The 114,086-nt window shown below is 37.8% G+C and overlaps 2 protein-coding genes and 2 long non-coding RNA genes across 4 annotated transcripts; 1 reads left to right on the plus strand and 3 right to left on the minus strand.

The window, feature by feature from the left end:
- The first annotated feature begins 4,804 nt into the window (after positions 1-4,804).
- LOC126814309 (uncharacterized) lies at positions 4,805-60,500 on the plus strand. Its single transcript, XM_056099540.1, has 14 exons — positions 4,805-5,341; positions 7,626-7,907; positions 8,353-8,667; positions 9,170-9,323; positions 10,658-10,812; positions 11,464-11,625; positions 12,856-12,981; positions 15,937-15,999; positions 18,228-18,353; positions 18,930-19,055; positions 19,632-19,757; positions 57,619-57,690; positions 58,570-58,629; positions 60,148-60,500. Exons 1-14 carry the CDS (start codon positions 4,822-4,824, stop codon positions 60,315-60,317), a joined length of 2,457 nt encoding a protein of 818 aa, XP_055955515.1. The 5' UTR covers positions 4,805-4,821; the 3' UTR covers positions 60,318-60,500.
- A 9,520-nt stretch (positions 60,501-70,020) lies between these two features.
- LOC126814289 (glutathione S-transferase 1-like) lies at positions 70,021-76,558 on the minus strand. The gene is made up of 3 exons (XM_056099464.1): positions 76,425-76,558; positions 73,461-73,553; positions 70,021-70,112 (listed from the first exon to the last, which is right to left on the minus strand). The coding sequence occupies exons 1-3, from the start codon at positions 76,555-76,557 to the stop codon at positions 70,021-70,023; spliced, it is 318 nt and encodes a 105-aa protein (XP_055955439.1). The 5' UTR covers position 76,558.
- An 11,673-nt stretch (positions 76,559-88,231) lies between these two features.
- On the minus strand, positions 88,232-90,134 carry LOC126814305 (uncharacterized). Its single transcript, XR_007677530.2, has 4 exons — positions 89,959-90,134; positions 89,300-89,371; positions 88,499-88,558; positions 88,232-88,294 (listed from the first exon to the last, which is right to left on the minus strand). It is a non-coding gene; the product is annotated as an uncharacterized LOC126814305 (long non-coding RNA).
- A 4,790-nt stretch (positions 90,135-94,924) lies between these two features.
- On the minus strand, positions 94,925-97,243 carry LOC126814308 (uncharacterized). The gene is made up of 3 exons (XR_007677533.2): positions 97,202-97,243; positions 95,251-95,313; positions 94,925-94,998 (listed from the first exon to the last, which is right to left on the minus strand). It is a non-coding gene; the product is annotated as an uncharacterized LOC126814308 (long non-coding RNA).
- Between the last annotated feature and the right edge of the window lie 16,843 nt (positions 97,244-114,086).

A 114,086-nucleotide genomic window follows, 5' to 3' on the forward strand; every position in this document is an offset into this window, starting at 1 on the left:
TTGTACTGGCCAGAGAATTAGCAATATCAGGAAATGTTGTTAAGGTGGTATTATCAACATTTAGATGGTTAACTGATAATGCATTACTTTTACCTCGAATCCTATCCCATACCGATTTGGAAGTGGTATGGGAATTTATTCGTGAGACATAACCCTGCCATGAAGACTTCTTTGCTTGGCGTATGGTTCTACGGGCCTTCGCCCGGACCATTTGGTATGCTGCAACATTCTCCGTGGAAGGGTGATTCTCAAGGTGTCTTAAGATACGATTTGCAATCGTTATTCTTCGGAATCGCCTGCTCAGATACATCCCGAAGAATTGAAGTGAATAAGGCCAGGGGTTCATCTGCGTCTTTTAACTCTTTTGCATTAAACAAGAAGAGACACAAAGATTCAAAAAGAGCCCAATCAGCCTTATGTAACTTCCACCTCTGCGGTCACTACCACACAGATCTTCATTTACTCTCCATGTAAAATCCTAAAACAGGACCGGAGAGCAAATAGTTAGATCAAGAGAAGAAAAGAAGCTGTGGCAGGATGTAGATAAGTAGGCGAGTCATCATTTAATAAAAACAAATTATTAATAATTTGATTACCTCTGTTATTATCATCTGGACTACCCCAGAGTGAATGATGACCATTGAAATCTCCCGTAATTATAAACGGGAGGGGAGGTTGTGCAACAAGGTCATCAAAATCTCTGGGGTTCAGATGTAATTCTATTGAATAATGGAATTAGCCATTTTCAGGGAGGTTTAACAGGACTTCTGTGATGTTGTTTGGGGTCATGTATTTCTACAACAACATCCATGAGATTGTCCTGTATCCCGAACCTGTTATAGGTTCCGACATGATCCTCGTCACCCTTCCTACTGCGGAAGGAATTCAATTTTGAATTTTGAGGAACGCCTTTACCATTACGTTCCTTTTCTTTTATTGCTTTGGGTGACTTTCCACCAATTGGTTGAGGAGTGGGGGGGTACAATCTCCTCAATCTCAGCCCGAGTGCCGAGAGTTTTATTGTTATTCTTAGGTGGAATAATAGGTTTCGCTTGTGACGAGGAATCTTCTGTCTCGGCTGAAAATTCAAAAGGCGGTTGGCAAGCAAATGAAGTGGTCTTTGGCTTGACTGCATTTGCAAAAGACATTGCAAATGTTGGGGTTGTAGCCTCAACCAACTTCCTAGCTTCAGGATACGATATGTTTTTTTTTCGTTTTTACCTGTTGAACTTGTTTTTCTTTTTAACATCGAGCACACATCGCTTTTTCTTACAAACATTTTTGCTATGACCAAAGTGTTGACAATGAAAGCAACGCAATGGATTTGGGATGTACGGGCTAACTGCAATGGCAAGAAAGCCAGCCTTGATCATCCTATGGAGATCTGGATTATCAAAGGTCAGGATGTAGATGTTGGTTTGGATAATATTGCCATTACGTCTGATGGAAATTCTTTTGACGTAAGTAACACCTTGTGAGGCGAGATTTTCAAGCATTCTTCCTCACAGCTGCCTTCTAAATCCTGAGACCGCATAACACCCCTTGAAGAATTAAGGGAGTTATGCGGTGCAATTTTGATTGGAATGTTGGCTAAAGTTGTTGATTTTAATAATGATGAAGCATGCGATTCTTTAGCACATTCCACTAACAGAGTACCATTTCTCATTTTCTTAACGCTTTTAGGCTCGCCAGCCAAGCCGGCAAGACCTTAAGCAATCAAGAAAGGAGAGGTTTTAGCTAAGTTGGTGTCATCTGTACTCTGTACAACCAGAAATCTAGGCCAGGTTCGGGAAGATTTATTGGGTATATTGTTAGGATCCAATTCCTCGGTCGACGTACGTTTCAGAGAACGAGTCTTCTTTGATTGGGATGTCATGAGAATAATTTAAAAGATTCATTCCTGCCTGCTCTCCAACCACCAAAGGGTTGCAATATCCATACAGGCTACTGCGCGGATATCCAGCTCATGCGCCCTAAGAGGACAGACAGGGGTATACCTAGACAACGTAAAGATGTAATAGTTTTACTTTATCCAGTTGACCCAAGCCGCTGCTTTAGAGTAGGCACTCAGGACACAAAGGTAGAACTGCAATAAATACATTACATATTTATGGGAAATATGCGCCTACTCGTCAGCTAAACACGACCAAAGCCGATTGATCAGGGTGGGCCAATCTGACCTCCCGTCTAGGTGAATTGTGGGCCGAAGCAATGTGTTGCAGCGACAGGGCTCGCAAGCCAAATCCCCGCTCAATTACCAGGATTCCACTCTCCACCGACACGGGTCGCAACGCACGGCAAACACGTTGCCCCATTACAGGGATCCTTTTAGTCGTCTTTTACGACACGCAGGACATACGAAGGGTGTATTCTTATCAACCCCTACACCCCAGGGGGGGGGGGGGAACAGAAAACCTGCGTCGTACCGGGGTTGTCTGTGCAATAACATGGACACAACTCATTTAGTTCGATTGAATAATAAATCCCCGGTAGAAAATGGGATTTTAACAGAATTAGCAAGTTTTAACGTACATTTGACACACGAGGAACGCTATCATCTGTTTACAAAAGGTAAGAATGAGTGAATTATTTTTGGTTTTAAAAATTAACATTCAGTTCAATTTCCCGATAATGTCACCGTGTGTATAGAAGTTATTTTGAGAACAACCCATGTTCTTTTCCATGGAACCTTATTGAATTGGGGGTTGGGAGAAAACCACCAAAGGATATTTTTCAATGAAGATCGGGACAATTACATGTATCTTGGGAGAATTTAGCCTGAATATTTTTGGGAACAAATATCAAAAATTAAACACGTCCTTCTATTTTTTAGAACCCTGAGATTAGGCTATCCCTCGATCTGGACAGAGCAAAGGCGACCCCCCCCCCCCCAATAATAATTTCAATTTTACAACGTTTGAATCCGTCTGTGTTGTATATACATGTGTGTAAGTGGAGAAATCTATCTTTTCATACCTTTTGACATTGCTCTTTCCACGTACAAGTAAGCCCTGCAAGTTGAAGCATGGATAGAAAAATATTTGTTTCTTTTTGATCCTTCCTAGGAATTTTATGTGTATGTCTTCCCATTATTTTCTTATTAATGTAACATGGGCATAAAAAACGGTATATATTTTATATTTCTGAATTTACAAACATCAGAACAACACAAACAAATTTAAGGAGATCAGATACACAATGAATTGAAAGTGACTGTAAAAACAGTTCAGCCAATACAATGTAGAAATAAAAGTATGCTGTACTCCCAACGCAAGAAATGAAATCCGAGATATACCCCGATCCTTACATGAAACATGTCACAATTTGTCGAGAAATAGAATCTAACTTGTAACACAGAAAATTGTGTATTTACATCTATTATTAAACATTACCTGTATATTATGATTAACTGCTGGTGTGTGCTGATACATGAATATGCTACGTTACCTTTGTGACCTTAATGTCGTTCGTAAAATTCGGTGATTTCGGATTCGTAAAACGTTTTGAAAATATATTTAATCAAAGCTGCCACCCATTTTTTTTTTGCGGGGGGGGGGGGGGGGTTAGGTCAAAGTTTCAGAAAGATCCTATGGTTAGATTCTGAGAAATCCGATTTGCAGAAAGTACACACAAAATAATAATAACCCGAGTTCAGCCGCTGCCTTGGCAGAGGGGCAGAATGGTGGATTTAATATAGTAATAGTTCCAGTATAATCTAGTCCTAGTTGTAGACTAGTTCTTAGATGTGTTTCTGTCGTAGTAATAGTTCCAGTATATTCTAGATTCTGTAGTATTGATGTATGTATGTAACTTCTGTTCCCGTTGTAAATAAATCCTATATTTACTAAACTGGTCTACTGTTATACTATGTGTCCTGTCTGTATACATTGCACTTTCGGTGCGAGAAGACGAGAAAGATATAACGGTAATAACGCAAGGGAAAAGGAAGTTGAGGGAGAGGTGGCATAAGTCTTTTTTAAATGCTAGTAAGCCAGAAGTCAATAAGGCCAGGAAAGCGGAGCGAGAATTCAAGGAAAAATAATCTCGCGTTCTTGGGGCGATATTCTCATACCCTTGCTGTCCCTTACGCTCTCGCCAGTTGCATTTACGGTGAGAAGTCGAGATTATAAAAGGGACACGGGGTCACATATACATGTAATATCATATTGTTTATACGATGAAATGGCGACTAGACAACGGGAACTTATACAGCAGTGTGAAATGTACGTTCAGTTGTCGCAGTTTAACACTTTTCATGGTTGCGCTACATTCATTGGACATATTATTGTTAAAAATCAGTAATATTACGCACATTTTATTTCTTAATTTGATATTTTATTAACTATACCGTTCAAAACGACCTTGCTTGGTTAAGTACACTTAAATCTCGCTGTCCGCAAATATATTCCCTTGCTTTCACAAGGTTCTATAAACATGTGTTGAGTGGTCAGGATCGCGATACTTTGATAAGGATTAAATTTTAACAAAATTAGTCAGTCAGTCAGCCCGGGAACGACCAGAGGGCTTGTTTAACGCGACTAATTTAAAATTCCAATTACATTGACAAACTCCCAAAACTCAAAACAAATATGGCGGACCGCATGAAATAAATCAATCTTTTTTAATTCACAGTGCATAACTATATATAGCTTTCAAAACAATTTTAAATAAGGGGCACCCTACACAAGCCGAGCACCCTGGTATTAGAAAATTAAATAATATATATATATTTTTTAGGTTGACCGTGGGATATAATTGAAAGCTGTATATTCATTTATGTGTGAAAATCCTTCTTTGGAGGTTGAGAACACTGACGAAATTATGGGCCAACGTAAGCAATTGAAATCGAAAAGATGCAAGGACCATCCTGATACAGCATCAATACCTTGCACAAGCCCAGGAAGCACTGAAACGTTGGTAAAAGGGGAACTTACATCAAATGAAAGTGGAACTGGTGAGTTGGGACATAGCTCACCATTATGCGAAAACCAACGAAACGAAAAGTGTCACTTGAGAGGTAAACACCAAATGATTGCATCTGAACAAGTAAAGGGAAATGTTGCAAAAAACATGGAAACCGACGAACTACAAACGGCTGAATCGAACCTACTTCAAAGTTCTGGCACAAAAGCGGAACTGGACCTACCTCAATGTTCTGCCACACAAGAGACTATATTACTAGCACAATCATCTGGGCAAGATCAACCAAAAGAACATTTGGGAACTGGCAACAAAGAACTCGGAGAGAAGGTTGAACAACAAGAAAAAGAAAAGGGTACTTCGGAAGATGATAATTTAACAGTTCCAAGGTTTGAAGGTGGAGAAGCTGAAACGAAAATTGGTGAGTTATTTAATATAATATCGTAGTCATTTATCCTGATTGATTTTGTATCTGTCCCCCTTATTAGGGTTATGTTGTTACACCATTCCAAATGTCGATGAGTAAAGTCATATTACTTACCAGAGAAAACTGTAATTATAAAAATGAAAGCAGATATTGCTACAATTTGTGTTCTGTCAAGTTCCCTGTACTGAGTCCAGCATAAACTAATAACTTATAAATCTTAATCTATGATCGACCCAAGACCACCTATGAATACACTATGTTGAAGTGTGCAAGAAGGGATACATACACTCTGGCGAAGAAGCTTAGCCAAAGTGATAAATAGACTCGATAAACACGTTGATAAGTGTGCTAAATACACCCCGTTGATGTGTACAAGAGGATTTTATTGAAGTGACCAAAAGACAGAAGTGACAATGAAGTGATACATCATGTTCACGTCAAACAGAAGTGTTTAAGAAGTGATCAATTTGACGTGTTCCCGACGTGCACTTCATGGAACTCTAATTTTCATATTTGATATGGCTTTATCGTCACTCCAGCCTTAGTCTCGATCCAGAAAAATATTCTACGAATATTCGTCTGGATGCGTTGTCAGCATTTGAGAATAATGGGTCCTTGGCTTGATTATCCGGTCTTTTACATTATCTTAAACAGTAACTAAGGGAGGTAACTCGTCCCATGACGCCCACCAAATTAATTTAAGAATACCATTCCAAATAATCCATTTGATTGTAAAAGTTCTCTCCTCATGGGTCATAACTATGTGTTTAAAATTAATTCTAATTCGTCGTCACGATTCATGTTAGTTTATAGTAATGCAAGAATTTCGTATTGTAAAAGGTCTCTCTTCATGGGTCATAACTATGTGTTTAAAATTAATTCTAATTCGTCGTCACGATTCATATTAGTTTATAGTAACGCAAGAATTATGGGATTTATTGCGGGAAGGGGCGCAACTTTTACTTGACTTGGCCAAAGATACTGGATAATCAACCACATTAAAAACCAAACCCCCGGTTACGCATGGGCATTGGACTTTACGTCAAATATTGATAACGGTCCCAGACCCTCATGTAAGGTTTTCGTTGTTCACCCGAGTCACTCGAGTCGACACCAGACCGTTCGCGTTTTGAATCGAGTAGGTCACGTGATTGACTCGAGTCGCATCACGTGACTAACCCGTTTACTCCCCGTTGAGCGGAGAGTAAAAGGGTTTGTCACTTGACAAAATGGCGTCCTATCCGCAAAAAAGCCTGTAAAGTGTCTCGCCATTTTGTTTTGATGTCATGTGACTACTCGGACCGTTCGCGATGGAGTCGACTCGAGTGACGCTGGTAAACGACCAAAACCTTACCTCAGTACGTTGGAGATTAGGAGGTTCTGGGTGCCCGCGACTACTTCAGCTTTTATTAAATATTTGAAGTGTAGTAGAACACTTCAGATATTAAATTTATAACTTCAAACATGTCTCGCCAAATCTCACCAACACGTCATCGCTTCATTTGCGCAAGGGATTGAATCAGTAATTGATTTTCGCCCTAGCAGTAGCCGCATCACCCAAATGAAAGTCGAATCAATGCATGGGCCCCTTTGGGACACAGGTTTACAAATTCATACTTGTTTATGAAATTGATAGCAATATAAGGCCAAAGCTAATATATTGCTACACATGGGCTAGGAATTAAATATTGATTTGCATCACAAATATTCAAGAACAGGCACACGAAATACGAATCCAAAAGGAATGTTCAACAAACAAAAAACAAAACCATTTATGAACATGCTGGACTAGTCGAATTTACAGGTCTGAGCATTACGAGAAATAAAATAGGGTCCTTCATACATATGCATTCGTGCATTTGGAATTTCTTTTCTGGTGAAGAGAAGTGTGCCCCTTTACACAGAGGGCTGCTATTTTGAGGTGATGGCGTAAACCGGAAGTCTCCATCCTATATAAGCAATTTCGGATAACAAAATGAGTTCTAAGGACAGAGACGAGACAATAACAGAGAATGCGTAGCAAAATTGCCCATTTAAGGGGTGACTGGCCTGTAATTGGCATGCAAGCCCGGAAAACTATCCTCCATCATCCCTGGAAGTTCGCAGGTCGTATCGTTATTAAAGACCTATCGGTAAGCTTATTTAACTATCCAATCCTACCCCTTCACATTGGAGATTAGTGTCTTAATAATCATCTGAAATAAATTACACAAATTGTATTATAGCTTCAATACATAATTATTTATCATAAAGAATGTATATCGTCTTGCTAATCCAGAAATAGTAGATTTCGGTCAGGTGGAATTGGGTGTACCGACCCTTTGGAAATCAGATCGATTACAAACGAAGAACGAGGAAACAGCTGAAAAGCTCGACGATTCGCTACAATTGGCTGTATTTGATGGAAATAAACCTGGGGGTGCCTTTGGACCAAACCCTATCACAGAAGAAAATGAAAAACTGAAACAAGAAAACGAAAAGCTGAAACAAGAAATCGAAATGCTAAAACAAGAAAAGGGTAGAACAAACGAAGTTAAAGTTAAATCAGGTTTGCAACCCGGTAAGATGTTATTGATCCTCATTATGTGCTGAGACTTAAAAATATCGTTTTTGGTTTGAGCAATCAATTATAATTGCATTGTTATGTGTGCAGAAGTATTATATTTTCTTCAATATAGCTGGAAAGTAAAATTTTGCACAAATTTTCGGAAAAATATTAGCGCAACCCGAGATTGAGCGCTCGTAATGTCTCACGATTTTTAAAAAAATGTGAACAGTGATAACGATAAGAATGTTCAAAGCTGTTTAAGAAATAAAACAATTAAAATTTTAACAAAAACACTAATATTCTGAATATTTACTAATTCATCTCCACATTTTCTTGTAATTTGCGCCAGAATGTTTCAAAATTCTATATTTTACTACGATATTAGAGTAATTCACCAAATGCATCGGTTTAGAATGGTATATAGATTTAGTTTGCACGGAATTGTTGTATGTTACAGTTGCAATACCTTTAATAAAGCGAAATGGTTGTATGCTACAAGAGGATCAACAGAAGTTTATTAGAAAAATGCAGTTTCTTACTGAACAATTAAATCCAAGGGATCTAATTACCACGATGTTTTCAAAGCTTCTTATCAACGAAGATGAAGCTGAAAAACTTAGGATAATACTTGAGAATGAGGGCAGGAAAATGTGTGCCGAGAAAATGCTATTGATGTTATTGAGATGTGGCAAATATGCCTATAGAATTTTCCTGAAGTGTTTAGAACTAACAGGATATACGAATGTTATAAAGGAACTAGAACCAAACTGTGGTAAGTAGCATTCGTTTGCCTATGCAACTTCCTTGTTAACTTCTGCAATACAAATCAAAAAAACCAAACTGTATTAAACCCTACCTCAGGCCGTCAAATACACATGGATGTTTGGTAATGATTGAATCTATGCAATCTGTACTGATGTTGTTCCCGAAACGTTCAGGAAGTGTTGTAAAACGCTCTATAATGAATAGTCAAATGTAACAAGACATGAACATGAGAACAGAGGCGTTACAATGGACATTTGTTGTTTTGTGCATTAAACATAATTAAGATATATTTTATGTATAATATAATACCATCTTCATTAACCCAGTCGGAGTAAGACATTAGACGATAATAATTGTCCCTAATAACGGAACACGTGACATAGCTTACGGAGCTCAGTAACCTTCCATTTTATTTATGATCATATTTGTATTTCGATTGTAACCTCCGCCCCCATTATCGGGTCATAATGTACAAAATTACACATACGCCTGTTACCATTATCTTTTAGAAATATTTGAGGGTAAATGTAAATATCCTGGACACCAGTATGATGAATTGATTGACAACAGACATCCAAAGCGCGAAGAGTTTATCAAAAAGATAGAAGAAGAATTACAAGAAATATACCCTTCAGCGGATATTTTGGGCATTACAAACTTGACGTAAGTAATCGTTTGCTATTTCCGGAACACCAGATAACAGTTTTCAGTTAATTTACTTTGACGTCTAAGACTGGCAATATGTGGGTGTCCAATTGTCAGTTCTGAACGTCCGATTCAAAGACATTACATTCGACTGAGACGTGGGCTAATCGACCTGTTCTGACCACACTTCGTAAGCAACGACAAAAACATACAATAACGTTTTTAGATCAGTAGGTCCTAAAGTACCATTTCATTTCCAAAAGTATTATATCAAGAGTGACAAGAACATATATGTTGAAATATGCACATCATATCCTTAATTTAAATGATGTTATACATCCTCGGTTACCCAGTGTACTCATTCCGTTCTACTCCACTATACCCTGGGTTAATCCATAGGGTTTCCACGATTTCAAATTATCTGCCCTGGCCTAGAATGTAGCTACAGTCTACGAACCAATCAGAAAACAGTTTACAAACCAATCGTTTCGCCTTCGTTTTCATAAGGGTAGATAACCATATTCATGTCCATTTACTGAATGATTTATGTAAATAATGTATATATTTATAATTTATTTATATTTAATTGTATTATCAAAATCTGTAGTATGTGTTGTCGATTTCAAATATGTATAACATCTATATGTTCGACCTTTGTTATTATTATTACTATTCGTTCTTTGTCTGAAATATGTCATTCTGTTATGTTTATTATTATTGAACTTATACTTGGCAATTTGATTCACAATAACTTGTCTACGATATCACGTGGACATAGGACATAAAATTCTGGGAACGAATTAACGATTCGAAATAAAACTAATGACCCTACATTATTATATGAACGTCAGGTCTTCATTAACATAATATATAATTGGTTGTTAATAATTACGCATTTAGAATAGGCCAACTTCTAACATTGTCCGATGAGAGTTACTTCCCTTTGCCAACTTCCTTTTCAAATAACAATTTATGGGATTGGTCGATAAAAGTAGCACAATCAGCAAGGGCGGATAATTTGAAAACGTGTCTCCCCCATAGATTAACCCAGGGTATAGTAGAGTAGAACTGAATGATTACACTGGGTAACCGAGGATGGATGTTATAAGACATTAACAGAATTATGCATTATTTGTATTTGGCGGTTACTGTCAGTGATTGGTAAAATATTGGCGAAATTATGCATAAGTGAAACTTTAACAAAGCGACATATTACCGTCGGGTTATTTCTAAAGCTATATGTTATACATTCATATCCCTTGATTAATTTCAGTCTTATGCTCTCATGTATTGGTAATACATCTTGAGCATACGGCGTTTCCATATTAGTTTGTTAAAATAATGTTTTACAGTGGGGGTTGTGTTCTGGTCACGTTCCATCTGATATCACTAGGTTCAAGGACTGAAAGCGAACTTCGTGAAGTTTTAGAATCAAAGGTGAATTCTGGATATATTGGTGATAACAAAGTATCGACAGAGGGATTTTCATTTAAGAAAATCGAAGGAGGTATTCATTGATTAATAATAATAAGTCCATTGATATCGCGTTAAATCCACATATAGTCGTGCTCATGGCGCTACGAAAAACAGAACCAGTCTTTTAAATATTCCTCAAATATTTATAAAATAAGTATGTTTTCTGTCGGGAGTCTAATGATGGACAGTATCTAAGTTTTTCAGGTTCCACATATTGGAACCAACAACACGAAATGGACAACAAGGTTGTTCTTAATACTTGATCTTAGAATTTTGATGGCATGTAAGGTACTACAGGTTCTCTTAGATAAAATGTCACTACACAGTGCACACATCGATATGTAAGATACATCAATTGGAAGTCAATTTTCGCTTGAACTGAAAGTCAGTGAAGTAAAAGGGTGGTACTGTCTCTCAAATAAGTTCGCGTTACGATCTGCGCAGCTTTGTTTTGTATGCGCTGCAGCTTATAAAGTGATGTTTTATGTATTCCCGCGAGTAAACTCCCGTTTTCTGAATTTCTTTTCATGTATTTGCAAATCACCTAAATTGTTTTCTAATCATATTCTTGTTCTTGAATGTAATTTGTTGGTTATATTTATGGTATATCATTTGAAAAAAACAAAACTATATGATTATACCTGATTTTGCCTTTATACTTTCACCTCATTCTACAACAAAGACAAAGGTGAGGAAATGAGCTCTGTCGGAAGTGTGGTTCAAGATACGCAACTCATAACCGAGCAAAACTTTAACCAACTACAAGGAAAGATTGCTGAATTGCAGGGGTTTAATTTGAGATTGCTACAACATATTGCTGAATTAGAAACAGAACTTGAAGAAGGTGGGTTATGAGAGAACACAATAATACTTAAACCAATTCTGGCTTTCCAACAACACAATGGATTATGCGATTGTTATCGAAGCAATATTGTTTTAATTTATAAAAACAAATGACCACCAACCTTTACATGGAGTTAAAACATACTATATTATGGTCACCTGAAAACTCATTGCATATTACAAACATCCACATTTCTCATGTAGGGGGGGGGGGTGAATGGTTAGCCCGTGCGCGCTGCATCAAAAGATATGTCATTGAGTCAACTGGCAATTTCGATTCCCCGGGTGTACGTGACAAGGAGTAGGGTCGCATGTCCAAATAAAATTGAACCATATATTAGTCCCAAAATGACCTAGTTTGTGTCGCGTAGACGTTCGTTTAATCACCCTCTCTCTCTATCTCTCTCCCTCTCACACACACACACACCCACACTCATATTTCTCATGTACAAAGCTTATAAACTCTATTAAATTGATAGGCTACCAAAATAAGTACCATGGAAACCATTTTATAATTTCTGACTTCACATAGCGAGCAGCCTTTAGTTGAGAAGTCGAGGCGCAAGAAGGCAAGGAACATGAAGTTAAGAATGCAAATAGGTCACAACAGGTTTCCATAGTTTACAATAAGAGATAAATAAACAATGGACATTGTTCAAGAAAGATGCAAGTGCCTACGCTGTTGGCATTTGGGGGGTTGGATGACCGAATGGTTAGCACGTGCGCGCTGTATCATAAAGCCTGTCATTGAGTCAACTGGCGTGGTATCGAACCCCCGGTTGTACGTGACAAGGAGCAGGGTCGCCTGTACAACCTCATGGGTTTTCTCCGGGTTTCCTCCCACTGCTAAAGACCCCTACGCGCAAGCGAGTTATTGAAATAAAAAATTAAAACCATATGTTAGTCCGGAAATGACCTAGTTTGTGTCGAGTGGGCGTTAAACCCCATTTCTCTCTCTCTGTTGACATTTTTAAATAATATTCAACAATTAGTACGACAAAAAGCTTATTTATGACGACAAATTATTCTGGCTTGAATAGACGTATTGCTGCTTTAATATATTGTGAGTACTAAAGGAGACTGTTCATATATCGAAAGTACTTTGAGAGACCAATTATATGGATGATACGTAGATGAATTATTAATATATCTATAGACGGGTAACCCTATACGAGTTCTCGCTTTAAAAGTATGCATTAAAACATGTTTTTTTGGAAATTGCATTTTTAAGCTGAGGTAAAATCTAACAAAAGAATGATCGACCTTGAAAATGAAAACCAAACCTTGAAAGAACAGATTTGCGTGTTACAAGAACAACTACTTGGTCAACAGAGAAAATCCGACGAAAAAGTGCCCGGTATGTTCCTAGTAATATCAAATGTAAAACCATGAGATATCAAAGCACATTTCGTGGGCTAAGAAATAAATGGACCTCTCTCCACTTCTGGTCAAAATTCATATTCCACTCTAAATATACTTTCAATGTTAAGAGCTTCTATTCCCTCATAAATGCATACACAGGTACTGCGAAATCAAGGCCAAACGGCCAATCATCTTTCTGTAAACTTATACCAAGCTACAGGAATTCGAGTTACACCCCAAACGATTAGAAATGTGGATACTCTAGGTGCCACACATTTGATACGATATTCGCGTATATCGGATCGTAACTTCCTGGATTATGATCCCTGATTATACGAAAAATCAAATCGCGTTTTTAGATTGTTCCTCTGGAGGTCAGAATTTTTATTTGATTTTAACAAACGTCCAAATGTATCACCGTTACACCCTAATGACTGTTAGTGTGTTAGTATCAATTCAAAAGCGATATCAACTATTCCAGCATTTAATAGTGTCAATGACTCCTTTTTGAGGAACCACAGAGAGTAGGTGAAGGGAAAAGCTACCATACTCGACTTCATACGACCTGTTTAGGAGAAGTAAATAATAATAATAAAAAAATCACGTAAAAATCTTTGATCCAAATGTCCTGTCGATGAATGCTATCAAATCATTGGCGAGGTGAAGTTGGCCCTGTATCCGACCATTCCCTCGCTACCTCCGACCGTAATGGTAAGTGAACGTGAGGTGGTCGACTAGCATTGTTTGACAAGCGAGTAGGGTGTTGACTGGTTTGTGAGATTGCGCATGATAATGTAAACCCCCCTTTCGAGCTCTTTTCTTCATCTTATATTTATTAGTGTACTAATACAGTCGGGGTATCAGACCAGTGTTGTAATATATTGACACTGTGAATATTGACTTTCCAGAATCAGCAATCTGATGATTAAGATACAGATCTATATTTCGTTTCGTTTTTGTTTTTGTTATACTTTTGATGGCCTACACTGCATGAAGATTTGACCGGTTGTAGTGAAAGGTCGCGTCAGAGGTTGTATGAACGGCTTTCGACCCTATGACATCAGACTTTGATTAATCAATCAGCGTTTACCCACATTTCCGTTCATCGCCCGCCAAGAAGTCGCTGTAACAGATGATTGCATTAGCTAACCCCTCACGCCATCCAGAACTCAGGTTATATAACAACTTTTCCAGATCCTGATATAGTACAGACAAATAAAACGAAATTTTAAACTATAAAAACGAAACGAAATAGAATCTGTGTTTTAATCAGAATCAGTCAACTCTATAAATCCCTGATTCATTGATAATTCAAGCATGGTTAAATGGACAATAAAACCCGATAAATACGAAACAGGAACGTGTTTATCGATATTGTAGCTCAAATATTTAGGGATTTCGTTCAAAACTATTTAAGAAATATTTTTACACCCATTTTAAAAAGTCGGTATTTGACCATGCGTTCGCGTCGCTGGTAAATGAATTTCGAACGAAAATGTTATACAGATATCGCTAAAGAAATATATTTTTAACGATTGAAGAATTTTAAAAGAATGGGAGATTATTCTTGTTGTGGTGTTTCGGCTAGAAATATCATCCACGATCGAAAAAGTTCCGGCCTGCTAACCGAGGTTAAAGAGGAATAACTCTTGGCAACAACGATGACTTTACTTTGAAGGTTTCAGTATAACTTTGGTGAGTTTTTTGCCTATATTATTTTATTTTCAGACCCTTATCACAATTTTGTAGCTAATTCTTGTTCAGACAATTGCAGTTTTCTGCTTACACACTCAAACACATTATAAAACTACGTGATGTCTATGATTCGAGCGGTTGCTATGTTAGTTACGTTAGTAACGGATTCTTAGCGGTCTATTTTTCACCTTGATTCTTCTTTGTTCGCCAAAAGGAATCCTTTCTTGCCACATATTCGACACAAATTTATAAAAATACAACACTATTTTCATGTAGATTTAAGCGATCCAAAAACACAAATAAGATGATCGTTTGAATCGATCCGCCATTATGAAACTCACGCCTGTGCAGACCGGAGTTTATGGGTTCATAGCTGTGCTCAGCCAATATTCCAAATTTAGGCATGGAATGTTATAGAATTACCGTCCACGAAAATACTTGATGAACTTCAATTAACGGACAAAACTGTCAGTATGGATACCACTATAGTTTATGTATTCAAGATACATAAACTATTACATATAATTGAAGTACAGCAAGAATTGTCGTTCATGATAACATTCCATTCCTAAATTTGGAATACTGACCGAGCGGTGAAAAATAGACGGAAAGGATTCCTAAATAGCCTTAGAGCCGAGATGTTTTAAAAGCCTAATTTTCATATTAGTTCTGTATAGAATCAGCGAGTAACAGATAGCGGACAGTGTCCGATAAGGATCCGTTACTATTGCTGCGCTAGTCAGGATTTGATCAAAGCGTGATTTAAAAATTCAACTTGATTATGTAAACGTTGGTGCGTGAAGCTAGCGTACTGAAAAGGAAAACAAGATTGTCCATACTGCCGCTGCTTAATTACGAATAACAATTTAGGAAATCTAAAAATGGTTTTATTTAATTTATGACTGATTTTCTACTGTTTTATGTATTTCAGGAATGTGTTTTTATAACAGTTGACGTTTGAAAATGGTGTAATAGTCATGTGTGCAGAACTGTTTGAAGATATTTGTCAATAAAGATTTGAATTGAATTAGATCATTGAGCACAAAAATGAAAAAAATTAGACTGTTATATTTATTCGCAGTAATTCGCCTTGATAATTTAGAGGGGGTTTATTATACAAAGAAAATTTCTCATTTGTACTACAATTAACAAATTATCACAGTGGTAAAAAGTAATGCACGCAGGGGTGGTGTGGAAATGATATAATTAGTGTTCAGGTCTAAAGATAAATAACGACATTTCATATTGATTCCAGGAGCCACTGACAGTAGCCATGACACGAAAACCACCCGTGGCAAAAGAAGGAGGAAACGAAAAGGTATTAAACAAGTTTTTTTTTTATTGTTTTATTATTTTTTATAGTGCCTGCAGATGTTGTAAAGGACAGACCCTTCATGACTATATACATTATTGAACATGGACTTGTATTCACTGGAAATTGTCATACACATAAAAAAAACATATAGATACAGAATAAGATACATTGTCATACAGGTGCTAGACCATATGGTCTACTACAGAGCTATAAAGAAACTGTTGTTATGGGGGATCCATTTTTCAGAATGTATTTTTGATTACTTACTGTCTATTTACCATAGATATTGAGGCCTAAGTATATTCTTAATTATTTTATGTCAATTTCTTTTCCGTCGTTTAATTGTAATCTTTTGTACGTTGACATCCCTCAATGTTCATAAAACCGCCTAACCATTTGACAAAGAAATAACAGCCGCTCCCTCAGTCAAGCTCGCACACAATAAGCTGACAGACAACAGTCGGGTTGCCAGTTAGTGATACCATGACATGAGTATTTTTCTAGTAAGATTGGGTGTCTATACTTTCCATATATACCAAATTTGCCATATTTTCATTGTAATTAACAACCCGACAAATACTTTCGGGACAATGTATCTTTAAAGTACATGTTTTGTGTCAGCTAACATTACATATGTGATACAACTGGTTAAACACATTTCAAATATAATATTTGGAATGTGTTGAACCAGTTCTGTCACATATGTAATGTTAGCTGACACAAACATTATAATCTTAACAGACACAGCTACACACCTTTGGGAAATGAAATGTCGTGTACATTATCTCGCCTTGTCACATTTCGTATCCAATACACAAATCAAAGTTAATTACACTAAATATGTGTTCTCCGCAGGAACAACAATTGATCACATGATAAAATCACATCACACGTCTTGTGTTACAAGAAAAAACAAAGTTCTTTTTACACAATAGAAACCAAAATGTGTGTGATCAATAGCGGAAAGCATGGAAGTAAATCAAGATAGGATTTTATTTCAAAAACATAGCTATGACGCCATATTGAAATCTTTCAATACGTTATAATGAGGAATACAATTTGTCAATACATTACTACTGTCTGTTATCCGAGCACCAAGAAGCTTTACAAAACACCATAAATTATATTTATTATAATTTTAGTGGTAACAAAATATAACATTAATCCCAAGATCAACAATTAAACGAACCCGGACCTCACATAAAACTATACACATAACTAATTATTAATACAATATATAAAATTTTGTATCAGAGAGATATACAAATGTGACAATGTTGGAGCGGGGGCAAAGTGAAGTTGGCAGAATTTTCGGAATTTGGGAATTGAACCATATATTAGTCCCAAAATGACCTAGTTTGTGTCGCGTAGACGTTCGTTTAATCACCCTCTCTCTATCTCTCTCTCCCTCTCACACACACACACACCCACACTCATATTTCTCATGTACAAAGCTTATAAACTCTATTAAATTGATAGGCTACCAAAATAAGTACCATGGAAACCATTTTATAATTTCTGACTTCACATAGCGAGCAGCCTTTAGTTGAGAAGTCGAGGCGCAAGAAGGCAAGGAACATGAAGTTAAGAATGCAAATAGGTCACAACAGGTTTCCATAGTTTACAATAAGAGATAAATAAACAATGGACATTGTTCAAGAAAGATGCAAGTGCCTACGCTGTTGGCATTTGGGGGGTTGGATGACCGAATGGTTAGCACGTGCGCGCTGTATCATAAAGCCTGTCATTGAGTCAACTGGCGTGGTATCGAACCCCCGGTTGTACGTGACAAGGAGTAGGGTCGCCTGTACAACCTCATGGGTTTTCTCCGGGTTTCCTCCCACTGCTAAAGACCCCTACGCGCAAGCGAGTTATTGAAATAAAAAATTAAAACCATATGTTAGTCCCGAAATGACCTAGTTTGTGTCGAGTGGGCGTTAAACCCCATTTCTCTCTCTCTGTTGACATTTCTAAATAATATTCAACAATTAGTACGACAAAAAGCTTATTTATGACGACAAATTATTCTGGCTTGAATAGACGTATTACTGCTTTAATATATTGTGAGTACTAAAGGAGACTGTTCATATATCGAAAGTACTTTGAGAGACCAATTATATGGATGATACGTAGATGAATTATTAATATATCTATAGACGGGTAACCCTATACGAGTTCTCGCTTTAAAAGTATGCATTAAAACATGTTTTTTTGGAAATTGCATTTTTAAGCTGAGGAAAAATCTAACAAAAGAATGATCGACCTTGAAAATGAAAACCAAACCTTGAAAGAACAGATTTGCGTGTTACAAGAACAACTACTTGGTCAACAGAGAAAATCCGACGAAAAAGTGCCCGGTATGTTCCTAGTAATATCAAATGTAAAACCATGAGATAGCAAAGCACATTTCGTGGGCTAAGAAATAAATGGGCCTCTCTCCACTTCTGGTCAAAATTCATATTCCACTCTACATATACTTTCAATGTTAAGAGCTTCTATTCCTTCATAAATGCATATAATTTCGTAGAAATTATCTATGCATTTCACTTCGAGGGGTTCTATGCCCAGTTGGATGAACCCTGGGGCTGGATCTATGGTTACATTATCATCACCGTATCACCAAACACCTATTGCACGCGTTAGACAGTCATACTCCTGGCAGAGTTTCGTTTGATTAGAGCTAATCCCACTACTCACTGTTGTAAAGAAGGTAAATTCTTGTTCTAAATTATGACTGGTCAATAGTCCGATTAACAACTAATAGCTAAATGCGTAACATTACCAAACACAGCTCCAAATTGGACCAAATATGTTTACATAACGTTACGTCACGATTAATATTATTAATATATCTATAGACGGGTAACCCTATACGAGTTCTCGCTTTAAAAGTATGCATTAAAACATGTTTTTTTGGAAATTGCATTTTTAAGCTGAGGAAAAATCTAACAAAAGAATGATCGACCTTGAAAATGAAAACCAAACCTTGAAAGAACAGATTTGCGTGTTACAAGAACAACTACTTGGTCAACAGAGAAAATCCGACGAAAAAGTGCCCGGTATGTTCCTAGTAATATCAAATGTAAAACCATGAGATAACAAAGCACATTTCGTGGGCTAAGAAATAAATGGGCCTCTCTCCACTTCTGGTCAAAATTCATATTCCACTCTACATATACTTTCAATGTTAAGAGCTTCTATTCCTTCATAAATGCATATAATTTCGTAGAAATTATCTATGCATTTCACTTCGAGGGGTTCTATGCCCAGTTGGATGAACCCTGGGGCTGGATCTATGGTTACATTATCATCACCGTATCACCAAACACCTATTGCACGCGTTAGACAGTCATACTCCTGGCAGAGTTTCGTTTGATTAGAGCTAATCCCACTACTCACTGTTGTAAAGAAGGTAAATTCTTGTTCTAAATTATGACTGGTCAATAGTCCGATTAACAACTAATAGCTAAATGCGTAACATTACCAAACACAGCTCCAAATTGGACCAAATATGTTTACATAACGTTACGTCACGATTAATATTATTAATATATCTATAGACGGGTAACCCTATACGAGTTCTCGCTTTAAAAGTATGCATTAAAACATGTTTTTTTGGAAATTGCATTTTTAAGCTGAGGAAAAATCTAACAAAAGAATGATCGACCTTGAAAATGAAAACCAAACCTTGAAAGAACAGATTTGCGTGTTACAAGAACAACTACTTGGTCAACAGAGAAAATCCGACGAAAAAGTGCCCGGTATGTTCCTAGTAATATCAAATGTAAAACCATGAGATAGCAAAGCACATTTCGTGGGCTAAGAAATAAATGGGCCTCTCTCCACTTCTGGTCAAAATTCATATTCCACTCTACATATACTTTCAATGTTAAGAGCTTCTATTCCCTCATAAATGCATATAATTTCGTAGAAATTATCTATGCATTTCACTTCGAGGGGTTCTATGCCCAGTTGGATGAACCCTGGGGCTGGATCTATGGTTACATTATCATCACCGTATCACCAAACACCTATTGCACGCGTTAGACAGTCATACTCCTGGCAGAGTTTCGTTTGATTAGAGCTAATCCCACTACTCACTGTTGTAAAGAAGGTAAATTCTTGTTCTAAATTATGACTGGTCAATAGTCCGATTAACAACTAATAGCTAAATGCGTAACATTACCAAACACAGCTCCAAATTGGACCAAATATGTTTACATAACGTTACGTCATGACTTACGATTTTATTATTCCCAATTAACCAGTGCATAGCAGAATATTGCAGAAGAACTAATTGTGTGACAAACGAGCCTATCAGTACGCATATAATGTAAACAATACCGTTTTGAGTCAAACAACACTTTCACCGATTTTAATACCTTAAATCACTGTCCAAAGCTTTAGGAAAGATCCCTGATTAAAAGAAGTGCTGTCATGTTGCTGTGCTTGAGGATAGATTTGATTGAACGGGGAGAATAGACACACTCCCTCAAAAGCGCACGTTTCAGAAACTAATCCAGCAATGGCCAGAGAGGGATTTCTCGAGCCATTGCTTCAGGAATATGTAGATAGTTAGATTTCCAATGACCCTTTTTTTCCCATTATATCAGTATTGGTCCCATCGACAGACGATTCTGAGCACACTGGTAATTCATCTGAAGACGGCAATTTGTTATATGATGACTTTACTAAAAAGAATTGGCTGTTGCGAGACCACAAAAAGCAGGCTCGTGTCGGTGCATTACCTAGTGTTGTTTAATTCTCTATTTACATCATTGTATTCATATAGTTTTTAAGTGGAAGCTTGTTATTCTTGGAACGTCGTTAATGCCTTAGCTATATTTTGGATGGTTATGTCGTGATTTTTTTCAATGCGTGCGGTGGCTATTTCTTTACACACGGTGTTTTTGGTCATTGTGCATATTTCATTACGTGATGTGATTTTGTCATGACATGATGTGTATATATGCCTTGTCGGTGCACGTTGTGAGAATCACATATCAGGTATCAAGTGGTCCATACGGACCCCAGTTATAATTCAAAGTTTTTACGTACAGATATATCTGAATTAAAAGGCAGCGGTTTAGTTTTTATTTGCATTCATATTTGACAACTAAATTGTTATACAAAAACATTTTAGTGACATTTGGAAAAGATTTAATAATTCTCACTAAATTGCTACTTTGTGTACTATGTAATAAAGAGGTTAAATGGCAATTCACGCTTGATACAAAAACCACTGAATATTTGGAATTCATCATTTAATTTTTGGTATTTGTAACATGCAGATTTTAAAAGAGAGAATACTCTGACAGACGCAATATGGTATTAGGCAGCAAACACATTGGCGAAATCACTAATGTGGGATGTAAGTTAGGGGTCCGATTGGACCCCTTGTTCCCTTCAAGCGTTGGGCCTGATTTGCATGTAACAGAACTCTGCATGTGAGAAGCAGATAAATACCGAACTCTTCGCCACGTGTAAAAATGTATAGGAGACAAAGTCACAAAATTTCAGAAAGCAGTGCCCAGTAGTTATTACAAAACACTATAAAACATGTGCATGGGGTCCACGGAGACCCCACGTGCACCAACAAGGGTTAACATTACGTGGTGTAGATATTATGTTACGTGATGTCAGTTTTTCAATACGTGCTATGAGTTTAAATTATAACTACTATTTACATCATTACTACGGTTTATATAAACAACGGTTTACATTATAATTACTATTTATTTTAAAATTACTCACAGCCTATCCGTCACATTTTATCATTAAGGGTATTATGCCATATCGGTTGAACGAATTCATGTGCCCTCTAGCGATCGCAATTTTATACGCCCACATGAAATATTGTCGTCGCCCCTGTCCGTCCGGTTGTCCGTTCACAGTTTGTTTGTGGATACTCTTGAAATATAGGTTTATATTTCATCGATATTGGCAAGTATCGGATCCTTCAACATGATGAACGTCTACGTGTTATTGGCATGCTTCAAATGAGTTTTACACAGCGAGCAGTAGCCAACATGCTTAATGTGTCACAGTCTGTGATCAGCAGACTGTTGAACCGGTACCAACAAACACACAATGCTGATGATAGACCTCGTTCGGGTCGTCCTAGAGCCACTACACAAGCCCAGGATCGATGCATTCGTACACAGGTACTGCGAAATCAAGGACAACCGGCCAATCAGCTTTCTGTAAACTTATACCAAGTTACAGGAATTCGAGTTACACCCCAAACTATTAGAAATGTGGACACTCTAGGTGCCGGACATTTGATACGAGCCCAGGATCGATGCATTCGTACACAGGTACTGCGAAATCAAGGCCAAACGGCCAATCATCTTTCTGTAAACTTATACCAAGCTACAGGAATTCGAGTTACACCCCAAACGATTAGAAATGTGGATACTCTAGGTGCCACACATTTGATACGATATTCGCGCATATCAAATCGTAACTTCCTGGATTATGATCCCTGATTATACCAAAAATCAAATCGCGTTTTTAGATTGTTCCTCTGGAGGTCAGAATTTTTATTTGATTTTAACAAACGTCCAAATGTATCACCGTTACACCCTAATGACTGTTAGTGTGTTAGTATCAATTCAAAAGCGATATCAACTATTCCAGCATTTAATAGTGTCAATGACTCCTTTTTGAGGAACCACAGAGAGTAGGTGAAGGGAAAAGCTACCATACTCGACTTCATACGACCTGTTTAGGAGAAGTAAATAATAATAATAAAAAAATCACGTAAAAATCTTTGATCCAAATGTCCTGTCGATGAATGCTATCAAATCATTGGCGAGGTGAAGTTGGCCCTGTATCCGACCATTCCCTCGCTACCTCCGACCGTAATGGTAAGTGAACGTGAGGTGGTCGACTAGCAATGTTTGACAAGCGAGTAGGGTGTTGACTGGTTTGTGAGATTGCGCATGATAATGTAAACCCCCCTTTCGAGCTCTTTTCTTCATCTTATATTTATTAGTGTACTAATACAGTCGGGGTATCTGACCAGTGTTGTAATATATTGACACTGTGAATATTGACTTTCCAGAATCAGCAATCTGATGATTAAGATACAGATCTATATTTCGTTTCGTTTTTGTTTTTGTTATACTTTTGATGGCCTACACTGCATGAAGATTTGACCGGTTGTAGTGAAAGGTCGCGTCAGAGGTTGTATGAACGGCTTTCGACCCTATGACATCAGACTTTGATTAATCAATCAGCTTTTACCCACATTTCCGTTCATCGCCCGCCAAGAAGTCGCTGTAACAGATGATTGCATTAGCTAACCCCTCACGCCATCCAGAACTCAGGTTATATAACAACTTTTCCAGATCCTGATATAGTACAGACAAATAAAACGAAATTTTAAACTATAAAAACGAAACGAAATAGAATCTGTGTTTTAATCAGAATCAGTCAACTCTATAAATCCCTGATTCATTGATAATTCAAGCATGGTTAAATGGACAATAAAACCCGATAAATACGAAACAGGAACGTGTTTATCGATATTGTAGCTCAAATATTTAGGGATTTCGTTCAAAACTATTTAAGAAATATTTTTACACCCATTTTAAAAAGTCGGTATTTGACCATGCGTTCGCGTTCGAGTCGCTGGTAAATGAATTTCGAACGAAAATGTTATACAGATATCGCTAAAGAAATATATTTTTAACGATTGAAGAATTTTAAAAGAATGGGAGATTATTCTTGTTGTGGTGTTTCGGCTAGAAATATCATCCACGATCGAAAAAGTTCCGGCCTGCTAACCGAGGTTAAAGAGGAATAACTCTTGGCAACAACGATGACTTTACTTTGAAGGTTTCAGTATAACTTTGGTGAGTTCTTTGCCTATATTATTTTATTTTCAGACCCTTATCACAATTTTGTAGCTAATTCTTGTTCAGACAATTGCAGTTTTCTGCTTACACACTCAAACACATTATAAAACTACGTGATGTCTATGATTCGAGCGGTTGCTATGTTAGTTACGTTAGTAACGGATTCTTAGCGGTCTATTTTTCACCTTGATTCTTCTTTGTTCGCCAAAAGGAATCCTTTCTTGCCACATATTCGACACAAATTTATAAAAATACAACACTATTTTCATGTAGATTTAAGCGATCCAAAAACACAAATAAGATGATCGTTTGAATCGATCCGCCATTATGAAACTCACGCCTGTGCAGACCGGAGTTTATGGGTTCATAGCTGTGCTCAGCCAATATTCCAAATTTAGGCATGGAATGTTATAGAATTACCGTCCACAAAAATACTTGATGAACTTCAATTAACGGACAAAACTGTCAGTATGGATACCACTATAGTTTATGTATTCAAGATACATAAACTATTACATATAATTGAAGTACAGCAAGAATTGTCGTTCATGATAACATTCCATTCCTAAATTTGGAATACTGACCGAGCGGTGAAAAATAGACGGAAAGGATTCCTAAATAGCCTTAGAGCCGAGATGTTTTAAAAGCCTAATTTTCATATTAGTTCTGTATAGAATCAGCGAGTAACAGATAGCGGACAGTGTCCGATAAGGATCCGTTACTATTGCTGCGCTAGTCAGGATTTGATCAAAGCGTGATTTAAAAATTCAACTTGATTATGTAAACGTTGGTGCGTGAAGCTAGCGTACTGAAAAGGAAAACAAGATTGTCCATACTGCCGCTGCTTAATTACGAATAACAATTTAGGAAATCTAAAAATGGTTTTATTTAATTTATGACTGATTTTCTACTGTTTTATGTATTTCAGGAATGTGTTTTTATAACAGTTGACGTTTGAAAATGGTGTAATAGTCATGTGTGCAGAACTGTTTGAAGATATTTGTCAATAAAGATTTGAATTGAATTAGATCATTGAGCACAAAAATGAAAAAAATTACACTGTTATATTTATTCGCAGTAATTCGCCTTGATAATTTAGAGGGGGTTTATTATACATAGAAAATTTCTCATTTGTACTACAATTAACAAATTATCACAGTGGTAAAAAGTAATGCACACAGGGGTGGTGTGGAAATGATATAATTAGTGTTCAGGTCTAAAGATAAATAACGACATTTCATATTGATTCCAGGAGCCACTGACAGTAGCCATGACACGAAAACCACCCGTGGCAAAAGAAGGAGGGCACGAAAAGGTATTAAACAAGTTTTTTTTTTATTGTTTTATTATTTTTTATAGTGCCTGCAGATGTTGTAAAGGACAGACCCTTCATGACTATATACATTATTGAACATGGACTTGTATTCACTGGAAATTGTCATACACATAAAAAAAACATATAGATACAGAATAAGATACATTGTCATACAGGTGCTAGACCATATGGTCTACTACAGAGCTATAAAGAAACTGTTGTTATGGGGGATCCATTTTTCAGAATGTATTTTTGATTACTTACTGTCTATTTACCATAGATATTGAGGCCTAAGTATATTCTTAATTATTTTATGTCAATTTCTTTTCCGTCGTTTAATTGTAGTCTTTTGTACGTTGACATCCCTCAATGTTCATAAAACCGCCTAACCATTTGACAAAGAAATAACAGCCGCTCCCTCAGTCAAGCTCGCACACAATAAGCTGACAGACAACAGTCGGGTTGCCAGTTAGTGATACCATGACATGAGTATTTTTCTAGTAAGATTGGGTGTCTATACTTTCCATATATACCAAATTTAACAACCCGACAAATACTTTCGGGACAATGTATCTTTAAAGTACATGTTTTGTGTCAGCTAACATTACATATGTGATACAACTGGTTAAACACATTTCAAATATAATATTTGGAATGTGTTGAACCAGTTCTGTCACATATGTAATGTTAGCTGACACAAACATTATAATCTTAACAGACACAGCTACACACCTTTGGGAAATGAAATGTCGTGTACATTATCTCGCCTTGTCACATTTCGTATCCAATACACAAATCAAAGTTAATTACACTAAATATGTGTTCTCCGCAGGAACAACAATTGATCACATGATAAAATCACATCACACGTCTTGTGTTACAAGAAAAAACAAAGTTCTTTTTACACAATAGAAACCAAAATGTGTGTGATCAATAGCGGAAAGCATGGAAGTAAATCAAGATAGGATTTTATTTCAAAAACATAGCTATGACGCCATATTGAAATCTTTCAATACGTTATAATGAGGAATACAATTTGTCAATACATTACTACTGTCTGTTATCCGAGCACCAAGAAGCTTTACAAAACACCATAAATTATATTTATTATAATTTTAGTGGTAACAAAATATAACATTAATCCCAAGATCAACAATTAAACGAACCCGGACCTCACATAAAACTATACACATAACTAATTATTAATACAATATATAAAATTTTGTATCAGAGAGATATACAAATGTGACAATGTTGGAGCGGGGGCAAAGTGAAGTTGGCAGAATTTTCGGAATTTGGGAATTGAACCATATATTAGTCCCAAAATGACCTAGTTTGTGTCGCGTAGACGTTCGTTTAATCACCCTCTCTCTATCTCTCTCTCCCTCTCACACACACACACACCCACACTCATATTTCTCATGTACAAAGCTTATAAACTCTATTAAATTGATAGGCTACCAAAATAAGTACCATGGAAACCATTTTATAATTTCTGACTTCACATAGCGAGCAGCCTTTAGTTGAGAAGTCGAGGCGCAAGAAGGCAAGGAACATGAAGTTAAGAATGCAAATAGGTCACAACAGGTTTCCATAGTTTACAATAAGAGATAAATAAACAATGGACATTGTTCAAGAAAGATGCAAGTGCCTACGCTGTTGGCATTTGGGGGGTTGGATGACCGAATGGTTAGCACGTGCGCGCTGTATCATAAAGCCTGTCATTGAGTCAACTGGCGTGGTATCGAACCCCCGGTTGTACGTGACAAGGAGTAGGGTCGCCTGTACAACCTCATGGGGTTTCTCCGGGTTTCCTCCCACTGCTAAAGACCCCTACGCGAAAGCGAGTTATTGAAATAAAAAATTAAAACCATATGTTAGTCCCGAAATGACCTAGTTTGTGTCGAGTGGGCGTTAAACCCCATTTCTCTCTCTCTGTTGACATTTCTAAATAATATTCAACAATTAGTACGACAAAAAGCTTATTTATGACGACAAATTATTCTGGCTTGAATAGACGTATTACTGCTTTAATATATTGTGAGTACTAAAGGAGACTGTTCATATATCGAAAGTACTTTGAGAGACCAATTATATGGATGATACGTAGATGAATTATTAATATATCTATAGACGGGTAACCCTATACGAGTTCTCGCTTTAAAAGTATGCATTAAAACATGTTTTTTTGGAAATTGCATTTTTAAGCTGAGGAAAAATCTAACAAAAGAATGATCGACCTTGAAAATGAAAACCAAACCTTGAAAGAACAGATTTGCGTGTTACAAGAACAACTACTTGGTCAACAGAGAAAATCCGACGAAAAAGTGTCCGGTATGTTCCTAGTAATATCAAATGTAAAACCATGAGATATCAAAGCACATTTCGTGGGCTAAGAAATAAATGGGCCTCTCTCCACTTCTGGTCAAAATTCATATTCCACTCTACATATACTTTCAATGTTAAGAGCTTCTATTCCCTCATAAATGCATATAATTTCGTAGAAATTATCTATGCATTTCACTTCGAGGGGTTCTATGCCCAGTTGGATGAACCCTGGGGCTGGATCTATGGTTACATTATCATCACCGTATCACCAAACACTATTGCACGCATTAGACAGTCATACTCCTGGCAGAGTTTCGTTTGATTAGAGCTAATCCCACTACTCACTGTTGTAAAGAAGGTAAATTCTTGTTCTAAATTATGACTGGTCAATAGTCCGATTAACAACTAATAGCTAAATGTGTAACATTACCAAACACAGCTCCAAATTGGACCAAATATGTTTACATAACGTTACGTCATGACTTACGATTTTATTATTCCCAATTAACCAGTGCATAGCAGAATATTGCAGAAGAACTAATTGTGTGACAAACGAGCCTATCAGTACGCATATAATGTAAACAATACCGTTTTGAGTCAAACAACACTTTCACCGATTTTAATACCTTAAATCACTGTCCAAAGCTTTAGGAAAGATCCCTGATTAAAAGAAGTGCTGTCATGTTGCTGTGCTTGAGGATAGATGTGATTGAACGGGGAGAATAGACACACTCCCTCAAAAGCGCACGTTTCAGAAACTAATCCAGCAATGGCCAGAGAGGGATTTCTTGAGCCATTGCTTCAGGAATATGTAGATAGTTAGATTTCCAATGACCCTTTTTTTCCCATTATATCAGTATTGGTCCCATGACAGACGATTCTGAGCACACTGGTAATTCATCTGAAGACGGCAATTTGTTATATGATGACTTTACTAAAAAGAATTGGCTGTTGCGAGACCACAAAAAGCAGGCTCGTGTCGGTGCATTACCTAGTGTTGTTTAATTCTCTATTTACATCATTGTATTCATATAGTTTTTAAGTGGAAGCTTGTTATTCTTGGAACGTCGTTAATGCCTTAGCTATATTTTGGATGGTTATGTCGTGATTTTTTTCAATGCGTGCGGTGGCTATTTCTTTACACACGGTGTTTTTGGTCACTGTGCATATTTCATTACGTGATGTGATTTTGTCATGACATGATGTGTATATATGCCTTGTCGGTCCATGAAGAGGGAAATTTTAGATATTGAACTCGCATGCAATCACATGGATTTTTTGAAATGACATTCTTAAATTAATTTTATGGGCGTAACATCTTGTTTAAAAGGAGTTACCTCCCTTAGACGTTGTTTATGACAATGTAATAGATCGAATTATCTAGCCAGTTTTTCTCAAATGTTGACAACCCATCCAGACTAATATTCGTAGAATATTTTTCTGGATGATAGAGACTAGAAAAGTATTGGTTTGGTTCGCGTAATAATGTAGCAGTGGGAGTGAGAGTGAAATAAAAGGTAGTAAAACGTTTCTTTTTTAATTCTTATACGCCCACATTGAAATGTGGTCGTATATTGTCCGCCCGTCCGTCGGTTCGGTGTCCACATTTGCTTGTGGATGCTCTAAAGTGTATATCCGACTGACTTTATACAGGGTGTTTAAGGTCATGGGAAGAAGAAACCTATTGATTTCAATAACTTCCGATATATACTGTCAGAGTCATGGCCCTCTAGCGGCTAGAGTTAATGTCCGATTGCCTTAAAATTTTTACACAGTGTTTAGGGTCATCAGGCGAAAATCCCATTGATTTTCGGCGATTTCCGATAATTACTGTCAGAGTTATGGCCCTGGATCACTTTGAGATATCTTCTGGACACTCTAGAAATAAAGTTAATATTCGATTGACATTAAATTTATGCACGGTGTTTAAGGTCATGAGACGAAGAAACATATTGATTTTCCACGATTTCCGATAATTAATAAACTGTATTTAAGGCCATGAGACGAAGAAGTCCAGTGATTGTCAATTATTTCCGATAATTACTGCCACAGTTGTTTGTATTAATGCAAGAATTATGGGATTTATTGTGTGAAGGGGCACAACTCTAGAGGCTAAAGTTAGTATCCAATTGGCTTTACAGTTATACACGGTGTTTAAGGTCATCAGACGAAGAATCCTATTGATTTTCAACGATTTACGATAATTACAGCCAGAGTCATGGCACTTGATCACTTTGAAACATCTTATAGATCCTCTAGAGACCAGGGGGTTGGATGGCCGAATGGTTAGCACGCACGCCCTGTATCATACGGTCTGTCATTGAGTCAACTGGCGGAGTTGTACGTGACAAGGAGTAGGGTCGCCTGTCCAACCTCGATGGTTTTCTCTGGGTCCTCCGGTTTCCTCCCACTGCTAAAGACTCCTACGCGCAAGCGACTGATTGAAATATAATTGAACCATGTGCTAGTCCCGAAATGACCTAGTCTGTGTCAAGTGTACGTTAAACCCCATTTCTCTCTCTCTCTCTCCTCTAGAGACCAAAGTTATCCGATTGATTTTAAATTTATACACTGTGTTGACGGTCATGAGTCGAAGACACCAATATATTATCAATAATTACTGCCAGAATTATGGCTCTTGATTACTTCGAAAAATCTTGCGGTTGCTGTTCAGGTCAAAGTAGTCATTCGATTGACTTTAGATTGATACACAGAGTTTAAGGTCTTGAGACGAAAAAGTACATTGATGTTCAGTGATTTTTGATAACTTAACCATACATTATGCAAGAGCCAAATCTGTCTATTGCATGTCTTTCTTTAGGCCTGAAATGTTATCTAAATTATTAATGATACATTAATTAACCCATCCATACCATAAGCAATTCTTGATGGCATCGCTAGCCTGGGATCTTTGCTGGATTATGAGCCGATTTAAAGTAAAATCTTATTAAACCAGTGTTGAAATCAGTTTGTGTCGGCATACCTTTTACCTTTTCATCGTTTACCGTGAAACAAAGTAGTGGAGCTTAACGTTTGTACTAATAATTTTGGATAAATATATATTATGGATGTAGACTTTTATGAGTCTAAGATCCTCAATAATTCAGAGGATAGGAGTACTTATTTTGAAATAGATTTGTAAGGTTATACACTGTCAAGAAGGACCACAAAGGTCTGAATGACAACACAAGTAAGTAACTGTGATAAACTTCATACTTATGTATGCTTTAGCAGATTTTATTCATAACATACGAAAACGTCCGGGCATGGTATACACGACAGGATGTGCAAGACTACAGGAAGTACAAGCTGACTTGTTTAAAACTAGTGTCGGTCAACCAGAACCTCCTAGTCTTCAACGTGCGGAGGGTCTGGGATCGTTGTCAATATTTGACGAAAAGTCTATTGCCCATGTGTAACCGGGAGTTTGGTTTTTAATGTAGTTGATTATCCAGTATCTTCTGGCCAAGTCAAATAAGAGTTGTGCCCCTTCACACAATAAATCCCACAATTCTTGCATTAATACAAACAAACATGAATCGTGACGACGAATTAGGGTTAATTTAAAAATAAAACATAGATATGGCCCATGAATAGGGTGACCCATGTACTCACAGAAATACAGTCCACCGCTGATAGTTCGAGACTACCACTGAAGCGTGCACATTCGCCGTGCCGAGACCAACTTTCTGACAGTATGATACTATAAATAGCCATGGCACGTGCAATTCTCTACAAATCTATCAACTATTACAGCCGTAAAAAATTTATTGTTGACGATTTTGAATAGCAGTTAAATTAAGCTTCTTGGTTATTACAGCAGATTTAGAAATTACGTTCGTTTCATTTTTTAAATCGCTTTATCATTAACTGTACCGTTAAGAGCGGCATCTTTTGGTTTAGTACAAATAATATCTCTGAATCACTCGGGTTAGGCACGAACATGATACTAGCAGTAGTTTCATTTTACTTTAACAAGCTTCTTAAAACGATTGTTGAGCTACCTAACGTGCTTATTTCTAAATTCAATTTCTTGTTCTAGCTTTCTCTTACGTTTCGTAAAAAAGTAGTCTTGATTATCCCGACCTGTCAATCAGACGTAGAATGGTCGATAGACTGGTTAAGCGAGACTAATGTCAAAACAAGGGCACGTAACCTATCTTTTACTCAAAAGTGTCTGGATGTTATGGACGACTCTTGGAACCAGTTTTCAGTCTATTATTTATACATGATTAATGGTCATAGCGTATTAAGTACAACATGATCGTTTATTTAGTGACTATAATTGTGTGAAACTGATTTGAGGCTTGGCATATATATAAATATGGTGGCGTAATTGTCGAGATATATGGAGAAATTTATTTATGGTGGGTCACCCTACCATGAAGGGAGACATTTTACAATAAAAAAATAAGAGTGTTGGATATTGAACTGGCAAGCAATCAAATGGATTTTTTGAAATGACATTCTTGAATTAATTTCATGGGCGTCAACCTCTTGTTTTAGGACTAGTTACCTCCCTTATACTTTGTTTATGATAATGTAAAAGACCGGATAATCTAGCCAATGACCTATCATTCTCAAATGTTGTCAACGCATCCAGACTAATATTCTACGAATATGTTTTGGGATGATAGAGACTAGTTTAAAACACGGATGGACATTGGAATAGGGATATCGTTACACCTTTCCTCCTAAAAACAAATGTGTCTTGTTTATAAAACAAAGAGTACTTTCAAAGACAGTATTATTTACTTCATTTGATATGTCCTGAATATTTTTATAGCACACTCAAATATAATATAATATGAATGTCCTTCAAAAATAGTTCAAACACACTGTGAACACTTTTGACAGTGTAGATAATGGATTTTAACATGATACATACTAAAACATATCACAAATTTATTTGAGCATACATGTACTTTAAGAAAATAACACAAATATAGTCACTATTTCAATTACTATTGTTTTTTCACTTTTAAAAATTTTTTCCTTCTTGACTTCCTCCGACATTGGCAAGTAGTCCAGCATGTTGACACTTTCAGCCTCTTACGATTATACCATCGTTCTGTATTGAAGCTCTAGACAAAGCATCGGCTAGGTACATCTCTGTTCCACTTTTATACTGGATGATAACATCATGGTTTTGAAGACGTAACAATAGTCTTTGAAGACGACGTGGTGTGAGACTTCTTGTAAATTGTGACTAGCGGTTTATGGTCAGTCCATAATACTACTTTCCGACCATATACATTTTGGTGGTTCTTCTCCATTCCAAATACCAGAGCAAGTAACTCTTTCTCTATTTGAGAATACCTTTCCTCTACCTTGGTCAGTGTGCGACTAGAGTGAGTGATTGGTTGGTCTCCCTGCAACAGTGCGAATCCCAGTCCCTTTGATGATTTATCACCTTAACCCGCAGTTGGAGATTCTTGATCAAAGTATTTAAGGATAGGAGTAGAAGTGACTGCATCTTTCATGTTTTGAAATGAGTTATCTTGTTCCTCACCCTATGACCATGGCCATCCTTGTGAGCCAGTCGTCGGATCGGCTCACAGACTTTAGATAATCCATTAAGAAATCTTGATAGATATGTTACCATTCCCATGATACGTTGAACACCAGGCACATTATCAGGTTTCTTCATTTCAATAATAGCCTTAACCTTGGCTGGATCAGACTTAAGACCTTCATGGGTTGACAAAATAAATGTCCAAAAAATGGAATATGTTTACAATTCAAGAAACATTTCTCATTGTTCAACTTTATATTCTTCTCGTGACATCTCTGTAACAACCCTCTGTGTTTTCTGTAGTGGTTCTGACGATGTCATCAGCTAATCTGAATATACCAGGTAACCCTTGTAAGTTTTACTCTAACATCTGCTGAAAAATCTCGGGAGCTGGGGAAATTCCAAGCGGTATACGTAGGTATCTGTATCTTCCCCATGGGGTTTGAAAAGTAGTAAGATAACTTAACTCCTCGTCCAATTCTATTTGGAGAAAACCGAGAGATCAGCTTTATTGAATACCTTGATGTTAACGTAAGTTCAATTCTACTATTACATCTGGTAATTGGTAAACAGCGGTTCAGTGACAATAAACTGCGATTCAACTAAATATACTGCGATTTAACTAAATATACTGTGATTCAACTAAATATACTGTGATTCACTACAATAAAGAATAAACAACATATTCAACCGTTCCTTCTACTACTTTCGATTTGTTTACGAATGGGCTCTAAATGTAGTGGTCTCCCTTGAATAAATTCCTGTCTCCAAATTAAGTAGACTCAAATTACGTTATGGCAGGACCCCCCACTAGGTACTACAGACAATGGGCAATTACAACAACCAACTACGACCCATTTATTAAATTAATTTACAATGTTTACACTAAAAACTAAATGAAAAATACATATTAAGATCTACAAATGATTCTCTAAGTCTACTTATAACTAATGGTGCTATTTTCAATGGTGCTATTCTATTCATTAATTCTTATAAATTCTACAAAGTATTCAAGAGTACTTAAAATAAATGCTAAAGAATTCTAAAAAAATGGCGTCACGCTGCTTAGCATGATGGGAACTTAGAGGGAACTTTTTTAATATATCCATGCAACCTTTAACTTTTGATAACAAAACATAAACATAAAAATCATTTCAACACTTGACTTTAGACAGTTCAAGCAAAATATCGTCGATGACAGGTAAAGGGACATGACATCTCTTTAACGCTGCATCGAGAGGTTGTGGGTCGAAGTTTACCCGATGTTTTTTTTTTTACAATAAGACTTGACCCCCAACTAGTTCGATATTCGTGCATATCGGAAGGTAACTTCCTGAATTATGGCCCCTGGTAGTACGAAAAATCGCGTTTTTAGCTTGTGGACCCTATAGAGGTCATAATTTTTATCCGATTTAAAAAATCGTATTATTACAATACTGTTACACCATAAGGACGACTGAGTTCGAATTTCGTGAAAATCGGTCCAAAACTGACAGACAAAATGACCGCCCCTCGTTCTCAAATTGCGTAAAAATATGTTATATCAAGGTTGTGGATCCTACAGAGGTCACAATTTTTATCCGATTTTGTTGAAAATTGACATGTAAGTTTATAACCCAAAGATATTCGCGCATCTCGGACCATAACTTCTTGAATTATGGCCCCTGATTGTACGAAAAATCGCGCTTTTAGCTTGTGGACCCTATAGAGTTCATTATTATTATCCGATTTAAAAAAAAACGTATTATTATATCACCGCTACATCCTAAGGACCCCTGAGTTCGAATTTCGTGAAAATCGACCCAATACTGGCAGATAAAAAGGGCCACCCCTCGTTCTCAAACAGCGTAAAAATATGATATGTCAAGGTTGTCGACCCTATAGAGGTCACAATTTTTATCCGATTTTGTTGAAACTTGAAATGTAAGTTTATAACCCAAAGATCTCGGTTCCTTTTGAAATTTGCGCATATCGAATACTAATTTCCTGAATTATGGCCCTTGATTGTAGGAAAAATCACTTTCTTTTTAAATTGTTCTCTATCAATCTCTCGAAAATGTGGGCGTATCCTGCCTGGCAGCCGCTGGTTCGTACATTCGGGGGCCACAATCCACGAAGTTTCGATCCGATACATGCCAATATCGAACAGGCAAGTTTCGTCAAAATCGGAAATGAATTGTGACCTGTAGAGTGTCCACAAACAAATTGTGGACGGACAGACGTTCGGATGTCCAGACGGATAGAGGAGACGACAATATACGTCCATATGAAAATTTGGGCGTATAAAAACGGGAACTTGGGATAAATGAATTGAAATTTCCTTTGGTTAGCAGACATTTCAGATTCGGTGACTGTATTTGTGATTTAATGAATTGAACATTGTTGTCGTTTGATGCCAGGATTGTCCTACTCTCGTGCATTGTTTTAATGAAGTTTGGGGTTATGGGTAGCGACACAGATAATGATATTATACGAACTGTCTTTTGCTTTAGTAGCCCTCAATGTTTGGATATCATTTGTCAAAGCCTTATTTATCCGAACTTCTATTTTGGAGGGGGCAATGCTGTTTCAATAAATTTATTTTTAGCTCATCTAATCTGACAGTCCGGAGGTTTTCATCTATCACAATTTTTGCATATTTGTCTATACAAGGAAGTGTGTGTGGGGGGGTGTGTGTGTGTGCATATTATATCTTATTTGTATTAATGCGTTTTGTAGATTGCGATCGAGTCTCATTATCATCATCATCTTCTGGCATATCATCTATACACGACGAAAGTGTTAGTCCAATTGCTGATACATACTCAAGCACATTAAGTGAGAGATACATGATGTCAACCCTGTCAGGCAGACCATTGTTATCAGCGAGAGGTTAGTGTGTTAGTGTCAATTCAAAATCGATGTCAATTATTCGAACACTTAATAATGTCAATGTCTCCTTTTTGAGAAACCACAGAAGGGCGGTGACGAGAATATCTGCTTCACGCGACCTGTTTTGACGAAGTATGTTTACATCCCAAAGATCTCCGGCTCTTTCGAAATTGACAAGTATCGGACAGTAAGTTCATGAATTATTGTACGGAAGAGCACATTTGAGTTTGTGCTTCCTCTAGAGCAGTGATTCCCAAATGGGGTCCAAGTGGGCCCCAGTAAAGAGTGTCAGGGGGTCCACGGTGGGCCTTGAGTTTCCTGGGGAGGGGGAGGGGTGTCGCTTTTTCGGTGGTATGAAAGGGTCACCCACCCAGGCGTGATTTGTGGGTATAGTCGACCACACACCTATAACAATAGCACTAATTGGCAGATTTCCGGCACCGATTCCAAGACTTACGGCAATCTGACCCACTCCTCTTGCAGTGTTGTCGGTTGACGTTGACGTCGACGAATACGTCTCCCGATCATGTCCCAGGTATGCTCTATAGGGGAAAGTTCATGACTCATGGCTGGCCAAGGCATATGAACAATATGGTGACGCTGGAGGTAGTCATTCACGACACGAGCGCGGTGGGCACGGGCATTACCATCTTGAAAGATGAAACGTCGACCTGCACGTTGAGCAAAGGGCAGAACTAGCGGTGCCATCAGTGGCCCTTCCTTGAACAATATGCAAGTCCGTTCTACCAGTCATGGTGATTCCTCCCCACACCATAACAGACCCACTCCCGAATCTGTCATGCTCTCTGACGTTAACGTTAGCATGACACTCATTTACACGCCTCCAAACACGAGCGCGCCTATCGGTGAAATAAAGAGTAAATCTGGACTCATCCGAGAACATTACACGCGTCCATCGACGATTACCGCAATTTCGACGCTGCCTACACCATTGACGCCTGTTTACCATGTGCTGGCGAGTTAATTGAGGTACAACACGCGATCGTCGCGCATGCAAATGGGCTACATGTAGCCGATTTCTAATCGTTTGGGGTGTAACTCGAATTCCTGTAACTTGGTACAAGTTTACAGAAAGCTGATTGGCTGTTTGTCCTTGATTTCGCAGGACCTGTGTACGAATGTATCGATCCTGGGATTGTGTAGTGGCTCTAGGACGACCTGAACGAGGTCTATCATCAGCATTGTGTGTTTGTTGGTACCGGTTCCACAGTCTGCTGATGACACATTAAGCATGTTGGCTACTGCTCGCTGTGTATAACCCAATAATACGTAGACGTTCATCATGTTGAAGACAACTCATTGCAAATTAAACGTAACACACTAAAGCAAAGATATACTAAACAGTATACTAACGAATAAAGGTATATAGCAATGTGTGGTTTTTAGAAGGAAACAAATAATTTCATCTTAGCTAGCGCTTTCACCCACTACTGGGATCATCAGACATTTAATAATGAGATAGTAAACAATTACATGACGTCATGATGTTATTATAATAACTATATGTGCATGACAATAATAATATCAAAAACAAATATTTTAAACCCTCAAATAACATAACATTATGCGGCAATTAAATTGTGGGTGATACTTTTTAATAAAATGCCGTTCTTTATTTTCTAGCAAATTATTATCTGACCAGTTGAGTTTATATAAGGGGAATATCCTAACTTTTCCCGTTCCACATGTTACTAAGTGTTCGCTTAGTGGAATTATTCTATTTTTGGGATTAGCAATGTGGGATTTGTGTAATTTCATTAATATGGTGAGTTGTGATTCAGTATTGCCTATATAGTTTCCATTGCCATCTGGACATATTATAAAATATATAACATTTTTACTTTTACAAGTCATAGATTGATTTACTTGAAATTTTAACGTTCCATTAATTTTTATTGTTTTCCCCCCAATAATGTTGTCACACGTTTTACATCTATTGTCCCCACACATTGTGACACTCGGTTCTGCGAGTTCAGAACCACATTTTGAAGAAGTAAGTATTCTTCGTAAATTTGGGGGTTGTTTGTATGAATTTATAATCTTTGTGGTATCCCATATTTCAGATATTTGTTTTACAATTCCTTAATAACTATGTGTGCTTATTTATTACACCCCTGGCGTTTTCTCGAGTTGGGTTATATGTTGAAACTAATGTTAAGACATTTTCGTCTATGTTTTTAATTGCATGTCTATCCTTCTATCTTTTGGGTCCATTTCTAAGGGTTTGCGATTAGCTTCCCGTATGAGTTTTAATTGGTAATTTTGTTTAAATAAAAATTGTTTAGTTCATTTAATCTAATTAATTTTGTTGCAATGAAAACTATAAGTGACCCGTGTGGGTAAATGAGTCGGAATGCGCAAATTCTAATATTGAGCTACAGACAAAACAAGTAAAAATATTGATCGAAATTTAGATTTAAAAAAAAATGAGTCTATACATATACTATCTATCAACCGAAAAGATCAAAATAGCAATAAAACATTTTGAAACAACACCGTTGTTTGGACGTTTTGTGAGAGTACCGTATTCATCAATTTTTCTTTTTTTTTAAATTCTCAGCCAATTAGTTATTTTTCTTCACTTTCAGTGGGGCGATCAGGTAATCACCCTGCGTAATACTTGGCATGGTTGTGAAGCGTTACATCTCTAGTTTATAAATATGAGCGAAGTACTACAGATGATGTCATTTTCATCGAGTACAAACGAGTTTAAAAACGAAAACAACCTTAGTCTGTTCAAGTCAGCGCAGCGTAACTCGATCGCTGATTGGCCCAGACAACCCAAGTGACACATCATCAATCAATCAACCAACTAAGTTAAACTCGAAACTTGTCATTGAAAAATACTAATCAATTGTCATGGATTATTGAGTCGTTGATTGATAATTGTCAGTGATCTTTATGAAACCTTTCCCAAGTCATTATTTATTCCGAATAATTAATCCAAGCGGTGATTAATTGACGTTTCGTTTCGTCTTAAAAAACAACAAAAAGAAAGCCAACAGTGAGGCCGATGTCCCCCTCCGAAATCCAAAAATAACCAGATGACACATATTAATTAATCGCACATTTATTTTTATATGCCCACATTTTCATGTGGACGTATATTGTCGTCGCCCCTGTCCGTCCGTCCGTCCGTCCGTCCACAATTGTTTGTGAACAGTCTACAAGTCACAATTTTTATCCGATGTCAATGAAATTTGAAATATAGGTTTATCACCCACAGATCTCGATTCCTTTCGATATTGGCATGTATCGGACCGTAACTTCATGGATTATGGCCCCTGATTGTACGAAAAATCAAACTTTTAGCTCGTACTCAAATATCGTGCAAATATGATATATCAAGGTTGTGGACTCTCTAGAGGTCACAATCGTCTTCTGATTTTAATGAAACTTGACATATAAGTTTATAACCCAAAGATCTCGGTTCCTTTCGATATTCGCGCATATCGGACCTTAACTTCATAAATTACGGCCCCTGATTGTACGAAAAATCGCGTTTCTAGCTTGTGGACCCTATAGAGGTCATAATTTTTATCCGATTTAAAAAAACCGTATTATTATATCACCGTTACATCCTAAGGACGACTGAGTTCGAATTTCGTGAAAATCGGCCCGTCTTCAACAGCCCAGTTTAGGAGCATAACAGTAGGACGTTAAACCATATTTCATTTCATTCATTTCATTTCATTTCGTTAAATCGATTCTTGATGGAACAAAAGTGGTAAGCTATTCGATGTCAGCTACTGGCCTAAATAGCAAATAAGTTACCTGGTTGCTATGTGATTTTGTTTTGGGACATACCAACATCTTTAACATGCTTTTTTTCTCAAAACTTACTTTCCTGACTTCGGCAGATTCAAACGGACACAGCTCAGTCAACCACCCATACATCACTTTGAAGGTATTGAATTGGAGAATGTGAAAACAACAATAACTCAATTTTCAAAATTTCCTCATTGCGACTCATTATGCCAACACGGGTCACATAGGCAAAACTGAATCACAACTCAACATAAAGATGAACCTACACTGATCCCACATTGCTATTCCTAAAAATAGAATGATTCTGCTAAGCGAACACTTAGTTACATGTCGAACGGGAAAATTTAGGGTGTTCTTATATAAACTTAACTGGTAATTGAGGCTGCATAATTTTATATTATTTGAGGGTTTAAAATATTTATATTTGATATTATTATTGTCATGCACATATATTTATTATAATAACACCATGACGTCATGTAATTGTTTACTATCGCAATATTAAATGCCCGATGATCCCCGTAGTGGACTATTAAAATGGGTCTGAGTAGTAGGAAGGGTACTTTGAAGCAATTTTGGAATTCCAGACATTCCAAAGGTCTGACGTCACACATTCCTAAGGTCTGACGTCAGAGCATTCCACAGGTGTTCTATTTATAGGTTGAATATGGTTATTGTTGACTGAACAATGAGGTTATGAATAATAAAAAAGGTATGCAGGTGTTATATTCTTTGATCGTGTTTGACTTTTGTAACGAGGGTATGGGGTCCACGAATTGTTTATTGGAGGGTAGGGGGGGAAGATATTTCGCTTTATAGGCAGGTGTGTAGAGGTTACATTGAGTTCACGCCAAGTGTAGCTATACCTGCATTAAGGGACAATGACCTCCGCCATTAAGCTTGACAGGTGATTTTGTCGATTTTGTTCTAAGCCAATAGTTTTAATCTACATATTTGTGACAGGGTGTAGTTAAATTTTGGTTTTAAGTTTCGAAAATCTAGGTATAAAAGGGGGTTGATTACACGTTCAAATGTAGAATTGTTTTATGAAGTTGAAAACAAGAGATTAACATCATGAGCATCGACCTGTATCGAAAGGATATTGGAAATGATTATTTGGTTGTAAAATGTATTTGGCAAGAAGATGTGTGTTATCACATCAGACTGTATGGTTACGGTTTTAAGAGTGATAGATATCCAACACCCAATGGTATCATGTTTTTCGAGCGGCAATGGCAGACATTGATGAACACGTCCTCAGAGATAGATGAGTATTTACAAAAAAACATTGTAAAGAAATCAGTGCCTATTGGTAATGACGTGTACGTAACGATCGACAACAAATACCCTGGAGTCAACATTCGTAAATTTTGGTGGTGTGAAGAGGAACGAATGCCAAAACCTACCCGAAAGGGTGTTCATTTAAACGTGAAACAATGGGAGGCATTGAAAGTTAGCTTCAAAGAGTTGTGTGAAAATAATTTTACGGGTGAGGAACCACCCCTAGGTGTACTAGGCTTAGCAAAGGCGGAGACTTGTGTATAATTTCTGTCCAACGTATTTTTTATTGGGCGGTCTGTGCGAACCAATAATATAACGAGTTGTATATATATATATAAATAGATGCCTAACTATTGAGTTATCATACGCAACAACATGGCTTCACCCAAGATATCAGATGTTTCAGTCGGTTTGACATTGAGTTTAGGGGACAATGATAATACAACCCCTGAAATATTACTGAAGGCTGGTTATTTAGGGTTGAAGCGTAAAATGGTTTTTAAGATGACATTAAAAGAATGGAGTCGGGTTGTTGATCGTTTCAAAAGATATTTATCCTGTACAAAACCTACCAAATTTGCCATCAACAGTGAGTTAAGCTGTGAACTGGGAACCGCCCGCCAAATGGTTCTGGAGAGAAAAAATGGTAGACAATTGGTGATACCCGAAAAAACCTTTTCCGACCTAACAGGCGTGTCTCGAGTTACAAGATCGTTCAAGCGCGGCCGTTATCATGTGTATGGTTGTTCGCCTGCCAAGTCGGGTCTCGGGGTAAAGGATTGGAGTTTGTTAAAATCTGGACAGGCGTGGCACAATACTCCAGAGGATTGTGTTTCTGCAGCAAACAATGAAGGATGGGACCAGCCTGATTGCTACAGCACGGAAGTACGCGTAGAAGGGGTCTACGCCGAAAATCAACTCATTTTCCACGAGGATCTTGTAGATGCGGAGGAACACGTTACACACCTAGTACCGTGCACCATGTGCTCAAAACCTATGCATGTCAATGACGATCATTACTGTCCTGCCGAAAATATACGTACGTTAGTTGTGCAAATATTGGGAGACATGATCAACACGGAGATTTCAAAAAGTGTAACCGGTCGCTGTGAAGGCTGTCTCAATGGTCGTGGAGGGCAGCTTGAACATACATGCCTGGGGATCGACTATTGGTTCGATGAAATCAACTTTGTGGACTTGTACTTCGAATCCTGTTTTCTAGAGTTGAACAAAGATCGTTTTTTACAGATAGCACGATTCGTCCCAGAGATTCGCGATCAGAGCGAAGAGTTGTTTCTACACGCAACGTTGTATTGGAAACCTCAAATCCTAGAATGTGTTCACACGTTGACTAAATAACTTTTTTTTTTTTTTTTTTTTTTTTTTTTATGATTATAATTTTCATTTTCTATATGTATTACATTTGTACTTTGATATAATAAAAGATTAAACATTTTTAAATGGAATTAGTTATTTTTACCCCGGCTAACGAAATGGATGTAAGGCTAAAGACCCCATTTACATGTATGATATCAGGGCCCACACAATCGGGTAAGAGTCAATTGGTCAGGCGCTTGATTCTAGAACTACCACAAGTTGTCGATCAACCCATAGATCGTATCGTGTGGTGTTACGGTGTTTGGCAACCTTTGTACGAAGAATTAGCGGGTATCGTAGAATTTGTCGAAGGGTTATCCGCTAGTCTAAACCCCAAGGAAAGAACACTATTGATCATTGATGATTTGATGGACGAGACAACGGACAAAGTATCAAAACTCTTTACCCGCGGAAGTCACCACGAAAATACTTCCGTCATTTATATTGTTCAAAATCTGTTTCATAAAGGTAAACATCACAGGACGATCAGTCTCAATGCCCATTACATGATTATATTTAAGAACCCTCGAGACATGTCTGCTATAACGCAATTAGCCAAGCAGATGTACCCAGGGAAAACTAATTTTGTTCGTGAAAGTTACGAGGACGCTACAAGGAAACCCTATTCGTATTTATTTCTCGATTTGAAGAGTACAACCCCAGACCTTTTGAGACTTCGGAGTAGTATTTTCCCTAGGGATAACCCCACGGTGTACGTACCAAAGGTATAAAAGCAATTGATTTTCGACTGTACCTACACACAGTTGTCCGAAAATAGATAATGTATGGTCTAGATCGTCACGCCAAGCTATTACAAGCACTCAAGCGGGTCAAACCAAGACAGCGAATACATATTATTAAAAACGCAAGTAAACCAGTCATTGACGCATTGTGTGAGTGTTGTCTTAACATCTTGAAAGGGAGAGTTCGACTCTCGGCATACCACAAGAAACGATTGTCGAAACACAAACGTAGTCTAAGACATTTAGCGGACCGTAAAGTCGCCCTGAAACAGAAGAAAAAAATCCTGCAGAGGGGTGGATTTCTTGGTAGCTTGCTAGCACCTCTGGTAGGGATTCTAGGGAGTGTGGTACCTAAAATATTCGGGTGGTAATGGAATTTACTAAAAAGATGGCTCTAGTACCCGAGAGTTTGCTGGAAAATTTGCAAACACCTAAACCCCAGATATTACAGCCACCCTCTGTGAGAAAAGTTTCTGAATTAGACGTTGAAATACGCCGCATCCTCGAGGACCCCGAAATGGATGATTCGGAAAAGGTCGAAAAGTATGGACAACGGTTAAGGGAATTTATATTTCATAAAAATCGGGCCGTTGAACCACCTACTGTATATGTCAAACAACAAGGGTTAAGTACTGGTCTTACTACCAAACAACCGGTTATAAATAACAGAGATCCAATCAGTGAGGTACCGCAAGCGGAACCCTCAAGAGTTATTGAGGACCCTCCATTAAAATCGGACATCCTTGCTACAGTTCCGAAATCAATGAAAACTAAGGCAAATCTATTAATAGAAAAATTATATCAAGCCCCAAACGTCACATGGGACGGTAAAGGAATGGTCACAATAGAGGGTCAGTCTGTTCCCGGTTCAAATATAACGGACCTCGTCAATGATTTGCTACGAAAGCGTAAATATTTTAACCCCATAGGTTGGCAGGTTTTGGGGCGTGCATTGTCAAACAATAATTTACCTCAAGATTTGATAGGAAATGCAGATCGATATCATTACATAAACAATCCAGCTCTAATGGGGACGCCCATTCGTAAACAGCGTTCACGTTCACACTCCACGGGACACCCAACCCAAACTCGACGTTGGGAGGGACATGCAGGATCTCACCCCTATATAAACGACACGCCAAAAGTCAGCCGTGACCTTGAATCTGCAACCTTACGTCGTAAAACACGCCGAAGACAGGCCTCCCCGGACTGGTTACCTTACAGAAACAAATGAGGGTCGGGGTGAACCGTTTGTTGACAAAGATTTATTATAACCCCGAACACCCAGCTTCGTATGGGGGTATTTACAAACTGTATCGATTTCTTAGACAGAACAACCACGCAGTCACACTTAAAGACGTTCGTACCTGGCTGTCTAAACAAAGTGCCTATACGAAGCACGTGACCCCCAGACGTCGATATAAACGTGACAGAATCATCGCATCAGGAATTGATCACATATGGCAAATCGATTTATCAGACCTTACCTCCTTGAAAAAACACAATAGAGGGCATACGTTCCTATTATGTGTCATAGATGTTTTAAGTAAATATGCTTGGGTGTATCCGATGAAAAGTAAAAATGCTCAAAGTGTTGTGCAAGCATTTACCCAAGTTTTGGAAAACTCACAAAGAAAACCCATTACTATACAAACGGACAAAGGTACGGAATTTGTGAACAAATCCTTTCAATCAATGCTCAAGAAACGGGGTATTGGGTTTTATGTAAGTCAAAATGACGACATTAAAGCATGCATCGTCGAACGTTTTCAAAGAACGCTCAAGGGACGGATGTTCCGTTATTTTACGAAAAACAACACGTATCGATACATTGATGTTTTACAAAAGATCGTCAACGGCTACAACAAAGCCAAACACCGCAGTATACAAATGGCCCCTGCTAACGTACACCCCGGTAATCAAGACCGTGTAATGGACATTCTTTACAAAAAACACACAAAGCCAAAAGAGAAATACGCATTTAACCCTGGGGACTATGTCAGAATATCCGGGTCTAAACAACCGTTTAAAAAAGATTATTTGGGTTCCTACAGCGAAGAGATATTCCGAGTGTCTCGGAGATTGCGGCGTGATCGACCCCTGTATAAAATAAACGACCTACAAGGTGTTGAGATCAAAGGTACATTTTACCGTGAAGAACTGATTAAGGTTATACCTCCTAAACATTACGATATCGAACAAGTCGTTTCTAGAAAGACGGTACGCGGTTCAAAATATTTATTAGTTCGGTGGAAAGGGTACGGTAAAGCGTTTGACAGTTGGATAAAAGCATCCGACGTCCTACAAAAATGACAACGTTAAATCCACAAGTTTACAGCCGTGTCCGTACGTTTTTACAAGAGGCAAAGAGACCCAACTGCGACGGCGAGTTTTGCGAAGTCATTGTGTACGCATTCATAGTGCTCATCACGCTGACCATGATAACTGTTGAAATTTTAAATACGGTGATGCTAAACCAAGAGGTAGCGAATAATAATTCATCGCGGTTGTAATATTTTTTTTTTTTACTTAAAAAGGGTCGGTATACAGGTGTATGTGGATCAGTCACGACGGAATTAGACAGCCATGGCAGAGCGGGACGACCAAATATTTCTAACTCTCCCATCTAATAATTCAGTTAAATATTTTCCTAGCAACAAGATCAGCAATTATACAACAAAATTGGCACGCCCACTCCACCTCGACGGGGCCTGGACATGCGGACTCGTCGAAATTCAATACCCTTGCAGTTGGAACAAAATATACCTCAAAGATTGTTGGTTGGCATACCGTAGTAAAACGGAAATAGAGGGACCGCATCGCTTACGTTTTTCAATACCCGATGGTTACTACGATACTGGACACGACATAATCAATCATTTCAATAAATCGACGTTGGAGGTTGGGGCATCATTATCTATCGTGAAAGATCCCGAGGGTTATGTCTTATTACTCCTAGGAAGAGACGGTCGAAAAGTCCATTTGTCCAAGAATTTAGCCCGGATATTCGGGTTTATGAAAGAGAATGAATTTACAAGCAGTGTGAAAAGTGACACAAAAGTCGATTTAGATTCCAATTTTCACAATATTTATATTTACACTGATATTATCGAAAATCAGTTGGTCGGTGATACAAGCGCACCGTTGTTGCGAGCTATACAGGTGGATCTAGCTAAACCCTTTGGATCGGCTGTATATAAAACGTTTGACAACCCCTATTATATACCAGTCAACAAACATTACATAGACACGGTTGAACTCGGACTTTACACGGAACTAGGACAACCAGTACCATTTGAATTTGGACACGTTCTTTGTAAACTGCACTTGCGCAAGGTCGAATAATGACGTGTCTACAACCCTACAGGTGTGACGATGCAAAGATACGACGTTATTACCTCAGTCAAACGGGTGACGGATTTCCAATTTTTACGGGGTCACCGTATCAGAAAGGTTATGGTTTAGGATCGGTTTTCTCAAGTTTATTTCGAGTTGCTACGCCCCTCTTAAAGTCGGCAGCCAAAACTGTCGGGAAAAAAGCACTCACCACGGGAGCCCAGATTTTTGGAGACGTTCTTCACGGTAAAAATTTAAAAAACCTCTGCTAAACAACACTTGTTACAAGCGAGTCGCGATCTGGGTACAAGAGCCCTCAAGAGCATCGCGGGTCCTATAAAGGGGGCTACTCGGCAAGGGGGTGCCAAACGTCTAAAACAAGCCCGGGGTAAGAAGCGAAAGCGACGTAAGCAGACCTCATCGGACATTTTTAGTTGAAATTCAGACACCGTTACAGACCCCCACCCAAAAAAATGATCGATCCGCGTTCCTGTGAATGCCTAAGTAGTGGGCTCGATATCTTCAGTGCACCAAACACCAAAATAGATATTGAAAGTGGGAAATGGCACGAATATCATCCTATATCTAATCTAGACAGTGGCGCCCCAATCGAATTTTACATGTCGGGGGCAGGTGAAGAATATTTAGATCTAGCTCAGAGTTTCTTTACCGTACGAGCCAAAATTTTAAACTCAGATGGCACGAATATAGCAGATGCCGCTAACGTGGGCCCTGTGAATAATTTCTTACACAGTCTGTTTAGTCAAATCGATGTGTCGTTAAATGGCAAGAGAGTATCACAACCAGCGGCCGTCAATCCCTACCGATGTTATTTGGAGAATCTTTTGAGTTATGGGACGGATGCTCAAAAATCACATTTATTATCTTGCCAGTGGCGTTTAGACACCCCCGGGCATTTCGAAAGTTGTGACGCCTCCGACGGCGGCAGTAATAATGGTTTCAAGTTTCGAGCCAAATCCTTCAAAGGTAGTAAATCTGTGGATATGCTGGGGAAACTACACCTGGATTTGTTTAGTCAGAGTAAATACTTACTAAATGGAGTTGATATGAGACTTAGATTTGTACGTTCTAAAGATGCCTTTTGTCTCATGGCAGCCACGAATGATTTTAAAGTGGTGATCGAAAAAGCGTCGCTTTTTATACGTAGATTAAAGCTGAACCCTTCCGTCATAGTCGCACATGCCAGTGCCTTGATGAAACGAAATGCGATTTATCCTATTCGACGCGTAGATGTAAAAAGCTTTACTATACCTGCGGGGAATCGAAGTTTGGATAAGGATAATCTGTTCTTAGGGCAAACACCTCGACGAGTTCTCGTAGCTCTGGTGTCGAACCAGGCCTTTTCAGGAGTCGCCGATAAAAATCCTTATCGCCTGCAGAATTTTGACATAAATCATATATCGCTCCAGGTTAATGGGGAGGATGTCTTCGCTAAACCACTGAGTCCGAATTTCAGCGAAACCCTAGGTTACGGTTATACACGAGCTTTCAACACCTTTTTTTCCGGGACGTCTAGTCTTTTCCAGGACAAAGGACCCACCATTACGATGAATGGTTATCGAAACGGCTACTGCATATTCTGTTTTGATTACACCCCAGAACTTTCTGACGACAATACTGTACATCTCAACAGAACGGGTAATGCGAAACTCGAAATACGATTCGGGACAGCCTTGGTATCTACTGTGAACGTGAAAACAAGATAGAAATAGACAGTGCTCGAAATGTTATAACAGACTTTTGAGATGAATACAAAACATATCACAGTCATGTTAAAAAGCGACCCCCAAATAGCCCCTCATTTTCGAGGTGTTTTTGCCCGTGACAAACTACCCAAGACGTTACAGCGTGGACTATATATTTACAATACCCATACATCCAATAAGAAGGGTGAACATTGGTTACTTCTTTATGTGGGTCACCATGAGGTTGAACACTTTGATTCCTTTGGCCTTAAACCCCGCCATAATGGCGTTATGCAAAGGATTATGAAAACGGGGTTGCCACTCGTATACAGCCGGAAGCATCTACAGGACTTGTTCAGTGACGTATGTGGCCAATATTGTGTATTTTATGCCTATCATCGCTGTAGAGGTAAAAACATGAAAAGAATTATAAAAACATTTTCCCGAAATCATCGTGAAAACGACAGATATGTCCGGCGTTTTATTGCTCTTAGATTTAAAATGTAAATGTCCATATCTGTATGACCTCATGTATGTTAAAATGTAACTCTAGATGTAGAATAGTTGAATAAAATGTTTTTTTTTAGAAAAAACAAAACAAGGTCTTATTTTTTTTATATTTTTTATATCACATATGCACAGGGTTATCAACAAATGGTGTTACAATATACGTAATTACAGTTACAATCATAATATATATATATATATATATATATATATATATATATACAGACATACGTATCACTATTCGTTTTGCTTGACAAAACCATAAGCCTTTGTATCATAGGAATCCCTAATTTCTACACGTTTATCGTAATTGAATGATAAGGTTTTCGACTTCTCTTTCATAGAAACCACAAACACTTTACTGCGGTGGAAAGCTTTCGGGTATGTGACTTTGGCCTTACGACAGTGATCGTGCACTAATTCGACAAACGTTTGAAACTCGATACGTTGGCAGACATCGTGGTTAAACGTAATACCTTTAGATTTAATGGTATAAAAGATTTCACGTGTTTTTTCGTTTTCAATTTTCAAAGCGTAGGATTTGGGGGCAGTGGCGACGTATTCAAGTATGCGACAGTCGGGCGACGTTTCGCTCGTAAATTCGCCTAAATAATTTCCGGTTGCAACAGGCGTGTCATTATCGGTCTCTGTAAAAATGATGGAATCAGTATCGAAATACAGAACCCGATGGTTCAATTTATCTAAATATTCGTACAGTTTCATACGGCCGTAGGCCGCAGTGAAAGCCCCTATAGGCACATTCACGTTTGGGGCATTAGCGACAAAATCTTGCCGCTCTGTATACTGAACTAGGACCATTTCTTCACTGAGAATTTCGATATTCCTGACAACTTTTGTACCGTCATAAAGATAATCGTAGAAGACGGTTGGGTCGTGTGTGATAACAGATTGTATTCGCGTATCCGACCTTTCAGCGAATTTACCCCATAAATTATTTAATGCGGTCTTCGCCAAGTATCGTAGCCCCGGATTTTTAGATATTTTATTTGCATCGAGAGTAATGTTTTCGTGTTGTTTGTAAGCTTTAATATATGCCAAACGTTTTTGTTCGAGAACCTGCCAGTCGATATGGCAACACGTATCTAGATTATCACACAAGTTACACGCAGGATTAAGCTCATTTGGATACCCCGAACTCTCTTGTTTAATTTTGAGAAACATGTTGATATATTCACTGAACAGGTCTTTTTTGGGTAGCTGTGCAAATATATCGTCTTCCGGGATATCAGTATAGTCGGCACGGACGGTAGACACGTGAATATCGTAGTCTTTCGGATCAATCGGGGCGTCACCGCTGCAATATTGGCGTGTGTGTGGGAAATTCCATACCTCGAAGATTTTGAGTATGCGATAACCTTTTTTAATCGCTGCGATAACTTCAAATATAACCCAAGTACCTGTCAGTGACCTATCATCTGCATTGTGAGTACAATCCGTCTTGCTACGATTCAGAGCACATTTAGAACATAACGGAAATAACAGTTTGCCGTTGGACCTAAACGGCAGGACGGGTATGTATAACTCCCTTGGAGGGAGGATTTGACATTTAACAAACCCTACATAACTCTCCAAAGGTAAGAAGTCCCGTAGAATAATCAAGGGATGTCCTACTGGATAAATCGCTGATTTATTGATAAAGGGGTAAAGTGACGTAAAATCCAGATATCGAATTCTTTCGTTTTCACGGGCCTTGTGATAAAATTTTAATAAGTTCGTCCTGCCACCATAAAAGGCGTCACGTACTTGCAAGGGGGCCGTCAAAGGTGGTGTTCTTGTTTCAAAGTCTAAATACGCCGGGGTATTTACGAGTTGTCGGTGTTGGCATTCCCATATACAACGAACGCGACAGTTGGGGGCCTTCAGCCGTTCCAAACGTGCCAAGTGCTCCTCGTACAACGTGGCCATAGTTTTGTTATTGTATGGTGATGTTCGCTCTCTGTTTTTTATACAGAGACAGCCGTGGAAAACGCAACCCAAGTATTCGATACACACTTCGGTATTATTTTCCATATACCACCCATCTACATACATATTGAAAATGACCTTTTCACCACCGTTACGGGCATGTTGTATATGACGGTTTTCAATGTATTCCAGATATTGCATGTAACGTATACTTGAATTTGAATACTGACGGGCGACTACATACTGACCCTGGGGTGCTATAGCAATCGTAAAGGGAGGTAAGAATTTTCTCCGGTAGACAAGGTTACACAAGGACGCAATCGTAATAGCCTTTTGAAAGGGCGAGATTTTGGTCAGCTCTATGAAAAGACTACGAAACCGAGCGCATGCCAGCCTGAGGAGAATTACATCGCTTACACAATAGTTTGTCAATTCTGTTTTAGTGTCAAAATAATTGTTTTGTAACACGCGTTCATTATACCATTTAATAACCTTATCACGTTCCTGCGGAGACATAGTTGACGTTTCGTAAAAGCTTATCGGTGGCATTTCACCATTGTATTCCAAATTTTCAGGTTTAAGGAATGAATACGGAAATATACCCTTCGTAATCGGTAAATCAAATGTTTTGCTAAAATCTGTAAGTTTCATATGCATAAACGCCAGGCTGTCTAAAAAACGTATATTATTGTTTATAGTCATACAAAGGATTTTAGACCCGTTTGCGATGATTTGAGGTAGAATTCTAGTATGTATGACGAAATATCTCAATACAAATAGAGCATCGAAAGCCTGACTATTATGTGCTATGAACCTCGAGTGTCGGTGAGTTAGAACGGTAGTTTTTTTACCCTCGAGGTCGACATTTATTTCGGTCTGAACTATCCAGCGACAAAACTCAGAGACGCAATATTTACCATAAAAAATCCATTCTCTCTGAGCATTCTTTAAGTTACAACCGTCACAAGGTTCGTTAATGTCTTTCTCCAAACATAAAGGACACACGCGGTGTGCAACGCATAAAATCGCTACATGGATATTATTTTCATCCAAAATAGTCTCAAAGTCGTAAAAAACAAAATATCTGATGGTCTCAACTTCAACATCCTCCGATAATCGTTTCATATAACACCTATGGTTAGGTTTACACAGCTGCTCACAATTACGACATTTGTGCACATCGCATGTGTGTTTATTCATTGCGTCATCTTCGTGTGTGTCTATTGTCGCATAACACTTTAAACAGGCCCTATATTTCACACACGTCGTCACGGTGTATAGTGGGACATTTTGGTTATGTCTCTCCAAACATTTCAACCCTCTAAAATAACGGTGGCAAAGTTCGCATTGTATTCGTGGTCGATCCCTAGGACAAGAATCTAGCTGACGGCAACTGCGACATGTCGCTTTACACACATGTTTATTCTTATCCGAATATGGTTTTTCACACGCTGGACAATAGTATGCTTGATTAAATAAGCTGTTGATTTTCTTTATATAATAAAAATGTTTTTCCATTAAATACAGTCTTAAAACGGGTACATTGGGATCCGCAACACCTCTGAATATGACACAATTTGCACTCTGTGCGTCATAGATGACAATTTGATATTTAGCTTTTAAGTGTTCTTGGAATATGCACCATTCAGGACGACCTGTAGGCACTAACGGGTTAACCCCGTACTCTTGATACATTTCCATAGCCATAGCAATCTGTAACGGTTTTTTCTTACGTTTGTTTACTACACGTTTGTAATGTTTAGTTTCTTCGACTGTCGGTGAAATTTTCTTACGATAAGAAATTTCATTTATACCCAGGACGATAGATTGTCCGAAACAAGTTTGATAACCATAGTTGGCAACTGGTGATATAAATGTTCGTTTTTTTGAACTCATAAAAGCCTCGTTCAAAAGAACCTTATTTGTAAAAGCACCGCCCTCTTTAGAGGCTACATAGGTTACGGATATAGAAGTTTGATTGTCAATAACTAGTGTTTTTTTTGACTGCATAACTTTCGCAATCTCTTCCAAGATTAATTCCAAAGTTAGTTCTTCGTAGGGTCTAAACGCAATATATATGGGGTTGTCCAAATCAGGATGATTTAGTTGTATTCTTACCCTCTCGTTTGGCTGAACATTGAAATTTTCTCTGACGGTCTCTAATATCTGAGTGAATAGCCGCTCTAGCCAGTCAGGAGTGGTAACCGCCTCCGTGTTTATAATTTCGATTCTCATTAATTCGGAATGGATATTAAACTTTCTTGAAAAACGGCGCTCCACCGAAATCAGCCTTACTAAATCTTCGCCACCTCTCCCCACTTGACAAATCTTTAAAAAAAAAAAAAAATGGAGATTGGGTTTGGTATGGTATTTAAAAAAACAAATCCGGTGGTGTTAACAAATCAAAAATGTCGACGACTTCGTCGTCTTTTTCGTCACAAACCTTAGCCACTAAAGATTGGATATTAGAAGGCAATGTTATGTCACTCGTTAATAGTGCAATTAGCGGATCGATCTTTTCACTTTCTGTAGACGAATTAGGTTTCACATTATTTTGAATATCGTGTAAAGTTTTTTTGCTCACCTGCGACGTGTCAAAGTCGTTATCGTCATCTGAAAATAATATCGGACTAACCACCGGTCGGGGTTTTTTTTCTAACCTTTCTTCTTCTTCAGAGGCATCCACGGTGTCAGGGTCAGACAGTTGCCGCTTAACCCCCTGTGTTTCATTATGATTTTCATTCTCGACGTGGTCTAGAGCTTCGTTAACGGCCAAGGTTTGACTTGCCGTCCAATATTCAAATTCGTCTGTAATCTGTAGTATTTCGCCCCATTGAGTGTGTGTGTAGGTTTCAAACGCATCCATTCTAAGAAAGCAGAAAATTTGGTTTAATAATAATCAAAAGTATATGACTGTAACAATTTTTTTTTTTTTTTTTTTTTTTTTTTTTAGATCTAGGTGTTGGGTTTTTAAATGGTGTAGTAAGATGGATCCTTATATACTCTATAACGATCGTCTGGCCACCTTTGATAATTGCTGGATGCATAAGCAGCCGACACCTCATAATTTGAGCAAGGCTGGCTTTATCTATATTGGACCTTACGATCGCGTAAAATGTTTTAGATGCAACTTAATATTGAAGTCTTGGAACCCCGGAGACAACCCATTCGTTGAACACACTAGGTACAATCAAACCTGTAGTTTTATGCAAATGATTAAACCATGTTTGTCGGGAGGTTTTCGCTGGCAATTCAGAGGATTTTTCAAACAGAGTGTGATTACCCTAGCGACTTCCAGAGTTTTGTACAAATCTAAAACCGAATGCATCGAGGCGGCTAAGAAATCGGAATTTAGCTTTTTCGATTCAATAGGGGGTCCCTATCTATTCTTGACGGAGTGGAATTCCAAAAACGATAAAGTGAAGGAATATAATATAGACAACATGACTGTAGAATCATGTGATTTTTAAAAAAACAACGACGTCTATTTGTTAAAAACAAGGCACCTTACATCTTGAACGTGACGGTAAGTATTACTAACTCATTGCATAATGATGGTAAGTATTACTAACTCATTGCATAATGATGGTAAGTATTACTAACTCATTGCATAATGATTGATGGGTCAAGGAACCGAGAAAGTCAAACTTAGAAAAAATGTCAATTTGAAGATAATTCATAATAGCCGGTGTGATTCCAAGGTTTGTTACATGTTGAATGTAGTTACCTCCCCTTACATGTTGAATGTAGTTACCTCCCCTTACATGTTGAACGAACGGTAAAGCTGTCTCTATCATCCAAACAAATATTCTACGAATATTAGTCTGGATGGGTCCTCAAAATTTGACGGAAAGCCTGTCATTGTCTGGATTATCCAGTCTTTTAAGTTACCACGTACTGAATCTATCAAAACATCTCGCTAGTCTACAATGACCCTCTCTAAAATTTTGTTTGTAAAGGTTTTAATTGAAATGGTAATTTTCTCTCGTCATGAATCAGCCGTATGGCTTCTCACAATCTTCTTAATTCTCCATCGTGATTCACGCTTCATTCTCCTCGGATCTATTTTGTTTCTAATAATAGATGCGCCAAGTGAATTGTGAGATATATTTCAGACTCACTTTATAGAATCTAGCAAAAACGGCCCGGCTTCATAAGATCTAACACTTACATTATATACATTCAAATTTCACAATCAAAAACTCTTACAAAACTAACACCGTAACCTGTTAAGAATTTAATTTAAGAAACGACCAATCGTTTATTACTAATGTAATACTATCGCTAATAAATAATAATCTATCGTTAATGTAATCCTCGTGAATGTAAACATCGGGGGGTGAGGTTTGACAACCGGACTAATAATCTTCACATCGAGTGATACCCTAACAACACCCGGCTTTGCGATTTACGGATACAATAATATTTTACTTTTCAAACACAACTTTCTTGATAAAACTGTCGAAATTGTCTGAATTTTTAACCCTGGCTATAATCTACACTTTGAACAATTCTACATAAAAAACAAAATATATGTACAAGATCTTGTACTCAGAGACCCCCAAACAATTCGAAAAGAGTGAATAATAAAAATAATAATAATTATCTTAATCTTAAACAATGTATCTTTAAAGGAAAAAACTGACCTTATTTTCCGAATTTGTCCCAGTAATTGCTAGGCGTATACTAAAAGCCAAGGTCTTACGAGATATACACACTCAATGTAGCATGCTTCGCGGCTAGAGGTTAAACGGCCAGCCACTGACACCTGCTTTGACAAGTAGCTAGACGGTTGGTCTTTTAAACCACTCGCTGTCAGTAGGGGGTTTTTCAACGACTCGCTCGCCGACAGACATCACACGGCTTTCTGGCAATTATTTCGCGTCATTGGTTATGCCTAGTACTTGATAAAAACACCGACAGTTTATAGCTGTTGTCTGAGTACAGGGCGCGTAATTGACCCCTCCTTTACAGCCAAAACCTAATGTTAAACTTTATGAACATTTGACTAGTTTTCATGAATAATATTTTTAAGTGGAGATATTTATTTTAAAATTATTCACAACGGAGTATTGTCTAGTTTTAATGTATAATATTTTAAAAGGAATATCTTAGAACAACTCGGCCCTCCCAACGATTTATAGTTGCTCATAAAAGTATTCACTTTTCTTTATAAGTACCAACCGTTTGTCTGTGAAAATTATTCTCGCCTCTGAACGAATAAGCATTATCAACTCTCGTCGACTTTGTAAAAAAAGAAAACCAAGACCGTCTCAAAATGTAAGTTTTTTTATTATTTCTTCAAAATTGTGATTCGAAACCTACTTTTAAAACAGCGTTTCATGTTTACTTTTTCACTCGACCCTCGTAGGGCGACCTTTGTAGTGCGTAATTAAAGACACGCGTAAATTAGCTAAATCGCTCTCCTAACAACTGAGATTAATATACGACTTTCGTCTGCTTTGCTTATTTTTAAAACTGTTCATATCTAAGCAACCATATTTGTCAAACATATTCAACAAATATTAACCCGGTTAGGAGCCTAAGATGCTATATTACCATGCATATACGTAGAGACCGTGAACTTTATGTTGAAAGCAATGCTTAATGGTAAGTGCAAGAGAACCACACACTGTACCTCCATGGCATCAGCCCACCCTACTTTTCATCATACTCGAATGTTTCTACTTTTTCAAGCTACACACACCCATACACACCAAAATTGGCATACATTTATTGGTATTAACCAACCTATTAATATTTTGACTTTGAAAATATCTTTAATATAAATTATAATATTATATTTTTTGTTGTTTAAGGTACAGTATTGACCAGGTTCAGGCTTACTTGAAAAGCATAATTACCCTAATGCTGTGTACATTGGCACCGTGTCTCAATGCTATTGGAACACCTGCTATAGCTATCCAACTAAGGGATATTCTGTTCGACGCCAATAATTTACTGGCGACACACCACCCATATATAACCCCTATAAGGCCATCACCTGAGCAGGAAAAAGAAACGTAAGTTTTTTGGTGATTTTTTTCTACTTGGTATGTTTTATTTTACCAATACCTATCTGATTTGTTCTTTTCTGCAGATTGTTAGCTTTTACGGACTACATACTGACACGGTTGAGGATGGTTGAGGGAACGAACCCTGCGTTCAAGAACATCATCAACGTTCTCGACACTTATAGGGAGCTAGCAGATTGGAACATGCCATCATTATAAAAATATATATATATAACACGATGGCTAAATAAAATATTATAAAAAAAAAAAAAGGCTGTTGTTGGTTTCTTAGTATCGACACGGATTGAAGAGTGTAGACCTGTGAAGTGGGTTTTTTTAGGTTAGGACGGGGTGTGGTGGGAGGGGGGGGGGTCGGTGTGGGGGGGGGGATATGGTGTGTGGGATATAAACAGCCTTTGATAAACAATCACAACATGTTCAACTGTCAAGCTTAATAGCGGAGATCATTGTCCCTTAATGCAGGTATAGCTACACTTGGCGTGAACTCAATGTAACCTCTAAACACCTGCCTATAAAGCGAAATATCTTCCCCCCCCCTACCCTCCAATAAACAATTCGTGGACCCCATACCCTCGTTACAAAAGTCAAACACGATCAAAGAATATAACACCTGCATACCTTTTTTATTATTCATAACCTCATTGTTCAGTCAACAATAACCATATTCAACCTATAAATAGAACACCTGTGGAATGCTCTGACGTCAGACCTTAGGAATGTGTGACGTCAGACCTTTGGAATGTCTGGAATTCCAAAATTGCTTCAAAGTACCCTTCCTACTACTGGTCTGTCCGTATGTTCCACTTTTTGGGACACAATAATGTTCCTTCTAATTGAGCTAGAATGTTCAAACTTAGTGTAGGCCATTGGGCCAATGCCTTGATGGAGTTTTATGCTTAGGGTAAGTGTCATCTGTGTTGATTTTTGGGGGGTTTTTTTTTGGGGGGGGGGGATTTCGGCTGGGGACATCAGCCTCACTGTTGACTTGTTTCTTTGTAAAAACCTCATACGCATACGTAATTGTTTTGTAGTTGATGTTAACAGTATAGAAGTACCAGGTATATGCCGGCATCGTTCACCCCCCAGGTCAGCCCCATTTCCAGGTAAGTGTGACAGTGTGTCAAATCAAATCAAAATATTCGATAAATTTATCCAACATTTGTATCATAATACTAGGCTAAGTAGAGATAAGCAATCCGATTGGTCAAGACTTTGGAACATAAAAACTCTGCTTTTAATTGAGGTATAGATGTTTATTAGGCGAATGATTAGGATTTCGCATTAAAGCTAAGCAGAGCTGGGCAATTTCTTTGGTAGATGCTTTGGGACAAGATAACTTTAATTCTAACACATGGAGAGTGATGAACCTTTGTGTATAGGTTCAGTCACTACCAGGTACTTCAAAATCTGAGTTTGATAGTGAACATTGTATGCTTAGTCTAAGGATAGATAATCGGTCTGATTACTCGATGCTTTTGAAAAAGTTACATGTGCAATTATTGAATATGGGTCATCTGTTTTTGGGGGATTTCAACCCCATTTCCAGGTAAGTGTGATAGTGTGTCAAATCAAATCAAAATATTCGATAAATTTATCCAACATTTGTATCATAATATTAGCACTGCCATCACTGTTTATATCCCATCGGTCTCGGTTTCCATCGATATTTATGTAAGAAACATAATTTATATGTTTATGTTCCTAATATCGCAGTTTATTTCTAGGATTGTTACTACCTTGATCAGGCTCCTGGTTGTACGAAGAATCGCGTTTGTAGCTTGTGGACCTTCGAGATATCGCAATTGTTTTATTCTTTTAAAAAAAACATTCAAATATATCACTATTACACGTTACAGCATAATCATGCTTGTGTCCCAATTTCTGTATTTTGTATTTCTGTATTTAACCACTCGTATTCTATTGTCTTAGACCATACTCATTATTATGTAAAATATGTGAGTTTATACGTGATTGTTTTGTAGCTGGTGGAATATCACCTTATAGCCCGAATTATCCAGCTTCCAGGTTAAAACCATTTTCAGGTAAGTGTGATAGTGTGTGAGTAAAAATCAAAGCATTAGACGAATTTGTCCAATAAGTATGTTATGTATCATGATATTAGCAATGTGGGCGAATTACCATAGCGATCACTATTTATATCCCATCGGTCTCGGTTACTTTCGATATTTGCACGTATCGGATAGTAACTTGTGAAGCCTCTAGATGTTACAATTTTATCCGGTTTCTACAAATCGCTATTGATTTCTATGATGGCGCATATCCAAAACAGTGAAACTTTGACTGCTTTCAAATCACAGCTGAAGACTCACTTATTTCGGGAATGCTATGAGAATTAGACTTTTTTTTCACTGTGTACATTATTATAATAGGTAAACGATTTTTAAAATCGGATTAAGATTGTGATCTCTATAACGTCATCAAGCTAAAATCGCGATTTTTTTCGTACAATCAGGGGCCATAATTCAGGAAGTTACGATCCCAATGCGCGGATATCAACAGGAACGAGATCTGTGGGATATCAACACATGTTTTAAGTTTCATCATTGATACTAATTGATAGACCTGTAACATTTTCCCAAAGTTTCGTATCTTTTCGTGTGAAAAAGGGTGATTTTAGCTATAGAACAAATGAATACAAGTTCGAATATAACAACTACAAATAATAAAGTAATATTAGGACAAATGAGCATAAGTACAAATATTTATAACAACTTTGATCAAAACAATGTACAAGAGTACACACAGTATTTTGTTGAGGTCTTCTTCACCCTCGGCTTTGAAGTTGTAATTTGTAGACAGTCCTTTACAGATGTTGCCGCAGTAATTCCAAAGTTGGCAGAATTATACAGGATCTTGTTGATCCAAATGTAACAGCATGAATAATTCTTGAATGGGTATAATCCGACGTGGTAATAATCCACAACAATAATCATAAACTTGTATTACAACAAAGAGATAATTTCTCTTAAAACAGCACAAGAAGTCAACATTTAGTTTTGTATAAAGTGCTAAGAAAGTTCTGCTAAAGTTATCCAAATGTTCTTCAAATGTTCTACTCTCGGAACTTTCCGGAACATTCTCAAATTTTCCCCAACTTTCCAGAACCTACCAACTTTTTAAAGAACCATCCATAACCTTCCAAGTACTTCTAAACACCGTTTCCCGAAGTTTCCAATTGGCGATTCTAGAAAGCTAGTCTTCGAATGTGTCCATCCATCCATTGTGCGTCTTTTGGTCTTATACTAATGCAGTTATTCGGAATAAACGTTTTAGTGTCATTGACAATTATAGAAATAATTTTACTAGCTTGATGTGAACAGCGTTCATTTGGAAATAATTCTTTCCGATCATTATATTAGGACCTAAATAATTCCAAATTGCACGACTAAAGGAATGCGATTTGCTTTACTTTAAAATTTACAATAATGGGACTATGATCACGTATTTCACCCATGATTTGGATGAATATAAGTACGGTGGTTGTAGGTCCTCTAGATGAAACTACACGAGCTGGTTTTAAAACAATCATTGTATTTCAGGGTCAACTGAGGATCAAACAAACATTACACAGGTGTCAGGTTTCGATATTGCAGCCGGAAGTCCATCTTCTTTGGTCTACACGTCGCGCAGAAAATTCATTTCCGAGCCCGACAATCCACCACCATCACCGGAGTCGCCCGATAGTGCGCCAAAGAAAACTATAATGTAATTTTGTTTGCTACAACCGTACTGTGACAGCACTAAATGCAGCCAGATACCACATCTATTTTGTTTGTATTACTAAGGCAACTTTGACTGATTGTATTGTTTAGAATGGTGAGCTAAATGTATATATTTAAGAGACTGGGCACGCAAGTATATGTGTATGTTTAATGTATAATTAATTACTGTTCTATCTTGTATTTTATTAATTAACTAATTTGTTATCTACAGATGCCGCGTGGTTAATTTAGAATATGATATCGTATTTTATTTTACCCCTCTATTTGACAGAATCAGAACTCACTAACGCAGACCGTACCAACGCATTAAGAAGTTAACGATTTTATCAACAATTTAAATATATCAAAATCATCCGGTCTCGATGACATCAGTGCTAAATTACTGAAATCTATTCCCACTGACATTTTTTCTCCAATTTGTACTTTAATCAAACTGTCTCTAAAAACAAATAAGGTCCCCAAGCTTGGCAATTTGACAACGCCACAACCATATTTAAGACATGATTTCCTAATAAATGTGGAAATCAAAGACCAGTTTCATTTTTAATCATTATAATTAAAATATTTTGAAATACTTTAACATCCTGCGGTATACTAACTACCTTCCAGTTGACAGTACTATACCATCTAATAAAATTGACACACGTTTTATCATAACAACTGTACTCTGTGTTAGTTAGTGTTAGTTGTATTTTACGTCCGCTTCCACCGAGGTGATATCGCAGACAATGACGTGTTATGTGTACAAGGTGCATTAATTTACAATGTGATTAGTGAGAAATATTAGGATGGTTAGGTTTTCATATATATGTACATAGGACAATAAACAACAGTAGGATAACATGTGCAAAGGACGAAACAGGTGCCAGTAGACATTTACAAACATGCGATTTGACGGAACAGACATGGACAAAGACGGACATTTTCACAGACATAGACATATTATGTACATATATATATATATTTTGGTCGATTGGGTTGGTCTGGTCGTTCTGTCCGGTAGAATGGCAGGGCGGTGCAACTCTACCTTGGGGCTTTGTTGGTGAGTTTGAGTCCTGGTCCATTCTTCCTTTCATTTGGGTATGTTGTCCGGTATGGTAGCGTTTTTACATCTTTATTTATGTTATTCATTCCTTTTATTGTTGGTTCTCTGAAGGAAGAATCCAGCACCTGAAAAAGAAAGCTAGAGAAAAGAGAGTATCTGATCTTACTGTGATTTTTTGGTTATTTCGTCTAGTAAGGCTTCGTGGGGGGGGGGGGGGCGGGGAATCATTTAAACTAATAATAAAAATAATAAGTGAGAGTAAAAGAAAATAGAGTGTTAACTGAATTGCAGATAAATAATAAGAATAATAAATAGATATTAATGGTAATAATGAGAATAATAAATTACTCATGAATTATGTTAATGGTAGATTAGTGGTTTTATTATAAATGTAGGGAGGTTTACGCTTCCTTCTAGAGGACATTTTTGCGCTCCACCCTACTGTTGATTAATTGGTTTTATTAGTTGGTAGATTAATGGTTTTATTATAGATGTAGGGAGGTTTACGCTTCCTTCTAGAGGACATTTTTGCGCTCCACCCTACTGTTGATTGATTGGTTTTATTAGTTGGTAGATTAGTGGTTGTATTATAGATGTAGGGAGGTTTACGCTTCCTTCTAGAGGACATTTTTGCGCTCCACCCTGCTGTTAATTGATTGGTTTTAGTTGGTTTATTAATTTTATCGGAGTTATATTAGTTGTGTAAGGCGGTTTACGCTTCCTTCTAGAGGACATTTTTGCGCTCCATCCTACTGTTAGTTGGTTTTATTAGTTGATTTATTAATTATATCGGAGTTATATTAGTTGTGTAGGGCGGTTTACGCTTCCTTCTAGAGGACATTTTTGCGCTCCACCCTACTGTTAACTGATTAAATTCAGTATTTTATATATATCGGAGTTATATTAGTTGTGTAGGGCGGTTTACGCTTCCTTCTAGAGGACATTTTTGCGCTCCACCCTACTTTTAATTGATTATATTCATTATTTTATATATTTGGTCATCCCTATGTTCTCAATAAAATCCCAGACAAGTTGTGATGTCCAGTGTCTATCGTCGGGTTGTGGAGAAAGGAGTGATTTGAGACAGAGGGTGTTTCCCCTCTCTGCTAGATTCTTAATTACAGATTGACGTTCTTTGTTCAATTGATTGCAGTCAATTAGCAGGTGAGACGTGGTCGCGATTTGTCCACATGGGCATTTAATTGGATTGAAGGTGAAGTCTTTTATTACGTTTATCGTTTTAAGCCTCGTGATGAGTTTGCATATTTTGATTGATGGATGATTGGTGTAAACCTTGTCTACAAGATTGCTATCAATTTGATAGCGATGAGTATTCTCTTGTTTTAGACGGGTTTTCCATGCATTTTTAATTTTATCTTTGGCTATGCTTGTGAATTCTTGAGTGCTGTATTCTAAATTTTCTATATCAGTTAATGCCAACCCTTCCTTGGCTAGCTTGTCAGCCTGTTCATTGCCGAAGATATTGATGTGGGAGGGGATCCATGCAAGGACTACCTCTCTTCCGTTATTCTTTATTGTTTGAATTATATACCTAATTTGGTGGATTATGTCCTGTCTGCTTTTGGAATAGTCTGATTCGATGGATTTAATGCTACTTAGGGAGTCTGATAGGATAACGGCTTTTTGGTGTTTTTGGGTGGCAAGCCATTCTATTGCAGTTTTGATGGCCATCAATTCTGCGGTGTACACAGAGCAATGTTCTGGTATCCTTTTCTTGATGTTTAGCTTTGCTTTGGGGATGAAAATGCCGTACCCTGTTAGTCCCTGTGTATTATTTTTCGACCCATCTGTATAGATTTTAATATAGTCTGCCCATTTTGTGTCTATCAGCTCTAGTGTTAGTGCTCTAGCCTCTATGGGATTATCGTGTTTGTTTGTAACGTTGATTAGGTGCGTATTGATGATTGGATTGCTTAATTGCCAGGGTGGAGTGACGGGATAAGTTTTTGTTTCTATTATTGTCCCTTTTAAACCGTGTTTATTTAAGACATCGTTTGACATTTGCCCGAATGTCATAGGACGCGTATTTTTCCTATAGCCTATTCGTTTGAATTGTTGGAGGCACTTATATGTCGGACATTTTTCTTTTAGCATTTGCAGTTTACCCCAATACTTGAGTGACAGTTCCTCTCGTCTAAGATCAAGCGGGAGTTCTCCCATCTCTTGTAGAAGGGCAACTGTTTTGGTTCCTATTGCGGCTCTTGTGGCTAGTCTTAATGCCTTTCCTTGTATTATGTTTAATTTATTGAGCTGTGCATCACTTGCATTTGCATAAGCTAGACATCCGTAGTCGATTACCGAGCGGATGAATGCTCTGTATATTAGCATAAGAGTACTTCTGCTTGCGCCCCATTCCATTCCTCTGATGTATTTCATTAAATTGAGTGTTTTTGATGTGCGACTTACTACGCTATCTATATGTGCTTTCCAGGAAAGTTTTGAATCAAATGTCATTCCTAAAAATTTGGCTTCTGATTTAAATTCAATTTTTGAGCCGTTAAGACTTAAGTCGATTTTCCTGTTAGTGTCAGTCGGGTGAAACAGCATTGCCACTGTTTTCCCTTCTGAGATTTTAAAACCCCAATCGTTTGCCCATTTTGAGATTTGTTTTAGGGTATATTGAAGCGATTTTTTGATTATGCCTATGTTATTTGAAGCTTTCCAGAACGAGCTGTCGTCAGCAAATAGTGAGGATTCAGTGCCCTTCCCCCCGTAGCTAGGAAGGTCATTTATCATTATGTTAAATAATATTGGGCTGATAACGGATCCTTGCGGCGTTCCGTTTTCCATTTTGAATTTGTCACTTAAGCAATTACCTACACGTACTCTAATGTGCCTATCGTTTAGAAAGTCTTCTATCCACTTGTACATTCTTCCTTTGATTTTCGCGTTATGGAGTTTGTGCAAGAGACCATCCACCCAAACAAGGTCAAAGGCCTTTGTTAAATCAACGAAAATCGCGCATAGATATTGTTTAGCTGTGAAAGCTTTTGATATATCATGTTGTAATCTGATGATATGGTCTGCTGTCGACCTGTCGGAACGATAGCCTCTTTGTTGTGTCGTGAAGATGTTGTTGCTTTCACAGTGGAATTTTAGTCTGTTTGTAATTATTGTTTCTAGTGTTTTACATAAAGTGGATGTTAGACTGACTGGGCGATACGACGTTGTTTCGTTTTTGTCTTTATTTGGCTTATGTAGGGGAATTACTGAGGCAGTTTTCCCTTCTTGTGGAGTTTTTCCCTTCATCCATGAGAGGTTAAAGATATCAAGGACTAACGCCAGTGACTTTAGCAATGCTTTTAACTGTATCTACTGTGATGGAGAGACCTGCTAGATTGGTTTGACAATTATCTGTCAAACAGACAACATAAAGTAGTCCTGAATGGAGTTGCCTCTGAAGCCAAAGTCATTTCGGCCTTTGTTTCCCAATGCTTGGCTTCTGTCCTTTGTTTTTCCTCATTTACATTAATGATATTGTTGAAAATATGAAATCTAATGTCAGATTATTTGTCAATGATGCCTCGCGTGTCCTCAAAATCGATGACCCGATTGTAAGCGCCAGTAATCTTAATATTGATGACTGGGCTGAAATCTGAATGGTTACCTTTAATCCCCTTAATCCCTCCACTGATCATTAATTCTGTAAAAAAAAATGAAGTCACCCACACATATAGTGAACTGCTTGAGATCTCTGAAATATCGCTTGAAACGCAGATCTCGACTGACTACCCGGATATTGTTTGGGGTGTGTGTTTGGGACCTGCAACTGGACGCAATATCTACGGAGCGATTAACGGCACGAGCCATCATTTTTTCTATAAGGAGGCCGGTTATATTTTTGTCTATAAAATTTCGAATAAATTATATTTCGACACTTTTTCCGCCATCTAGAAAATCTTCGTACAATTTTTGCCCCCCGCCTTTCGAAGAAAGCAGGGGATTATAAAATATGGCGGCATATTAGATTCAAAATTCTAACGTACTTTCAACTAACTTCAAACTTCTGTTCATGTAATTTTTAACTTCTTTTCATGTAATATCTAACTTTTAAATTAAAACAATGTATAATCCAACTTCTTTATTTGTTCTGTGTAAATTTTAATTCTATTTCATCTTATTTCTATTATGTAGACGAAAAACGTCTTCTGCATTGATGCTATACACGTTTAGCATCAACGAATTTAGAATTTTTACACTTCGGCCTAGCAACCATCATTATGAAGTCGTTTGGTGTCTCCTCTTCGTGCTCATTTGGTGATTGCGCACCTGGTCGGGTCCAGTTTGTTGATATAAACGACTCGTTCTTCGTCTGGTTGAAGGTCGGACGGAGTGCTGAAATTTGGAGAGAGAGAGAGAGAGAGAGAGAGAGAGATGGGCTTGATAAAGACGAGAGTATCCTCGTCGAAACGTCGCTCAGTAATTGTGTATTTTTAAAATTGTACCCTGTGTGAATTTAAACTAACAGTAGTAATTGACTCAACTGTAAACAAAATCAAATTAAATTCTCCAAATCCTGTATTAAAAAAATGAACAAATGTTGTTTAGCTTGTATTTGAAATAGTATTTGCAAACCATATCATGTTCGATGTTGTTTGGGGGGTTTGATTGCCGAATGGTTAGCACGTGCGCGCTGTATCATAAGGTCTGTCATTTAGTCAACTGGTGTGGTTTCGATTCCCCGGATGCCATTAAACAACATTTCATTTAATTTCATTTTATTTCGATTCCCCGGTTCTACGTGACAAGGAGAAGAGTCGCATGTCCAACCTCGTGGGTTTTCTCCGGTTCCCTCCCACTGCTAAAGACCCCTACGCGCAAGCGAATTATTGAAATAAAATTGAACCATATGTTAGTGCCGAAATTACCTAGTTTGTGTCGAGTAGGGGGGTCACGTGGCTAAGTGGGTAAGACGCAGGCTCGCTAGCCTGGAGGTCGGGTGTTCGATCCCAGCATTGGCCAAGAAAGTTCATCCAGATTTTCCGGCGTGGTTCCCCCTGGTCATTGATGTCCCCCTTGTCCTTTGGATGAGACGAAAAACCGAGGTCCCATGTATATATTGGAATGCACTTAAAAGATCCCCTGGCAGTTGGAATTCGATATAAGAGTAGGCGATAGTGCCGCTACGCGGGCAAACTTCCCCTAATAGCACACTGTATCGCGTATGCCCGTCTTCATTAGCCCAGTATAGGAGCAGGATGTTTAACCCCATTTCATTTCATTTCAGGTTAAACCCCATCTCTCTCTCTCTCTCTCTCTCGATGTTTTCAATTTTAACACCCCGCAAAACCATTCAACCTGGCGCAGAGCGAGTCGTTTATATCAACCGAATGGTCCCGATCAGGTGCTCAATCGGCAATTTGAGCACAGTGGCGACACCAAACGACTTGATAATGATGGTTGCTAGGTAGTAGTATAAAAATTCTAAATTTGTTTGACGTTCATGCTGAACATGTAAAGCGACAATTAAATTAAAATTTACACTGAACAAATAACAAAGTTGGATTATACATTGTCTTAATTTAGAAATTAAATGAATGGAAGTTAGAAATTATATGAATAAAAGTAAGAGATTACACGATAGCATGTTAGAATTTTGAGTCTAATATACCGCCATAATTAAAATGGGTTCGTCCGTCTGTTTGTCCGTCACATTTTTGGGACACAATAACTCTCTTTCTAATTGAGCTAGAATGTTCAAACTTGGTTTCGAATCCCCGTGTCCTTCGGTTTCCTCCCACAGCTAAAGACCCCTACCCGCAAACGAATTATTGAAATAAAATTCAAAATCATATGTCAGTCAGTAAATGACCTAGTTTGTGTCGAATGGACGTTAAGCCTCGTCTCTCTCTCTCTCTCTCTCTCATTAGATGAATGCCTTGATGGAGTTTGATGATAAACACTGTCTGCTTACTGTAAGCAGAGATACGCAATCTAATTGGTTGATGCTTTGGGGCACGATACCTTTGGTTATAATGAAGTGAGAGCGATGAAACTCCGAATATAGATTCATTATAACGTTACCTTGATTATCTTCGATGGTGAGAATTTTCTGCTTAGGCTAAAGAACGATAAGCAATTTGATTAGTCAAGACTTCGGATCATAACAACTCGGCTTTTAATTGAGGTAGAATGTTTAAACTTGATGTTAATTAGGTGAATGTCTTGACTGAGTTTAATGATTAAAATTTCGAGCTGAGGCAAAGTAGAGCTAATCCAATTCATTGATCGATGCTTTAGGACAAGATAATATTGATTCTATCTGATGGAGAGTGATGAAACTTAGTGTATAGTTTGATTGCTCGATACTTTTGAGACAAATAAATGTGCGATTAATTAATATGTGTCATCTATTCATTTTTGGATTTCGGCGAGGGACATCAGCCTCGCTGTTGGCTTGTAGACACATAAATGACTTCACTGAATATCGAGGCAGAAGGAAACTATTTTCCGATTCATTAGTACCATTCTTCAAAAAAGGCACGGAACCGGTTAGATCAGTCAACTAAACGTGCAACAAGTATCTCTTCTTTTAAACAAAAGTATTGAAATTATACACAGCAAACTACGACTTTCATTGAGTAACTTAAATAATCACATGTTTTAAACACATCTCTGAAAATCCAGCTTGCAATTGAGGTCACCCTTTTGATGATAGCGACTGTTAGACCAGAACCCATTTCTACATTGCCTGATGAGTATAAGAATTGCAAAACTCTACTCTACGGACTATATGAATCTTATATTTACAACAGTTCACGCATATTTCAATTTAACTTAACGACTCTAAATTATTACTATTATTAATATTATTATTATTATTACAAAGCTTAATATTTTGGATGTGTGTATCTATTGCTTTTCAATATTATCATATAATTTGTATTGTAAATGGGGATAGGGGTCTAACATAGACATTATGTCTGTTCCCCGATCTCCCTTCCATTTATAATGAATAAAATATCTCTTTAAAAAGAAAAAAAGTGACTTATTATTGATTTAAGCTACTTTGGTAAGCTCTGGCATGTTAAGGATTACTCCACCGCACATCATTTTTTGCTGGTTAAAATGGAGGAGTCTTATCATTTGTGGACTTTATTAAAGGACAATGTTGGTGTCAGCCAATATTACATGTATGGCCAGGTTTATGACATACACAATATTGGCTAACACCAACATTGACATTTAAGTTAGAGCTTGCACGGTGCAATACATTAAATATAACTGTTTTAATGTTTAATATACATTTATATAATGTTGTTAATAATTTTAACCTGGTACCGTGTACAGTATAATGCTGGTCGGCTAACGTATACAATATTTCATGGGCCCGGTGACATCAATATGTTTCCTGGTCATTGATCACAATTACTTCGTCCTGGTTGTTATTTATGACGCCCTTCTGATGGATTGGCTGATTCCAAACATCCCATTCGTCAGGATCAAGACCTCGGATATTTATTTTTTTGAAGATGTGGTTATAATTATCCAGTAGTGTTTAAGATGAGCATATTATACAAGTTGTCTTGTATCTCGTTTTAACATGTTTATTTTATAAATGTATCATCAGTAATACAACTCAACCTATTTTAGGCCGAACCACTTAAAACTCTAACCGCCCCACCTCAACTGTCAAGACTCCCTCCTTCATCATCGAATTATATCAAGAAAGAGGCTATATCACCTTTACATGAATTCGTGTATACATACGGCATAGATGATGTTCAATTAATTTTCGTTTGTATATAAATTAAAGATCTGATACCACTTCTCATCTAATCGTTGGTTGTGTTTTTGTATTACCCAAATGTCAGTTCGATCAATTAGACATTGTATTATACGATATCTATTTCACCAACACGAACATTGTGTATCAACTGGACTATAGTAGCACGAAAATAATGGAAACTCTCAAAATGCTTCCCAACCAACCAGGTGCCTGGTTCATCTTCTGTCATTGAGACACTAACTCATAACCCCTTTTAGTAACATGTTTGGCTACTCTATCCTGCTTGGTCAAAGCGGTTATGGACTAAGAATACAGCCCCTCCCCCTCATGCGGAGCGTATACAAGAGAGGCCCCGGGGAGAGTCTATACATATTCAAGAATAAATTCCCTTAGAAATGGCCTTAGATGCAAGGGAATTGACTTCAAACTTACAAACATTTCTGAGAGAAACCACTCCACCGGGAACAGCGATCCCCAGATCATATTTCTCCACTTGCCACTGGAGTAGTAAGGTAGGTTGTCTACTGATAGCTAATTATATCTGCCTCTATCCCTTTGTAAGGCATTATTTGGTGACTTTGGTGTTTATAATCGACGAAGAGTGTTTTAATTTACGTGTTCCGTCAGATTTTGGTGAATAATCGAGATTTTGTGGCGGAATGATAAGGGAGTAAATATATATAAATGGGAATATCAGATACTAAAATGACGTCACAGCCATTAGATTAATTTGATAACCAGGACCGGATGTGGGGCGAACAGGGTAAGTCAATGGGGGTGGAGGCTGGATTAAGAAAAAAAGCGTAGGGATATATCCTGTATTGGCAACGCACGTCAGCAATAATACCGCTTAATAACACACTGTATAAAAATTTATTTTTAATATTGTATCATTTTATTTTCTTGTCTTTAAGTACGCGGCTAGTCGTGAATTGCTTTCAACAGTTTTACGGTTAGCTCGAAGTAATGGGAATGGTTCAAGTATATCTGCCTTGAGCGGAAGTAAATATTCAATTACATCATACACAACAATGTCAGCCAGCGTCAACTGTAAATAGAAAAAAAAACAGAATATATAATATATTTTATACGATTTACCCACTACTTCTACATACCACCGAATATTAATTGAATACAATCATATACCACCACACACTGCCACAATATTATTTTACACAATTTACCCAGTACCGCCGAATATTAATTTAAAAATACTATCATATACCACAAAATAGTACCAGAATATCGTGAAACACTAACATAATACTTCTATAAAATAAAACTAATCGAGTTTATTCGCGGAATTATCAATATTTTTTATGATATTATTATTATTATTCAAAACTGAGTGCAAACATTTATAATGTGTATATTTATAGTATCAGTAAAAAATGAGACGGCTATTTTCCACAAATAAACGCGTACTTTTATCCCATTACTTTTGGTCCATTATTTTACAGAAATGGATCGATTTCTGATATAGACCGGAGGCTCAGCGCGGGTGGGTGTCCATCAAATGGGCACAAAACCAGTCCCAACTTTTCTAGAGTAAAATTTTGCGTAGAATACGATGCCGAGTGATAATCAGTCCGCCGTTGGGGCGTTTTCGAGATATTCGGGGTCAAACTTAATAATGTTTGTTGGGGTAATCAAGGGAGGTAACTGGAACATTGAGATATTGGCCATCTCTTTTGCTGTACGAATTATTAATTATTATTGGGTTAATTTTTCACAATATCGAGATAGTATGTGGTGGTCATTGATGGTATTTGGTGGTACTTGAAATTTGTATTGGTGGTATTATGTATATGCAAACTGGTTATATTCAGGGTGTACCAACGATGGGCATCTTTGGTTAAATAAAACACATAGGTCAACTATGGAAAACGCCTAATGCTGCACAGTGCATAATCCAAAGGAAATATCTACTTGAAATTTGTATAAACCAGGACACAAACTGAACACTCATAGCGATAGGGTTTGTTAGTGAATTCACAACACTCATTTCTGGAGAAACCAGTAGCGAATTTTGTGTTCCGAGCCCAGATCCCAACAGATAAAAGTTTAGCAGAACATGCTAAGCACAACACGTAGTCGTGATGTTGATGCAATGAAAAATATCCCCCATCCCTCAATGAACATTTGCACATAGTTTGAACCTCAATTAGGGGCAGTTATTGTGTTCAAAGCGGTGTGACGGGCAGAAATGCTCACCCAACGCTGATTACAAATGTGAGACTAGCATGTTGACTGAGAGAAAACAACTATGCAAATCACCGCAATATTCTGTACTGTTTCAAGCTCATAGTGTCTGTAACATGATTTATGTCTTCATAATAGCATGATTACTTACCCCATTGCCCACAAAATAACTGTTGCCATTATCTTTTAATATTCGTTCATACTTGGTGAAGAATTGAGTAGCGTCTTCGGTTACTAGTTTTTGTATAAGCTCCTACAATACAAACACATAAAAGTTGTGGCTGAAATAGTACCATAGAGCTATGTGTATGCAAGGGTTAAATCTACCCATTGCATGTCTTTCTTTAGGCCTAAAATGTTATATAAACTATTAATTAGATATTTGTTAACATCCAAGACCATAATCAACTCTCGATGCTATCTAATGTGTCTGTTTTTCATAGGATTTGAATCTGATCTGCTGTTCAACGCCTATTGATGATTAAACCCAAAAATGGATAATCGAGACTTCTTTAATTATCGTGACAACGGTAACAATGACAATCGAGTCTACAGTTATTTTAAAATTTAGTTTTCTCGGCTTAGAATAAAGCAATTGGATTGAAATTTTCAGCGTATACCCTTTACATTATCTAGTTTTTAACTATTATAGTGAGAACTGACAGCTCTTTATCTAATCTCCCATGATGTATCTTTAATTGAGAGATATCATATATTATTTAGTGATGTGGCGAAATAACAGATATGATTATATCTAATATTTAGTCATGTGTCATCTTGTTCACCAACATACAATCGTATTTTAATCACCTATGACATAAACATGAACACAATGTTCTTGGTTTCCGGAAGAAGATACAAGATTATCCGTAGGTCTATAACGAAGGGTCTAGATTGGGGAAATGCATTTTTGTTAAACTTTAGGTCAAAAGTTTTATTTTTCCAGGAGTGTGAAATGTGATGTCAACTAGACTGAAGGTTCTTGTTGCTTGTTGCCATATCATACAACTCTCGATGTTTACAGACATTTAAATTATTGGCATCTAGAAGTTATAGCTGATTTAACCCCCTTGTATTTCATTTGGCATAGAGTTGCTCCACATGGCAGTGTTACCTTTTTGGCTTCTTCTTCTTGTGTGTAAAATACTTTCATCATGTAAGGATAAAAATCCTTAGCAATTCCTATAACAATATCTATCTGTAAGGCTTCAATATTACCATTACCATAGAAACCTGTATATAAACATTTATATTTAAAAGCTTTTAAAAAATATATCTGTTTGGAGTTAGTGGGTTCCATAGGGTGCCGCGTGGCTGCAATTTATAGCAAAGGGGAAACTCGAGTCGGGAGAGACACATCCAGTTTTAGGCGTATGCCTATAAAATACAGTATCGCCATTACCATACAAACTCACAAATAAACGTTATAAAATACAGTATCATCATTACCCCAGAAACTCCTAGATTAAAAAAATATAAAATAAAGTATCACCATTACCATACAAACTCCTAGATTAAATGAATATTATAAAATACTGTATCACCATTATCACAGAAACTCCTAGATGACATAAATATTATAAAATACAGTATCACCTTTACCACACAAACTCCTAGATTAAATAAATATTATAAAATACTGTATCACCATTATCATACAGACATATAGAAATGTATTATGTATCAAATACATAATATTATATAAATCACCATTACCATAAAAACCTGCAGAAACAATTACTTTAAATAAATTATATAACAGAATATAATATTATCGTTAGTATCTATTTCCTAGTTTCGTCATAGACACAACTTAAACAGCTTCATGGAGCCGTCTTAAAAGTTACGGACGTTTAAGTTCAACAAGTTTGTATGTTCGGTTATGGTGTAAGTCGAAAAGGGTTTCAAAAAAGCGGGACTCTAAATCTGATAAAAAAGCTTTGATATGGCTAAACTCTAGTAATAATCATAAATTAATCCGCCTACTTAATTCTCAAATACCTCAATAACACGTTTCCGTTGAAGTATCCAACAAAAACGACAGATAATAAGCTACCGTTAGAATATAGGTCGAACGTTTAGTAATTGAGGAAGATAGAATGAAATGCTTTATTATGGTGAAATAATACCCACCTAGTTCTCTGGCCAGGTAATTAAATATCGCTCCAGATTCGGCGTATAATTTCCCATCTACTTCTAATACAGGTAACTGACCCAGGGGTGTTTCTGAAACCAAACAGAACATTCAGTATGACTTTATTGTACTAGGGGGTCACGGTGGCGAAGTGGGAAAGACGCTGGCTCGCTAGTCATGAGGTCGGATGTTCGATCCCTGCATAGACCGCGAAAGTTCATCAAAACTTCCCGGTGCGGTTTCCCCTTGTCAGTGATGCAGGACGGAGTGTCTGACAAGGACAGCTGTCTAGTCGTTACGATGGGACGAAAACACGTGTATACATTGGCACGCACGTAAGAGATCCCTTGGAGGTTGGAATTCGATATAAGAGTAGACCGTAGTGTAGCCGTCCGAGCGTAATTTCCCGCACAGCAGTTCGGAGCAGAACAGTGGGACGTTAAACCCCATTTCATTTCATTTTATTGTACATAACGGTGTTTCGTATCAACTTGATTACCGTTTATATTACGTTAATATATTTACACCACAGTACAGTCTAAAACGTCTTTAACTTGTGCGTATACAAGGGGTATTTCGGGACCCCGCGACCATATCCATAACGTTTGTGGGCAACTGGTTGATAATTGTCTAGCGAGAATTGTCAGCTACTTAAAGTCGAGTATATTGCTGCAAATAGAATGGACTTGAGGCAGTGGCAACATATATCATTTGGCACGAAAGTACGAGTATTACATTATCGGATACAAGGGTTCTTGTGTGGACCCCCTCCCCTTTTTATCAACATTTTGCTGGTTAAAAGTGCTAGCTTTGCATTTAGAATCTTTCTTACTGATGATATTGTTTTGGTCATTTTAGTAATATAGATCCAAAAGCAAATCTAGGTATTCTACCAACCCCATCAAAAAACGATTCTACGAATGAAATGACAATTAAGTTATGTGTAGATTTGTATGGTTTCAAAAATACTTTACAATTCATATCGTTACTGTTAATATTCTAATATTTATACTTTGATTGATGATTAGTCAGTCTTTATATGGAGCTGTAGTTTAATCGTATTTGATTAAAATTATGCATTAAAAAACCAATCTGGGGTCTTAGATTACCCCTTGTTGCCGACAACGTTTTTCGTGCGACGTGTCTGCACACGGGATAATAGTTAAGTGTATGAATACCCAACAAAACGTAGACAATTACACACGACACACACAAGGACAAGGCAGTAGTAGGCTCTTAATGTAAACCTCTTCTCGTATAAAATTAATGTAATCCCCATCCCTTGTCATATAAAATTGTCGTATAAAATTAATGTAAACCCCATCCCTTTTCGTATAAAGTTAACTATCTGCTGAGACGACGAGTTGTATAAATTTAACTATCTGCTGAGAGGACTAGTAGTATAAAATTAACTATCTGTTGAGACGATTTGTTGTATCTGCTGAGACGACCAGGTGTATAAAACTAACTATGTGCTGAGACGAACAAGTGTATGCCATTAACTGTCTTACATTGATATGGAACGACTGATTCCACTGTTGAGGGAGAGAGAGAGAGAGATGGAGTTTAACGTCCACTCGACACAAACTAGGTCATTTCGGGACTAACATATGGTTTAATTTTATTTCAATAATTCGCTTGCGCTCAGGGGTCTTTAGCAGTGGGAGGAAACCGGAGGACCCAGAGAAAACCCACGAGGTTGGACAGGCGACCCTACTCCTTGTCACGTACAACCTGGGATTCGAAACCACGCTAACCATTCAGCCATCCAACCCCCCAATTCCACTGTTGAGACGACCAGCTATATGGGCAAATATATATTCAGTTTAAATATGGAGTTTCAGTGGTATAGTCATTGCATGTGACAAGGAATAGGGTCGCCTGTCCAGTCCCGGTTTCCTCCCACTGCTAAAGACCCATAAGCGCATGCTAATTATTGAAATAAAATCTGGACCCTCCAGTTTAAATCAATAAGCTGTTCCACTAACAGCGCATCAAGGTAAAATATCTCACTGTTTGTTTGGGTGCCATTCAAATAAATTGATATTAACACAAAGATCCGTTAATCATTCATATTAGTTGAAACTTTACAAATTAAAATCAAAAGATCTTGGTCGAGTTCGTCTTTGGTGCGCACCAAGCCTTAACGTCTTAGGTTATAGGCCCCGCCTAAATTACACAGAATGTCAAATATGCACAAAGTGTGTGGATACGCTAGAGCTCACAACTTTTGTCCAATGTAGATGCAACTTTGAATATTACAGTCAAGGTTCCCCTACATGACATCCTCCCTTAATCCCATGTTGCCTGAAATGCCGAGTTATTCACTTAAAATAATACTATAAAAAATTGGCCGTATGTCCCTCCATACTCTTAACTAGATACAAACTCGGGGTGATAATCACAGTTCAATATTGTGACCTTTGGGTCTTTCAAATCTTCTGATACGAGACAAATACGATAAAAGTCACTCGTGCTAGAAACAAAGATAAAGATATCAAGATGTAGACTGACCAATAAATAATAGTCTGTTTATACCTACTAATAGCCTTAGCAAGTTGTATAAACAAGGGGGAATTGGGTTGCCGAATGGCTGGTGCTGGTGCGAGACCTTTACCCTGTCCAACCTTGTGGGGTTTCTTCGGGTCTTAGCCTACCCCCCAACCCCATCTGCTGAAGACCAATATACGAACAAGCGAATTATTGAAATACAATTGAACCATCTATTAGTCCCCAAATTACCAAGTTTGTGCTCAGTGGATGTTAAACCCTATCTCTCTCCGTCCGTATTTAAATATAATGAATTGAAGGTCGTAAAAGAATTCTTTGCAGTCCGGGCAAACTTTCCAATCGTCAGGACCAATGACAAAGAGAAACCACACCACTGGAAATACCAGGAGAACTTGGTCGGGAAACAACGGGTTCAAAACCCGGATCTGCCTTACCCCCAAAAATCTACTTACTAGGTTTAAATGCGGGCCACTCTTCTTTACTGTAACGAACGTCATCAAATTCCTGTCCGGCAGCATTGAACATGAGCCGGGCTATTTCCGCGCGGCCCCGGGAATCAAAATAGTGAAGACGGAAAGCAGGCATGTTGATGTATAAACTGTCTTGAGGTTAGGACGTACTCAATGTATTACATTGACTAAACACTGTATATATTTAGTATAGTCACATGGTCGTTATTCATCCGACTCGATTAATCCACGTGTCAAGACATGCTAGATGTTACATTGCCGAGTGTTCTGTCACTTTCTTATACCTGGTTGTGACATAATAGGAATAGAAATTTCCATAATGTCTACCTACTGCCATTTATGGCAGAAACTCAATTATTTCGGTTTTAAAAATTCTATCAATAATTTACTGGGACTAGAAAATTAAATAGGTGGATACACTGTGTAACAATACAGAAACACGCGTTTTAATAAGTTGATCTCTGAAAGATTTATAAGTGGTATACGACAAGGACGTACCTTGTCAGCTTTCCTGTTTGCAAAACTTCTAGAAATTTGACGTTTGTAAGACACACTGTTTACCCCTACTCGACCACCAATTCGTCTTTCGTGCATGTATTTTTAGAAATAATCAATCTGATTATAATACAGATCTATATTTCGTTGTTTTTTTATACTTTCGATGGCCTACACTACATGAAGATCTGATCGGTTGTAGCGGTAGGTCCCGTCAGAGGTCATACGAGCTGCTTTTGACCTATGGCATCAGACATTTGATTGACCAATCAGCATAGATGTTACTAGTGGATTACCCACAGTTCCGTGCAAAACACGCCTAAAGCTCGTCGTAATAGACCGTTCCATTGGCTAATTCATCACAGCATTCAGGATACGTCCTTGATAACAAATCTTCCAGATCCTAGTGTAGTAAAGACAAGTAAAACGAAATTTTGAACTATAAAAACGAAACGAAATAGGATCTGTGTTTTAATTAGATTGGCAATGAGAAATAATTGTTTATTTTAATGCAGTTTTATCTTTTTGGTGTATTTTACTTCTGGAATGTTACTCCGTAAAGAACACCTGTATCAGAGGCGTTATTGTAAGTTTGTAATAATAACAATAATAAACTAATTTTAATAAAACAATCCAGTCGGCGGGGGGGGGGGGGTGACTGGCCGACGTAGACCAATATATATTCGACGACTTCAACACGTGTTTAACAATAACGCTAGAAGGACGCATGGTGGCACGTTAATAAATGTAACAAACAACAAAGGAATAACAAACTAAAATGTCTGTTTATTTTTACGTTCTGGTTAATAGTCCTTTCTTATGTGCCTCCATCTGAATTCATCAATGGACTGAAATTAAAACGTCATACGTTACTTTACAAGGTGTTATAACTTTCAATTACAGCCGGTTCACTTCATTATAGTGATTGTTATTATACCAATTACTAATATATATAATAAATATTTATTTTATAAAAAGCCAATATCCCCAAATTCTTGATCTGATAGAAAGCCGTGGACAAAAAGAAACGACAAAATACATTCACGGACATTGTAAGTACCAGTATAGGATCAGAACAGTAGGACGTTAAACCCCATTTCATTTCATTTAACATACACTGGTTACCTCTAATAAAAACGGCAGTGCATTTCCGCAGTTTTGTATTGTTTCTGAATATCCCCAGAGTTTCTGAAGAGTATATATTTAGTCATTTCTGACTTGAGCCACAAAATAATTAACTGTTTACTTCCTAAGCACCTCTAATTATCGTTGAAGTATGGGAAGAAAATTGTTTTGCTCGCTCCGCTCAGCTGTTCGTTTATACATATTAACATAAAATGCACATGCAAAGCTTTTAAAATACTACAGTTGTTCGTTCGGGGGTTTTCTGATATCTCTTTGCCAGGAATGATGGGTGTTTCAATATATCGGTAAGAAATCAAAACTGCGCTATTATACAGACATATCAAACGGAATTGCCACAAACTTTTTTAATGTGAAATGTAACAGTTTGTACATTTTAGACCATTTTACCGTGTTTGGAAATAAAGTAAGTAAAGGTAAAAAAAACCTGTTTGAATCGCTGCGCTTGACACGAATGTCATTTGCGCCAACCCCTTTGCAAAAATCCCGTATCCTCCCCTGGGTCTTTTGTCAAATTCAAAGTGTATAGGTAGAAATTTTAAAATATAATGCATGTAGTATTTAATGTAACAGACACATTTCACTCAAACATCTTTATTCTTGAACTTGTAACAAGCTTGAAGCAATAATTAGGCTACTCATAGATGAGTACATCATAGAAAGAATGAACTTGTTTAGGCATAACTTTCTTCATTATTTGCAGATCGTTAAATTTTCGTCTGGATATGGGCCTCTTTGCATGAAATAGAGATACTCAATTGACTTTAACATCGGCTTTAACTCTGACTTCCTGTGTTTTCCAATCTTGATCCTCAATAAACAACTTGAATAAGAAATGTATATTGGACCTATACTGAATCATGCTTGTCATGTTTACCGTTCGATCACCCACTTTCTTCCCGGGGCTAATGTTGTTTAAATATTTATCACTCATCTTTTTAAAATCATCAAAAGACAGCTGCTGGACAATGTAAGGCCGGTGAGTTTTCCTGGCTTTCTGCATTACTATCAATAAATCTCTTGGATGAAAAACGTAACCTAGGATATTTCTCTCAAAAACACTGCATTGAGTCGCATTCCAGGTTAGTATGACCGGAAACCAAATAATTTTGACAAATGTTGGCACCTGTCTCTTTAGACAAATGGCCGTAGGCATTTGCAAGGTTAGCGTTCTTGTTTTGATATCCACAGCCATCAGACCAAATAATGAGTTCTTGGATCTTATTGTTAGATTCAATGATAGATTTGAAATGATTGTACTGGATGTATGCAAATGTTTCACATCGTGGTTCGTCATGTTGTGGAGTGTAAAGTTATGTACCTGGAGTTTGGTTCTGTAATACAGAGCACTAGCTTTACTTTGTGGACAAAGAAGAACTGCCCGTGTGTCCATGGTCCACACTGCTACCGATTCATCTGCAGCCGCGTATTCTTTATCGCGGCTCTTTTCTGCTCTCGCATGATCTGTAGCAGCAAGATGCCTTTGGGTGATCCTCTCCTGGGATATTTCCTTGTTTAGCTTAGATACAGGTATTGCATTGATCCTTTCGTGGAATGAAAAATGACAAGTTCAGTTTTCGAAACATCTCTTTGAAGTTAGTGAACCCAGCTATTCGCTGTCCAGCTTCAGCCACATCTGTCTGATACTGTTCATATAATTTAGAAACTTTGGCACCAGGTTGAAGATAACGTTTCTCTCTGTAGGCCAGGACCTTAGGCATTAGTGGGATTCTACACAAGGGACGTCCAAATGCCACTGTTTAAGAAATCCAACAGATTCTTCTGACATTTTCTGCGTAGTACCAGATCTAGCCGACTCTTTATCCAAGGTGACAGTGGATGGTTCTGTTGGATTTAACCAGCCACCAATGGTTCTCTGAGACATTCTAATCGTGGAACAAAACATTGCTTTACAACCCTGACTAGTGCTCTCATTACTTAATTTCAAGTTGTAACAATTCGAATGACCTCGAGTTTGAGTATTCGATATCTTTTGCTTCTTTTTCACTGATGCTACCAGAGCTGTAACAGATGTCTTCCGTCCATCCCGTGATTTCAAATCCCAAATTCTAAAACTGTGTAAATATCATTCTTCTCTCCTCGTCATTAATATCATTGCAGTTTCTAAATTTTGATTTCTCACAAAATTTAGAGGAACATCCAAGTCCCAGTTTCTTCCTATCTAGTATGTGGTCCTCTTCTGCTCGTGTGATCTTCTCACATCAGCCTCATTTTCTTTGCCACATTCATCTTCCATTTCTCTGGTTTGGGTTTCTTATTTCTCTCCCCTTTCTTTAATACGTCTGTCTTACGTTCATCAAGGGATGAACAAGGACTCCGATTTAGAATCAGTTTTATCAAAGGGATCATCAGTATCGATATTCTCAAATGTATCATCAAGTTCATTTAGATTTTCAGATTCAGAGCTATTCGCCACCTTGCTGAACGTAATGTCCGCGAAATTGAAGTAAATTTGGGTATCAGTTTGGGCTAACTCTATCACGTCATTCACATCACTGTCTGTGTTATGATTGTCTGCTTCCAATATCTCAGCCAGGATCACAATATTTTCTAATTTTATAACCTCATTTTCTTTGTCTCCCAGAATGATTTTATCCTGCGTCAAATCACTGGACGAGCACAATGCAAGACTTCGGAAAGTTCTTGCCAAGGCTAGGTCAATAAATTTAAGGCTAAACAGAGACAAATGTGAGTTCGGACAATCTGAAGTGGACTATGTAGGTCACCGGCTGACCGGAAACGGTTTAAAGCCTACACCAAAACGAGTAGAGGCTATCTTAAACATGAAGGATCCCGAAAACCACAGCGAACTTGAAACTATCTTGGGCATGTTAGCCTATGTGTCTAAGTTTATTCCGAACTTAAGCGAACTCAATGCGCCTCTCCGTGATCTTAAGCAGCAAGAAAATTGGAACTGGACCAAAGGCGCGAAACAGGCCTTCGAAAACGTCAAGTCTGCATTAACGTCAACCAAAGTCCTTAAATACTATAATGTGAGGAAACCCGTGGCCTTAACAGTGGATGCCAGCATGAAAGGTTTAGGTGCTGCAATTCTTCAAGACGGAGTCGTCGCATACGCGTCACGAGCTCTTTCGCCAGCCGAACAGAGATACGCGCAGATCGAAAAATAGATGTTGGCAGTAGTTTTCGGGTGCGAACGTTTTCGTAATCTTATTTACGGAAAATCTGATGTTACAATCGAGTCAGATCACAAGCCACTGGAAAACATAATGCGTAAACCGATTTATACAGCGCCTATGCGAATCCAGAGAATGGTGCTAAAACTACAACCGTACAAGTTTGAATTGGTATATAGAAAAGGCAAGGACATAGGACTCGCAGACTGCCTCAGCCGACTACCCTTGGACGAAGTCGGAGAGAACACAATAGATCACGAGATAATGGTGCTCACGGCCGATACGTTATCGTGTAGTAGCCATGACAGAATCGCGGATGCAACAACAAAGGACAGAGAATTTCAAATTTTAAAACAGGTGATCAGCAATGGCTGGCCCGGAAACAGAGGTGACGTATCCCCAGAAGCGTTGGCGTATTGGGACTATCGCGGTGAACTTTCGACATACAACGGAGTCGTATACCGCGGAGAAAGAACGTGCATTCCTGCAGAGTTGAGATCAGTTATCCTCAATATTATTCACAAGTCACACATGGGAATCGTCAAGTGCAAGCAACGAGCCAGAGAACTAGTGTTTTGGCCCGGTATGAATAAGCAGATTGAGGACATGGTGAGCCGATGTGGAGCGTGTCTCATGTACCGAACAAAGAACCCAAGGAACCGATGATTATTCAGCCGATTCCAACGCTACCGTGGAGCAAAGTAGGAGCTGATCTATGTGAATACGACGGGCTCCATTATTTGATTATGGTCGACTATTTTTCAAACTTTATAGAAGTCGCTCCACTACTAAGAGATACCCGAACTAAAACCGTTATCAAGCACCTAAAAGAAAATATAGCTCGTTATGGTATCATGGACACTCTTATCAGCGACAACGGACCGCAATTTGCGAGCGTAGAATTTAAAGATTTCATGTCAGCATACGGTATAAAACATGTGACATCGTCGCTTTTACATCAACAGTCGAACGGACTCGCTGAGAAAGCAGTATAGACGGTGAAGAACATTATTAAGAAGTGCTTACAAACGGGAGACGACGTGTATTTATGTTTACTCGAGTTGAGAAACACTCCTCGTGACGAAGAAATTGGATCACCAATGCAACGATTAATGGGCAGACGTGCGAAGACACTACTCCCAATAACGGAACACCTAAGGAAACCTAAAACGTCAGATCCGTGCAAAGTGAAGGATCGATTGCTACGTCATCGACAACATCAGAAGGTCTACTACGATAAGGGAACTAAAGCTAAGGAGGAAATTTATCCAGGTGACGCAGTACGAATTCGAACACCTCAAGGATGGAGACCAGCCGAATTAGTGAAAGGAACGACTTACCCGCGATCGTACATTGTCAAAGCAGGTGATCGAGCGAACGAATATCGGAGGAATACAGAACTACTCATGAAAACGCGAGAAGTACCACACAGAATTGTCGCAAAAGAATCTTCTGATACCGTTTTATATCCCCAGGGTTTAAACATACCAAAGAACGGAATGGACACACCTGTGCCCCCGAGTCAAAACGTAAATAGAAACAAGTTACACGCGTCCGTGACAGATCCAAAGCAGTCACAAATCACGCTCAACAAAAATGTTGAACAAACGTATACGACACGTCGTGGTCGAGAAATCCGTAGACCAAGCTACCTGAAAGACTATATGTGAACTTGATACTCATTAACTGTGTTTTTTGTTCTTTTGTTTTTTTTATTGAACAGTGTTCTAGTGAACTTATCTGGTCAGCTCGTGGAAGAGAACTTTGAATATCTAACCTTGTTCGGCATAAATATACCTTAATACTGTATTTAAGGTTCTGAAGTTATTTCATAAATATTTTTCGAATTTAAATGGTTGATGCAACCCTATTTCAAGTAAATGTTAATTACAGTTTTTTAAAAAAATAAAAGAAAGGGGATGCAATGTATTTGTACATCATAACATGATAGTTTAGTTATTGGAGTTATTTCCCCTTAACGAAGGTATACTGTACGCATGTCTGGAGTAATAAAACTTCCCTTCCTGCCTAGCTCATGGCGTCGTGACCATCGTTCATTGCAAGCTACATCTTGAAGAATTGAAGTGAATAAGGCTATGGGCTCATCTGCATCTTCTTACTCCTTTGCACCAAAAGAGAAGAGGCATAAAGATTCGAAAAGAGTCCAGTCAGCCTTATGCAACTTCCACCACTGGGGTCTTTCGACCGGAGAGGGGCAATTATTATTAATCAAGATAGGAAAGTGGTCACTACCACATAAATCTTCGTGTACTCTCCATGTAAAGTCCTGATACAGGGTCGGAAAGCAAATGGCGAGATCCAGGGAAGGAAAAGAAGCTGTGGCAGTGGGACTTTGTGTAACACTGTATAAAAGGTTCTAGGGAGATAACTATGGAAGGATAACGTTGCCAATATTATTTCAATGTACACGGTGCTAAATACATGTGTCCGCAGTTCAAAATATGTATTTTAGGTTTACAATTTGCAATTTCCATTGCTCCACAATACCAATGTGAAAGTGTTAAAATACAGAATACATTTTTCAATAATACATTACTGTTATTTTGTACAGTGAACATTGAAATAATGTTGACAACGTTATCCTTCCATAGATAACCATCACTAGTGTTCTAACACCTCAGTTTTCTAAATTAGAGAAAACAATAAAATGTATATTTACTTACAGCAAACATGTTCTTCACAAAATGGGACTGCAATTGAACAAAATTAAAATATTAATCCGATTCAAATTTTACGTTACCAAAACAAAATAGAAAGTTATTACAACTACTAGCTATATTGATTACGTTAAAGTCATTAAGAAAGTGAATTAAGAAAATAGAGCATTTTTCTTAACGATTTATTGAAATTTTTACCAATGATTTTCTCTCGATACACCCTATGCATATACTGCCACGTTCAAGTTGGTAATGTTTACATGTAGCACTTAGTACCACCGTAAATTATTAGAGGCTACGTGGTGGCAAATTATTGGCATGATAAATGTTCATTGGCAATATAGACACCAAGATGGGCGCTCTCCTGCCATCATTTCAAATTCTTGAACACGCATAGGCAGATCAATGATGGTAAAGATCGGCCAATCTGATAAGCACGTACATCACTTTCTATCGATTTAGATCATAAGGTATTTCATTGAGTCAAGTGGCATGGTTGTAATTTACAGGGAGTAGGGTTACTTGTCCAAACTCGTGGCTTTTCTCCGGATCCTCCGGTTTTCACCTACTGTTAAGGAACCCCACCCGCAAGTGAATTACCGAAATAATACTGATCCATGTGCTTGTCCCGAAATATATATTCGACGTGAAGCTTAATTTCCATCTCTCTCATGATTTAGAACCAAAGTGACGTAAGACATTTAAATAGTTGTCTGCTTTCATGGTACTTCGGGGGAGGGGATGATAACTGAAGCTCCACTTTGTGCTACTACTACTCATTAAATCGATTAAATTAGTAATTGCAGTCACATCCAACACAGATGACCTTTGATCAAAGGTACTATGGCAGGTTCCCCGGGTGCATTGAAATCCACCACAGTCAGCGGGAGTATTACACGGAGCTGTAAATATTAATCATTATTTTACATCAACAAAGGAACATGTTGATACCAAAGATATTAGACAGTCATATCATATAGGGATACAATAATGTCAAGGTTTCTTTTTAGTTCGCATATGCGGGGGGGGGGGGGTACTTCAATTCACCTATGCTCAATCAAAGAAGATGTAATTAGACATTTATGTCCGTATGGTTATGATGTGGTGGGTGTGATTTCGTGATTTGGAAATAAGCAAATTTTTATGTCAATGCTGGACTGTAGGGGAATTTGAAATAATGAAACAAACAACTACGTAATTGTGTAGTTTGGGTCAAGATGTAAGTAGTTCAGATTGCAACTGATTATAGTTTTTATTATTATTATTATTATTATGTATATAAGAACACACTGTCGTCATGAGCCCAGTCGATGCTGAACCGTCGGACGTTAAATCCCATCTTATTTCATTGACAAGAACATGTCGAAGAAAACCAAGGAACAGTTGTCGGCAACAAGGTAGGAAACATCTGATATTTCGTCGTCATGGCATGCATTGAGATTCTCTATCGCTGTCATTGCTACATTATGGTGATTTTAATTCAAGCGCTCATTCATACAATTATTGGTTTAAACAAGACTAAAGACAGTGATCTGTTCAGATTTCTAAATGGCGTTATGGTAAGGGCCAGCAGTGGGGTTAGCATGGCGTTAACAAAAATGAAATGAGATTTAACGTCCCACTCTTCTGCTCCGACTGGGCTAATGAAGACGGACATACGCCATACAGTGTGTTATGAGAGAACAGCGGTACAATGGCCTACTATTATATTGAATTCCAACTCAGTGAGATAAGAATGTTCTGAATTCTATACATTTCGCAGTGAAAATATATAACTTAACACCATGCTGTAATGATGCTAATGGAACTGTTTGAGCTCCTGTTTTCATTTGGTACATATCTTGTTGTCACCTATCTGTAACATAATAAAAACTGGTATATTTACCGTTGCATGTGTCTGTTGCTGTGTCACAGGTATCATACATACATAAACCATTAGTACACAGGGCTGAAATAGAAAACATATAACGATATGAAATACTAGACGATCACAAGGCTAACAAGTCAACAGTGAGGCTGATGTCCCCCGCCGAAATCCCAAATAAATAGATGACACATATTAATTAATCGCACATCTATTTTTCTCACAAGTATCGAGCAATCAAACTGATTATCAACTATACACTAAGTTTCATCATTCTCTATCAGATAGAATCAATGTTATCTTGTCCCAAAGCATCGACCAAGGAAATTGCTTATCTCTGCTTAGCTTTAGCTCGATATGTTAATCATTGAACTCATTCAAGACGAACATCTACATTAAGTTTAAACATTCTACCCCAGTTAGAAGCAGAGTTGTTATGTTCCAAAGTCATGATCAATCAAAATGCTTATTGCTCCTTACCCTAAGCAAACAATTCTCATCATCAAACTTAGTCAAGGTATTGATGTAATGAAACTATATACCAAGTTTCATCACCCTCACTTAATTAGAACTAAAGTTATCGTGTCCCAAATCATCAACTAATCAAATTGCTTATCTATACTTACCATAAGCAGAAAATGCTCATCTTCTAACTCCATCAAGGCATTAACCTCGCAAACACCTACACCAAGTTTGAACATTCTAGCTCAATTAGAAGGAGAGTTATTGTGTCCCAAAAAGTGTGACGGACAGACAGACGGACAGACAGATAGACGGACCAACCCATTTTAATAGTCCCCTGCTTTTCGTCACACATCATGTAGGTAACGAATTTCTATATTAAACAGAGCATCATTTAGAGAACTTAAATAACCTCTACACAGTATTACACTAACGTGTACACGGGACCTCGGTTTTTTGTGTCATCCGACTGACGGGGTTTAATTGAGAGGTCAAGGCCCAAAGTACTGCTGTGATTTTGAAACGTATTTGCTGTCTACAATTGTATCTCTAACTATCAGTAAAAGCACATTTTTTACGTGTAAGAGCTAAATAGAAACTATTATTTGCGGCTTGTGTCTATGACTCTGTGCTTGATATACAACTTATTTCAGAAGAACAAATGAGTTATATTGAAGTCATATTAAGTCCGTAGAGAAGTCCAATTTAACACAACGTGACGCAAATACACCGGACTACCTGTTCATCACGGTCATAACACAAGTGCTCAAGTCACTTTTTAATCTCTTTGAGTTATTGGTATCCAGATGAAGCTCAGGGTTATCTGCTGAAAGTCACATTATAATAATAGCCAATCAATTAATATAGTTACTGGACATTAACATCTTGAAAGTTGAAACGTCGAGCTGCAAAGAGCAGAACTATCGGTTCCAGGATGTGGTCACGGTATTACACACCAATATGCAAGTCATGGTGATTCCTCACCACACCATAACAGACCTACGCCCGAATCTGTGATGCTGTCTAACGTTAACGTTAGCGTGACGCTCATTTACACGCCTCCAAACGCGAGCACGCCTCTAAACGCTAGCACGCCTATCGGTGAAATCCAGAGTAAATCTGGACTCATCTGAGAACATTACACGCGCCCATCGATTATTACCCCAATTTATACGCTGCCTACACCATGGGCGCCTGTTTGCCATGTGCTGGCGAGTGTTGATGGGGGCACAGCGCGGTCGTCGCGCATGCAAATGTACTGCATGTAGCCGATTTCTAATCGTTTGGGGTGTAACTCGAATTCCTGTAACTTAGTACAAGTTTACAGAAAGCTGATTGGCCGTTTGTCCTCGATTTCGCAGGACCTGAGTACGAATGTATCGATCCTGGGCTTCTGTAGTGGCTCTGGGACGACCTGAACGAGGTCTATCATCAGCATTGTGTGTTTGTTGGTACCGGTTCCATAGTGACACATTAAGCATGTTGGCTACTGCTCGCTGTGTAGAACCCATTTGAAGCATACCAATAGCACGTAGACGTTTATCATGTTGAAGACATCTCATTGCAAATTAAACGTAACACGCCTAAGCAAAGATACGCTAAACAGTAAAGCAAACATGGATATGATAAACCAGCACGCGGCAGTTTTCATCAAATTGAAGTGTCAAATTTGTCAATGTACCCTTCCCACGTGTTAGGCGCTTTTGCGTGTCGCACATACAGCTCATTGGTTCTGTTGGGGCGATAAGTTCTTCATCTGTGATCATACTCTCAAGTGTCCATAGGTATTTGCATTTCAATATCCCCTACTTTTTTTGAAGAGTAATATTTGCTCAAGCCAGTGATCAACTCGAGATCAAAACTATATAATAGATCACAGTTGCTTAAGTCATTTTTCTCTGCATGTATTGACCTTGCAGTAAACCGCCCCTGTTGAAATAAATAAGGCTTTCCAGGGGCGGATTGTTAATATTATCACATTTTACTGACCTCTACAGACGTCATTTACACACTTTACATTGACAGGACAATGTCCAGACCCACATGATTCGCCTGTAATAACAAAGACAATCCTGTTAGAAACAGTCTGATTAACTTTCCTGTCCTGGATCAGAAACTATGTTTATTATCATGACTGAAATTTTCAATACATTCATTTTTCATTATCTCGTTTTAAACTATTATAGCGAGAACTTTCGGGTCTTTATCTAAATCTTACATACTGCGTCTTTAATATATCAAGCAGATCTAGCATACCTCGTTTAACCAAATAACGTACATGGTGGTATGTATGGAATGCAGTAATTCCAACAATATCTGAAAAAATAAGTAAAACATAGTTTGTCAGTCAACAGAATAATCAGTGTAGAACAATTTTCACACTGTGTAGACCACTATTTTGATCATGGTGCCTACATTGTTAACAAAATTTGTGGAAGATGCAGCTGGCCTATAATTTATTTTCGACATAACACATAATTGATGTTGTCTCGAGACCTAGATAAATACTATAATATACACTGTAATATATACTGACAGGATACTATATGCTTACAGGATACTATTATACTGTTAGCGAAAAGATGCCTACAGCTACTGCTTGACAAGGTTAACGAATGGTGCGTGCGATGGAAAGTCCTTATCAACACATCAGAATCCAAATGCATTCACTTCTCGGGTTATTTTCTTCAGTTCTTCTTTCCCCACCATAACCTCGGTCTCTTGCTTTATCTTACACATAAATATGCACGTTGGGGATGGCGCTGGAATATTATCTATATACAGGTATTACAACCAAGTATAGCCTATATATAATTACAGACTATAAGTTTAACACAATGACAAAATAGTATGGCGATTACACGACATCCCTTTACAGACACTGACTATAGCGTTACTAAGGGATTGGTGTTTATGTGTTGTCACTGCTTCCATATGATAAAATATATAATATAATAATCGATGATGTTTTTAATACAAATTTTGTTAGATAGTTAAAATATGCTTGGGAAGACAGATGGTAAAATACTAGACTGAAGACTAAGATTTTTTACTAACCGCCTGTTTTACAGGTAAATATACCACAAGTACCACCATTCATATCACACAGCGTGTTATTGCATACCCGGTCTGTAAAATATTAATTGATAAGTATTATAGTATATCAATTCTTATTGATAAAATAATGTCCAATTATGATTAAATAACACACGTTAATTAAAAAGTCTATGACCATTTTGTATTTGTCAAAGAAGTATTTCATTAGGAGTACAATGTGTTTCTGTCGATGTGTATGCCGACACTTTGTGTACCACATATGTCGACCAATTTTTTATTATTATGAAAATAGGGATGTGTTATGTGTCCTCGTGCACACCCAGGTTTAACTGTATGCATTTAACAGGTCCCCATACCCGGCGACGACCGGCACTTAACGATTAATTCAGATCAAGCCATATTGGACCACATTGAAGTTGTTGTTTTTACGGACTGGCATAGCCGGGAAAACGTGTGTGAAAGCGACGGTTGGATTTTCAGACTTTTCTCCCAAAGGTCGCGTTTCCATGGACCGTAGACGATTGGTTGGTTGATAACTCTGGTACCAAACGTCTCAAGGTCTCCAATAACCATATCTTATTTAAAAGAAATCCGTCAATAACTTTGGTCTCTGTCGCGATAACGAGCAATTATTGGATATTCTTATGACTACAACTTACCTTCATTGGTTATTTCTTCCTGTTTTGATATTTTCTTTGTATTATTTTCATCCATTCTGCCCGCTTTGGATCGTAATCCATCAACATTCGTACTGGACAATGGCTTGGGGCCTGAATATTCTTTTTCCTTTGGTCTCAGGTCATTTTTTATTGTGTTATTTGTAGGAGTTGTTGGTCTAACCTCTTTATAAATTATAAAAAGATACAATTTTATAATGATCTAGCATGTAGTCCAGGTATATAAAAGTAAAAGAGTCACAATGATCTAGCATGTAGTCCAGGTATATCAAAGTAAAAGAGTCACAATGATCTAGCATGTAGTCCAGGTATATCAAAGTAAAAGAGTCACAATGATCTAGCATGGAGTCCAGGTATATCAAAGTAAAAGAGTCACAATGATCTAGCATGTAATCCAGTATATCAAAGTAAAAGAGTCATAAAGATCTGTCATTTAGTCCAGTATATCAAAGTAAACGAGTCATAATGATCTATCATTTAGTCCAGTATATCAAAGTAAAAGAGTCATATTGATCTAACGTTTATGCATGTTTATCAAAGTAAAAGTTTCATACTGGTTCATTATGTCATCCTAGGTGTAGAGTGGTTGTATAGTTATCTTGGTTGTAAACCCATCTTTGTTAGAACGTTCTGTTTCTTAAAGATATGTCACTCAAATTATTTCATTATAAACGAAATTATAGCCGTTTGCAGAATAGTGTAGCCTTGCTTGTCATTGCTACCGTTGATAAGATAATAAACAAAGTCTCAATAATCTACAGTCGTGTATGAATCGGTTGAAAATCACAAAAATCCGATGATCTAGAGAATTTATTATGGGCTTGGCATTTGAATACATGTCTAATTAATGATTTATATAAGGCCATGAGAACGACCCGTAATAGGCAGATTTAACTCTTTCATAATGTATCTTTAATAAATCTGTGTTGATTATAACAATCAATGTTAGTTTATTTATAACGTTACCATGGTTATAAGACTGTCTTAACTATACACGTAGCTATGGCAGGTTTAAAACTATAATGGTTATACAGTCATCTCTAACAATATTAGGGCCTCGGCGTAATACATGTTCCAAATTCATGAACAAGTACACCAACGGGCATGATATATCATTTGATAAACACGTATATCATGCGTCTTCTTTATTGTCAAAATATATATAAATTAGAACGGTTTGTGTATTTTTATTTGAAACGCAATTGATTCTTTATCAATATTATGAGAATAACAGGTCACGAGGGCTAGAGTCAAGGTTAATTTGTTATTGTATAAAATACACGTGAGAGGAAAACTACCGTGACGCCATTAGGCGCAAGTAACCAATCACATAATTAATTGCATAAATTTGGCCAATTGAATAATGAATAGCAAAAGTCTAGGCGTATAGAAAGCCCAAGAGCTGGGTTATAGAAATTAGACACCGTGTAGATTCTTTAAGAGATCGGACAAGCATTGGGTTCTTTAGAAGACACCAGAAGATCATGTGGATTCGCAGGAGAGCCATGATGTAGTGGGTTCGTCAGTAACTCGCTCTGTTTACTTATAAAAACATGGTAATGCACGGACTTTTTCTATTTTTCCTTCATGTTCTCTATCTAGTGAGTCAATTTTTTTATGAAATGTCAGATATACTTCAACAGTCGCACACAACAACTTTTGGTCTTCGAAAGAATTATTAGTAAGCAGAAATTCGCCTATGTACCTGTATCTGTTATCACTCGTCACTTCAGTCAGTAATATAGATGGATCGTTTTGTCCTTTTGCGTTCGTCACTTCCGATTGTTGAACGATTGATTACGCATCTATCGTAGCAATGATCTCTGTGATAAAATAATATTTGGAACGTGTTTAACCAGTTATATCATATATGTGATAATGACTGGCACCAATACTGTCCTTTAAAAAAAACTAGGTTTATTTCCAATGGGGCCCTTTAGCTGCTGTCAAATCAGTCTTATTAAAACAGAAATCCTATTTCATTTCGTTTTTTTATAATACAACATTTCGAAGTAATTGACTTTACTACACTAGGATCCGGAAGAGTTGTTATCATTGACGTGTTCTGGGTGATGTTGAGGATTAGCCAACGAAAGGGTCTGTTACGGAGAGCTTTTGGCGTGTGGTGCATGGAACTGTGGGTAATCTAGAAAGATCAATGCTGATTAGTTAATCAAATGTCTGACGTCGTAGGGTCAAAAGCCGCTCGTATGACCTCTGGCGCGACCTCCTAAAACAAATGGTCAGATCTTCATGTAGTGTAGGACATGGAAAGTATATAAAAACGAAACGAAATATAGATCTGTATTTTAATCAGATTGCTGTCAAATATACGTACACAACAATAGAGTTTAAAGTGACGCCCTAGCCACTAGAGAATTACAATAATAAACGCCAGAGACAAATCTATATGGTCACAGGGGAAACAAAAGATTTGTACCAGAGAATATATTAAACGTCGGATGTGGTAAACGACTTGGTGGCACCACGTTTTATGTTCGACCGACGACGTATAGTGCTACAGATCTTTATATAACGTTTTCTATATCTAAGACTACAAACCCAACTACCAGTTCGTAACTATAAATTCAACTTACGTCTAGGGTGGGAAACACAGTAAGGTTCTTTACATGATCGATCTTTTGTAAAATAAAAAAATAAAAATCATATTATAATGATAAAACTATTTTACTGATGTGTGTGAAGTGCATCAAACATTATGTGCGTACTGCTCGTTTTGCACGTAGAATAATTGTGATCATTCGAGTATTTGCCATTTGAGATGCAACACCCAGACACGTGGGGTCAATATTGCGGCTACAGAAATAATTAAATACACAGGGGCAGATCCAGGGGTGGGGGGGGGTCAGGGCAGCTACATACTTTTTTTTTTGTAAATCAAAACTTTTTATGAGAAGTTTTTCTACCGTGTGCTTTATCCTTTATCGTCAGATGTGGGACAGGATGGGCACTCAAAGCGCGAGATAATGATATAGACATTATGTGATATCACAATTGATGCTTTGCACCCATGAAATTGAATCACAATATCATTGTATTAAATCATAGTAAAAATTGATGTCAAACGAGATGTTGAATTTCCCTGTTTAAAAAGCTCGATGTGTGTGTGTATATACGCCATAATGACGATAGAGGCAATGCGTGGGGGGGTGGGGGTGGGGGTGGAGCGAGATACATTGTCTCAGGAACCTGGCAAACCCCCTCCTGCAAACATTCCTGGATCCGCCCCTGATACAAAAAAGTTAACGCCCTAAACAATTGGCATATTTGTTTTCAATAGTATCACAAACATAGCGATTGTACGGCGTACACAAACAGGCAGGCCACGCCCACATCCAGTTTATGCCTTGTCAACCACACTATCCACATCCGGCTAGCAACTACCAATTACCTCCTGCCAGACTTATTGACTTTTTCCACTATCAGCTTACTGAAATATTATTGCTGCACAATTATTATGTCTGATGAGGTACATATTCTTTTACTAATTAGATAAAATAATTCAACCACGATGTACTTTTGATAACAAATCTACCAACACCAACCTATTCTATCATAACATCAATGGACATAACTACTTATCTCCCTTGGTCATCTTAAATAACAACAGGATGGTGAATATTTTGAAGTGAAAACATACATATTTGATGGAGAGAACAACAGTTTTATTGCTACTTTGGATATATTTTCGAACGATAATACTAGGAGGCTTTATAATACTAGAAATTATTTGTTGTTTCTACCTTGTTGTGCAAAACATTTCACGAAATTAGAAAAAAAAATTGGTTGGGGATGGCAGATTCGTTATTTGTTTGGGTTAAGGCAGTTTTTCATATTTTTAGAGCAAAATTACACCGTGGTTTACTTATTTCATCTAATTAGTAACTTAATATGTACCTGATCAGACATAATAATTGGGTAATCATAATAGTTGAAATATTGCTAGCCTGATGTGGGCACTGTAGACCCGAGGCTCAGTCCGGGGGGATGGGTCCATCTAATGCGGACAAAAGCAGACCCGACTATTATATAGTAAAGTTTTGTGTAAAATACGATGCCGAGTGGTAATCAGTCCACAGTTGGGTCGTTTTCGTGATATTCGGGGTCAAATAAGGTCATTTGCGATGAAAGTGAATGGTCAATCCCAGACTTACAAACAAATCAAAATACGTGTTATAGTTCATTTAACGACTACTTACCATAACAAACTCCCTCGAAACACCTCTCATAACTTGAACAGTTAGTATTTCCACATATTATTCCTAGTAATATTGCAAAGAAACATAATAATAATAAACAATTTGTATAGCACTGGGTGTTCCAGCTAATAGGTGCGCTTTACAAATAAAATACATGTAAATTAAAAAAAATGGTTTTAAAACATTGAAAAAAATTAAAAGTGTCCACATGTTCAAAGTTTAAAAACACGTTTAAAATGTTCAGTTTTAAGATTCTTTTTAAAAACAGCAAAATTATTAGATTGTTTTTACATGATCGGATAATTTATTCCACGTGTTAGCTGACAGTAGAGGCGTACACTAAGGCCAATCATAATAAACCTATGGAATTTCATGGAAAGTTTTTCTCCTTTATCCCTTTTATTGTATTAGACAATAATCTTGTTAAAATATTGTGATATATTTATTATTTATTTACTTATAGTCATATCGTTTATATTCAGTCTGTGAAGAGGTACCGGTTCGCTCCCATTGTTAGCCGAAAATGTTATTCTGAATTTTTCGACGTGATCCCCCTACCAATGACGTAGAAGGGAGGGCTGACAAGGAAAATGTCTATTTGACCGTTGGTATTCCAATTAGCACCTCTGGCCGGGCATAATTCCCCCCATAGCACACTGTATGTCGTATGTCCGTCTTCATTAGTCCATTGGTTAAGACCCCATTTCATTGGATAAAAATGAAAGACATATACCTGGACCATTGCACATACTCAGTTGGCAGTCTTTTCCATCTTCACAATCCACAATACCACATCTAGTTCCTGAAATATTATTTAACATGGCTTTAATACAAGTTAGCCTTTCCACTGGGTTAACATAAAATAATTCGAGAGGAAGAAAATTAGAATACCATTCTGTCATGGCTTTAATACAGGATTGGTCAGCAGTAGTTGTGAATACATGGTGATATGGACGCCGATCTTATGTCTTGCTCATCAGATAAAGATGTGCTGAAATGAATATTACGCCCAAGGTTCATTACATCTAGACTTTCGATATTTAGAGTTACCTACCTTGACAATGATTATCATTACACGAGACACCTTCCGCACAAAGCTCTAGTCCACACTGTAGTCCTGTAATAAACAAGAACAAATAAATTGGTTTAGAATTGCCAGTTCTACCCTGGACATCTCAAATAAGACTACTTCCAACAGCTGACCATCTACAATCTCAGTTATTCAGACTATAATATATATGAAGCCGTACTCGCTCAGTGTGTAAGGCGCTGGCTCACTAATCAGGAGTCCCCAGGGTTTGCCGAGAACATTACCCGTAGTTGGAATCCAATAGCACACAGCACGATGTATGTTCGTCGTCCTCAGCCCATTCGGTCGACATTGAAAACATGAATTATTTGTCAATTGCAATTAACATTATGTTGTGATCTTACCGGCAAACGATGTGCTTCTGATATCCAGTATGTAATACAAAATAACGTTTTACCATTGGTACATGAACCATGTACCATAATGCGTTTCAGCGCCATTTGTAACACGAGACTCGAAGAACGAGGCTAGACATATTCCACAAGTTATGTCAAACGGTGAAGCCATATTTTTATCTTGAGAGCATGCGTGATAAATACTATCGGTGTAGACTGAAATTGCCAGACGCTGGAGATTTCCATTCGATTGAGAGTTCTGGAGAATTTCGCCGAACATAACTGATTTGAAATTAAGAGTAAAAACGGACACGATTGAATGTAAATCAGTTTATATACATTCATATTGTAGTATTATATGCGTTGCGACCCATTTGTGTCAAATTCTACGTCCCAAATATTAGCAGTTCAGCTCCTTTAAACGATTATATAAGATTTTATTTGGACTCGGGTGTAATATATGTCAATAGTGTTGATGATCGAGACCACTTATTCAAATGTATCGTTCGCGGGAGTCAATGTGGCTTAGTGGGTCATACTGCACGCAGCGATCGATCTACGTCATACTTCGAGAATAAGATCACTACCCTAAATACCCGCTATTTAAAACGCTCACGTGATCATTTTGGGGCGGGACTTATCGACTGGACTACTTTATAGTATACAAACCAGAGTAAAAATAACCCGAAGCACGTGTTTTATGTAAAAATGGGGCAATTATTTCAAGATGGGGCAATTATATAATATGTGCTAGTGGGTAATATTGCAATACAGTCTTTAAAATTGTAAACTGTCTTTAGAGTTTAAATCTGTTTATCTTTCAAAAAAAGGTTAGATACTCTTAAATTTGTCTTCGCAAACAAAACTTTCTCTGTGAATTATCTTTCATGGGCGCCGCCATATTGAGTAATCAGAGAACTATTTTGTGATTCGGCTCTGATTAGTTTGACATCTTTCATACACACAACGGCTAAATAAACATATTTAATTTCATTCAATATGACAATAGAAGATAAATAAATACTTCTAAAAATTTCTAAAAGCATACTCAGTGTTTTCGACTAAAATGGTCATAGTAGGAATTAAAATGTTTAATTAGCTAAGGAAATGTTCTCAGACGGAGCTAGCTGTAGACAGGCAGCCTAAGTTTGGGATGTAAGTGGGTAATTAAGACGCTGGCTCGCTAGTCAGGAAGTCGGGTGTTGGATCACTGCATTGACCGAGAAGGTTCAGCGGGATTTTCCGACATGGTTTCTCCCTGTCAGTGGTGCAAGACGGAGGGCCAGTTGTCTAGTCGTTCGGATCCCTTGGCAGTTGGTATTCGATATAAGAGTAGGCCATAGTGCCGCTGCCCGGGCAAAATTTCCCCCAAAGTACACAGTATGCCATATTCCTGTCTTCATTAGGCCAGTCTGCGCAAAACATTAGGACGTTAAACCCCATTTCATTTCATTTGTCGCACCACACGAGTGAGACGTGATCCTGCTTTCCCCCAGCTGTTTCACTTTCACCCGTCATTAGCACGGTTCGATAAAAAAATTTACGACATTAACCCCCTTGCATTCATTCGTTCACATTACCTGCTTTGACACATTCTTCTACTGCACAGATCTTACCAACTTTACAGCTAGATGTAGAACAAACGTCTCTTGTCACTTAACAAATATAAAAATACAAATATAAACGTCACTCAAATCAATTTGGTCCAAGAAGATTAAAATGAAAGGGGAAAATCCAATAAAATTCCTTTGGAGTTTACCAAATAAAGATCGAGAGAGAGAGCGAGAGATAGAGAGAGAGAGAGAGAAATGGGGTTTAACGTCCACTCAACACAAACTAGGTGATTTCGGGACTAACATATGGTTTAATTTGATTTCAATAATTCGCTTCCGCGTAGGGCTCTTTAGCAGTGGGAGGAAACCGGAGGACCCGGAGAAAACCCACCAGGTTGGACAGGCGACCCTACTCCTTGTCACGTACAACAGGCTATTCGAAACCAAGCCAGTCGACTCAATGACAGATTTTATGATACAGCGCGCACGCTAACCATTCAGCCATCCAACCCCCCATAAAGAACTCGAACAAATTAATGAACATCACCCGGATGCCTGCACAAAGTTAAATAATGAGAATAACAACCCTCGCTCGTCTAGTGATGATAAGTAGCGGGGGATTTTCTCCAAAAAATACCTGTGAATACAATAACCACAAAGGTTATACTCCTGGTAATAACCAGTACAACCAGTTTAAATATAGGCATTTTTTAGATCAGGGTCACAGCAAACCACGACGACGCCAAACAATCGACAGGGGTATTATCAACAGAGCAGGAGACGGACACCCAGCGGATCTCATCAAGGGGATTTCCAAGAGAGGAAATACAATACAAACAGAGGAAATTCCAACAATGGGACAGAGCAGATATCAAGACAGGGAATACCAAGGGAGAGACTACGAACACAAGGGATATAAACAACAAGGGAATCAACAGGGGAAATATCAGAGGAAAGAATCTCAACAGAAGAACATTCAACGGAACCTATCTAAAAGGAGAAAATAAATCCTAAAATTATTTCTAATTTCTTCCCATAGTGTTACGGAAATTGAAATTATACTTTTACCAAGGGGATTGAAATTCACACCTACACCCAAAAGCAATATGTGTGTACTCAAATGTGATATTACAAATTTCTATCGAAAATTCCGATTGCGGGAAGAATTCGGGGATTTAAATTATTCTAAAGAGGATTTAGTGCGTAACAAAGGTTGTTATAATCCACGTCGCGGAAAGGATAAAACTTTAAACAAATATATCGATTTTCTAAATGATTTACCTCTACCGGAGAACAAAAAGTAAGAAACAACATTAATAACGACGAATAGTGTTTGAATAGACGATAGATTTATAGGATTAGTACCCCAGGTAATGCAGGGGGATATATAGACCCAAATGAGTCGGTAGCATTAATGGCCAAGCGGGCCAGACTGCGCCCGCTCGTCATTTTTCCTTTTCTACCCCCAAAACTTTATCCTCTCCTTTCGATGAGATTTTTAACTTGGGCATTCCCTGCTAAGACACCATGTCTCAAATTAAACTGGACCAAGCCTAATCCCTACGGATTCCTCCAGTAAGTTTCTTAGGAAACATCTTTGTCTACGATATCACCTTAGGTGGTAGTGGACGTAAAACTCTAGAAACGAACGAACGAACGGTTACGGAAGGACGATTCTACAAACCTGTCAGGAGATCAACTTAGGTCACATTCCTAAGGACAGACCTTATTTACCTGTATTTGGATATTTGGAGACATAAGTTTATGTCAATTCCCATATCCACATTGGAGCTTATTTACTATTAAGCATTAAACCAATAATTGTTATATTAATGGTCTGTTGTGATTTATGTTGATTATTGTTTACCAAAAGAATATATAGTAATATTAACAATCAACAAGAGTCTCGCCTTCATTTAATCCGAATAAATATAGCATAACTTTCTATGGAATATAATTACTGTTTATGTATGAACAACATCTCTAGCGGGATTTGACGATAAGCGTACATAGTGCGCCTTTTGTTTAACCCCCCCCCCCCAATAAAAAAAATTATAAACCAACAAAGAAATAAAAAAAGAAAATGACAATCAAACCTATATCCATATAGAAATATTATGATACAACCCTTGATAGTATCAAAATATATAACGAAATGGCGATCGTGTTACAATCCATTAAATTGTACAACTATCTAATATTCTAAAAAGTTGATAATGGGCTTATCATGTGAATATAAATATTAATTTATAATTTAAATAAATAGAGGCCAAAATAAAGATCTGGAAAAGTCTGACCAAGCCCTCCCATAATGCATCATTGATGGATATTTTAGTTAAAAACCGATTTTTAAAAAAAAGTTAACAAAGCCCCTTCTTCTTTGGTTTTTACTTCCTGTTTTCGTTGATTCGTGTCACTCTTGGCTATAGTTACAGCAACCAACATGAAAACAACCAGAAACCGCATCTTTGATTTCTCGAAGATATCGATATACCGGGTATGATAAGTAAGATTGAAATGTGGAGATCTGAACCTTCGAGCTGTCTGTTATACAAACCAGCTGACAACAGATGTTGTTAATATTATTTGTTTAATGTTATTATATTGAAAATTTTATGACAAGAATTGTAAATAATTTACTTTTGAGTTTTTGTTGTCAATGAGATCGGATTTGTTGGATGTTTTAAATTGTTTTAAGTGTTGCGGGACGGAAGACTTAACAAGAATAGATGTATAGTCGTTCGGATGGGACGAAAAACAGGTCCCGTGTATACACTGACGTGCATGTAAAAGATCCCTTGACAGTTCGAATTCAATATAAGAGTAGGCCAAAATGTTGTTGCCCGGGTAAACTTTCCCTAACAGCTCACTGTATGAAAGAATGTTGGTACCAAACTCGATGAATCCGAGCTTAAATTATGACTACCTGAAGTTCTCATACTTTCATTTGATTTCATGACGTATCATTGTCTTCAATTTGGACGCCAAGGTCAGATGGTACCTTGGATTTTTAATCAGTCGACTTGATTACTGACTACAAAAGACGCTTCAACCATCATTTTTGTTATATTAAAAAAACGAAAATGGTTATTTCCCTTCTGGGATTTTATGATGAATAGAGACGATATGGGATAGGATTTGACTACTCGTGTATATACTTAGTATTGCTTCCTTGCAAGGACTGTGTATAGTTTACACACCAATGGCGTCTTTATTTATTAAGTAGTAAATTCATGCATGTGCCAAATCTTATAACCTAAGACAATTAGCCTACACCATATTAAACCAGAATGACCTTAATAATAATTATACACATCTTGTTTTATTCTGAAACAACAATTCTGTAATATATCGCTTCAAACTATGTCAACATGTATACTTGAAGTAAAGAGAGAGAGAGAGAGAGAGAGAGAGAGAGGGGGGGATTTAACGTCCACTTGACACAAACTAAGCCATTTCGGGACTAACACATGGTTCAATTTTATTTCAATAATTTGCTTGCGCGTAGCGGTCTTTAGCAGTGGGAGGAAACCGGAGGACCCGGAGAAAACCCACGACCCTAATCCTTGTCACGTACAACCGGAGAATCGAAACCCCACCAGTTGACTCAATGACAGACTGTATGTTAGACTGCCCACGTGCGAACCATTCGGACATCCAACCCCCCATATAATAATGTAATATGAATGTATATAAACTGATTTCTTTCTCTATAAATTATTTGTGCTTCGATCCCCACGATTACGATTACGACTCGGTTTAAATCGTTCATGCATGTCATCCTATAGCAGAGTAATGGCACCCATTTTACTAAAATGGTTTGGCATCAGTAAGTGTAAAACATTAAGCTACCTGTATTGACTGTTCATACCTCCCGATTTCAAAATACTTTTTGTCAAATTATAAAGACTGTGATCCATGTTAAAGTTTCCTAATTGTCTGAATCACGGTCCGAACTCGAAGATCAAACTCTATGTGTGAAGACAAAACATTTGAATTACAAGTGTTCTTAATTAGGGGGGGGTTGGATGGCTGAATGGTTAGCGTGCGCGCGCTGTATCATAAAGTCTGTCATTGAGTCGACTGGCGTGGTTTCGAATCCCCGGTTGTACGTGGCAAGGAGTAGGGTCGCCTGTCCAACCTCGTGGGTTTTCTCCGGGTCCTCCGGTTTCCTCCCACTGCTAAAGACCCCTACGCGCAAGCGAATTATGTAAATTAAATTAAACCATATGTTAGTCCCGAAATGACCTAGTTTGTGTCGAGTGGACGTTAAACCCCATTTCTCTCTCTCTCTCTCTTAATTAGTCTTACCTTTATGTGATGCCATTATTTTCCGCCGGGTGTGGTCGGACAGACGAGCTGACTCTGCAACAAGTTAGTTAATGTACGTACTCCACGTGGTACAAGACTACACTTAAACCAGCCAACTTAAAACTAACCAACCTTTACAAGTTTCGGGTTTCGCCAGCACACAGAGGAGTATCTAGTTCAACGAAATTCGGTCGCGGCAAATTTCTTTTTAGGGGTTTAGGACATTCGGTCAAAACACGTATTATTTTCGTAAGAATTTTTAGAACGTGTTTCGGGTAGACGGGTAAAGTGAAAACAAAATTTATTGTTTCATCTAGTTGACAAGATAAAGTGCGCGAAATCTAATTAAACACTAGTTTTACTTTCCTTTTAATTGAATACGAAGAATATGAACTAAATTGACGATGGATCAAGACATTTTGTCTGGAGTCACTCTACTTTGCGCCACAGATTTCGGGCATCGATAACTATTTCTGAATGCAGCTGCCGCAGTCTGATTGGATGGTTGGAACTCTGGTCAGCATAGATTGAGATGTCGGTTGCAAACCGATTGGAAACTTTGAAGTTGCTTAATTCACGGCCTAGAATGGCAGAAAAACACATTTGGATCTGCCAAATCTTCTAAATTTACTTGGGGTGCGTGTGGCCCCTTACCCGCAATAATTGCTTGGTTGCCTGTGGTTTGGGATTCAAATAAGTCACTTATGGTAGGCCACATTGAACTTACTATATTTCAGGCTGGAATAGCAGGAAAACGCTTTTGCGGTAGTTTAATTTTCAAAATTCCCTCCCGACGGTCCCACATCTGCGGATAAACGATTGATTGGTTGGTTGGAATTCGAGTCAGACACCTTATAGTTAGGCTATATTAGACCACTTTGAATAAAATAAAACCAAGTACGAACAATCCAAACCATAAGACAGAATTCGAAGTCCTAAAAAACGTTATAGGCAAAATAGTGTATTCAAGCAAAATAGTGTAATCAGCAAATGGACTGCTCCTCGTGTACAAATTACACGACAAACAGTGGTAACAGGTGTCCGGAAGAGTAAGCTTACCCTGCCTGGCGCCACACCCGCCATAGCTGCATCCAAACTATTAGGCGAAATGTCGGTAAAATAGCATGATTGGCCAATTAACTATCGGTATGGAAAATGCACGCGATGAACTGTGTTAACGATGTAGTAGATATTATCCGGGAGATAGTAATAGTATACGTGTCAATTAAATATATCTAGAATAATAGCCGAGAGAGACACGTTATATTTACCAATCAAATCAATATGACGGCCATAAAACTTTTTAAAGGTTTTAATAAGTTTAGTGCGCAAGTATCCTTGTAGTTGAAGCTTAGATGACAAATGCCTCGATCTACTTAAAAAATCAGAATAAAAGGAACAAGCTCTCGCGTAACGAATTAGCTGAGACACAAACACTCCATAAGCTGGTGATATTGGAATGTTACTACTAATAAATGGAAAGTTAACAATCGGAAAGTCAAAGTCATCACGTTTATCGTACAATTTAACACTCAGTTTATGACAATTGTCAAAATCGAGACGCAAATCCAAGTAGGAAGCGTAATTGTCACTGTCAGTGGTGTTTTTAATTTCGAGCTCATCAGGATATATGAATTCTACATAATCAATAAATTTAGGATTATTAAGTGATAAAACGTTGCAGCCCCCCCCCCCCAAGACTCCCTTCAGAGTCATTATGCATCACGGGATCACTTCATGCATAAATTTAACTGATATCTCAAGATTTATCTGTAAGAGGACACCGGTGAAACACCGTTCATTTATAATTAATATATTTATCGTTGATGTTATACATACCTATAATACAATTTCACACATCGTCTTCTTTATATTATTAGCATACTTATGCACCAAGGACGTTATTCAAATATCTATTTTATTTTTATACCTGTGACGGCGTTAAAGTTACAATTTCATAGTTTTAAGTTATATTTTTGAAATGTATTAAAATAAAGCCCTAAAATAGATGGTATCTATAAACAGTCCTACCTTGTTAAACAATAATCCTATTAATCCTATAATTCACTATTGCCAGCTTAGAAATTGGCAAAAATATCATTTTCAACTTCAAATTCACACATTCGAAGATAGCTATTCAATGGTGGGGAATAGGAAAACACGGGAGATAATGGGGAGGTAATTGTGTTATTATTTCCGGTGTGAAGATTTGTAAGTGTGAGAAAGATGACCTATGATCGTATAATAGTGAGCTGACAACCTATTGAGCAAAAGACATAGAAATAATTATGTTTTGATTTCTTAGAAAATATGAAATTGTAATTTTAAGGAACATAAAAGGTCTGACTATTCATTTTATTCAGTATCCTTAGCTTCCCGAGCAGCGGATACTCCTTTGATATATAAAGTCTACTTATGTAATTTTGTATTGATTGACCTCGAATTTGGTTGCCCTTTCATGTGGACACTATAGTATACTTTATTATTTAATTGACAGACAAATGATACATTAGGTTGTATATCGTAATGAAAAAAATGTATGTATTTCCCGAAGTTTAGAGGAGAAGAACAAACTACAGTGGACTCTGTCAAATCCGATATCGTATGGGATCGTTACAATATATCAGATTACACAGAGTGTCGGAATACTCAGGTTTTTTTTTTCAAAACCGGAAGTATTATTGCAACTTCGAAAACCGGAAGTATTATTATAATGTAGCTTCGAATCCCCAGGACGTTATTTCCTTTAAAAATGATAAACCTTTCTGTACATTCAAAATTTTATTACGTTAATTTTTATTTCATTTAACGTAAGAATTATGAATAGGTCAAGCCTGTAGTTAATTTATCTTCTTCATCGTCTTCAGGTGATCGCACACTTGTCTTTGGCGCACGTGTTCACTAATAATCTGTCGTTCTATGTCCAGGTCTTCGTCACGGATAGATCCGTAGGGTGAACAAACTTAGGTATTCAGGTTCAATCGACATGCGCAACGAATGTTTACAACAGGTGCTAGGAATATTTTTACGACCGGAAAATTTGTGGGTATTCTTGAGTATTTGTCACAACTGTCTTACAAGAGATTATAAAATTATCAAAGTAATCAACAAAGACCTACGCGAGCGAGTTTTAATCTTTTATGGCTTCACACCCACCGATTGAAGGCCGGATTATACAGTGTTGATTCAATGGAAATCATGTGACGGGAATATTCAGAGTACAGATTACTCAAATTATAGATAAAAGTACAAGTCATTAACGTTACATCATGGTATAGGTTGTCTTGAATAGAATCATTTGACATATTTGATCTTTAATGTGTTGTCTTTGCTACGAGTGGGGATAAATATAATAAATACATGTAGTAATAGATTTAGTCCCTTATGAAATATGTTGTGTTCGAGATATCCAGAAGTCCCTCAACAGTTACAAAATCATACAAAAGACACGTGACGCCAGATATACTAAAGGAGCGACAGTTTGTAGTTTCTAAGCAGGCACGTGCACACGTAATCTTTGACCGTACACTAAATGTTTGGATTGAATATAGCTGAGCTTGTGGGACAGATTTAAATTTGTGAGCTTGACTTGTCATTTGCCTACTCGTTTGTGTAGCCATGCAGTTGACATCACCTGAAACAGAAACGAGGGGCATGCTATGGTATAATAGGCTTACTATGATTACACTTTAATTAACACGCCACTACTTTCATGAAGACACTTAGCCAACACATTAACACTTTAATTAACTCACATCTCTTCATTAACACACGTTACGAGTTTCGGGAGTCACGGTGGCTAGGTGGTTAAGACGCTGGCTCGCTAGCCTGGAGGTCAGGTGTTCGATCCCTGCATTGGCCGAGAAAGTTCATCCAGAATTTCCGACGTGGTTTCCCCTTGTCAGTTGTGCAGAACGGAGGGCCTGGCAAGGACAACTGTCTAGTCCTTCAGATAAGACGAAAAACCGCGAACCCGTGTATATATTGGAATGCACGTAAAAGATCCCATGGCAGTTGGAATTCGATATAAGAGTAGGCGATAGTGCCACTGCCCATGCAAAATTTCCCTCATAGCACACTGTATGCCGTATGCCCGTCTTCATTAGCCCAGTATAGGAGCAGAACAGTAGGACGTTAAACCCCATTTCATTTTATTTTCATGACGACTTTCATTAACACACACCTTCATTACAACAAAATAATATGGGGGCTTTTCACACCGACATTCATTCTATCAATAATTCTAGTCGAGGTTAATACGGACTTTCGAAAACACCTTAATACTTTCATTAACACACGTTGACACTTTAACACACACACACACCTTCAATAAAACACCAACACACATACCTTCGTTAACACGCTGTCATTGGTACACACACTCCTTCATTAACACACGTCACCACTTTCATTAACACACACCTTCATTACAACACAGGACTATGGGGGATTTTGACGCCGACCTTCAATCCATAAATAATTGCAGACGAGGTTGATATATACTTTCGAAAATAAAACTTGACATGTTTTCTCTTTATGCCTTGCCTGTTCAGTCCTTCATAATCGGTACACAATGGTTATTATATAAACGGACAAATAAAATGAAATTAAGGTTTAATGTCCTGCAGTTCTGTCCCGACTGCCTTAATAAAGACGGGTATATGTCATGCAGTGTGGTATTCGCCATGCTGTGTGGTATGGGTGAAATGATTCCAGGACGGGGGATCTAGTGCCTACTCTTATATCGAATTCCAACTGCCAAGGGTTCTTTTAAAGGGCACATCAATATGTACACTGGACCTCGCGTTTTCGTCCCATCTTAAAACAACTATAGGTTGTCCCTTGCTAAGTCCTCGGTCCTGCGGGGGGAACCGCGCCGGGAAAATCCCGACGACCTTTTCAGCTAACGCAGTGATCGAACCCAGAACCTCTAGGTTAGCGAGCCAACGTCTTAATACCTGAGTCACTGTAGTCCAACCGCAAAGGCCACCTTAAGCATTGGCCTGGGGGCCAGGCACAGGGGCCAGTGGTTTAGTGGCCCCTGCGCTCCATGGCAAAAAGAGAAAATATTCAAATTCCAGATAAAAGTTTCGCGGTAATCGATCTAGCGGTGCGAGGGCGGAGACTGAGCTATCCCTCAACCTTCTCTGTGAAGTTCCACTCAGTGATTGGTCTAGGCTCTGTAGTCGTAAACAAAGACATATTATTCTGAACTCTGCAACAACTCAATTCCACTTGTTATAACAGTTCCCTATCGTTATGTGTCATTTCCGCGCATTGTATGCCATTCGGGAACTGAATAGATTTCGTATGTGATCGGATATTATGTAACTATTCTTGTATTACAGACCGTTTAATTGTACGTTACGCATGCGTGTCATTCACAAAGATATGAAATAATCTTTTCGTCGCGTTAGGGGCCCCGCGATTCTATTTAGGCCCAGGGCCCCACTCCGGTTAAGCTGGGCTTTATCCAAACGTAAAATTATATACCTACCAGGAACAACATAACTAAGAATACTTCCATCTAAACATTCAGCTGTAAGTTTGCTGACCGCCAAGGTAGGATACAGAGGAGAATCAAAAAGTGCAAGGCATCGCATGGAACCTAGAAAACGATCATTTGTGGACGACCTGCCGCCAAGGTTTATAGTCAACTCTTCTGGTGGTAGAAATGTGGCGGGACAAGTGTCCGGAAATGTGAATTCTTCGGCATTTACTATAATAGAAATTGTCCTGGAGAGATGGAATCTTTGAATAGCGAATAAATACCAGATTTGTTTCGTGAGGGCTGTGGACGTCGGTACCAATATGTCGAAGCATTTACTTCCATTTGAGGACACAGCAATCCGCAATTTTCCTTCGGCTTCAAATGTAACTCGGAGACTATGTCTGCCGATAAAGCGGAAAACAGATAGTACGTCAGAACTGTTGAATACTTCAGAATAAAAAAAGAACACGAAACTGAAATCTTTTTGCAGTAATGTTTGGTTCACCTTTAGATCCATATTTGAATAAATAGAACCATCAAAGTACATTGCCTTGTTTGGTAAACCCGTGTACACGTCATTAAATCTTGGGCAGGCAGCTGACGTCATAACTGGTTCTGTGTCTGTTTTAGCTTCATTAGCTTTACTAGAATTGTCCAGGGGCCAAATTCTCTGAACAACTGGATTGGTCGGACTCGTAAAACACGTTGGAACTGAAAAACAAATAAACGTCGAATACTTCAATATGAAATGACTGTTACGAAATGAAATAAAATTAAATTGGGTTCAACGCCCCAGTGTGCTGCACCAACGGGGCTAATTGTGACGGTGATTCATTCTCTTGTGTACGTACAACTGTGAATCCGCCTTATGGTATACATTTTTATGATTAAAGATGACGGCCATTTTCAACTTAGTAGTGATTGTTTCAGAAAAATATTTGATCTAGGAAATGGAATGGGGTTTAACGTTCTAGATGTACTTTGCTGTTCCGACTGGGCTATGAAGATTATCATACGCCATACAGTGTCCTATAATCTAATTAGGTCAATGCATGTTGTATCTATTGATACATGTGTCTACGTTTATGTTATAGGCGCGTTTAAATGTTTACATTTTACTTTAAAAGTTTACATGAACACACTGGGTAGTGACTGTTTTGTTTTGATTGGTTGTTAATAAATACTAAACTATAATACCAACGCATCAATGTTTAATTTTATTTACATTTTACATTGTATGCCTATGAATGGTTTTCTAGGTAGGTACCCCGAGGTACTGCTTTACCAGGGGACCTATAAAGCTCCTAATATGACTCGATCTGTACATTAAAGATTCATAATTCACTAAAACAAGTTATTTATGAACACTTGAACGAAAAAGTCGGAATCCAGTTGTCTTGAAATGTAGACAAAGCTATAATCTATGTTGCAGATAAGGTACATTGAGTGAGTCCAGAGCAAACACTGGATAAAAACCGTATCTAACATCATTTTTTAGTTGAAGTGAAACTTACGGTTGTCATTGTGGTGTGTCTGTGATATTTTTATCCCATCATTGTTGTGGTACACTGTTCAAGTATTATTGTTATGGATTTCCTTCAGAATTGTTATCTTGCCGTAAGACATAGAGGATCCCAATATTCCATATTTAAGTAATCTATTCCTTTCGGGCGAAATTTTTAATGAGAAAGAAAAACATATCCTACGGGACGATTATGGTAATGGCTGAATCACACACGACAAAATAAATAGGGCAGTGTATGTGGTATCAACGACTGTTTCACATATTGTCCCAAAGTTCTTGATGGATATTGAATATACGGTAGTTGACCGTCCGATCATTCATGTTCTAATCCTAGAAGAGAGAGAGAGAGAGAGAGAGATGGGGTTTAATGTCCACTAGACACAAACTAGGTTATTTCGGGACTAACGTATGGTTCAATTATATTTCAATAATTCCCTTGCATGCAGGGGTTTTTAGCAGTGGGAAGAAACCGGATGACCCAGAGAAAACTCCACGAGGTTGTATGTCACATACAACCGGGGAATCGAAACCACGTCATTCGGCTCAATGACAGACCTTATTTTACAACGCGGACGCGCTAACCATTCGGTCATCTAACGAAACAACCTGATTATTTCGAGAAGGTGTCTTAATCGCGATTCTTATTAAATTTTGAAAAAAAACTGCTGATATTCCATTTTTACCTGCCGTAGGGTTGCCTGTCCAACCTCGTGGGGTTTCTAAGGGTCCTCCGGTTTCCTACGCGCAAGCGAATTATTGAAATGAAATTAAGCCATATGTTAGTCCAGAAATTACCTAGTTTGTGTCGAGTGGATGTTAAACCCCATTCTCTCTCTCTCTCCCTCTCTCTCTCTCTCTCTCTCTCTCTCTTTTACGCACACTGCAACTTGTACGGAGGACCTCGATTTTTCATCCCTCCTAAACGGCCCCGCCCCACCCAACAAACACAAAAGAAAATATTTTTCTTACCAGGAGGTGTGTAGGCCCAGCCCATCTTACAATCCCAATCCACTAATTCAGTCTCATCAGTAAAGCCGGACCCCACACCATACATCATTAAACATCGAAGAGCCCCAACGAGATAATCGGTCCTGGCCAAATCTGCACCCATCCGTATTACACCCGGAACTTTCAGCAAAATGGCAGGTGATAGTGTTGTTGTTAATTCGAGACCAAACTGTCGGTACAGCTCAACTGTTCCGGACGTATCGTCGTATCCCAAGGCGATTTTAGTCCACGTCGAGGCTGTAACGGCTGCAGGGAGATGCAGGTGCGCTTTCTCTAATCCTAATCCATCCGTAAGGTAAACGTGTAAATCATCGAGGACTAGTTTTATTATAATCTCAGAAATTGTGTTATCCTCTGGAACATCAGCCTGGTAATGAAACACCGTTCCAGTTGTTGTTATAGGATAAAACATAAAGAAAAACCCAAAGGAGTTGATGGTGATATTATCAACTACTACCATATCCATGTATGATTCTCTTGTTCCGTCCACGTACATTGATGGGTTATTAATCCAGCCTGGGTAAGGAATCGGACTTTTGAGAAAGCATTCGTTAATCTTTGGGTGTCGACCATCAACATGAGCCCCATACACCTCATAGCTGAATGACCTACTATTTAAGGGCCATAGATAATGAGGTTTTGGTAAATTTGCAAATACGGTTAAAGTCTTGATAGCTGAAATGAGAATTTTAGATAATCTTTAAAAATGTGTTCCCCTGCAACAGTAGATAAATACTGATAACAGCTACCAGATAAGGCCACTCTGAAAGGAATCTAAAACACTGGGGTGGAGGGGGGGGGGTACGGCTAGATTGTCTACTCACAAAAAGTTGGAGGGGGTGCGGGGAGGTTGTCTACCCACACGCCCCAGAACAATTTTGAATTATAGCATGCCTTAGAAGAGTCATGGGACGTTTTATGTTATTAATGCCTGACTGTCCATCCCTGAAAAGGCTCGTAAATTACATTTTAACTGATCAATTTTTGCCAGCAGTGAATCATTTGCCCCACTTCTTACTACACTATAGCTGATTTAAATTTCTGGCGGCAACCGACACTGTGCATGGCACATGTGGATTCGTGTGTCTCTGGGGTATTTTTTTTTCGTACTATTCTCCAGCATCTGAACAACAAAATTTATGTTTAAGTCCACTGCGATATATATGTGATGGTCCTAAATCTAAGTAATATTAAAGAAATGAAATGGGTTTAAAGTCCTAATGTTTTGTACCAATTGATTAAGTAAGGCTGGCATACGTATTACAGTGTGCTTTGGTGGAAATTGTGCTCGGACAACCGCCCTACGGCCAATTCAAACTGCCATGTATTTGTAGTAGGTGCACGCCAACACAGGACCTCAGCTCAACAAGGTTCCCTGTCTGGGCTTCCCCTTGCTGCTGCACCACTTACAATGGTTAACCACGCTGAACAATTCCGAGATACTTTCTCGGGCATCACCATAGACGAACGCTGGGCCTCCAGGGTGGCGACCCAACACATTACTTGTTAAGTCCATTGGGTTAGTAATATTAGAGATTTTTGTATATACATCTACTGAACGAAAAGTTAGGCTCAAATGAAGCTTCTAACGGAACGTGTCCAGCAATGGCTCTGTCGCACACTGAGGGACATGCACGTGGGCGTTATGGTTTTAGAGCATTTCCATGACACTGCACTGGAATAGCCATTGGACAGAGACCCATGCAAAATGTATACAGCTTGATGACTATGCCCTAAAACATAACTGTCTAAAATAGTATCTTAAAAAGTCGCTCACTCAAGATCAGTTGACCAGCTGGAGGGGTGGGGGCGTTCTTCGTGCAGTTTTATGTCACCTCACTGTGACTCTTGAATCATATTGGTGTTCTGTGTGGAGTAAGATAAACTTGGGTGGTCTCTTGGGAAGTATGGGTGAAATACAAGATGCCTTCCAATATCGTCACCATTCTATTTAACTGGCAATTATGGGGGAAGGGGGGTAGTGTCTATGGTTTAGCGTCGTCGTCCATAAGGGTTAACCTTGTAAGAAGAGGATGATTGTAAGAACGGAGCACTATAACCCAGGCTTTACTATACACCGGAAAACACCGGAGGACAACCGGAAAATTACTGGAAAACACCATGTTATACTGAATACCGGAAAACATCGGAAAACAACTAAATACCGGAAAAGCACTAAATACCGGAAAACACACTCCATAAAACTAGGAAATATCACGAACTTATTTTTCACCACCCTAGGTCAGTGCTTATGTGGAGACTTAACCTCTCTCCCAAATTCTTAAACCTAACCAAGTTCCAGGTTACCTATTTAGAGTGTTTTCCGGTATTTAGTGTTTTTCCGATGTTTTCCGGTAGTCAGTATAACATGGTGTATTTCAGTAGTTTTCCGGTAGTTTTCCGGTTGTTTTTCGGTGTTTTCCCGTATATAGTATTGCCGCCAGAGTCTTTGGTACCGTTGGCTATTGAGATTACATGTTACCAGTCAGTAGAAACGTACATATATGAAAGACTGCCCCATATCAGGATATATCCTCCACAGAATGGAGCCTGCTCAATGATGTTTTACTGTGCATATACCATGTTCCAACGTCGTCTTATCGGTGCTTTAACATCCATCATGAACAAGAGAAAGCGAATGTTCCAAGGATGATGTGCTCGGCACCGTGCGAGCTATGCAGTCTTATGATCATATGATGGGTCTATGCAGGATAGGGTGCGGTGAGGTAACCAATCAAAATAGACCTTGGCGCCAACGGATACCGTCGCAAAAGTCTCATAATAGCTACATCTTCTCTTGCAGACGTGCTGCAGCGTCTACTGATAGGTCGGTGGTCCTTTACGTCATTAGTTGATGTTTTTTGGCGGTCGAGGGATAGTGACCATACAGTCGTGCAATTTATCGCATTGACAGTCCACCATTCATTTGGTTCCAAAGAATATAGATTTAGTTCTTTTAATAGAAGCAAATAACACATATTGGTGATGACAGCCTTGGCCCTTGTCTTAGAAGTAAATCATTTCGAGACTTAAAGGATCTTATTTGTATTTGCAATATGTTGATCATGGTGAGCAATTGGTCTTATATATTTTCGTTTATATCAATATTAATGTACATGTATTTTAAATCCATGGTTTTGAGAAGTAGATAATTATAGATTATTTTAATAAAATATATATAAAATATATAAATAAGGTGTTGGAAAAGAAAGCAAACTACATATTTCAAGCTAGCGCTTTCAGGCTGAAGAGGTTCCGATGGAGCTGAAAGCGCTAGCTTGAAGAGGTTCCGGTGGAACTGAAAGCGCTAGCTTGAAATATGTAGTTTGTTTTCTTTTCCAACATCTTATTTATATATATGAGGTGGGATGAATCTGTTTCTTCCATTGTTATGGTTATTTCAATAGGTTGTTTTGATTAGTACTTAGTCGTAGTAATGTAAATATATATATATATATATATTGATTATTCTTAACATTACTTATGTCCAGTGCCTCGATATTTCTTATCGGATATTTGAGGTTTGTTTCTGTAGTCAGTGTTAAAACAATCAATATTGCTTGATATTCTGTTGTTCGCGATCACTTCCACTCTCATATCACGCAAATGGAACACAAGAAACATCTCCGTTACTATTTATTCTAATCCGTTGAAGATTTTGGTGTTTAATATAAGCCGATCATGTCTCACGACAGATAATAGCGAAAGCCTTACTGGTCCTATGTATTAGAAGTTTCCTTCACACTCATCACAAACAATTGACCGTTTTCGTTCAGAATTATTGACAAAACAAACGATATTAGGTTCTTTTTTACACGGATAAAATCTAAGCAACTGCTTTTTACATTCAAATGCACGACAGGAAAGCATAGACAAACTACAATACGATCTCAAAAACATTAACTGTCTCTTGTTCGTGTCCACAACCCACGCTAACGATGTAAACAACAATATTTTTAATCAAGTCCACAAGTTTATTGACATGTCAAACATATTTTAATCGTCCTCATTAGTAGTTTTAATTTACAATATTAGTTTTAAATTTACGTGATGATTATGTAACCTATAATATATAATGTACATTGTCATCCGTCTCATCGTATGTATTTACATATATTTATGTATGTGTGTGCCATTTTAACTGTGTATATACACCCATTTTGTTCCTTTGTTTTCATACAATGTATGCATATTATCTAGGGAGAGGGGTTTTACATGGGCTAAGCCTGTTCCCCAATCCCATTTAGACATCCTGAATAAAATATGGTTTATACAAAAAAAGAATATAAGTGCAATATCCATTAAAGTGGATTATGGGAGATTAGATACAGAGCTGACAGTTCTCAGTATAATAGTTACAACCTAGATATTGTAATGGGAATTTGCTGAAAATTTCAGTCAATTTGATCCGCTCTGAACTGAGATATTAGCGTTTAAATTTTAGGCCTAGCTAAAGTTGGTAAGATTATAAAAAAAACATAGTCCGATTATTCATCTATTGGTTCATTTTATGGTGAATGTGTTGATTATGCTCTTAAAATATGAACTATCGGACCTTTCACATTCCGTATCATTGC

Source organism: Patella vulgata, chromosome 3 (assembly GCF_932274485.2).
Source record: "Patella vulgata chromosome 3, xgPatVulg1.2, whole genome shotgun sequence".
Lineage (NCBI taxonomy): Eukaryota > Metazoa > Mollusca > Gastropoda > Patellidae > Patella > Patella vulgata.

Coding starts and splice junctions, on each gene's coding strand:
- LOC126814289 (XM_056099464.1), bottom strand. CDS start 76,557: ATGCCTGCTTTCCGTCTTCACTATTTTGATTCCCGGGGCCGCGCGGAA. Junction 73,554..76,424: donor GTGGCCCGCATTTAAACCTA/GTAAGTAGATTT, acceptor GTTTGGTTTCAG/AAACACCCCTGGGTCAGTTA. Junction 70,113..73,460: donor TTACCTGGCCAGAGAACTAG/GTGGGTATTATT, acceptor CGCTCAAGGCAG/ATATACTTGAACCATTCCCA.
- LOC126814309 (XM_056099540.1), top strand. CDS start 4,822: ATGGGCCAACGTAAGCAATTGAAATCGAAAAGATGCAAGGACCATCCT. Junction 7,908..8,352: donor TAAATCAGGTTTGCAACCCG/GTAAGATGTTAT, acceptor TGTATGTTACAG/TTGCAATACCTTTAATAAAG. Junction 16,000..18,227: donor AAGAAGGAGGAAACGAAAAG/GTATTAAACAAG, acceptor TGCATTTTTAAG/CTGAGGAAAAATCTAACAAA.